At 47.7% G+C, this 123,517-nt stretch overlaps 2 protein-coding genes across 3 annotated transcripts; both read right to left on the bottom strand.

The window, feature by feature from the left end:
- Nucleotides 1–2,667: 2,667 nt before the first annotated feature.
- On the bottom strand, nucleotides 2,668–36,062 carry PHF12 (PHD finger protein 12). 2 transcript variants are annotated; one of them, XM_036768650.1, is made up of 15 exons: nucleotides 35,937–36,062; nucleotides 35,133–35,314; nucleotides 19,267–19,339; nucleotides 16,801–17,194; nucleotides 16,071–16,191; nucleotides 14,444–14,576; nucleotides 12,073–12,237; nucleotides 10,549–10,707; nucleotides 9,180–9,963; nucleotides 7,692–7,817; nucleotides 6,913–7,056; nucleotides 5,898–5,996; nucleotides 5,003–5,085; nucleotides 4,393–4,531; nucleotides 2,668–3,880 (listed from the first exon to the last, which is right to left on the bottom strand). In XM_036768650.1, the coding sequence occupies exons 1-15, from the start codon at nucleotides 36,000–36,002 to the stop codon at nucleotides 3,546–3,548; spliced, it is 3,003 nt and encodes a 1,000-aa protein (XP_036624545.1). In that variant the 5' UTR covers nucleotides 36,003–36,062; the 3' UTR covers nucleotides 2,668–3,545. The 2 variants fall into 2 exon arrangements, with proteins under 2 accessions (XP_036624545.1, XP_036624546.1); XM_036768651.1 differs by lacking the exon at nucleotides 35,133–35,314 and having other exon boundaries at nucleotides 35,937–35,975.
- A 4,990-nt stretch (nucleotides 36,063–41,052) lies between these two features.
- On the bottom strand, nucleotides 41,053–117,262 carry SEZ6 (seizure related 6 homolog). Its single transcript, XM_036765982.1, has 17 exons — nucleotides 117,091–117,262; nucleotides 79,016–79,684; nucleotides 77,794–77,927; nucleotides 64,719–64,914; nucleotides 53,743–53,928; nucleotides 49,647–49,815; nucleotides 48,434–48,600; nucleotides 47,337–47,531; nucleotides 46,885–47,023; nucleotides 46,174–46,370; nucleotides 43,933–44,127; nucleotides 42,937–43,128; nucleotides 42,447–42,644; nucleotides 42,052–42,090; nucleotides 41,557–41,674; nucleotides 41,377–41,479; nucleotides 41,053–41,193 (listed from the first exon to the last, which is right to left on the bottom strand). The coding sequence occupies exons 1-17, from the start codon at nucleotides 117,143–117,145 to the stop codon at nucleotides 41,164–41,166; spliced, it is 2,982 nt and encodes a 993-aa protein (XP_036621877.1). The 5' UTR covers nucleotides 117,146–117,262; the 3' UTR covers nucleotides 41,053–41,163.
- Nucleotides 117,263–123,517: the final 6,255 nt, after the last annotated feature.

Below are 123,517 nucleotides of genomic sequence, written 5' to 3'. Positions count from 1 at the left end.
AGGCCAGGAAATTGGCAGGCAGGGGCAGCAGTGCCACCTCCAGGCAACAGCTGGGCACTGAGCCCTGCTCACCTGCGCAAGTTGTGATTGAGGAGTCACTTTAGAGAGATGGGCCATGGGCTCCCAGCTCTAGAGCTGCACAGGGACCCCGGAGGCTGTCCCATTTTACAGAGTCGGAAACTGAGGCAGAGAGAGAGAGAGAGAGTGCGTGTGTGTGACACTGGATGAGGGGGAAGCCAGCTTTGGGATAGGCACTCTCTAAGTCCTTCATGCCTTCCCTTTCCTCTTCGGTCTTCAGACAGCCCTTGTCAATGCCCCTTCCCATCTTTTTCCCTATAAGGTACTTATACTCATCACTGTCTCTCCATTTCTCCAGCCAATCTCAAGCATCTTGTCCTTCTCCTTCCCAGCCTTAAGACTGACCTTTTCCAGTGAGCTTTCCCTGATTCCTCACCATCCTTCTCCTCTTCCCTAGTATCTACCTCATGTTTTTTATTCCCTTCTTCATATAGTTTGTATTTATATTTAGTATATGTCCTTCCATATAAATGTATGTGTACATGGACACATCTATCACCCATTTACATATTCCATTTATACTTACATTTTATAGTTTATGTATATATATGTATATATAGCCCCTCTTCCTTGTATAGAGCACCCTTGTTTATGTTCCCTTCTTTATACATGTGTATATATTAGTGTAAATATATACCTATGCATATGTATATATGAAATGTGTCTGTATACACACACACACACATTTCCCTTGTCTTTAAAGTATAGATAGCACCCTTTAACTTTTTGTAGCTTAAAACTGTACTGAGACACATTTGGGATACCTTGAACATCTCAGCACTGTTAGAATAAGTAGAAATCATTGCTTTCTCCAAATCCTTTTCACCACCTCATACCACACTCTGCACAGGGCTCCAAGTACAGCGATTGCTCAATACACAGGTCAGTGTCCACAGGTCCTCAGCTAAGCTCTGCCCCATACTGGCTGCATGACTTAGAATCTACAACCTCATTTTTCTAGGATTCAATGTCTGCAATTATAAAATGGAGAACAGACATGTCTCCTTTGAGAGCTGTTAGGTCATAGATCTTAGTTTCTTGGGGGAAAGGGGCTACGGGTAATTCCTGAGATAAGTAACAGGCCTCAGAAATGTCTGGGCCACAGACAAGGAATGAATTCCCACTAGCCTGTAAGGCAAGATGTGAGGATAATCCTGTTTTTGCTAAAGACTGGAACAGCCTACATCTCTGAAGAGAATTCTGGGTTGGTGAAAGTTCAGGAGATTCTGAGATTCAATAATAGTAACTTTCAGTTTCGAAAATGCTTTATAGACATCTCAGTGGATCTTAAGAAATCTAAGAATAAAAGCTAACGTTTATATAGCACTTTTTGGTTTGCAATGAACTTTACATACATAATCTCAGTAGATCCTCACAACAACCCTGTGAGGTAGGTGCTATCCCCTTTACAGATGAGGAAATTCCACCAGATTTTAAGTGACCTGCCCAGGATCTCACAGTTCACAATAGAGGTAGGAATCGAAATAGCTCCTTTTTATGACAAGTCTAAGGCTCTTCACGCCTCTTCCTCTCTAGCCCAACCCTGTATTAAAGGGGAGAAAAGGGAAGTGAGATACTCAAGCTCACTGGGACCCGAGCCCAGGTTTCGTCTCGGACCAATGCTTTGCCGCTATTTGTTGCTCCATAATATAGCTTCCTTCAAAGATGCTTGAAAAGTTATGTGTAAGTGGGATTTTGCAAAGTTGTGGAGGACAAAACTACAAACAGCCCGCGGAAATTGTGAATTTCACTTTCAGGGAAGGTGAACGTCCTAGCGATCACAACTAGCAAGAAGGGGAGGGGACCGATTGCCTCAGTTGGGAGGGAGGATGGGGATGGTTGTTGGGGAGAGTGGTCCTGTTCAGGGGGTGGGGTCAGCCTTCTAACTCTTGAGATTCTGCCCACAGAGATCCCTCAGTGCTCACCACATCAGGGCTGCTAGGACAGCAAGGTTTGTTTCTAGTTTTCCTTTTCGGAGAATGACATTAATGCAACAGAAATTATGTCAACCAAGTTATTTAAAAAACCCAAATCACCAAATGAATCCAAAGGGCTTTCCACACAGGTGTTCCGCTCCTGTGCAGGTCGGCTGGACACCCTTCCTCCAAAGCAGGCGTGCTAAAACTTTCCTGGGTCATGGACCCTTTTGGCAGTCTTGCCCTTGAAGCCCCTCTCAAAATAATGCTTTTAAACGACTGAAAAACACAGGATTACAAAGGAAGCCAAAGGTCAGTAAGAATAAAGACGTATTTTTCCCCTCATCCAAGTTCACAAACCCTCAGAATTCTACCCCTCCTCTAAAGGGTTAGGGCTGGGGTCTAGCTTGATTACTTTGAGCCCACTCACAAGCTCTGACATCTAACACCCCAAAGACCTTTAACAAAAGGATGCCCCCATCCCAAATGATACATAAATCAATGATTCTTCCCTTCTCATCCATTCAAAATTCACAAATCTCCTCTTGGGAGGAAGGATGTTAAAAGCTGAAGATTGTCCAAAGGGCTCATCTTCTCCATCTTTGGCCAGGGAGAATGGGAAGACCCCCTTCTCAAGGTGATGACAGGCATGACAGACAGGCAGAAAACATGATTTGAAGTATTTTTGGTTTTTTATATACAGAATACAGGAAAGTTTTTGTAAAGTCTAAAACATTACAATTACTATGTACATTGGTACTAGCCGTGAGGGGAGAGGGGTTGAGGGTAGAAGTGGCAAGAGAACAAAAAGAGACAAAAACAGGTTTACGACAAAACGTTTTTGCTACAATAGACAATTTGAAGAAAACGTCCTACCACATGTACTGTACACAGCTTTAAAAACATTGAAAAAAATGCCATCACTGGGTGTATTTACACAAAATCCAATACGCTTTTCCTTATTTGAAATACAACAGGATGGACAGCCAGAAAAGAGTTAAATCTTCCATTTGTCCACAACACACAGTAGGCTATCTGTAGTGCAACCGCAGCAGGGGGAGGAGGAGCCATGGGAGGAGAGTGGGTAGCGATCTTTATATTAAATAAAACAATGATATTGTATAGATTTTGCTGTATGAAAACTGTATTTTTTTTTCTTTTAATATAAAACTATTGTCACTGCCACAAAATAGAACAAGTTTCTGATTATTTTACAACGGTGGGCGGGTGGAGTGGGGAGGGAGGAGGGGCAGGGTCCATCTTGATTTTTGCTTCGGAGGAAGTGTCCAGGTCCTCAGCCTCCCCTCCCCAAAGCTCTTTCGAGCTCTGGTCTGCCCCGTTCCCATGAAATGTCGAGTACAAATATATGTGCAAATGCCCCCTAGAACTTGAGAAAGAAGAAAAAGGATAAAAAAAGAGTCCAAAGGTTTTCTTCATTTCATGCAAAGGTTGTAGTCGAACAGTTTCTGGTGGAGGATAGAAAAACCCCGGGCTTGGTTTTGTACATTTTTGTATTGGAGGAGTCTCAGGGCGGAGCGCCTGCACCCAGGCCTAGGGCACCGAGTTGGAGCGCAGCACGGGGCCCTGGGGAGGCTTGAGGGAGAGTTTCTCGGCCAGGCCCCCGTCGGGAAGGAGGGCAGCATCCCCTTTGGGTGGTTTGGTTGCGAATTCTGTGACACTGAAGACAAACTGTAGGCAGCCCAGCTTGATGTAGCTGCCATGGTGCAGCAGGGCCGTGCCCTCCCAGCCGGCCCCGCTGCCCCCGATCAAGCTTGAGCTGCTGGCTTTGCAGTTACACGGCCACCGAGGCTGTCCCTGGGCCTGGGAGCTCATCATAGCCGCCTCTTCTGTGGGATCCTCTTCCTGCTTCCGGCTCCTTCTGCGCTCTATGAGAGGAAAATGGGGCTCAGGAGGAGGGCACAGGAGGCCCAGGCCCATCCCAGCAGCAGCAGACTCACTGGGGATTAAGTGAGCAGAGCACGGATTCTGAGGGGTGAGAAGAGGGCTGGATGGGGAATTCTGGGCCAATGCAGAAGTCACGGTGTATGGCAGCCGTGTGGGGGAAGTCACGTGGGCAGAGGCGAGGCCCAGAAATTGGCAGGGAGATGTGTGGGGCCTGGAGGAAGGGTAAGGAGAAGGAATATGTGTTTAAGGGAGTTGGTGTGAGAACTTCTCCTCAAGAGGGAGAGCTAACATGGCAGAGAAACCAAAACCCCAGAGCTATAGACATCCTAAAGAAGGGAGAGAGTAAGGCCAGAGGAGAGAACCTGGAGAACGTGGGTGGAGATAAAGGGATAAATACGGGGAAGCCCAAGCATCTTCCTCAAGTGGACTCTAAGCTAAGGTAGGAAGACCCTAGTCCAGGGCCAGTCAGTCAGGTGGCTCGGGTCCAACTTACTGATGATGCTTTGCACTTTGGCAACAATACTGCTGGGGGGAGTGGGGGGTGTCTTCTCTGAGAAGTCACAGGAGTACAGCACATTGTCCACCGTTGTCCCGTGTTCACTGTAGTTCAACAGCTCATAATGCTTGGTGTTCTAAGGGGAGACTAGACATAAGCTCATCAAGCTGGGGACAGAGCTCTGCTACCTGCCCAGGCTGTGTCGCTCACCCTCCCAGACTAAGAGCCTCACAGGCGGGGCCCTGCCTCCAGCTGCACACACTCTGGGGGTCCAGTCGAAACTGGCCGACTCCAAAGCAGAGGCAGTAGCTCTGGGTCACTAGTCACCCGACCTTCCATGAGGCCCAATGGCAGGCTCTCCTGGGCTATCCTGCTGGCCCAATTCTAACTCTGCTCTTCTCCTTCCCAGCAGGGAGGCCCCTGCCCGGCTCTCCCAGGAAAGAGATGCTGACTGCTTCTTTCTGCTCAGAAGGGGCAGACAGGCCAGGGCAGAGGGCCTCCAGAAGGGGAGACTCGGTGAGGAGTATGATTGGGGGGCCAGCCAGACCCTGGGGTGCCCTAGGCCTGCACAGATCAGCTTTCAGCCTCCGTGCCTGCTCTCACTCACTTCATCATAGAAGATGCAGGCATGCTTCCCAGACACGTAGTTACAGTGACCGTAGTTTGTAAGGCACACGTCCATGTCGGCTCCTGCAGCGAGGTGGTGGGGATGGGAGGAAGAGATAGAACACAGGTCGCAAGAGAGAGTTCTTTGGGTTAATACCAATATAGGCTTTGAGGAGGCAGCTGAGGGTCCCCGCCTTTGTGTCCTTATGAGGGGCCCAGGTTGGGAGCTGTGTCTGTAGCTAGCTGCCTCTGCTGGGTACAGAAGCTGCGAGTTTGCTCTGGTCTCTCAGGGTCAGAGGGCGCACAGAAAGTAAACAGAAACTGTGGTCCCCTCTAATTCTCCTCTTGGAAACTGCAAGGACCACCAAATATCCTTTGGGACATTTGTCTACCATTCTCTGCTAGAGGAAGGAGATGTCTCAGCAACGGGGTATTTAATTGGGACACAGTTTGAGAAGTGAAAGGTCTATTAAATTGTATCTATTAGAAGGGCAGGGCAACTGGTCTCAGTAAGGTCCTTCTGGAGATGAACATAGCCAACCCCTTTGTAGATAAAGGCCGGGTTGGGGAGGTCTGCGCATGTGTGTGTCTCACCTATTCTTAAAAGATCTCTAGGATAGTAGAGTCCACAACCTCCTCGGGCACGTCTTGTGGTGATTAACCAGTTTCAATGTCCAGAAGTTAAGTCTAATTCCATCCCTCTTGCTGCCACTCAAGCCCATTTTCTCTTGCTCTGTCCTAAGTGGGGATGGACAAGCAGCCACTTGCCCCTCTCCTCTACTACTTGGGCTCCCTAGCTGAATGAACACCTGTCCAAGCCATGCACATATCCCCAGGGAGGGGCACCCTCCTGCCCTCCCCATGCTGGGGCTGGCTCTTCCTTCAGGACTGCTCACCTGTTCCAATGTAGAGGGTTCGATAGCACATGTTCACAGCTCCTCCCAAACCCATGAGGGGGTAGAATACGGCCCGGGCTTGCACTTCCTTTCTGTGTACTACAACATATACCACACAGACACACACACACAGTCACACACAGAGAAGGGGATGGGATCACTCAGAGGCCAGAGCCATTAAAAATCTCAGCTTCCCTTGTGGCTCAGAGGGCAAGGGTAAACAAAGTCCACACTAAACTTATATTCTGAGACAGAGGACTAATAAATCCATTGCCCCTTCTGAGGAAAACGCCTTAGGGCTTTTGGTCAAGAATTCTCCAAGCTGATCTTTGCTGCAGGGAGCCAAGTGTAGCTACATGATGGCTCAGCTTTCTGAAGCTTCCAAAGGCTCAAGGGGAGGGGTCTCATATGAAGAGGTTGGGAAGAATTCATAGGAGGCCAGGGTCCTGAGCAGACCCCCCCCCCGCCACCCGTTTTAGTTTCCTTATCTGTAAAATGGGGTTAATAGTATCTCTGATGCTTAACTCACAAAGCTGTTGAACGAATCAAATGAAATAAATGAGGTCGAACACATTGTAATCCTAAAGCACTAAGTAAATGCCAGCTACTCTCACACTGTTACTTCTTTTTCAGCTCACTGCTCCCTCCCCTAAATTCTTAAAGCCCTGGCTGTCCTCTAGAGGAGGGCTGCCCCTCCCCCTGCCCCTGCCCACTCCCAGTGTCTGTGGAAGCCGTGCACATCAGAGCAGGCACATCACAGGGGCCAGCATGGGCTGGTGACCGTCATCTGTGCCTGCTGATGGCTTCTCAGTTTAAGTCTCAGGGCGCATCCCTTTGATCTTGAAAGCAACTTCCAACGGACTAGGAAAGCCTCAAAGTCCAATCTGAAAGCTGGGGTTGCCATCATGCTCTAGCCCAGCAAGAAACCCCAATCTTGGTAAAAGCTCAAAGAGCTCAGACTGCCCAGGGAGGGAAGGACAGCTGCTTAGATGGACGGAGCAGATCATGTACCTACCTTCTGTATGATGCCCCCCAGGGGCCAGTGAATGAGTCCCAACATTGCCACCCACAGTCTGGACTCGGGAAGGGAAAAGCTGATGTATTCTCTGCAAAGCCAGGAACTTGATCAGCTTCTCATCCAGCATATTTATCTCAATCTCTGTTAAGCAAACAGATGGGTCAACAAATAACTGGGGAGGGAAGGAGGAAGTGACAAGTGGGAGGGTTCCTAGTCTATTCAGATTTTCTGAAGTTCTGCCACTTCGATATGTAGGCCTAACTTCAAAAAGAGGGCTGCTCAGACCTCAGCACTAGGTGGGGAGTGGGAAGCTATCCTGAATCCTTTGGAGTATCTAGTTGCTTTCTAGTTCTGAATTCTGGCTTTAAAATGGTGGTAGTCTCTAGGATAAGGTTGGCTTGGTGTTAGGTAACCTGAACGTGCAGAATAAAATTAGCCAATATTCCTATTCCAAATGCCCTTTCCCTGTCTACCTGCCTCAGTACCAACCACCTGGACTCCCCTCTTGGTTACTGGACCAAAGGAACTTTCTCCCATGGACCCTGGAGGTTCCAAATAAATGGGGCTATGGGGTCATGGTACTGGATTCTATTCCCTAGTCTCTGCAGGTGTCCCCCAGAAGAGGGAAGGCAAAGGAACATTCCTTCTACCCCTATGCCTTTAGTCCCTGTTGCCTCAGAAACATAAAATACCAACAGCCCTAATTACCAGTCTCAAGGAAACAACCCTGGGATTCCTTGCTAAGGTCATCTAAGCTTCAGAAGCTGCCCACTCACCTCCATTGATGTCCATCAATGCTCGAAGAGAATTGGTGAGATCTACCATTGCAGTAGAGTTGGCCGGGAAAGGGGGTACGGTTAAAGCGCTTCCTATGGATAATGTGCCAGGGCTGACCTTGCCATCTGCAGATGCAGCAGGAAGAAAAGCTAAGAGTTATTTTTAAAGTACCTTGTTCTTTGCTTGGGTCTTGATTGCCAACCCAAGGAAACCCCATTCTCCTTCCCGAAGACTTTAAGTTACTGCAGGCAAATAATTTTTAAGTCCTTCAAACTGAGATGTTTGTTCTTTGGAAGGGCAGGAGTTTTTGATGAACAATTATTCCTGGGTATGGGGTCTCTCATGCAGGGGCCACCTGGTTAAGACTTGAAAAAAACTACATGAAGCTGCATAAAATTTTTTGGTTTTCAGTCACGTTCAACTCTTTGTGATCCCATTTGGGGTTTTCTGGGCAAAGACACTGGAGTGGTTTGCCATTTCCTTCTCCAGCTTATTTTACAGATGAGGAAACTGAGGCAAACAGGGTTAACTGACTTGCCCAGTCACACAGCTAAGTGTCTGAGGCCAGATTTGAACCCAGAAAGACGAGTCTAAAATTCTACCAGGATTTGAAGTCTTACTCTGGAGGAAAGGAGAAAGTGCTGAAATTCTCTTAGATGGTGAAAGCCAGGTTCTAGGGGCAGGACTGTCTAGAAAGTTTCTTTTTTTCCTTCCCTCATTCCTGGAATTTAGAATTATCTAGGGAAGGCTTAAATCTTAGTTCTGCCCTTGATTCTGGGTGGACTCTTAGCAGACATCCATGGGTCTGCTTCTGGATGAAGCCAACAGCGTTGTGTGGCTGTTCAAAAAATTTCTGTTTCCTCCTTTACTGATATGGAAGTTTTATAAAGAGTCAACCCCGGGAAGTCTTGGGCAAATTCCCAATCAGTTTCCAAGGCATGGATACAGGCTCCTTCTTGGACCGTGAAATGCTCAGGGAGTTACCTAGAACCTTAGAGCAAGAAAGATGGCTCAAAGGATCTTACTGCCTGTCTCCAGGCACAAACACAGCTAAGTACGTAGAACCAGGCAGCCAAAGGGTCGAGAGATCTGGGCTGACGAATGTTAGAACTGTGCAGGGTTCTATTTCTGCAAAGTGAGGACAAATTAACCATGTCCCTTTTTTTCCTTTTATTCCACTTAATAGTACCATATTTTTTCCAATTCCATGTAAAGATAGTTTCCAACATTCACTTTTATAAGATTTTGAGCTCCCTCCCCTCCACCCTCCCCCAGATGGCCTGCACTCTATGACCTAGGCTCTAACCATGTCCCTTAAGTGAAGCATGTGGGAATGGCTGCTGAGATGAGGTAGAAGGGGGCAGGGAGGAAGGAGGAAACGGTGCTTTGTAGACAAGACTGTTTCCAGAATTCCTTCAAAGTCCATGAGTTTATTGTTACTTACCAAGTAGTGCACAAAACTCATCCCCCTGTCCATTGACACTCACCTGAAGATGGCGCTGGTGAGCAGAATCGCTGGTTGGCTCCCACTGCCAATATGCCGTCTCCTGCTGCTTGGGGGGGAGTGAGCACCCGAGTAGCATTTGGGGGTGAGCCGAGCGGCCTCGAATCTGTCAGTGGGGGTCCTATCTGTGTCTGAACATTCTTTCTTTGCAAAGTGCTGGTGGTCTCTAGGCTGGCACAAGGACTGGGAATGGAAGGTGGCAGGCTCGGGATAGGTGCCAAGCTCCTCTGGGTACATGAAGCAGGGCCAGTGGTGTTCTCTGTCTTCACGATGATACCGACAGTGTGGTTCTGAAGGCCCCCCGCCGCTGGCGGGGTGAGGGGCCGGGGCCACGATTGCCGGTGGGAAACTACTGGGAGAGTGGTCCCAGAACTTTGGAGCCGACGGGGGTCTGGGGGATCTGGGGGGAGACCGTAAAGGTGAGGCCCATTGGCTTTCACCTCCACGCCTGTCGGCCCATTAGAGGTCCCACAGGCCACCACTTTCTTGGATTTGTCCATACAAGAGCTGCAGTTGACATCCTCAGGGGCTGGAGATGAGCTCAGGGAGTTCTGAGTGGTAATCCCAGAGGGGCAAGACATTGGGTAAAGGGATGGTGTGGGTGCCTTGTCAGCTGCCTGCAGAGAGGTGGTGATTGAGCCATCAGCCACAATGACAGGCTTAATGTCAGCCTTCTCTGTCTGTTCAGAGTCCCAATGCCAGGGGGTCTGCTTAGCAGATAAATGTTTCAATATGCTGCACTGGAGTGCAACGACACTACAGAGCCACTGCAAACAGAAAGGAAAGGCGGGTCAGGAGGGAGGTGAGGGCCGTGCTTCCCCATGGCTGTGGTGGGGGTAGCAGCTCTGGGGGCCAGGCCCCAGGCACTGCTGGGCAAACTCAAGGGAGGTGTGCACTAGGGAGCAGACCCTTGGGGACCTTCTGTCCCAGCCACAATCTGGGCGACCTTCCAGGCCTTCGTGAGGGATCCCTTCTGACTCTGCAGAGATGAGCAGGAGGGGAGGCCTCTCGGGGGACGGGTATTCTAGAAGGATGGTGACAGATGAAGGGAGGAGCTCTGCAGGAGTCTGTCATTCAGGCCAACACTGTCTGTTTTCTCCAGCTCTAAGAGAGGCACCTGTTTCTCTCAATACGATCCAGAGTTCAAGGTACCTGCCCTTTGATCTACTAAGAGTCTACAAAGTGCTGGGCATGTGGGCTTTGGGTGGGGGCAGGAAAAATGAGCTGTATCGGGCAGTAGACCACCATATCTACAGGGCTTCCTGTTCTCTCTAGGTCCAGCTTCAGCTCCCAGGAGCCCTCTGCGCAGCATGACTGTGCCTGCACGCCTCAGCCTCCAGGCCTTCACTCACCTCCTGTTGCTCTGCCTGGCTAGCAGAGTGCTCAGGGTTCAAAAGGTGCTTCTGCGACTCCTCGGGCGCCCCGTTGCAGATTAGCTCCCCATCCCGAATGGCCGCAGGTGCGAGCAGCGGAGGCGGAAATCGGTACTGGGATTTTATAGCATCAGGAACCTAAGGGGGAGGCGAGAGTGGAGGCCATTTTCATTGCGGTCTTAAATACCCATATCCGAATGCCAAGAGGTGACTGAGGCTGTACCAGTGTGGCAGGTTTTGCACTGTGTTGATATGTTGCAAAGGCAGCACAGGGCTCTAGGTGTGTGGTCACAAAGAACCCGCAGAAGCCATTAAGCTGATGTTCTCTAATTGGCCCTCCCTGGGAAGAAGGGCTTTTAGAAGTCCACGTCAGCCTCAATCTGAGCCTCTGCAAACATGCTAGAGAGCTGACATATGGGATAAAGGAACAGGGTCACTTTCTACCAACACAGGAGCCACAGACCTGAAATGGCTCCAGGAGTAGTGATAATGACACGAGTAGGGGGAAGAGTTTCTGATGCTCCTCTGGGCTATGTACCAAGTAATGAAACAAACCAAAAACATATCTTACCAATAATGTGAAAGTAAAAATGTCAATTGTAGCTCTTGAATACTATTCTTTTAGCAAAACGTCCATCTAATTTCACTCTCAAACCTTCCTATGCATTGGGCATCCAGCCAGCCACTGCCCTGAGATTTTGGCCTGAGAATGGGAAACCATCCAACAGACTAGACAAGACTCAGGGACGTCACTCAGTCCACCTCCCTTGTATTCAGACAGGAGGATCCTAAGCCACAAGGGTTCAGCATTGAAGAGTTCTTTGAATATGCTTTTACCAAATTAATTTAATCTAGATTTTTCCAAATTATAATGATCTACTTGAAGTAATTTAGTTATGGAAAAATGTGATTACCTTCTCTTCACAAATGTCTGCATGGTCAGAAGCACATGGAACACTAATCTGCATTCTGTATTACATACACAGGGTAATAGAAAAATCACCGTCTTTTCTGCCAGAAGAGATTAGGGAGGGAGGGGCACTTTTTAAAATGCCTGCCACCAAGTGGCCGAATTTGGGTACTGCAGCTTAAATCTGCATGCAGATAGAACTGGGAGGTTATTAGAGAGAGAAAGCCCGTTCCTTTTTCCTAGCTCTCATAGGGACATAGCCCTCCTGGGATATTCCTAACCTGGAAGGTCACAATGAGTGGGGTTTCTGAGAGATAAGAGGTTAAAGAGTGTCTGTAACCACTTTCCACAACCAGATCCTTTCCTGGGCAAAGTGGAAGAAAAGGATTTCTCTTGCTCGGTTTTGCAGTTTGTAATTTCTTTGCCCCCTTTCTGTGTGATCGTGGCCAATACAAGGAACCTCAGTTTATAAAACTGAGCCACATTCTCTTCCGTCCCTTCCTATACTTCTGGATGGGGCCAAAGCAAGGAAGAGAAGCGGTAAAAGCCGGGTGAGATGACCAACCCCCTGCTCGCTAAGGACACGGCTTTACCTTCAAGCTTCTTCTCTTGATGGCCTGAAGCACCCGGCGGTTAGGGGGGTGTTTCTTGTGGATGCGATTCAGGAAGTCCACTTTGACCACGTGTTGGGAGATGGTGTCCTGGAATCGGTCAAATACCTGGCACCGGTTGCTCAAGGTCATGTTCTTCTGGTTCAGCTGGAGGGAAGACAGAGAGACCTCCATGGTGGTTCCCCAAGAGGCTCTTTCGTTTCAACACGCTTTGAGATGAGGAGACTGTGCTCCAGTAAAGAAAACCTCAGGCCACACATGTTTCTTTAGCCACCTCCTCTCCACACTGACTCTGAAATGTCCCTAACAATGCAAATGAGTTGCTTCGATGTCAAAATGACCTCTCAAAAGTGAAAAGATCATAGGCAGGTCATTTCCCCTCCCTCTCCCAGATCTGGTGGGAAGAAAAGAGGGTGTGCTCCCGACTCCATGGAGGGAGGGCAGGGTGGCAGAAGAGTGCCCTGGGTGATGCAGCAGGGTGGGGGGGCTTTTCATTTTGGTCCCCTGTAAGGCCATCACCACTCCTGAGCCAGGATGGGAAGGCCTTTCTCAGGTGCTGCTAAGGGCAGCACAGATTAAGGGTTAACCACCTATTTTCTTTTTCTTTTTTCTTTTTTTTTTTTTTGCTTTTTGGCAGGGCAATCAGGGTTAAGTGACTTGCCCAAGGTCACACAGCTAGTACATGCGTCAAGTGTCTGAGGCCGGATTTGAACTCAGGTCCTCCTGACTCCAGGGCCGGTTCTCTACTCACTGCGCCACCTAGCTGCCCCTAACCACCTATTTTCTTAAATCACACTGGGGGCCTTTCAACAGAGAGGCACTATTTTCTACTATGAAAAGAATACTATAGAATCCCTAATTTATTAGCTAAAATGGGTCAAATGATGCAAATTTCCTCAGTTTCCCTCTGTAAAATGGGAGGAAAATCCTGATTTTCATGCCAGGCTGAGAGAATGTAAGATGAAAGGAAGGATGATGGCCTACAGAGGCATGTCCAGGGCGATATACTGGACTGGGAATAAAGACTCCGGCCTTGTTCTGTCTTTGCCACTGACTAGCTGGGTGAGCATGGGAAACCCTTTGACTTCTGCATCTTTGTTTACTTATCTCTGTAAAATGAAGGTGTTTAATAAATGAGATAGTTTCTAAGAGGGCCAACATTCTCCTAGACTTGCCAATATTAAAGTACATAAAAGCACAAATGGCTTTCCTTCCCCCTCTTCTCACTTTTATCCCCTTATCCTGGCTGCTGGTGCTAAGGAAGAGTGAGTGGTGACAATTCCTTATTTCATGAGCAAAAAGTGGCAAATGCACAATTTCTACAAAGCGACCTTCTTTCAGACCCGTATTTGGAAGAGGCTGTAACAGCAGTGACTAAGTCAAAACACAATCAAGAACTTCAGAGAGATTTTTTTTCTTCAATATGAGAGTCTAGATGTGAATAGTGACCCACAAAAAAGGGGGTCAAAGGGCTCCCCACTGCCATGCTGCCTGCGCCAGCCCCTCTGTCAGCACATATGCTTTCATCTAAATCAAAAGAACAATCTTCCCTCCATTTTTCAGGCAAAACTGCTATTTTCTCTGGGTCTTTTCTAGCTCCTGAGTTCAGCTTTGTTAACTGTCCCCAGAGAGGAGGAAGCCCCCCCCTACCCTGGAGAAAGTGGTCTCCAATTCTGTTCTTGGTCAAGAAATCTGGTCTGGGAGATGTACCTCTACCTGCCAGGGGAAAGGTTCTTGGGATAGAAGAATATCTATCTTTCCAAAGTTTCCCCTGGGACGAGGGAAGGTTTAAAACTAGATTTCGGGGACGGGTTGTTTTGTTATTATTTGTTATTATTCATAAGGCTGTGTCTGGTACTAGACAATAATTCCTACTTGGGGTGCGGTGGGGCCCTTATGTCAACTCTGGGCCTCACCACCCAAATGAGTGACTTCTGAGCCATCAATCATCACTGAAACAAATGTGTAAAGCGAAAATAAGGATTGTCCTTGGGGGCAGGAAAATGGCTAACTATAGCTGAGGGGTGTCAAAATAATCTGGGATTGTCTAGAAACAGGCACCATAAATTAATTTCTAAGTAGAAAAATAGATAAACACAGTGGAACCATCCATGCTATCAGGGAAGCCGTGGTAGAATGGAAAGTGCTGAGTTTGGAGTCAAAAGACCAACTCTGTCACTCACTAGCTGGACAATCTTGGCAAGTCATTCCACTTCTGTGGACCTTAGCTGCCCCATCAGATGACCACTAAGGTGCCATCTAGATCTAAGATCCTATTATTTATTCTATTGATTTGAGTTTCCTTCCTAACACTATGCCTGAAAAAGACCCACTGGGTCCTGCCCATGCTTACCACCACATGTTCTATGTGATTTGGACACATCCATCTGCCCAGGGGCATGGCAGTGAGTGGTGGTTCGAGGCAGTCCATGTGGAACAGGAGGGGACAATAATCACACTGGATGAGAGGCGCCACACGACAACTCCTGCAAAGGCGACAGGTTGTACATTTATGTGCAAGATGAGAGCATCCCGGCCACACCCAATGACAATTTCCTCCTCCCCTCCACCCCCCTACCAGAGGAGCAGCAGCAATGGAGGAAGACGTTTAGGCCTGGAGGCTAGCACCGCCCTCTCCACTTGCCCCTCCTGAAAGGAAGCACCTTTTGGGGGGATGAGGGATGTTTCTTGGTAGTGTAGCTGAAGTGGCAGAACAGGAAGGACCAATGGTCAATACATGCTAGGGAAACCAGCCAATGTCAGCTGTGATGTTCTTCCTCAGAAGGCTGCCACTATCTCATTTGGAAAAAATACTTTCACTCTTTCCAGAGGTCATCTCATTGCACCAAGATTCCTCGCTCCCTGCCAAATGCATGAGGCGTTCTGTAAAAAATCAGCCTGCCATGCAGCCAGGGGAGTGGTGTGTGAGAAAAGGGGTCTTCCAGTCTTTTCTCATAAGCAAGTTTCAAGGAAGGGGCACAAGCAAATGCCAATAATGATTTGGTGCTCTGCTATCCCAGCGTTCTGAAGACATGTTAGCTAAAACTGTTCCTGCCTGACTCAGAAAGTCTGACATTCTGCCCTCCTCCTGCTGACAACGCTCTGCTTTGCGGGTGCTTTCCTCCAGTTGGCCCAGCCCTGACCAGAGGATGACCTGACGAGTTCACATTTAATAACTCAAGTGGCTGAGCTCCCTTCACTGAGAAGTTCTCCATCTAAGATGAGCCAGTGTTCTAGGGAAGCACAAACTTTCCAGCTAAAGAATGCATTGGCTCCTTTGTAGTTTTTAAAGCTCAGACTCCAGGGGTCATTTCATCAGACCATTTGCCTCCAGATATTATAACACCATAGCCCTCTAGCCAGATGGAGGCCTGCTATTTTAAAACCCTCTCCAGCTCTAATGTCCTGTTGTCAGTGATGCTGGGAAACCATGGATCTCTCTATAAAGAAGCATGGTCTAGACTCTAGCAGAAAATGCCTTGAACCTAAAAGCCCTGCATACAAACCTTGGCTCAGGCATTTCACACATGCCTTACTTTACTCATCTATAAAATGAAGATCATGACACTTGAGCTAATAATCTCACAGGGTTTTAGTAAGGAAGCCCTTTATAACTATAAAAGCTATGGACATGTGGATACTATTACTGTTTTTATTTTGGGATACCCATATAATGGGTGTGTGTGTATGCATAAAAAAACAAAATTTATTTATGTTTATATTGTGGTTCATTGAAAGAACACCCCCTTCATCTACACCAGGTATGAAGGATTCCAAAGCTGTCTGGTATCTCAGCCAAGCATGCTCACAGCCCCCTAAATGTGGCTATAAATGTAGAAATGTTTGAGAGGAGGGAATAGAAAATAAAATGTAACCCAAGACCCCAAGGAATTGGGAAAGGAGAAATGTTAGCTCCAGGGAGATGAAAAAAGGACTTTGGCCACTGAATTCGATCCAGCCTTTGAGAAGAATATGGGTACCTGTTACAGGTGAAACAGACTTTGACTGGTAAGGGAACCAGACCGTTGTGATCCAATTCATGCTGGGTTTTCTTGACGTTTTTCCCAGTGGTTTCCTCTTTTCTCCTCCTCTTGCTAGTACCTGGAAAACAAGCCAATAGTGCTGTCCTGCACCTGGTTTCAGGCTGGGATAAGCAGAAAGAGCCAAGTGGGAGGAACACACCACTTCGAGCAAAGGCCCTGCATTAAATGGGCAGTATCAGGTTAAAAAAAAAAAAGGTAGTAGGGAGAAGGAGAATGCAAGTAAAGAGAACTTCATGAGCAGGAAGACATCTATTTCCCCAGAAAGACCCTTCCTGAAACAAGGCAAAAATGTGAGTATCTGAACAGTTTCAACTAACCAATACCAAAATCTGTGTGACAGAGAGAAGTGTAAGGAGGTGGCTGGGGGGCTCAGCTCTACTTACAGGGTGCTGATCTGCAGGTTTCTAAAGCTAGGCAGTTCAATTTTCTTTGAGAAAAACCAAACAAAAACCTTCAAATGAAGCAGGATGTCTTAGCCAGCTCTGTGGAGAGGCTGTCCCTCTTCAAACAAGGATAGACTGAGAGGCTAGGGGAAAGGGGAGATGCTGAATGGCACTAACTCCACTGCAGCTTGTGAGAGTGACAGGTGCCGCTTGAACCAGAGCTAAGACCACCAAGATGACAGCACAGAGGCTGCACGTGTGGCTGCTGCCACTTGGGGCCTCACCTGGGAGGGCAGTGGTGCAGGTCAATTCATTGGGCAGCTGGAACTGGGTTGGGTTTCGCTCCATGGCTGCTGCAATGAGCAGTTCGAAGGGTCGCTTCAGCTGGGGCTGCCCGCAGTCCATCTCTGCTGCTGCCGGCTCGTCATCCACATCGATGATGTCCTCATCCACATCGTTCTGTTCGGAGGTGGGTGTCTCTGTGCTAGCATTAGATGTGGGCGTGCCAGGCCGACTAGCCCTCCGCTCCAGGATCCGGGCCTGGGCAATAGCTTTGAGGTCTGTTTTGCCAGATGACCTGTCCAACAGGTCTGTATCGCTGCTGGGGGATGTGGTTCGTTTGCCAGATTTGTCCACCAGCCCATTGACCTGGCCCAGTTCTTTTTTCTGTTCTCGCTTCTGTATAAATGAATAGGCAGGCCCATTACAAAGGGTTATAGCAAATACCATAAAACAGTGAAAGATGGGCATAGTAAAGAACTTTAAGGGTATCTTAACAAATTCTGTAACCACACAGGTATCTCCTACAATGTCATATGCACTGGGGATTCTTAAGTCTGTTAAGTTTGAGAATTCCAATTGTTAAGTGAGGTTCAAAGTGGGCAAACCACCAAAAGGCAACTAAAGTAACAAAAAAACTGTAACATTTTATCTAAACTGATCACCACCTCACCTACACTCAGTATGGCCATTAACCAAGTGTTACATTATATCAGAAAGAATATAAAACTGAATGGGTCATCTCAAGGTGACAACCTGACTAGGTTCATGTGTTTATAGGAAAGTTAATTTCCAACATCTCCTGTTTAACTTGTTACCTTAAAAAAATGTGATGAGGAAGGAAAAGGAGAGTGACCAAAGGAAGTCAGTTGGATCTGACCAAAAAGTCTAAGGGTTCTCCTCAATCATCTGCCAGAAAAATCAAGTGGGCCTGACACGAAGAAGAAAGACCTCTGGGCTCTAGGTCCTTCTTTGGTCACTCATCTATCTGCTGGATAGCAATGTCCCTATCTATAAATGAGAATAATAAAGCCTTCGAATGCAGTCAAGGGACAAGGGAAACAAGAGGCTGGAAGAGAAGCAGGTTGGAGGGAGCTGCACAGGAAAGATTGTAAGACAAGGAAGGGATGTGGCGATTGGGCGGCTCCAAAAGGACCAGGTGTAGCCACCGCTCTTTCCCCAATGTTTCTAACAAATGGCCACAAGGCGCTAGAAACAGAGGGAGATGCTCATCAGGAGCTTGGTTTCTCTATTGAGTTCCAATGCTTTTGACTAGCAAGTTCTGGAGAGGTTTCCTGCTTAGTGGGAGGTTATGGAGCTGGGGATGTAGGGGAAGAGATCAGCAGGGCAGGCCAGACAACAGTTAACTCAGTTTGTTGACTTTAAGAGGAACTGAAATGCAGCTGTGGTTTAGGTTGCTGACTTGGCTTGGGCTGCTTTAAACAGGAACCCTTGTGCACACATTTGAAAAATCAAGTCCGCAACACTGTTTACCTTCTTCTTAAAGGCTGAGGACTATGTTACACACAGAAACCACAATCTCTTTGAATCATCTCCTCATCCTGTTTCTGCAAACAGGGAAGTCATCCTTCACTATGACATCATGTTCCAGGGCCACCGAAAACAGAGTGATGTCACAAGAAAGAAAAGCCATTCACTCATCTACCAAAGGGTCTGGGTGGGTCTAAATCTCAAATCCATCATGGGCCACAATCCAAGCCCACGGTTTAAAGGCTGGCTCTCAAATACTCTGGGTGGAATCATAAATCCACTTCCTTTAACAAGATAGGGTTTTGCTTTTATAACTTACATAAGTTTTCAGGGTGGGAAATTCAAATCTCTTCCTACAGCAAATACCAGAATATGGAGAGAAAAGCAGTGCTAAAGGCACAGATGCAGGGTGGGAGGGGGATGGTAAGGTTAGTCAAAGTCTTTGCCCTGCTGCTATGCCTGGCCAAGTCTGGACATCCCCACCCCCTCCGATTTATTTGCCTTAGGATGGATTAGGTTCCATTCTTACTGAGGTGGGGCAACAGACATACTTTTATGGTCTGTTGTTGGTTGAATTCCATTCTAACGGAAAAGCTAGTTCCAACTGTGGATAGCTGCCACCTTCAGGACAACCTGAGATCTCACCAACAGCTCAGAGAAATAAAATTTACCAAATGGCAGGGATAGAACTACTCTGGCTGCTGGCTACTTAGTGGAGTCTCTGTAAGTTGATCTCCTTCCTTTACCTGTCCCTGTAACCCCAAGTTAGGATTAAAAAAAAATATCCTCCTGGGTCACACTGGTGTTTCAGAAGTGGGGGTATGGAGGGTGTTCTAGGGCAGGGGGAGATAGGGAAGAGGTTGGATGAATGCCTTCACGACTAGGCAGTGAAAAGGGTTGGCAGATAGCAAAGTCAAAATTTCAAGAGCAGCTGGTCAGGAAACCTGATTGTCATTAGCCCCCAGAAGGAAGCATTTTACCTTTCGTCGAACAGTGCACCGATGACACATCCACTCCCCAGGAGGCAACATCTCTTCACTCAGTGGAGGATTACTGTAAGGAGGGACAAGAGGCAGCTCAGGAATGCTTGGCTGGAGCAGAAACAAGCCCAGAACCCAGCGGCATGCTCCCGACCCCTTGTTCCGACCAGTCAGTCAGCACAGCACTCTATCTCTGTATAGTTCACTTTACATTTGAGTGACTGGGCTTCTTCCATGTCAGAAAAGAGAAGGTAGATCAAGAGCATCCAAGGCTGGACTTGCCCTGTGCTTTGGAGTCTCTCTAAATCACGCTGTCAGCTGAACCTACAGGCGGACCTCTGGCTAAGTCTCCTTCTTCATCTCGCAGTCTCTATGGGGTCATGCGGAACTCCCTGTACTTGGAGGAGTCACAAAGGCATTTGTAAAGAATTTGCATGTTCCTAGGAACATGGATCTGTTCTCAGTCTTAGTTCCTAGAAGTCACTTATTTGGCCCTCCTGGAGTTATTCATTCCAGCAAGTGTGAGAAATATCAGAAACACCACTGAATTGTGAACAAATATTCACCTTTTAGCAACTGAGCTGAAAACTGCTATGGCCAGCCTTAGAGTTTAGACCCAAACCAGTAGCAGAACTCTGAAATTATTCAACACCCACATAGGCTTCACCAGAGAATACATAACAAACTGGTAAAAGACAACCTTAGCTCTATTTTCCTTTCCAAAGCTCCTAGAAGGCCTCATTAACACCTCAGGGGGTTGATTATCAGGAGACAAAAAACCAAACCAAAAACTGGAGGCACATGGCTGTTCAGACCTGTCTTAGACACCAAAGGTGTCTAAGGTGAATGTCAACTGCACCAACTTCCACTACTGTTCTTTAGGCCAGCTGTGTCCACTCAGATTGCCTAGAAGGCCACATCCAAAAGAACATAGGGCAAGCACAAAATGTCCATATACCTAGACGCTGCTGAGCTCCGTGGCCTGTTCCATTTAAAAGCTACTCAGAGGGCCAACTCTTGATTATGGCCTGTTTCACCAACCCACTAGCATTGACCTCTTAGGCTCTTCTCAAGCCATACCTAAAAAGTAGGTGAGGTATAGGGCAATTGGCCAGGGCCTATGAATGGCCTATGGATTAATTGAAAGAAGTGTCCTGGGCGGATACACCAAAACAGGGTAATACTTCTCATGGAAATCTGTTTCCAAATAAAACTGCCCTAAGAAGGCAGGATCAAGTTCTCATGAAATCAAACTAAAAGTTAATTTACAGCATCACTTTAGGAAATTAAGGCAAGACACTTGTTCTCTTCTTTGATATAGACACAGCCATGTACTCATTTGATGGGTTTTCCCTCCTTCTTTGCTCCAAAGGAGAAGACTTTATCTCAGAGGATCGACAAGGCGAGGGCTACTAGCAATGGATTGGGTTGGTGGGGGAAAGAGGGTGGTCCCCTGGCCTCAGGGGTCCTGTCTGACAGAGGCCACAACTCCCCTGAGCATCTCTATGCCCATACTCTCTCATCTGAACCTCTGTAACCCTTCTGTTTTCTGTTAATTTGGAAAGACCCTGGAGTAGGAGTCAGAAGAGCTGGACCCTGATTCTGGACCTGCCACTCACTAGCTTAGTTTTTTCATCTGTTAAGTGGGAATATCATCATCAACCCTGAAGGTCTTACAGAGTGCTAAGAGGGGAATAGGTGAGAAAGAGCACTGTTAACTGTAAAAAAACCTCAATCCTATATAAATGTAAATATAAGTGTGTAATCAGAAGTTATCTTTTTATACTATGTCCAAGTTGTATCCAACAATGTCTTGCACATACTTCAGGCAAAAAGAAACCTGGTGATGAGCTGAAAGTCGGGTTGACAATGATGGGAATGGGTGGTTCCAAAGTCCTGTTACTAACACAATCCTTGCTGGTTATATTGGTGATACTCAGTTGGGCAACTTTTGCTTTGGGCAGAGAGCTGGCCTCAGCCTCAGAAAGACCTGCCTTCAAGTTCCCCTCAGATATAACCTTGGCCAAGGCAACTAAGACTCTAAGTTGCAAAGAAGGGGTTGATTTGCATTGATTACCAAAGAGATGCCTCACTGGGAACTCCCCCCACAGATGAAATCACAGGTTCCCTCAAAAAAAAAAATTGGGGGGCAGTATTTGGTTATGTCACACAGGAAATGATCCTCTTTTTCCCTATGTCACTTAAATAATGAGAGGACAGACTGGAAACAGAGTTTATATAGCCCTTACTATTTTAATTTTTTTAAAACAATTTTATTCTCATCTCTGCTCCTTTCTGATGAACTGTCACCAGAAGAGTTTCTCAAAGGCTTTGTTTCCAGATGGCCTCATCTGTTCTCAATTCTAGACTGGAGCCATAAGAATCCTTGTTGGGTACGCACAAAGGTGTTTGCTTGATGAGGAGAGGCAGCTTAGGGAATAAATGGGAAAAAAAAGCAAGAGATACTAAATGTAAGAAAAGGTTTGGGAAGTTAGAATGTTCCTTCCACGTGCCAAAGAGATATAAGGAGAATAAGGTATATTTCTTTTGCTCACTTAAAACAAAAGTTACCAACTTTATCAGAGACAGACTGTGAAATGAGAGAATTTAAAAAGGATATATACTCTGTGAAGGAGAATCATCTTAAAATAGGATCAACAGGGAGGGGAGGCCTAAGTCTTCTGAAAAGAATGAGCCTTGTTTGGAGACTTTTTGAGCTAGAACACAGAAGAAGAGAATTCCTTGACAAAGTCGTCCCTCTCAAGAGAGCACTCTGCATTCTTATTTCTAGTTATTTAAAAGATGACTTTTCAACTCCTATTTCTAGGGAGAAAAGATATCATGAAACCAATACAGGGAAGCCTTACTGCAGTTGGGGGATAAGCTGAGGAACCAGTTCCTAAAGAGGCTGTTGAGTACTGCTTCACATCACTATCATGTAAACAGGAATGAAAATCTTTGGAGAGGAGATTGTGCAGCCATGGGAGATGTCTCAAACTTGCTCTCTGTTGAACTCAATTATCAGCTGCCACGTCTCAAAGCCTTGCTGAATTTCTCTAGTAAAAGGGTTTGTGTATCTTTAAACTCAGTGCCATTTGTGAGAGTCTGCGAAGAGGATCATGTATGAGTTGGAGCTAAAAAAAAAATAAACCTGCCAAAGTAGCCCTGCCCCTCACAAATACCACTGAAGGACTGGACAAAAGGAAAGCACTGAGAGTGAAAGGGTCTACTGGGGGTTACTTCATTAGGATTAAGTCTGTGCACTAAGAGAACTTTCCCTCCCCTAACTGCCAGTATTAGTTGTAAAGATACTCATAATGGTTTGTCTTCTCCTGCACTGCTCTGCATTCTAGGAGATTCAGGGGAAGCACTGGAGATAGAGGGTCTAGGTCCAGCACTGATGCAAACTAGCTATATGATCAATGGAAGGCAAGTCTAGATCTGTTTCTTCACCTGTAAAATTAGGGCGTTGTATTGGATTGTTTTCATCATGGTCCCTGCAAGCTCTAAAATCCTATTATTCAGCAATCATTTTTAGAAGAAAAAAAGTCATGCTTCTAGTCATAAGGACCCTTGAGAGGCCTGAAATCTTCTGATTTCAGAGAAAGGCTTCAGGGGAGTGGGAAGGAGTGTTTTCCAGCAGGGAGACATCTTCCAGCAAAGGAGCTTTCAATCTATCTGGCAATTTTCAATAGATCTCCTGAGAGTGAATCAAGTTCTAAGGAAGGACGGGAACCCTGAAATGTCTTTGTTTTCTGAATTTGGGCTGGCCAGATTCAAACCACCTGTAGCTGGTCAGGAGTCTAAAGATCTCTACTTTATTTCTGGACTTTGCAACACTAATTCTTAATAAGATCATGGCCAGTAATGCCAAGTAACTGATAGAGAGGGGGATTTCAGAATACCTTTCTCTCTCTTCACTACTGGGGGATGAGTTTTCCTTTTAGATCCATTTGTAAAATTTTGGTCTTCAGCTCCTGGCCAGAAAGTAACTGTGATCTGTTTTGCAGCTCACTATTTGTTTTAACTGCTGTTATCTGATCTGATCTTAACGATATTTTGCTAGCTATAAAACAGTTTGTAATGACAGAGCAATGAATCTTGGAAGGCTGTACAATTGAGGGATATACTTCTCGAAGTTCACTGTTTTAGATTATCCAAACAGTGAGGCCTGAGAACCCTGGCAAGACGTTAACATGGCATCTGTATGCAAACCAATCAAAGCTGGTCAGGGACCTTTACTTTACAAACTGCCCTTCCCCCAAAGCCACCAACTTGTATGGCACTGCCCAATCCTCCAATCCTCAGATGGATCTGGAATCTCATTGGTATGTTGTATCAGTAATCAAGGTGGGACTATCTTTTATTGTTTTCTCTTTTAGCACTTATTTAATCAAGCGCCCTTGAAGAGTCTGGTCTTTGTTTCTTTGATTAAATCAGGAGTCTTTGATGACCTCCGTGCCTCAACTGAAAGCCTAGGCCATTCGGGTTTAAGTTACATGTTTGTGCCACTTTTAGGTCATGTGGGTGAGTTGCATGTTGTGATGCCCTTTGACCCTGAACAGAATATATAAACTCAAGAGCCTGGTGGCTCTCACTCACTGGAAGAGTGGCATGTGACTTGAAGAAGACTCTGGGCAGCCGTTAAGAGCACCACCCCCTTGTAAACCCGGATGTTGATGCTTTCCTGATAACTATGAATTGTGATTTGAATCAGACAAGGTCTGTCTGTTGATGTTTGTTAATTTGTTTGTATTTGCTCTGAAGTTCACGTTGCTGGCTTCCTCCTGAACTAAGTGAGTTTATATATATGTTTGACTAAAGTAAGATTTTTAACCCCTTACTTTCCTTAGTAAAGCAGATCAAAAGAACCTGTGTTAACAGCCTTCTGTGTGCTGGCTGTTGTTGGTTTTACACAGCCACAGTGGGTGATAGCAAGATTGTTACAATGTCTGCTTCCCCCCAATGATGCAGATCACAGCTTCATTCCAGTCTTTCTTTAACGAAGCCCAAATCCAAATGACCAGTCAGTTTGCTGGTGAAAGTGTCTAGATCTTAGTGTTAATAGTATTTTTGGAGGGCAACCAAGGAAACAGTCATTCAAGGGGAAAAAAAGAGAAAAGCCCCACCCAGCTAAGTGCAACTACTGCACTGTTGGACCTCCCTCTGCACGCCCAAGCTCCAAGCTCCTCACCACTACATGATCCCAACTCAGAGCCAAAGAGCTGCATCCTGTTTTCCTTTAGAATGCTGCATTCATTCACTAATGAGAGTGACACTCACCACTGTAGGTGGAAGATCTTGGTAGTTGTCATGGTTCTGGGCTCTAATTAAGAGGATCTATTTCAAGTCAGATACCAATGTGGTTGATCTGGTTCTGCCCTCCCTTACCTTCTTCATCTATTAATACACATGAACTTGCACTAAATTAACATTTTTTTTCTTTGCCAGCAGTGGGACCTGTTGCTCCACAGTATTGTGTTAATTATCCATAGAACAAAAGCAGTTTTCCAATATGGAGTTGGAAGGGAGGAAAGAAAAAAGGAGATTGAAGAAAAGAGAAAAGGAGCTGGAGAATATCTTTTATTTCAGAGACGTCTCCCATGTAAGGACTAGGCAAAGATATGGTTAAGGTCAATCTTTGTTTCCCAGAGACACATACAACTTGTAACCGACAATCCAGCAAAGTAACACAATTAAGACAAAGGAGTCCATAGACACCTAAAATCTCTACTCTGTTCAAAGGTTAGTAGCATACCCAAGCAGAGCAAAGGGAAGAGAGCTAAAAAACTTCAAGAAGGAATTTTGCTTAATCTATTATCCTACTTGGACTAAGAAAATACCTTCATATTTAACAAGTAAAAAAAAAAACCTAAGAGAACCATCAGCAGGCATTTCACATTAGTTTCATTAAAAAAAAAAAAAAACAAACGAAACAATACCAACCAACCCCCCCCCCCAACAATAGCAACAACCTGGAAGGGTCCCTTCCTTAAGAATTTTGAATTCTCCAGGTTTCTTATCTAGATATCACTTTGGGGCAGTTTCCAATGGGACCAAAAACCAGTAAAACGAATCATAGTAAATGTCCTAAATTTAGGACTTTAACATCTCCTCTCCAATTAGGGAAGGGGCAGAGATATTTCAGCCAGCAAACTATAGCACTGAGAAGTTTTGACTTTTCATGGCTCTCATAAATTTAAGGCTCACCCTGGAAAAAAATCCTGGAATTAGAATTGGCACCATTGTTTACAAGACATGCTTGGGGCTGCTGTACTACCCTCCCTCAGTCTGGCCTTGCTGCTTCGGACCAATCCAGGAAGCAGGTCAGTGGGATTCAAAGTAGGGAGGTTTAAGGTGATAAATGAAATGCCCACAGTCACTTCTTGGCTTTCTAGTGGCTTTCTTCATTTACAAGGAGATCAGTAGCAACATAAAAATGGGCCTCTCAAACCCAGTTACAGTCCTAGAAAAAGGGATGTTTGTTAATATTTTTAAAAATGAGGATAAAAGAGATTTATCGTTATAATCAAATTTAGCACTACTTATTTTGAGAGAGCAAAACCAAAATCTTAGGAAGAAATTTAAGATCTCTGGACATGTATTTCAGCTTGTCTTCTGAAAGAAGGGTCATTTTATGGAGGCAGGAAAGATGATGGCCATGTTGAAGTATGCCAGTAAGATAAAAGGCAAAAGAGACCAGAACTCCACAGGGGCTCTCCCCCAAATCTCCTTTATTCCAGCTACTGACGCAAATACAGCTGTCCTGCTAACTCCATAAAGAACAAGGATCGATGGTTTTCTCATGCACAGCCTCAGTGGCAGAGTGCTAAGAAGGAAACCAAAAGGAGTGCCAGGGTATTACAAATGCCCCATTGAGAAATCCAGCCCGTTGCGTCATTTCCAGAGGCACACAAGTCTTTCAAACAGGCTGACTGTGCCCCCAAATTACATGCTTCTTTGCAGTTAGCCTGTGGCATCCTCCCAGCAGGGGACACCTGGAGAAGATCGTTGCAAGCCAAAGCATCTTGGGAGGAAAAAAATGAGTACAAAACTAACAGCTATGGTCAGGTGTTCACCTCTGCCACCCTCTGAAAGACTTCTACTAGCTGGCTCCCCATTGTCCTCCGTTGGCCTACAACACTTTAGACTAGTCCACAGTTCAGAGACTCTGTCCTGGGAGATGGGCTGGCAGCACATATTTTAATGGTTACTCCATTCAATCACCTCAGAGCACATGCTGAAACTCACTTGCTTTTAAAAATGGATAAAATTCCAATCACAACAATAAGTTTTTAACAATCAGAGGGAATGTTCCATCAGGATATACAATCCAACAAATGGACCCATGCATTCCATAAACCTCCAAGGTGTGGGAGATGAGGGGCTGAATTTTTCTTCCAAGCTGGGGCCAAGGCCTACTGGATTATCACAGCCAGTGATCCGAGAGCTAAAAAGCAGTGGGTCTGGGAAAGTGTCAACTTCTGCATATCGCACCTTAAATTAAGCAAAGGCTCAAGAGATGAAAAGCTCTAATGATCACTTTGTTTGAAATGGATTCAAATTAGAGATGAGATTTTTACTTCCTTTCTTCTTCCCCTTCACAGGACCTTATTAAGGAGCCCTATCTGAGCTAAAGCACAGTAAGCTTTACTCCCTTCCAGTTCTACTTATAAACCTCAGACCTCCCTGCCCTACATTATTTCAGTAATCTCATGGGCAGGCTGTCAAGCTGTGCTGGGCCAGGGTTTGGGGCTGCAGATAAGTGCCCACTAGGGCTTCTGAGAAACCTCCCAGTTCTTACCCCCAGTGACCTAGTTAGAGCTGAACATGTTATCTCTGAGATGGAAAGCCAACATTTACCCTCGGGCACTGTCTTCCTCAGAGGGTCTAGGCTAGAAATTTGGAAGATTTATATGCAAAGAATGATCATCCTAAACTTTATATATACTCAAATAATGGAATTTCAGGAAAGCACTCTTAAGAAATGAAGCATACATATAGGCCCTACGATCATCTGGCCACATCTTACTGAAAAAAATTGCAGACACTTTTCAGAATATAAATTTTCAAATGCTAGCAAAGAGGTAGTAATGCATACATTATATGCGATGGGGGAGAAAACGGTCATTTTATATAGTGTTAAGTCACTAAGGTAGGATGGTTAATTTTCATCTATGGCAGATGAGATCAGAAAGGAAAAAAAGACAAGGGTGTGTGTGTGTGTGTGTGTGTGCGCGCGCGCGCGCGCGCGCGCACTCACCAAATGGCCAACACCAGTGGCAACGTTTTTTCATACTGGTATCACCTTCCCAAATAATCGCTGCCCCCAACATCTAGCTATCTCTTGTAATGACAATGAAAGAGAAAAGCGTTTCAGCAAAACCCACAGGCCAACTATGTGAGGGTACGTGCAATAGTCCACATCCAGATTCCTCTACTTTTACAAAAGAGGAATTCCTTTTCACTTCTAAGAGGCTATTTAAAAAACAAAGACAAACTAAGAAAAATTAAATATAGCCTAAGTGGTGAAATAGGAAAGCTGAGTCCATAAACATTTAGTCAGCTTATTGGAGTCCCATTTTCATAATTCACTGATTAATAAGAGAGAACACCCCATTGACAGTCCATTAAGATTCTTTAGAAAACCTTCCCTAAACCCTCTCTAAAAAGTAAGGCCAGCTCCTCAAAATGAAAAATGACCAGCACAAAGCTCAATCTCTGAAAAAAGATAATTGATCTACCTTCTGACTGAGTCAGTGAAGGTAGGAGGAACAGCCCCCCCCCCCCCCAAGTCTTTATAGGTCCCTGAGTTGGTGAAAGAAAAACAACAGGAGTCCTGAGTAGCCCACTTGTATAATAGAAGAACTTATTTAAACAACCCTCATTGAAGTTTTCTGCTGTTCATTAGCTTCCCTGCCGTCCTGAGTTCTTTCTAGTCATAAATGCAGAACCTAGATAAGAGAAAGGTAATACTTCATATCCCTCTGGGATCACAGCAGCATTGAGGCCTGGAAGTGGGCGATGCTGCCACAAACGGGGCTCCAATTGGAAATCCAACTTGCCTGAAATTCAGAGAGGATTTTCCCTCGGTCTGGCCTGGAGGTAAAGTGATGTCTTTGGGCCACTGTGAAATTCAAACCCCACAGAGAGTGATCTCCAGCTCACTAGAGCTTATTTCAAAAAGTGCCTCATGCTGAGCTGAGATCAGTGGCAAAGACTGAAGCTGGGTTCGTTCAGACTCGGATGTTTCTCCTCATCCTGCTGTTACTCTATTTATCTTTTGTCCTCTCAAGACTGGGTAGCATTTCCTGGGAGATAGTCTGTGCAATTTGTAAAAAAGCATGGGAAGGGCACAAAATTAAACACCCAAGCTACTGGCATAGAGGAAAGCAAACAATGGGGCAGACAGGAATGACTGTGATGTTTGTGCTAACAAACAGTACCATTCACTTGGAATGACCCAGACATCATTTCTGTTCCCCAAACAACGTACAGAAGAGATGGGCCAGCTCTGGGCTCTCAAGCAGTTCAGTGGGAAACCACAATAAGAATCAAAAAGGAAAATCTGAAGCAGTTCTTTGGATGAGGTAGTGAAGTTACTCATTAACTTCCACCAATAACAGGTTCCATACAAATCTTGGTTTGTCTCTGCAAGGTGTACTTATAGTACCTAGAATCTTATGGTGACTTGAACGCTACTGAATGAAACAGCCTGGATGCACTTTTTTGGGTTGATACTGTTTCTTCATCTATCAATTTCTATTGTAACCTTCATTCCTTTAACTTTTTTATTCCATACAAGTGTGCTTAAACCTTATCTTACTATTTCCAAAATCTCAATCACCATTTTTCCCCCTCCACTGAACTTTAGGACCGACCTTACGATCACAGGATAAAGATTTCAGTAATTAAAAAGGGGACAGCAGAAGAGTCATTCTCTCGTTCTTCTGAACTATTCCGAGATTATGGGCAGAAAAGTCAGCTAACAACCTGTGTGGTGCATCCTGGACATGGTGACAAGTCCCTTTTTCAAAAGTAGTCTAGGACTTACACTGAATATAATGTCCTTCTCTTTCTGGAAGTTGGCAGAGGGACAGACATACTCCCAATATGTCTCTGGGGAGACCAGGGTTATGAATAGGTACCTTCTAAGTGTCACTCCCTAGGCAGCAAGGGAGACAGCCATCACTAAGTACTCCTTAGGGCATTAAAGCCAAAGGGGAGTAGGTGTATTTCTGCTAGAGCAACTCAAAACCTCTGGCATCTTAGGGATGAAAACATTTCCAGGAGCCTAAGGTGTGTCAACATAGCATGTATCATCACATCCCAAACCAGCCCCTTCTGCCTGGACTGCCTGCTTTTACTATATATCTAAGGAACTTGTGTGTGTTGGGGGGCAGCGGGAGAATCAGAGAGATGCATTTCAACAAAGAATCAGAGTTGGAAGAAACTTCACCAGTCATCTGGTCTGACCTCAATTTAATGACCCCTACCCCCTAATGACAAGTGCTCTCTTTCAAAAGCAAACATCTGGCTTTCTCTCTTTTCTACCACTCTGTCACTCTAGGGGCAAAACTAGATCTTGCTACAGGACACCTTGACTGGTAGTAACACATCCTCTAGGGATATCAAATCAGGCTTACTATGTTATAGGGAAACCTGTAAGCAAATGTATATTCTCTAGCCTATATACCAATGGTTCTTAACCTGGTATTCACTAACTGAAGGGCTGGTAAACTTGGATGGGAAAAAAATTGTCACTTTAATATAATTGGTTTCCTTTGTAAGCCTATGTATTTTATTAATTTACAGGTGTACCCTAACATCCACAAGTTAGTCCACCATAGCTCATAACCAGCTTTTCCCTCTAGTTTACCTGGGTTTAAATGAGTCAGCTGACCAAAGTAATTTCCAAAGCAAGCTCTTAATTACTCGTTTTATAAATCAAATTGCAGCAATTAAAATCTTCCTGCTTAAACCAAGAGCCTCCAGGTACAAGGACAATTACAAGGAATACCTTCCCACTTGGCTCTTGACATGGCCGGTCAAGATTGTGGCTAATAGATGTGTGTGTGTGTTGCGGGGGGGGGGGGGGGGGGGGGGGGGGCGAGCAGGGCAGTGGTGGATTTAGGAAACATTTAAAAGGTCATGTTCATCTTCAGAATTCTCTGCCAGAAAAGTTGAAAGAACAGGAAACAAACATGTCAGTCATTTTGCATTTGTCTTTACTAAGATATAGCATCTGGATCTAAGTGGAATGACTATTCACTAGCCATTCATTCAGATGCAGAGAGAGGATTGGAGAAGGTAGAGGACAAAACAGAGGAAGGACAATGAGTAGCATGTCTATATCCCTTTGAATTTCATTTGTATTTTCATTCTGGGGTTACTATAAATCAGTATCTTTCACTCAATACACAACAGCGACTACTAGAACCAGTTTTTAGTGAAATTAGGCGATTTATTAGAAATCGCTCTGATTAGTCTTCTTATTAAACATCTTTCTTTGAAACTTTAAACCTGACTGGGGCTTAAAACGGATGTATGAGAACCACAACTCTAGAATCCACGAGTATGACTGAAAAAACTGTACACCATTACCTGTGTATGAAAACCAAAGGGTGTGCAGCCAGGTGGCACGGTGGACCGGGTGCTGGGCCCGAAGACAGGAAGATTCACCTTCCTGAGTTCAAATCTGGGCTCAGACATTCACAAGCTGTGTGACCCTGGGCAAGTCACCTGATCTTTGTGGCCTTAATCCACTGGAGAAGGAAATGGCGAGCCACTCCAGTATCTTTGCCAAGAAAACCCCATGGACAGTATAGTCCAAGAGGTCACAAAAATTTGGACATGACTGAACAACAACATACTAATAACTTTTTGAATTTTACTGAGTTGATTCAAGCATCATGATAAATGTTGTATTTCAGGAGAATATTGTCCCCCTTTTCAAGCTGAGCCTTCTTTTCTTACCTTCAACAATTCCTAAACCATTTAGATTATAAAAATTTTGGCAAAAATACAATGAAAACAAATCCTTAGTCTTAAGTTAAAATTTCTTTATATGGGCTGATCGCTCCAAGCCTCTGAAATGAAATTTCCCACAAAATTATCTTTTGTAGAGAAAACTACCCATAGGTAGTTAAACAAATTTTAGAAGTAACCATCTAAACTTAAATTAAACATTGATTTAACCTCGACTACCTTAGAATTTGAATGGAACACTTACAATATTAAAAATATACAGATGTCATTGCAATACAATAAAAGTAAAGAAAAAGGGTTGTTCACTATAGCTTTGAAACATTCTACTGCTCAAAAAAAGGAGGGTTTTTAAAAGGTCAGAAATGCCACTGGCAGGACAACTAGCGGCACACACCTCACGAGTTCCACCTCAGAATCAGTCCCTTCTAACTTCCCAATCCTGTTAAGAGGACTCCTCAGCCATGGCGTTACACTAGGAGCTGCTGAGCAGCTCATAGACCTGACAAAACCAGGAAAAAATCATCCTCCTAGCTAATCATCAGGCCGTTCTACATGCCAGTTAAAGGTGGCAGTTTTCCACTTCACGTGAGAAACTTCTCTTGCTGTGACTCGCTGAAAATAATATGCAAAACTCCAAGGCGAGCTCAGTTTTGCCCGAGCAGTACAGACTTTTTTCACTCCCATTCTTCGAAAACCTCATTTTGGATCCTGCTGCCAATACCAGCAAGAGGAAACCCAGCCAACAATTCCAAATATAACATGCGGAGGCAAATGCTGCAGAAATCCGTCTGACGGGAAGCAAGCATGCTGAGTGAGGTAAGGTAGATGCCTGCTCAATGGGACAGTCTCAGTTCCTATTTCTGTTTGGGGCTATGAGCTTGGTGCGAGAGGAAATCATAACGTTTTCCATCAAATTCATCAGTCATGCCCTACAATGTTCACTTTGCTACGAGGCGCTCATTTCAATCAGAAAGATAGCCCAGTAAACTCAGCTCAGGCTCAGTTAGTCTAACTTCAAACCCATCTTAGGAGCTAATCACTGTGTGACTGGCATTTTCAGAAAGCACAACTTAAGGCTATGCAATTAGAACGTTCCGGGAACATTTAAAAAATATCTTCTTCCACCTTACCTAACACAGGCTTGGTGTCCCTTCCCACCACTCTGAATAATTAATGTACCAGTTAAACTTGGACAAGTGATTCAACTGTCACTTAGACAAGTGCTTACACGTTATTTCCTGAACTCTTATTGTTCAGTAACATCATAAGACTAACCACCACCACTCTTTTCTTTCACAGACTCACAGAAAAAGATCCAGAAAGAAACAGGTGTTCTAGCCTTATTGAGAGAAAATCACTGTTCTTCCCACAGACTAAAACAGGCTAGAGAAAAGAATGACCAAGAAAACAGCCAACCTGCCTGATCATTTCCCTCTTGTAGCTACTGGGTAAAAAGCTCACAGTTCTGTGCAATAACATGATCCCAGAATCCAAAATGTGCCTAGATTTGTTTTGGAGATACTTCACTAGATCCTTTTCCCAGTTAATCGGACCAGGAATCCTGGAGACTTGACAACACCTGCCTCTGAGAGCTTTGAATCAAGATCTAAGGTAGCAAAGCACTTTGCCTTCAAGGATCTGCAAAACTCCAGCTACACACTGATGCATTCTGGGAGGATGGATGAAGCAGTCATTGTTAAGTTTATCAAAGTAAATATGCAATGGGAAGTTGAAGGAAAAGAGTCTGCCCAAGTCAACACTGTTTCCAAACAACTCTTATACGGATCAGTGGAACCTGAACCCCCAAAGGAGTCCCTCATAATCATGAAGATGAGTCAAATTTTTTTTTTTAAGCAAGAAATTCTCCAAGAAGGACAACTCTGGCATGAATTAGTCAATGGATTACCCTCAGTCTAGCAGCACAGTAAGTAGGGAGAGGTGGCCGAAGAATGTGGTGATAATAAGCCTGGTCTATAGGATGAGGGTTATCAAGAATTCCTATATAAAATAAAGCTTCCAGCCTTCCCACCAATACCAAAGGGTTTCATAAATTAGGCTGCTCTACCTCAACACAAACAATAGGGTATTTTATGATTTAAACATTAACTTGGGTTGTCAGTGGTACATTCAGTTCCATCATCTTTAAGGAGAGAGGGAAGAAACACATATACTACCTCACTTAGCAGAAATCTTGATTTCCCAATGACCGCTACCAATGTCATTCATAGAAGGGAAAAAATAATTTTGATTCACTGAAACAAAACCTGGACAAACCAGAATTACACTACAGCTAGAGTGAAAACAAGTGTTAACAGTTTGACAAGATTTAGTCTCAACTGATGAGTTTAGGGGTAAGGTTTTACACTTTGCAACCCAATGCACACTTGTACGGTACCCAAGGTTTCCAAGGACAGTTCCAGTTTTATTAAACAAATGACACGAAAGAGACTGCGGCCTTATCAAATAGCCAACTTCTATGGAGAAGCTATTACACTCACCTAACACCAGCTACATCCAAGAGTAAAACATTAACCTACACTGCAAACTGATGTCCACAACCCTGCCTCAATATGACATCTACCAAACAATCACAATCTGAAACAAGAATAATTGAAATTAACTGTCAACTCACATGAAATACCTCAGGTATAGAAATTCCACAGCACTAAAAGAGCAAAGAGTGTTCCTCCAGCTGTATTACACATTACAGGAAGTATATACTCTTAAAAGCATGGATCTCCTCTTTTACAGTATTAGTCATTTCACCATAAAATTTTTAAAGGCTACCAGCAAAGATTCCTGCAGGACAAAAAGACTTCTACCCTAGCACACAACCAGCTGGGGAACACTCCTGGACAAAACTATCTTGGGAACAGTAATGGGCCTCTTCCTACACAACTTCTGACCACAACCTTAATTTCCTTACTATCAGTAATCAGTCTAATAAGTAGTTCAAACCCCTACAATTAGCACAAATACAGAGCATACAGTATTTCACTCCATCCCAGGTCGGGGGGAGAATGTGAATGAAGTTGGACAAGGGAGCTTAGGCAGAACCTCTACAGACTTTCCAATAAGCAGCCCCAAGAAGGGGGAGGTAGAAAGGAGCCCCCTCCCCCAGCACGGTTTGCTTTCTCTCCCTGCCACCCAGCCTGCCTAGCTGCCCGGCCTTCCGCCCGGGTCAACTGTTGCTGCAGAAGAGGCCAAGTCCCAGATGCAATCCGGGCTCCCGAGGAGGCCGAGGCCTTTCGAGAGGGGAGGGGGGGGGGCGGAAGCTCCGGTTTGGACGCCTGCAGGCGGCGCGGCAGAGGAGGCTGGGCAGGCAGGGGCCAGAGCCTGCCCGGCCTCCGCCGCGCGGCCCTCCCCCGGCGGGCGGGCGCACGTTTCCGCCCCAGCGGCCAAGGATTTCCCAGCCCGGGGCCGACCAAGCCCGGCCTCCGCAGCCGCCGAGAGACTCGCAATGGGCGCCCGGGGGCAGCTCTAATTGCGGGCCGGGGCGCGGGCCAGGGGCGGGAACGGGGCGGAGCGCGCAGGGGGCCGGGGCCGGGGCCAGGAGCCGGCCTCCCGGGGCCGCCGCCGCGCCGGCAAATCCTCTCTGCAGCCAAAATGGCGCTGAGAATAAAAATATAATTTAGAGGCGGTCGGTCGCCATGTTGTAAACAGAGGCAGGGGCCGGCGGGCCGAGCCAGCTCCCCCGCTCCCGTCCCCGCCCCTCCTGCCCGCTCCGCTTGGGCGGCGGCAGCAGCAGGGGCTGCAGGAGCGGCAGCAGCAGCGGGGCCGGGCGGGGAGGAGGAGGAGGAGGAGGAGGAGGAGGAGGAGGCGGCGGCGGCGGCGGCTCCAGCTCCGACTCAGACTCCCGTTAGACGCGGCGGACCTACCAGCACTGGAGGTGGAAGGCGGCCGGGCAGTGGTCGCAGCAGAGCAGGTCCCCGCCCTCCTTGCAGCTATCGCAGCTGTCGTGGTTGGTGGCCCGGCCGCTCCGGCGCGGCTCCTTCTCGGGCTTGCGGCTCCTCTTCTCCCCTTCCTCGCTCTTGGGGGGGGCCAGCAGGGCTTGGATTTGCTGCGCACACGGACAAACGGGGCGTGCGTGGGGGGCCCCGCGCGGGCCCCGGACCCCCGCTCTTCCTCCCGCCCGCCCCCCGCTCCCGCTTTGTCCTCCTCCTTCCTGCCATCCCGCCTGCGCCTCGGGCTCCCGAGCCTGCCCGGGCCCGCTGCCCACCGAGGCGGACGGGCTCTGCGAGCCAGAGGACCGGGGCCGGGGGGATGGGGAGACGGCGGGCGGACAGCGCGCTCCACTTCCTTGTATGGACACGGAGCAGGCCGTCCGAGACCCCGGACCCGGACCGGAGGCGGACCGAGGGATGGGAGTGGGGAGCGGCCGGTAAGGCACAAAGGGGCCGCGGAGGCGGCGCCGGGGTCGCACCCCGAGGCCACGGGATGGGGAGGGCATCCGGGTACAGAGCTCGGATCAGAGGCCGCCGGGAGCCACGGGCTGCTGCCCAGCCTCAGGGCCCCCCATCTGGCCGAGAGGGGCCGAGGGACGAGAGGCCGGGCTCCGGCCCCTTCCCCCATTACGCCGACGCTCCCGGAACGGGGCTGCTTTGTAGGCTGGAGGAGGGGGGGATACCAGGATCCCCGGCCTGCTTGCCCAAAGGGGAGGGGTCCGGGAGGGCTGCTCTTACCTCCATCAGCCCCCCCGACGTGTCCAGGTCGTACACGATCGTCTTGGTCTCCATTTTCTCCCACATTCATCCACCTCCCGGGCTGGGCGCGCTCCGCTCGGCCCCCCCCCGACCCCGAGGGGAGGGGGGATGTGGGGGGAGGGGGCGCTCCTGACCCTCCCTCTCGCCCCAAGGGCCCGGCCTCCTCGCCCCCCCCAGCCCCAGCCCCCGGCCCCCGCGGGGCCCCCGGGGCGGCACCGTCCTCCCCTCGGGCCGTGAGGGGGGCGCGGCCCCTCAGTCCCGGGCCGGGCTGCTGGCTGCACGGTGGCTACGGGCTCCCGGGGCTCGGGCCTCGGCGGGGCCTAGGCCCACAGGCTAGAGCCGGCGCTGGCGGCCGCCGGCCCGGCCGGGGAGGCTGGCGGGCGCTGCCATCCCGGGAGGGGGGGGTCGGGGTCGGGACGGGGGGGCGAGAGGTGAGCTGAGGTGGTGCTGTGTGAGGGGACTGGGGGGAAGGGGGATGGGGGGGGGGTCCCCGGGCTCCGCCTCTCGCCGCCGCCGCCGTCTGCGTCCCCGCTGCCGCGCACTTGGCGCAAACTTACCGCGAGCGCCCGCAAAGCCGCCCGCGCAGGCGCTCCGGGCTCGCCGCTCGCCGCGCGCAACCGCACTGACAGCCGGCGGCCTCGCTCCCGCGCAGCCGCGCAGAGGGGGCGCCCCCCAGCGCGCAGCCGCGCTGGCAGACGCCGAAAGCGCCGACGCCCCTCCCACCCCTCACCGCGCCGACGCATTGGGATCCGAAGGACCTTTTTTCTGCGCAAGCGCATTGGAGGGGTCCCGAGGCCCACGGCGCAGCCGCTAGGAATAGAGGAAACCTTCAGCCGCAGGCGTCGGTGGAGTGGCCAAACACTAGCAGCCCCCTGCGCAGGCGTACTGAAAGCTCCGGCACTGACGCCCCCCCCCCCCCCCCGACTCCCCAGCCCCCACCTCCACCAAAGCCGCACCCACTCCGCGCGCAGGCGTATTGTCGCCTTACGAGAACTCGTTTCCCTTCGCCATCTTGGTAAAGGGAGCCAATACGGGGATATTCTTGGAGCTCTCCAACTTGGGTGAGCAGGACACGACAAACTGTGGTGCTGGATAGGGTTGTTTGGCCGTCGGTAGGGTCGGAGTTGGCACCGTTTGGTTAGATGCTAGTGCTGACGGCTGCGCTGGACCTGACCGCCATGTTTGTAAAGGGAGAAAAGGGACATTGCGACGGAGGAGGGGTGCTAGAGACAGGGCTAGCCACGGCCGCGGCTAGATTCCTGACCCCTCCCTGCTCGAACAGTTAATCGTAGGACGAGGATTTCGGTATTTAAGGGGAGGGGGGCGGCGGTGATAACACTTTTCACTGGAGAGCTCCGCCAGCCGCTGCCTCTGGACAAGCGTCCCTGGGATTGCTTTTCAGTATTAGGCCAGAGGCGGAGAGCTCCTCCTCCACGTCAATAGCTAGCTACCTGTCTACGGGGGACTTCGATTCCCGACATGCAACGCGCCAGGTGCCCCCGTGCGTAAGGGGGAAGTGCATTGCAATCTGGGAACTGAAGTCTACGAGCCTCGTCGTGCACTATGGGAGTTGTAGTCTGGGCGGCGGCGCGGAACGTTTAGCACAATACGAGACGGAACGAGCGCTGAAATTAAGGAGGTACTCCTCGAGTTCGAATCTTGGCTCTGAAATCTAGTAGTCGTCTGCCTACCAACGAGGCCCAGACTCGCCCAGAAACCACTCGTAAGCCGGGGATGATAATATTTTCATCATCTGCCTGCATCACAGGGTCGAGAGGAAAGCGCTTTGGGAGTCTATGGTAACTCCCATTTTCACAGCACTTTGAGGTTTGTAAAGCGCTTTCTCGACAACCGTTACACAAGGTGATAGCGTTGTGCTGTAGAAATGGGAGCTGCCGTTAGTAGACCGAACAACTACGTAAGAGCACGGTCTGTCCGCTAGGAGCTGGAGTGCTGCATGCTGGGATTTGTAGTCTCTGAGAAGTGAGCGTTCTTTCCTGGTCAGGGATAAAGGTCCCCACCAGGGGCTCCCAATGAAGTCTATAGGTCAAAAGTGAGACCTACAGATGGAGAGTGCTGCTTATTGTAAGCTGTTCCAGGCCCTTAATTTTGCATTGTTAACAAGTGGTTGGGTGTACTCCCCAAGGATGTCAAGTCTCTCTGGGAGGCAGGCAGATGGGTGTCTGAAGGAGGTTGTCATGGTGTTGTCCACTATTATTTCACTTAGAGTTTGGGAACACTTTGGATTGGGAGTATGGAGTACAGAGTAAATCAAGGTCATGCCCCAGGGTGAGGGTCCACCAGAGCTCGAACACAGAGTCTTAGAACATTAAATCTGGGAAGAACCTTAGAAATTACAAGTCATACTGCTAGTTAGTGGCAGAGTTATGACCAGCACTCAATTTTCCAGCCTGAAGAGTCAGGATGGTACATTGGAAAGACCCCTGAATTTGGAGTCAGAGGACCTGCATTCATATCCTGTTTCTGCCTTTTGCCACCTATGTGACATTGGGTCCCATTAAGTCACTTAACATCTTTTGGGCCATGTTTCCCTCATCTGTAAAATGAGGGGTTGGATTAGATGGTGTCAGAGGTCCCTTCCAGCTCTCAATCTAGGATCCAATGATTCTCCCCACTGAACCTCATTACCTCCACCTAACAAATTGCTAGTCCTTCTTTTGGGATAGTAAGACCAGCAGAAGTACGTGACCTTAGGTTCACAATCTCTCCTCCTTCAATCAGGCTACTTATGTCAAGGAAAGGAAAGAGGTGGCCTGGTGACTTCTCTAGGGAATATCCTGCCTCCAGGAATCCACCTATGGGGGATAAACAGGTTGTTCACTGCTCATCTCTGCTGCCTCTCCCTGTGCCAAATGAGGTTGGTGAGCAGCTCTCTGCAAAGTGGAGCAATGAATGTATAGCCATACAGAGAGAAAGAGGGAGTATGCCAGCTTTGATTTCCACTGAAGCCCTGCTGCCCACTTTTAAGGACTCTCTCATGGGCTCTCTGAGGTTGGGACCTCAAATGCCCTGGTGTCATTGGCTTTACTCCTGACCCCAAGGACTCAGCTGTGCCGCTGTGTCATCCCTGTGGCACCAGCTTGGCAGGGGAGCTGAGGAGAGAGTGAGAAGAGGAACCCCTGGCACCTTGCCCAGCTATCAAGGCTTTGTTTTGATCGACACCATCAGTTGCAGCCACAAGCAGGAACAGGAGGCAGGCTAATGAGGGAAATCAGGCTGTTCTGGTGACAGGTGGCAGGGAACCAAACTGCTCAGGAGACCTCCCACTTGGGTCACCGAAGAAAGGAGTAAGGGCAAAGGAGAGGGTTTTGGTGGGCTGGGTGAGAAGAAGCTCACCTTGGAAAGCCCCAGACCTGGAAGTGTGAACATGAGTGAGGTCTAGCAGAATCCTTTGCAGGTGACCTCTTGTGGTTGAATAGGGAGCTGCACCCTCTTTGAGGCCCTTTGCCTTTACTTGGGGGATGGGTGAGGGAGAGATCGAAGGATCCTAAATCTGGAGTTAGAAGGTTCCCCAGAGGACATCTTAATCCAACCCCCCCCCCCATATTACAGAGGAGGAAACAGGCCCAGGGAAGTTGAAGCCACTTGTCTAGGAAGCATCAGGAGTAGGATGGATCTGGTAGCTTGCCTTGCATGCCTTGAGAAAAAAGATACTCTGATACATCAAGGATGGTGGATCTCCGATGGAGGGGCTGAGCTGCAATCCTGGGTCTGGCCTGTTGCCTCTAGAACAGTGCCAGTGGAAGGAAAAGTGGAATGGGCTAGGTAAGCAGCTAGGCTCCCGGACCCAAAGGAGTGCCCGCCATGGGTTGGGTCATCTCCCCCTTCCCAGTGGTACCAACTTTTTCAGGCTCTGGGTGTCAAAGCCTGTGCTTTGCACATAATGGCCACTCAATAAACATTTGTTCATGTGATTTTTAAGGAGCCCAGGATCCCTTTTTGTGTCTGCCTTTGCCCTCCCCATAATACCCTTCCGACAAGCAAACACCATCCACCTGACTGCTGGCTTTGTTGAAAACACCTTTTTAATAAGGAAACAACAGAAATGAAAGATTGTTCTCTGGCTGGAGGCCAGATCCTAGATCCTATGTTACACTTTACACATACAAAGTGGCTTACAACCAAGTCCTCGGGTCCCTCAGTGGAGCAGGCTGGACTCTGCCCCCAGGGCCAGTTTTCTGGGCTTTCAGAATGCCCATCTCCTGGATTTGTTTGTGTCTATCTCCCCACCCCCCCCCAAAAAAAAGGAAAGAAAAAATATTGACGGATGGAAGAGAAAATTATATGTCTGGAGTTGGGAGAGGTTGGGTTGAGAAAGAAGGATGTTTATAATGAACCAGCACATCAGGGGAAGGATTGTCACTTCTCCTCATCCCCTTCACACACATACACACACACACACACACACTCTCTCAAACACTTCAGAGGGTGGGGCAGACCAGGGAAGGATAGGGTTGTCCCCTTTGGTATGGATTACATTTCCCAGGAGAACCAGTCCTGGGTGGGTGGGAGTCCCCAAACCCTTAGAGTCCCTGGGATTTATTCCTTTCCACCCTTCTGGCTTTTGGGAGATAGGGGTGGTTGTCCACTCCTGGGATAGGAGAGGGGGGATTGGGGAAGCTTATTGAGGTGTGGGGGGGTTATTCCAGAGAGATCCAGAGAACAGACCTCCTCTAAGAAGGCAGACCTAATTGTGGACATGAAACCTGTGTGGGCTTCTTCCTACCTCTTGGTTGGCCCCCATTCTTTGCCTGTGAAGAACACAGGGAAAGGTTTCTGACACCCACCTGGCCTGCCTGTAGCTCATTTGCCCATGGTTTGAGACAATAGGGATTGAATGAAAATGCTCTGACTTCCCAGTCCCCAAGATCCAAACCTGGTGATGGGGAAAGAGGCAGGAGAAGGCTGTTCTTGCAGGGACCAGATAGTGCTTGAGCCTGGCTTGCCCAGAGGCCAGTGCCCTCATAGGCTTAGAGATGGGCCTAGAGCAGACAGAAGTGCCCAGGCAGATGGGTGGTGTGGGGCAGTGCAGGTGGGGGAAGGTGCAGCTCTGAAAGGGCTAGGGTAGAGTCTCTTTCCAGGTGGTATGTACAGGAGGTGAGTAGGGCAGCAGATAGTGTCAGGGAAGCTGCTGACCAGATGGTAATGCCAGGCAGGGTGGGCTCCCCCAGACTGCCCCCTCTCCCTAAATGGAAACCTCATATTCTCTCGTCTCCTGCAAAGGAAAGAGACTGCTGGGAGTTGGAAACCACCCAGCAGACCCTGGCCCACCCCCAACCCCTGGGGAGAGGGATCTTTGGGACAGAGTGGTTCCCCCTCAAGAAAAGTTGCTTGTCAAGAGCCAGGGATGAGGACTGTTGGGTAGGAAGGGCAACACAGTCTCAATCAGGGAACTTACTCCAGTCTCATAGGTAGGATTTTCAAAAGCAGATTCCACGGTGATGTGGTCATAGGGACGGGGCTGAGCCAGAGGCAGCTGCAGCGGACTTTTCCCTTGGACCCTGTGGGACAGAGGGAGGGGTGAGTATCACCATCTGGCCTCTGGAAGTGCCTTGAGGGCTACAGAAGGTATACTCACCTAGAGAAGTAGAGGTAAATGCCTCCCATCAACAATGCCATAGCCACCAGAGGCAGGAAGATGGCAGCTGCCACGTGAGCGGCATCCAGAGAGTTTGTGGCAGTGGGGGCCTTGGCAACTGTAGGCACGAAGGAGAGGATCTCGGGGGTGGTGGTCCATGAAAGGCAGGCCTCTAGTTTCCCAGTGTCTACTTCCTATCTTTACCACCCCCTTTCTTTCCACTCTGCATCTCTCTGGCTTTTGCTGTTGACATTGGTGCCAGTCCTATTGCCTTCCCTGATGAGTGCCCTGGGCCTTCCTCTTCACCAAATTACTATTTCCAGATGAGGTGGGTCAGTAATGGATGGCTTCTTCTACTGTCTTCCCTCCACCTCCTCCCTTCTCGATTCCCTCCCCCTCCCCCAATAGCTAGCAAGGGCAAGCTTTAAGTACCAGGGATAGCACAGACCTTAGATGAGAGTTTGCTTTGGTAGAAACAAGGGAGTGGGGACTCACCATCCAAACTTCGACCACTATAGAATTCCTCCAGAGAGGCTGGAATGAGAATTGGGAGGGGAAGAAGGAAGAGACAACAGTTATGTAGTTAGAGCCAAGGGTCATAGCAAGGGTGGGGAAATTTGGGGGAAATGGATGGGTTTAACCCAAGTGGAGCTTGAATGGATTTTCCAGTTGAATTGAGGCCAGTTAGGCTAGGGAAGGGCTGAAGGAGAAAAGGGCCTGCCAGGGGGATCTCTGCCCGTGAGGACATTCTCTGGAAGCAAGCCACACATTATAATGGGATACCGATAATGAAGAGATCATTCATAGTCTTGATGTTCTATGGGGACAAGGAGAGGGGAAGGGAGAGTCAGCCAAGAAGTGGGAGTGGGAGGCATGCTGGGAAGACTCACCAGCCTTACAGGTGGGTGGGTGGTTACTCCACTGTGAAGGATGTCCAGGTACACACTTGATGCTGGCCTCTCCCTGCAGCACATAACCAGGGGCACAGGAGAAGTGGAGGGTGGCGCCTGGAGGGTACAGCCGCTTCTCAGGGCTGCGGACACCATTTTCGGGGGTCCCAGGGCCATGGCATGGCTTGTACTGTTCCACTGCAAAGTTGATCAGAGTCCAGTGAGGGCATTGGGACTGAACACTTGTCAGAAGTACCCTCAGCTTCTTGCCAACCTAGCTACTTCTAGGGTTTGGGGATAGCACTTCTCCTGCTGGCACCCAGGACTTGAGTTTCTTATCAAAGGGGCAGACTCCACTCTTTCTCCTTAGTTTGTCCCATACTCTGAATAGGGCATGTGTGTGGGTAGAGGGTAAAGGTGAGGGTAGGCTATCATATTCCTCCCTTAATCCCCCATTCCCCCCATCTCCCAGTACAAGCTTGGCACTTACAGAGGCATTTGGGGGCCCGGTCGCTCCACTTGGGACTACCCGCCTGGCGGTCATGGCAGCTGAGGATGGCACTGCCTGTCAGCACGTAACCCTTGTCACAGATATACTGCACGGTGGCACCCACTGGAAACTTGGGGCTGGAGATGAGCCGACGGCTGTGATCCACATCCCCGGGGTCGTGGCATGAGGTCACTGGAGATGGTGCGGGGGAGGCAGAACAAGCTGAGGCTGAGGGTATGTCTCCTGCCTGGTCCTGCCCTCCTCCAGCTCCCTCTGTCCCATTCTCCAGGTGCACATCCATACACATTCTCAGACTCCAGCTATCTTTCCTTTCTGTCTTGACTTATTATAGAGCACTTAGAGTGTAAATAAGGGCTGTTCTAGGCACCATGATAGATAAAGCACAAAGGAGTAAGGCCCTCTTAAAATCCAGAGGGAGGGGAATGAGATACACACATAACAAGATAACTAGTTAATGACTGGCATGTGAGTGGTACAGACTGTGTTTGTGGAGGGAGAGGGAGAGATCCCTGAGCTCATCAAGGAAGGCTTGTTGGGGGTGGAGGTGGGATTTGAACTGGACTTTGAAAGAGGAATAGGATTTAGGTAAATGGAAAAGAGAGGGGAGGGCATTCCAGGCAGGGGGCACAGCTTGAGCAAAGGTAGATGGGAGGAAATGAGCATGAGTCAAGCATGGAGCTTTTATGCCATCCCTTAGACTCTTGTGCCTAGGGTTAGACTGTGAGCTTCTTGAGGGCAGGGACTGTCTTTTGCCTCTTTTGGTAGCCCCGATGCTTAGCTTACTACCTGGCAGGCATGCTGCAGGTGCTTAATAAATGTTTTTTGATTGATTGGTAGCATGGCTCTTTGATTTTTTCCCTTATGTCCTTGCCTCTCTCTGCTTCTTTCTGACTATTTCTACCCCTTTGTCTCTGCTCGACTGTGTCTGATCTAGGACCAGCTCACTGTGGGCGTGGGAAGGGGAAGCCCACTCACCCCTCTGACATGTGGGCAGGTCTTCACTCCAGGTGAGATCCCATTGGCACATGAGGGTGTTGGCTCCAGTCACTTCAAAGCCAGGGTAGCACTGGAAGGTGACCACAGTGCCATGGACCAGCTCAGGTTGGGATGGACTCTTCCAGCCATTGGGAATCTCGGGCAGCTCTGGGCATGTGTCATTGCGGGGCACCTCTGCAGATGCAGGCATGTCAGAGCTCAGGCCCGTGGGGGCAGCAGTGCGATAGCGAAGGCACTTTCCGATTATCCCAGGCATCAATGCAGTCCGTAAGATGCTTGGTGCCTCCTTCCTCCCTGCCCTAAAGGCTGCCCACATGCCCCTCTTTATCTAGCCTTTGCCCTCAGCTGGCAACCTTTACTAACTTCAGAGTTCTAATAGCCTTCATGCTACTCCATCACCTTTCCTTAGATTATCTAGCTGGAGTTGAAAGAGACCTCAGAAGCCATCTTAATCCAGCCCCATCATTTTACAAATGGGGAAACTGAGACCCAGGTAGGTTAAATAACTTACCCAGTCACATACGTATTAAGTGTCAGAGGTGAGATTTGAACCCAGATCATCTGATTGCAAAGCCAGACCTCTTCTACCTCCCTCTCTCTCTCTCTCTCTCTCTTTCACATACATACTCTCTCACTCCCTCTCCTCTCTTCTCCTCTTTCTTTTTTCTCCCTCCTCTTTACTCTCTCCCCTCTCTTTCATTCTTCCTTCCTTCCTTTCTTTCTTTTCTTTCTTTCTTCCTTTCTTTCTTTCTCTTCCTTCTCTCTTTCTTTCTCCTCTCTCTCTTTCTCTTTCTTTCCCTCTCTCTTTCACATATACTCTCACTCCCTCTCTCCTCTCCTCCTTTCTCTCCCTCTCTCTCTGTCTCTCTCTCTTTCTTTCTCTCTCCCTCCCTCTCTTTCTTTCTTTCTATCTCTCCCTTCTCTCTTTCTCCTCTCTCTCTTTCTCTTTCTTTCCCTCTCTCTTTCACATACATTCTCACTCCCTCTCTCCTTTCCTTCTTTCTCTCTTTCTTCTTTCCTTCCTCTTTCTCTCTCTCTTTCCTTCCTTCCTTCCTCTTTCTTTCTTTCTTTCTTTCTTTCTTCTCTCTCTTTCTCCTCTCTCTTTCTCTTGCTCTCTCTTTCACATACACACTCTGTCACTCCTCCTCTCTTCTCACCTGCCCCTTTCTGTCTTCCCCCACTTCTTTCTCTCCCTCCCCCTCCCCAGGTCATCTAGGTCACTTCCTTGCCTCTAGAGCCTGTATCTCCCTTTAGTCCTGGGCCTGGCTGTGCCCCTGCCCCACTGGCCCACCCCCTAACCTCACCTTTGTGTGTTTTCCTCAAGGCTTGTCCCCAGAATGTTAGAGCTGCAAGGAACTTCAGAGATGAAGTAACTGGAGCCCACCAAGGGGAAGTGACTTGTCCAAGGTCACACAGATAGTTAACAATTGAGCTATGCCTAGAACCAAGTCTCTAGACTCTTACTCCAGTGCCACTTCCCCTCTATCATGCTGGTTTTGCCCTCTTCCCATCAATCAACCAACATTTACGAGAAGCCTCCAAAGAACGGTTTTTGGAGTCAGAGAACGTGGGTTCAAGCCCTGGCTCTGTCATGAATTACCTGTGAGATTTCAGGTAAATCCTGCAGCCTTATGACATGGCATCATTAGTATATGAGAACCTGTTGCTTCTGGAGTCTGAGGACCTGGGTTTGAATCCCACCCTTCTTACTCCCTGTACTACCTCAGGCAAGTCACTCAGCCTTTCTAGGCCTCAGTCGTCTCATCTGTAAAATGGGGGGGGGTTGTGTTGGACTGATGGCATCTGAGGTCCCTTCCAGCTCTGAATATATGAAACAATGTGGGAGGCTGCTTTTTCTGGTTGGGAAGTTCTTTCTGACAACTGACTTAAAGCCCTCCTATTGTAATGAAAGTACATTGTTTTTCTTGTTTTTCTTAGTGGGTCCTCAGAGGAGATGGAGAGCAGAGGGTCATTTTCTTCTCAATACTGTCTTTTCAGATACTTGGTGGCTCTCCCTGGGTGTCCCCTTAGCCTTCTTTTCCTAGGCTCGAGCATCTGATCTCCACTCTCACTGCCCCTTTTCTATGGCAGCTTGGCCCATTTCTGCCTTCCCTCTCTTTCTCCCTATCCCTTCTCAGTTGTCTCCTTCCTCCAGGAAGCCCTCCCTGATGCCATGGGCCGACTGTGGGGTGAGAGTGAGAGGGTGGGAGGTGGACTCACCAAAGAAGTGGATGACAAACCCCTGCTGGTAGCCCACAGCAGAGGCCCCGGGGTCTGACTGGAACTGGATGGTGACGTCTGCCATGGAGGTGAACAACTTGAAGTGTCTATGGGTTCCCGAGTACTGGCCCAGCACCCGGGCAGTTAGATCGTCCCCATCGTAGAAGGTCAACACATCCCCTTGGCCAATCCGAAGCCTGTTCCAGGGTTAAGGGATGGGATGGGGTAGAGGGAAGAAGTGGGTGCCATCAGGACTGAGGGCAGAGCCAGGGAAACTCACTGGGTGAGAGGGGAAGATAGGGCTTAGGAATCATAGCTGAGAGCTAGAAGAGACCTTAAACTAATCCTACTCCCTCAATGTACGGATAAGGAAACTGAGGCCCAGGGAAGTATAAGGGACCTAGACTCATGAGCTCCTACATTTAGGGAGAGACTTCAGAGGCTACATCTCATCTAAATCATTGTACTGAAGAGGAATCAGGCCCGGGAGGGGGCAGTGGTGGAGGTGGTGGTTAAGTGCCCAAGGCCACATAGGTGCTAAGTGGGAAAGGTGGGATTTGAATCTGGGTCTTTCCTCTGCATCCTCAGGAATATTTTTGTCTCTTCTGAGCAGCCCTGACCTTTCCTCTCTGTTCTCTTCTGGTCCTCTTTGGGCTCAGGGGAGCCCTCCATCCCCCCCTTTCCCTAGTCCAACCTTTGTAGTCCACTCACACACGGATGTCCAGCATGATCCGTTTATCCTCCTCCACGTGCAGGCCCCAGATGCAGTCCTGTCCCTTGCCATAGGGCTCCGGCCAATTGGGCGAGAGCACCACGCCAGCCGAATCTGTGATCTCCCCACTGCACACAGCTTGGTGGAGAGGAGCAGGGGCTGAGGCTTGGGTCTACTTTTCCTGTAGTCCCCTTGGACTTCCAAAGAGGCAACAGGAAGCCCTTTTTTGTGGTCACCTTTGATGCCCCCATCCTTTGAGTCCAGCCCTACCACAGGAATCTATTACCCTGCCCCCCATACCTAGTGTCACACCTCCCATCTGCCCCACTGAATCACCTCCTTTTCCTTGCCCGAGCATGGGGCTCTCTCCAGCACTCAGGGCTCCCACCCACAGTTGTGCCCTCTTGGCAGTCCCTGTTTGTGGTTCCCCGGCCTTCCCTTGATTGCTGACCTCGACAGGCGGGCTCAGTCTCATTCCACTGGGGGTCATGGGGGTCAATACACTCGATGATGATGGATCCCTGTTCCAGGGTATAGCCAGGGTCGCAGCTGAACTCCACGGTGGTGCCCACAGGGTAGGAGGCAGCGCTGCTGCTGAAGTTGCCGTATTTCACGAAGGGCTCATAACAGTGGCCCTGTTGAAAGGCTGCAAGCCACGGGGGCTGCCTCAGGAGACAGGGGCTGGCTCCCATTACCCTCTCTGCCCTCCTGGCACCTAGCCCTTGGGAGTGGCTGCAGGGGTATATTCAGGGGAGTCCCTCACCAGTTGTATGTCTCTGGTACTATCTCTATCTCTCATTCTGTGGCCCAAGAGGCTGGGTCCTGCTGGGGCTAGAAGTGGGCGGGATAGGGAGAGTGAAGCCCTTTGGACCTTTGAGGATCAAGGCCTAATATCCCATGTCAGAGAAGGCTTGGAGATAGCAAGGCGATATTGGAAAATCTTGGACCACTCTGAGGTCAGAGTTTAATCCCTCAAAACTCTTGGAAAACCGTCCCTTGTGACTAGAGGGTCTTGGGGATCTAGGTGACTAAAGATGGCTACCAAAATCCAAAATTGGGCCTTAGGGGGTGGGGTGGGGCTAGGTAAAATATGGACGATGGCAATGAGAGAGAGAGAGAGAGAGAGAGAGAGAGAGAGAGAGAGAGAGAGAGAGAGAGAGAGAAGGAGAGAGAGAGAGAGAGAGAGAGAGAGAGAGAGAGAGAGAGAAAGAGATGAGGGGGAGAGGGGTAAGGAGACAAAGAGAAAGAGAGATGTAAGAGCGAGAAAGATATGAGAGAAAGGAGAGAGAGGAGAGAAAGGAGAGAGACAGAGACAGAAACAGAGAGACAGAGAGAGAAGGAGAGAGAGCACAAGCGAGCACTGGGTCAGTGGTCACAGAGGCTAGGATAGACAGAAGTAGATGATCAGAGACGGAGGTATGGAGACAGAAAGGTGGTGAACGACAGAGACAGTGGGTGGCAGAGACCACCAGTCGGCAGAAAGAAGTTTGTAGCAAGGGGGAAAGCGAAGTTGTGGGGCCCCTTGGCAAGTGAGAAAGCCTGGCTCACCCTCATAGCGCAGTGCCACGCCTGCGGCCGCCCCACTGCTGTCTGTGGTGAGCTCCACGAAGAAATGGCGGCCCACACTGAGCAAGCCCTCGATGGGCAGATACTCAACCTCGTAGGAGTCGTACACAGGGGGAGCCTCTACTGTATCTCCATTTCGGATGATGAGTCTGGGAACCACCCCACCGCAGCAATCAGTTAGTCAGTCAACCAACCAACAAGCATGCATCAAGTCCCTACTATATACTGGTCAGGCACTATACTAGGTGCTGGGGAGACAAAAAGGTTGCCGTCAAGTAGCTTACACTCCTGCACATAGAACTATGCAGACACTATTTATGAACTATAGAGTAGTTTGGGGAGACCCTAACAGTTGAGGGGATTAGGATCAAATGGCATTTTCATCCCTCCCTCTTCCCACAGAGGGGGCCCAGAGGCACCGTACCTAGTTTCTTTAGCTACAGGGATATTGGGACAGAGCTAGTTTCTCTTCCCTGGCCTGTAGGGCTGCTCCTGGAAACTCAGTAAGGTCTGACAAGGCAGCTGGGCAAACCACTGGCTCTTAGGTGAGTGTTTAGAACTTCTCAGCATCTTTAAGGCCACCTCTTACATGAAGCCTTCCCTGATTGCCCCCTTCTCTGAGATTACCTTGTGTTTGCCTCACATATATTTTTATTTACTTAACTGTATAATGTTTCCCTCCATAGAAGTAAGCTCCTTTAGGGCAGGGAGGGTTTCACTTCTGTTTTGGTCTCCCCAGGGGGAGTTCCATTGAGTAATTATAATGACCAAGCTTGGTCTCAGAGAAGATCTAAGAAAAAGGCAGAGGGTAGGGGCTCATAGGATTATAGAGCTCAGGCTGGGAGAGACTTCAAAGATTGTTTAGTTTAACCCTCTCATTTATAGATGGAGAAACTGAGGCCCCAAATCCTACAGATAGTGACAAAGGCAGGATTCGAACCCAGGTCCTCTGCCTCTGGAGCCTGGGCTCTTCTCTTTACAGTGGGTCATGGTTGAAATCACTTTTGGTTTTGGTGAAATGCCCTTTTTCCTTCTCTTTCAGTCCGTCTTATGAGGGATGGCCCTCTGGACTGGGGAAGGGATAGATGTAGAAATGAAGGGAATATGAAAACAAAAGAATGATAAAAACACGATGAAAACACAAGGGGTCATGGACCTGGATTGCCGGGGGTAGACTCCGGGGCCGGCTTGTTACCTGTCATCATCCTCCGCCAAGGAGACCTTCTCAAAGTGGAGATGTAAGCGTTGCCCGGCCGGAGCCTCCAGCAGCCAGTGACAGGTGAGGTTGTTGCTGTAGTTCCCAGGGAAGCCAGGGGACACGATGCGGCCAGTCGTGGCATTCCGGATCACCCCTCCGCAAGCAGCTGCCAGGCAAGGGGGAAGCCCAGGCTCAATTAAATCATGGCAGTATATAAAATCATAGCTCTAGGGCTGAAAGGAGCTTCAGAATCCTTCCCTTTACAGAGAGGGAAACTGAGGTCCCAGGGGCTGATGTGATTTGCCCAAAGGTATTAAGTGTTAAATGCTGGATTTGGGCCCAGGCCCTGTGAGTCTAAAGTCTGTAGCTTTTACTCCACAGGTCCTCGCTAACCACTTTTGAAATGAAAGCAAGATCCAACTCTTCCACCCAACTGTTGGTTGCTATCTCCTTCTGTCTTCCATGCCAGTCCTCCTTCCCATAGCCTTCTTCTCTGTCCTCCCTGCTTCCACTCAGGTTTTAGGGCCTGCCTCTGCTGTCTTGAGTATCTGAAGCCTCCTATGAATTGCCCCAGCCACTCTGGAAAGGAACTTGGAACCATGCTCCCAAAGTTACTCAGCTGCGCCTGCCTTTTGACTCAGCAGTACCAGGGCTCGGCTCAGGCCCCTAAGAGATCACAGAAAATCTTGCCCTACAGGAAAATAGAAGGGAAGGGGATAAGAGAAGGGGTGGGGGTGATAGAAGGGAGGGCAGATTGGGAGAAAGGGTAATCAGAATGCATGGGGTGGGGGAAGAAATGGGGAGAAAATTTGGAACAACTCAAAATCTTGTGGAAGTGAATGTTGAAAACTAAAAATAAATTTAAAAAAGATCACAGAGGAAAAGGACTAATAGGTATGAAAATATTTATAATAGCTTTTTTTGTAGTGGTACAGAGCTGGGCACTAAGGGGGTACCCATTCACTGGGGAATGGCTGAATAAATTACAGCATATGGATTGAAGGAATATTATGGTGCTGTAAGAAACAAGGAAGATGATAGTGTCAAAGGAAAAAGGGGGAACTTGTACGAATTGATGCAGAGTGAAGTGAGCAGGATTAGGAGAACAGTTTCGACCATAACATCCGTATCGTAAACATGGACCCTTTTGAAACACTCAAGGCTCTGATCAATTCAGTGACTGCTTGTGCCTCCAGAGGCCTGATGAGGAAGAAGACTGCCCACCTTAGGACAGAACAGTGATGACTAATACACAGAATGAGACACGCAGTCTTGGAGGTGGCCAATGTGGGGCTGTGTTTTGTTTGTGCTTTTATGATACAAGAGATTTATATTTCTTTTTCTTTTTTGTTTTTCCCCAGTGGGGGCTAGGTGAGATGGAATGGAGAAAAATGCTCTATAATTGAAAAAAAGTTATTAAAACAAAATAAAACCCTTCTCCCCTCCTATCTGCCACACTCTGTCCCGGACGAGCTCCCGTAGGACTCCTTCCTTTCTGATGGATGCCAGCCGTTCTCCAGCATCCCATCATGCTTCCCAATGCCACCAGCACTCCTTTGAAGCCCAGGCAGAATTCTTGTCCTTGTTATGAATGTGCTTCTCTGCTCCCTGGGGTTGGTCTAGAGCATTGGGAGCCTGAGACCACTTTGGGCATCATCGTATATTGGTTTTGTGATGATGAACTGAACCTCAGTTTTGTCATCTTTGAAGTAGGGATAATCCTGGCTGCTTTGCTTCTCTAATTACTCACTTGGTGGTCTCATCAGCTCCCATGGATTTAATGACCATCTCTATGCTGATGACTATCAAATCTACCTTTCTTGCCCCAACTTCTCCGCTTTCAGACATCTTAAAATGGGTGTGCAGGAGACATTTTTAACTCAACATGTCCAAAACTGAACCCACTCTCTTTCCTTCTAAACCCACTTTCCCTATGATTGACAGGGGGCAATGCCATCCTCCCAGTCCCTCAGGCTGATAACCTAGGGGTCATCCTGGGCTCCTCACTATTTCTTACCCCCCTTATCAAAGCGTGCATATTTTAATTTTTGCAGCGTATTTAGACTACATCCCCTTCTCTCTGACACTGCTTGTCATCACCTCATGTCTGGATTATCTCAATGTCCTACTGGTGGATCTGCCTGCCTCAAGTCTCTTCCCACTCCAAACTGTTCTCACACATCCTCCAAATCTTCCCACAACCAAACCATTCAGCTACTAACAACGTTTTCATAAAAGGAAGGTCTGATCACGTCCCCCCTCCATCCTCCCTCAATAAACTCCAGTGGCTCCCTATCACCTCCAGGATCAAATACAAAATGCCCTGTTCATCATCCAAAGCCCTTCATGAACTAGCCCCCTCCTGGCTTCCCAGTCTTCTTATGCCTTACTCCCTACTGTGATCCAGTGACACTGACCTCCTAGCTGGACCATGAACAAGACCCTCCATCTATGGCTCTGGGCATTCTTCCCATGCCTGGAATGATCTCCCTCCTGTGCTCTGACTACTCATCTCCTCGGCTTCCTTTAAGTTTGAACTAAAACTCCACCTTCTGTAGGAAGCCTTCCCCAACCCCTCCTAATCTCAGTGTCTCCCTGCCATTAATTATTTTCTACTTATCCTCTATATGGCTTACTTTGATATATATTTGTATGTTGTCTCCCCCATTAGAGTGTAAGCTTCTGGAGGGCAGGGACTGTCTTTTGCCTCTTTTTGTTTCCCCAGCACTTAGCATGGTGCCTGGTGTATGGTTGCTGTCCTTCGTTCTTGAAGAGGACCAAAATGACCCCACCATACTAGAGTCAAGATTCGGTGTGTCCGACTGGCTGATCAGACCAATCCAAGCTCGAAATGTTCTACCACAGGTTGGGCACAGGTTCTTAGTGAACATTTGGGCTGGATTCTCTAACTTTGTGCATCCTGTGTTTTCTTTGAGCTGCTTCAATTCTGCTTCTCTGTTGCAGGCATGCCATGCTCAGAGGTCCTGTGCCAGTGTCTCCTATGTCACACAATCAATTCCAGAGTTCTTGAGAGAGACCTTGAGAGTGTCCTTGTATTGCTTCTGACCACTATGTGAACGCTTGCCCTGTGTGAGTTCTCCATAGAATAGTCTTTTTGGCAAACGTCCATTTTGTATTCAAACAATATGGCCTGGTATATAGTAGGTGCTTAATAAATGTTTACTGATTGCTTGGTTATCTCACAAGGAGATTGCAAATGCCTGGGGAAACTAAAAATTGGTTTCCAAATCTGAGACCTCAAAGGTGATGATAATCGGTCCTATCTTTTAATCTGTCCTAGCTTTCCTGTGAGACTAAAATTGTCAACTAATCCATTAACTAACTTGCCCATCTCAGAGAGGTCACTTAGCTCTTCTCCGTGGGCTTTGCTGCTTCCTCATCTGTAAAACGGGACCATTAGTAGTTCCTGCCCTGCTTACCTCACGGAGTTGGTGTGAGGATCACAGATGATGTTTGCAAAGCATTTGTACCATAAAGCATTCAATGAATGTGAGCTATTGTAATGACTGAGAAGCAATGGAGAGCTGGTCACAGAATCAGAAAGATCTGGGTTCATGGGGGCTGCATGACCCTGGGCAAGTCACTTAAGCTTTTAGTGCCCTAGACAAGTCTCTAAGACTATAAGTGACAGAGTAGGCACTGTTCTCCACTGGGAGAGGGACTTTCCTTCCCTCTAGGTCTAGTCCAAAGTACACACATATTTTGATTGTACAGGCAGTCATTTGTCCAATGCAGGGGTGCAGAAAGACTAAGTAAGGGAGCGCAGGCCCATTCCCACCACTAGAGAAACATCTTTAGCGGCTGTGAGTCAGGGATGGTTTAACACCTTTACAAATGGAGAATACTAGATCCTCCCTGTTGATTGGCCTCGAACCTGAACCAGCCTCCCCCCAAGAAAGGTCCCAAAGGTCCTTTGTTTTTCCTTTCTAAAGTGTGGCTACTTTCCTGACTTCCCTTCTGATGTCCCAGGTTGAGGGCTTCGGGATGACTCAGGGAAGGGCTTAGGCCCGAAAAGAGAGCAGGGATGAGGTCTCCAGCCCGAATAGGCTCCGGCCTTAGGAGCATCACTCACCAATGCAGGTGGGCTCCCGGGAGTCCCAGAAGGGCCGGGTGGCATTGAGACAAATGAGGACCCTGGCGCCTTGCAGCTGGTAGCCAGTGGTACAGTGGAAGCGGGCTCTGCCACCGGGGTGAAGGCTGGAGACGGCCACGTCCCCGTAGGCTGGGTGCTGGGGAAAGCTGCAGCTCAGTAGGTAAGCTGAAGGAGAAAAGGAAGAGGGTGAGTTTGGGGTCTAGGGATGACAATCGTCAGGGACCAGAGGGACAAATCAGACTATTCTGCATGCCGTGGCATACTGAGATGGGGAAAGGTCACCTGGAGGGTCGGAGCAAGCCTCTCTTTTCTTCTATGGTAGAGATTTACTTTTTGGAGTGTGATCTGGTGGAAAGAACTCAGGAGGGATTGAAAGTGTGGAGAGGAGATCGAAGCCTCGTGTTACTCCTAACTTGCTGTTTGACATGGGAAAAGTCATTTAACCTGGCTCTCTACTCTTCCAGCCATGAAATAAGGATAGTTTAACTTGCCCTCCCTATCTTACAGGGGTCTGTTGTGAGAATAAAATGAGATAACAGTTTGGAAGGATAAAAAACCACCAGAGAGAAATATAAAACCTCATTGTTATAATTGTTAACTGTGGAGAAAAAATAAAAAAAAAGGTTGGTTTTATAGCGTGGAAAAATTCAAGTTAAACATTCAGAATTCCCTCAGCAAACCTCCTCAGTTACGAGGTTTATAAATGGGTGAGCACTGTGCATTTCTTTTAAGAACAGGATGGAACATGGCAGATATGGGAATAGGTTTTGTATGACCTTACATGTATCAGCATATCATATTGCTTGCTTTCTCAAGGAGTGGGGGAGGGGCGGGATGGAAGGAGAGAATTTAGAACTCAAAATTTAAAAAAAATTAAAATATTTTGTACATGTTGTGAAATATTTCATGAAAGAAATAAAAATATATTAAGAACAGGGTGGACTTCCTTTTCTAGTCAGAGAGGTGGAGACCATGGATGTAGAGTGAGGCATACTGTGTCAGACTTGATCTAGGTTTGTTTGTTATGTTTAATTACTTTGTTACAAGGGAGGGGTCTACCTGAGGGGTGGGGGTAGGAGGGAGGACAATGGGAAGTAATAACATTGTTGGTTTTTTTTAACCCTATCAATGAAATGCTTTATTTTTATTTTTTTAAAAATAGAATGACCACCTTTGCATTTATGATAACCCAGACCCTGTTTATGAGGGGAGAGGTCCAGTCATTCCCTGAGGCTGGAGAAGGAACAACTGAGGAGCAAACGAGGCTTATTTATTTGTTAGGTGTATTCTGGAGAGACTGCCTGGGTCCAGTGAAAAGAGCCCTCGGAGGGCCAGGGTTCCAGCTCTGCCTCTAAATAGCTTTTTATTCATCTGTAAAATAGACTAGACCTCCAAGGATGTAACTAGGCTCAAAGTCTTTCTAGCATCCAGCCAGTCTTGGGAGTCTGGGGCTGCGATAGATTGCACTGTGATGAACTGTCATGCCAACTGTAACCAGCTGGTGGCAGCAAATCCTGCAGAACACTCAGAGTCCTCCCCAGTACTAGCTAGGACTAGGCTGACTTTGGAGCAAGGAAGAAAGAGAGGGGGTAGAGACAAAGGGCTGGGGCCATATTCAGAAAGAATGGGGTTGAGATGCAGCGTTCCCTAACTAGATTCTTGGCAGAAGCTGAAGAACTATCTGGGAGCTAGGCAGTTTTCTATAGTTCTGTTAACTTGGGGGAGTAGGGGTTCATTGAAAGCTATTTCAAGATCTCTTTACAGGAACTGAGCCATCAGGATGCAGATTGTTTGTCATTTACTTTATGGATTCCATTCTCAATGGACATCCTGGGATGGAGAGGAAGTGGGAGCCAGTCCCTAGGCCATTGAGGGGAAAGCATCCAGAAGTCTCAGGGTGCTTTATATTTACATATGTACATACATTTACAAATGTGAAAAGTGTGGGTAGGAAGTAAAGCGAACTAACGATCTTAATGAAAGGAGGTAATTTTGAGATAGTAGCTATCACTGAGTCTTGAGTGTGGCTCTGGAGGGCTTTATTTAAAAACAAATAAACCAGGAGAGGAAAAAGGGAAGGCAGTATTCTTTACAGGGTGTCCCAAAAGTGTTAATGTAGTCTTAAGCTATTAAAGCTTAAGGTGAGCTTTTACAGCTTATTAAAATTTTAAACTGCATTAAGACTTTTGGGACAACCCTGTATTAGGAAGATACACTCACATGTGGAAACCCAAGAGCAAGGGCAAGGGGAAGCATGGTAGAATACATCAATGGGGTCAGAATAAGATGTGGTATTGTCACTAGATCACTGAGGCAGAAAAGAAGAAGCAGATGAAGGCTTTGGTTTAAAAAAACTCACAAATCTGTTATGGAAGTGTGATATAGCATGGTACAGTGGAAAGGAAACTGTCTCTGGAGTCAGAGGACCTGGGTTCAAATCTTGCCTCTGGCGCTACCTACGTAATTTTGGGCAAACCACAACCCCATTTTCCTCATTTGTAAAGTGAGGGGTTGGACTAAATGACCTTTGAAGGTCCCTTCCAGGAGACCTCAGATCAGACCGTGTCCCAGATGCCAGCTATATGACCCTGGGCAAGTCATTTAACCTCTGGCTGCCTCAGTTTCTCCAATAATGATAATAATACCACCTACCTCCCAGGGTTATTGTGAGGATCAAATGAGATATTTATGAAGAGTTTTGCAAACCTTAAAGTGCTATGTAAATGCTAGCTATTCTTATCCCATGAATGAATGATAAGCATTTATTAAGTGCTCATGATGTGCCAGGCACTGTGCCAACTAATAATGATCTTCCTTTCCTTTCACTCTCTTCTGTACTTGGCATATTCTGCCTTCTGACCTCATCATCCAATGGAAACTGCAGTGTTACTGACTAATGATCTCTTAATCACCAAGTACGGTGACCTTTCTCAGTTCTCATCCTTCTAGACCTCTCCACAGCCTTTGGCTTTGATCCTCACTTCTCTTTAAGTTTTCAGGACACCCTTCACTCTCTCTCGTGGCTCTTCTTATCTGACCACTCCTCAGTCCCCTTTGCTGGATCTTCATCCAGGTTACTCCTGTTAACCATAGATGTCCCGCAAGGCTCTGTTCTTCTCCCTGTTCCACAATTTCACTTGGGGAATTCAGTCCCTATGAATTCATTTATCATTTTTATGCTGATAATTCTCAGATTTATTTGTCAACCGTAGTCTCTCTTGATCTCCAGTCTTTGGTCTCCAATTGGCTTTTAGACCTACTGAATTATACGTCCTGTAGACATCTTAAACACAACATGTTCAAAACTGAGCTTATTATCTTTGCCCTCAAACCTTCCTCTCTTCCTAATTTTCCTATTACACTTGAAGGCAACACTGCCCCTCCCAGTTGCCCAAGCTTGAAACCTACCTGACATCCTACATTGTCTCTTACCTCTCATATCCAATCAGCTGTCAAGTCCTGTCCTATCTACCTGCTCAATATCTTTCAGATGTGCCCCTTCTCTCCTCTGACACTGGGGAAACATTGGTTGTCCTGGTGGGGGTGCTCATCACTTCACTCCTGGACTGTTAATGCAGCCTGTTGGTGTCTCTGCCCTAAGTCTCTCCCCTCACCAGTACATCCTCCAGTTCATCAGCTGTCAAACTGATATTCCTAAGGTCTCACCATATTGCCTTCCCTCCCATTTAATCAACTCTAGTGGCTCCCTATCACCTCTAGGATCAAATATAAAAATCTGCTTGGCCCCTTTCTACCTTTCCACGCTTCTTACGTCTTACACTCTACCATCCAGTGACACTAGCTTCCTTGCTGTTCCTCAGTAAGATGCTCATCTCCTAACTTTGGGCATTTTCTTTGGCTGTCTCATGTACAGGGAAGACTGTCCTTCCTACTCCCTGCCTCCTGGATTCTTGGCTTCCTTCAAGTTTCAGCTAAAAGACTAGCTTCTTTAAGAAGTCTTTCCTGATACTCCTCAATGCTAGTGCCTTCCCCACCGATTACATCCAATTTCTCCTGTATCGATCTTGTTTGTACATAGTTGTTTGCCTCTTAGCTCCCCATTAGACTGTGAATTCCTTGAAAGCAGGGGGTGTCTTTTGCCTTTCTTTGTAAGCCCAGCTCTTAGCACAGTGCCTGACACATAGTAGGTGCTTGATAAATGCTAGTTTACTGATTGACTAAGCACAGGGGCTACAAATACAAAAGTAAGAATCTAGTAAGGAGAGACAACACAGTCAATTGTTAATTGTCAGTTGTTTAGACATCTACTAGAATTATCTGTCCAAGAGAGCAGTTGGTAATTTTAAGGTTTGCCTTAATGATAATTTCATCCATAGAAAGGTGAAAGAATTAATAAAAGGAACATTTTTTAACCTGATACTCATCAATCAAGAAGAACTGATGGTTGGGAATGGGAACCCTTTGGGGAAGTCACCACTTCATCTTAGAATTTGTAATAGGGAAGAAGCATCTGATACATCCCCTAGATTTTGGGAGATCAGATTTCAAAATGTTCAGATGAAAGAGAAAATCCTGTAGAGGCAGTCTATTCAGGGAAAGCTAGGTGGTGCTGTGGATAGATGTGGATTGCTAGTTCAAATCCAGCCTCAGATGCATTACTATGTGACCCTGGTCAAGTCAATTAACCTGTTGGCCTCAGTTTCCTCATCTGTCAAATGAGCTGAAGAAAGAAATGGCAAACCACTCCAGTATCTTTGCCAAGAAAACCCTAAATGGGGTCATGAAGAGTTGGACACAACTGAAAAATGTCTGAACAGTTAACCAGGAGGGATGGGAAATTCTCAAGAGGGAATTTTGAAGGCAAAAGAGAAGCAATGCCAATAAGAGGAATAGCTTAAAGAGGCCAAGGTGGATGCAAAAGACACTCACCGACTAACTTATATTTTTGCAAAATAAGTATAGATGATGGAAGAAAGGGGAGGCAATGGAGGGTAAATAAAAAAGCATGATGAAATCATGCAAAAGTAGTGTTGTTTGAATGAGATGAGATGGCCAAGGAAGGCTAAGAACCACAAAAGGGTTTTTTTTAGGGATTTTGTTTTTTAGCTATATTGGGAAAAAGAAGAGGGTCAAAGAAGGAAGAGGACCAATGCTTGGAGGTGGATTGGGTGATGATGGACAGTGGTGAGAGGGCAGGACTGCTCAAGTTTCATTTAGCCTGTTTACTCCTCCTCTTCGTCCAAGGAGAATGACCTTTGAATTGGAAAGGACAGAACAAAAGAAGACAATCCAATAAAAATAGGAAGATAATAAAGAACCACCTAGCTGTATTTGATGTGTTCAAGCCATCAGAACCAGATGAACTACACCCCCGGGAATTGAAAGTACTGGGGGATGTGATTGCTAAACCTTTATCAGTGATTTTGAAAAATTATGGAGAGTGGGAAATGTACTGAAGGCTTAGAGAAGGGAAAATGCTGTCCCAATTTTCTAAAAATAGAAGACAGTGGATGGTTCAAATTATAGTCAAGTGAGCTTGGCTTCAATTCAAGTACCTGGTTCGTAGTAGGCACTTATTGTTCAGTGGTGTCTGATTCTCTGTGACCCCATTTGGGGTTTTCATGGCAGAGATACTGGAGAAGTTCGCCATTTCCTTCTCCAGCTCATTTGACATGTGAAGAAACTGAGGCAAGCAGGGTTAAGTGACTTGCCCAGGGTCACACAGCTAGTAAGTGTCTGCGGCCAGCTTTGAACTCAGGAAGATGAGTCTTTCTGACTCCATGCCTGGCATTTTATGCACTATGGCGCCACCTAGCTGTCCAAGTAGGCACTTAATAAATGTTAATTGAGTGACAATTCCCGGTTAAATTCTAGGTCATATGATTAAAGGAATGGTTATCAAGCATCTAGAAGAGGGCCATCATGAAAAACAAGTATGACTTCCTTCATCGAGCACAGGTCCTGCCATCTTCATTTTCTTTCTTGACAGGGTTACCAGGCTAGTAGATTGAGGGAATTCTGTAGATATGTTTTAACTAAATTTTAAAAATGAATTTGATTTCTGAAAAAATTCTCTCATACTATTTTTATGGATGAGATGGAGAAGCGTGTGATAAGCAACATAATTAGGCAGAAATGCTGGTGGCAGAGTAGATAGAATGCTGGACCTGGAGTCAGGAAGATCTAAGTTCAAATAACCTCAGATACTTACTGTGTAACCTAGGGCAAGTCCCTTAATTTCTGTGTTCCTCAGTTGATTCAACTGCAAAATGGGGATGATAATACCACTTAATCTCCCAGGGTTGTTGTGAGGATCAAATGAGACCATATTGGCAAAGTGTTTACCACAGTGCCTGGCACATAGTAGGCATTTAATAAATATGTTTCCTTCCCTTTCTTCTTCAATTAGGAGAGTTTGGAACTATTTGAACAGCTAGATCCAAAGAGCATCATTTGTGCTTGATGCCAACTTGAAAGGAAGTCTCTAGTGAAGCACCCCAGGAACCTGTCGTTGGCCCTATGGCCCTTTGGTCCCATTTTTAATTAATGAACTGAATAATGGTCCAAATGACATACTCATCAAATTTGCATGATACAAAGCTGGTGGGGACAGCTTGATGTGCTGCATGACAGAATCAGAATCCCCAAAGATTTCTGCGGGTTAGAATGTTGGACTCAATCTAATAAGCTGAAATTTAATTAGGAGACAAATGTAAAACCTTGTATTTGGGTGCAAAAAGTCAATTTCATTAGTACAAGATGGGAGATTAGATAATGGAGAAAGGTCTTTGGGTTTTAGTGGATTGTAAAAGTCAAAAGGGCAGCTAGGTAGCGCCATAGTGCATACAATGCTGAGCCTGGAGTCAGGAAGACCTGAGTTCAAATCCAGCCTCAGACACTTACTAGTTGTGTGACTTTAGGCAAGTCACTTAACCCTGTTTGCCTCAGTTTCCTCATCTGTCAAATGAATGTGAGAAGGAAATGCAAAACCACTCCAGGATCTTTGTCAAGAAAACCCCAAATGGGATCACGAAGAGTGAGACACAACTGAAATGGTTTCCAAGTATAAAATGGGGAGAACAATCCCTGCCTCGCCCCATCTCCTAGCGCTGTTGGGAAGCCAGATGATGCACGATTTGGGGTATCCATCAGAAACTGGGCAATAGATAGATAAAGCATTTATTAAGTGCTTACTTAAAATGTATTTATTACTTAAAGCTTTATTAAGTGCTTAACTGCTTATGTGCCAGGCACTATGTGCTAAGTGCTGGAGAAACAGAAAGAATTGAGTAACCACTTTGTCATGTTACTTGATAGTTGCCTCTGTATATTGTTAATACTGATGGGATTAAGGATTATTACTGTTATGCTATTAATAATTTATTATAATTTATTGATAATTATTAGTGTATTCCTTTATTATTATTCCTCTGCTGAGGCCTAAAGGGATAGAGACACGCGCGAAGGCTTAGACTGGACCGGGAGCCAGGAGTCCATAATCCGTAGGAGATTTCTCTTGGGTGCCATGATAGATTTGGTCTCTATTGTATTAGCTGCAATAGAGCCTTTATCCCTGTACCATTCTAGCTGTATGCCGCCTCTCCCTAGGGCATTCTGGAGGAAGAGGCAACAGGACATATGGGTCTTTATCTCTGGCTTTTCCATATGGTCCTGCCTTGAGATCTGCCCAGCTCTAGGAGCCTGGCTGCCATCTTCTAGTCCTCCTCCAGTGGACATTCCCCTGACCAAGTAGTGGCACCCAGTTCCTGTCCCTCTAGAGCCCAGTGGGGCTCTTTCATGGCCAAGTAGGGGAGAATACAGGCAGGACAGCTTTTCCTAAGGATGCCAAGGATTCCGTTTCTCTCTCATCTTGTACCCTGAATGGTAGGGATAGTGGAAAGTCTACAGGGTCTGCATTCAGGGGACCTGGGTTCAAATCCTACCTCTGCCATTTAACACCTGGAGGACTTTTGTTTCTGGGCCTCAGTTTCCCCATCTGTACAATAGAGGGGTTGGACGGTATGACTGCAGAGGTCCTCTCCAGCTCTAGAGCTATGGATCCCCAGGAGAGCCAAGTTATCCTGGTTGGTGTCTCGTATACCTTGACTGCTGTTCTTTTGGGAGTGGTTGCAGACTATATGCAGGACATCATTTGAAGTGACAGTCAGATTTCACCAGCATTTTCCTCTGTTGCTTCCTTGCCTTTTGTAGCCTCATTGACCCAGTTGCTTGAGCGTTTTTCAGTTCTGTCCAATTCTCTGTGACCCCATTTAGGTTTTCTTGGCAAAGGCACTAGAGGGGTTTGCTACTTCCTTCTCCAGCTCATTTCAAAGATGAGGAAACTGAGGCAAATAGGGTTAAGTGACTTACGTAGGATCACACAACTAATAAGTGTGTGAGGTCAGATTTGAACTCAGGTCTTCCTGACTCCAGGCCCAGTACTCTACCCACTGTGCCACCTAGTTACCTTTATTGATGCAAGGAAATAAGAAAGTCTAGACCAGGAGTGGGGAACCTGCCACCTTGAGGCTACATGTGGCCCTCTAGGTCCTCAAGTGTGGCCCTTTGACTAAATCCAAACTTCATAGAGCAAAGGGCCACACTTGAGGACCTAGAGGGCCACATGTGGCCTCAAGGTGGCAGGTTCCCTACCCCTTAAGTCTAGATTCTAGACTTCAGCCCAGCCTTTCTCTCTTCTCTTTGATGAGGGGTGAGTGGGAAAAGGAAGAGAGGAAATTGGGGGCAGAGATGGGGGCCTGGTTGCACATCCTGATATGGGAGGAGCTGGCGCATCAAATAGTGACCTGGGGACATGTTTGAGGTCTCCCCTGCCCTTCTCAGCACTGGAGTTCTTTGGGTGGGTGGGTAGAGCTGGATGGGGATGGAGGAGCAGGAGGCCAGGCCCTGTAGCTTGGGCCAAACAAAGTCCCCTGTACCCATGGTGGGTAAAGTGCCATTCCCTTGCTGATTTGCCTCCTGTTGCCATGGCAGCAGCTCGCCAGGGAATACTTCAACACAGTCTGTTGTTATTTTCCCATTTATATCTCTGAGGCTGAGTCCTGTACCAGGTATGGGGTGAAGAGGGAGGTGGGCTCCGGAAGTGGCCTCTTCCTTCCCTCTCCTGCTGGTAGCTGAGTAGGAAGGGCTGGCACAGAGTCCTTGGAGACTATAGCAGCCCAGAAGTGGGCAGAGGCAGAGAGCTGGGTGGCCCAGGCCCCAAGAGAAGCATAGGGTCAGAACCTGGGGACCAATGTAGCATCCTGCCCATCTATTCTAGGCAGCCCTGGCAAAATCGCATTTGTGCCTAGGGCGGGGAGCTTCTAAGAACACTGGTTTTCTCTCCTGTCCACTTGGAGGATGGGGCTCAGGCTTCTTCCTGCTGGGGGTACTAGAGGGGTTTCATTTTCTCTCTGTCCCATTCGCTCTCCTTAGGTTGGCACCCAGGCTCCAGGCAGCTTGGCATCACCAGCCACACAGCAACATCAGTGCGTGGGCCCCAGGCTCCTCCTGTTCCCATCTCCAGGATCAGGGCTAATTACAGTCTGTAATTAGGGGAATTACACTCATTACAGAAAGAGCTGATCATTGACAAAAAAAAAATGCTACACACAACACAACTTGGGCTATTGGAGGGATGGGCTTTGAAGAGGAGAGAGAAAGAAGACAAGTGTCCCCCCATCCTCCCCATGACACACACACGTACAGTCCAGAGTGGCGCTTCCCCTTCTTCCCCCAAAGGGCTTGCAGCTCTGGGTTCCATTCAGCTGCCTTTGTCTGGGCAAACAGAGGGAAAGTTCCATGTTTTGTGCAAAGGAATTTGCAGGGACAATGAAGGTCAGAACTGCGTGAAATTATACCCGCTGCTGGTGGAGAATTGATGTGCCATTAAGGAGGCAGGAGCCGGGCAGCCTCGACACACTGATAGCTCCTCAGAGTCCCCTGCTCCCTCCCTCTTGGGGATCCCATGTCCTAGGCACCCACACCTTCTTCTTCACAGGTAGCACTGGCCTCCCATGTGTTCCCTGCCTTGTGGGCCCTCTTGAAGGGCTCTCATCGCCCCATGTGAGATGGCATAGTTTTGTCTATCTTGGAAAAGGAGAGGGGTGAAACTTCCTTCAATTCCCCCCACCTGGGAGCTCCAAGGGCCAGGCTCAACCTTTGTGCACCCTGGTCTCAGCCTGGGGGAGCAGTGACCCTGGCAGCGAGTGCCTAGTGATGCTCCCCTCTGCTGTGGCACCTCTCGGGTTGTGGAGGTGGCCGTTAATGATGTTAAATGATCCGGTAATTGCTCACACCAATTATCTCCCCATTAGTGTGCCTCAGAGCTCCCCTGATCATTTAACCCTGATGCAGCTGACTCAGAGGGGTGAAGGAGGGGCCTAGTGCTCACTGAATGGGTGCCAGGTGATTACAGGCAGGATGGCCTAGTTGGGATGGGGGGGCCCTCAAGTCAAGGGACCCCTCTTGGAGGCATTTCCACCTGTCTCTCAATCTTTCAGAGGCAATAGGCTGGACCCTTGTTAGCCCACCAGTGGTGGGTGTTGGTTAACCATTGTCAGATAGGATCATTAGGGAAGTCAGGCAGACTTAGGGGGGTGGTGGTATAGAGACAGGACAAGGGCAATGGGGGCTCACAGAATGAATTACAACTGAAGGCATGGAAGGAATCACTTCTGTCCGTGGTGGTCCTAAGCAGAGTCCGGCAGCCAAGAAGTGCCAACTGGACATACTCAGAGGGCCACCTAACCCCAGAAAGGGCCTGTCCTCCAGACAAGTGCTCAGTAGAGCAGACAGAGAGAAGATGCTGGGGGTGCCAGACAGGCACTGATGCCATCTCCCTCCAGCCAGATGGCAGCTCAGCCGGCAAGCCCATCTCTGTTTGCAAATAACTGTCTGTAATATTTCTCCCCAGGGGGTGATGGGAGTGGAGAAATCTGCTTGTAGGCACATGACCACATGCCACTGGGCCAGGTACCCCCCTCCAAGGGTCCTACCTTGGTATCGGAAGTGGAAGGTCCCAGGTCCTGAGGGTGGCAGGAGGCTCTGGAACCTCATGGCCACCTGGTTGGTGGGGCTCCGAATGACCTGGCCTGGGAGCAGGAATGATTGGTTGGCCAGGGGCAATGGCTCAGGGCCTCCCATACCTTCAACCGTCACTGTCTCACCCTCCAGCAGGCTTATGTTCTGGACCTGTGGGCACAGAGTAAGCCGTCAAGCCTCCTTTGCCCAGCCATTCCTGAGACAGGCATCTACGGGCCAAGTGGCAGGACTTAAAGTTTCCTGAGACCCCATCCTGTCTTCTTCTAATGCTCTGGGTTGTGTTCCTTGCCCCTCTCCTCCTTTTTCCTCCCCTCCCTTCTCTTCCTTCTTCTCCTCTCTTCTCTCCTCCTATGCAGTGCTTAATAAATCCTTGTTCAATTAAATAATTTCATCCAACTCTCTCATTTTACCACTGTCTCCTCCCCTAATTTCCCTCTTCCTCCCTTCCTCTCTCTCTCTTCCTCTTCTCTTTCTTTGCCTTTCCTTCCTTTCCCTTCCTCTCTCCTTCCTTCCCCTTAAGGTCTGACCACTCTGGAGAACAGGGACTGTTTCTATTTTACTTGGTCTGTTTAGGTCAGAGTGTAATGGCAAGGCTAAATAGATGCTTAGTGAATATGGCGGGGAGCATTGGAAAGAGCCTTGGATTGTGAGCCTGGAGATTGGGTCTCTGCCACTAACTAGCTTTGGGGTTTTGGACAAGTTAAACAATGAGATTGGATCCCATCTCCAAGGTCCCTTCTAGAGCTGATAGTCTACAGTAGTAAACATGACTTGTTGAATGTAAGCATGAAAGCATGAGCATGGTGGATAGTGGATAGACAGTAACCTAGAAACCAAGACCAAGGTTCCAGTCCTACCTCTGACTTTTACTGCCTGTGATCCTGGGAAAGTGACCACTTAACCCCTCAGTGGGCCAGGCACCTAAGTTCCTGAGAAGGTGCTGACCTGCATTAATAGAGTTTCCCATACCACCTTTCCAGGCTTATTTCATATCCCTTCTCTTCAAGCACTCTGTTCCAATGGAACTGACCGACTTCGTTGTACATGACATTCATTACTTGCCTTTATAGCTTTGTATAGTCAGTTTTCCTCGTCCCGGCATGGACCCTCTCTCCACTTCTCCCTCTTTGTAAATTCCCAGTACAGTGTAAACTCATTGAGGTCAGGGACTATTTCATTTCTGTCTTCGTACCTTAGTGCCTAGCACAGTGTAAGTACTTAATAAATAATTTAAGACAATTCCCTTGTTTTACAGATGTGGAAAATGAGACCCAGAGAGGGGATCTGATTTGTTGAAAGCCACTGGGTAAGTAGAAGAGCCAGGATTCAAGACCAGGTCCCTTGATTACAAATCCAGTGCTCTTTTCACTACACTGACCTTTAGAGTTTGATCTCGAGTACCAAAGACAGATCCTAAATCAGCAAGGGTTTGGGTGGGGAAAGCTAAGGGAAAGGGTGCTTTAGAAAGGGAAAGCTGATTTTGTTCTGGGGCCATATGCTTTCAGTCTAGACAGAATCATGGACTAACCTCTTTGGGTCTCCGTTTCCTCATCTCATTAAAAATTTTTTTGGATTTTATTTAAATATAATGGGTTTCCGTTGTATTTATTTCACACATTTAAAAACATTCCTCTGAGAAGGGGTCCATAGTCTTCATCAGATTGCCAAAGGGTCTGTGACACGCACACACAAATATTAAGGACCCCTCCCCCACCCCACTCCCATTCTACAGCTGAGGAAGTTCTGCCCTCAGAGTAGGTGGAGATAGTTGTGAAAGGTGAAGAAAGTCCTGGGACTCAAGGCAAATGGCTCCTGGAGCATTCCAAGGAAGGATGGCTATTATCTTTGGGAAACTGGATTAGATAGAAGAGGCCTTAGACCCAGGAGCAGAGCCTGCTTATAGCCTGGCTGCTAAGAGTTAACATAATCATAGGCTGACTTCATAGAAGTGATAGGTCACACAGGTGATGATTTCTCTCACCTCCTTGTCTTTGCACTGGCTGTCCCTCACGCCTGAAATGCCTTCCCTCTGTCTTTACCTTCATCTCATAGAATTCCTTGTTTGCTTCAAGGCTCAGCTCAATTTCCACTTTCTGCATGAAGTTTTTCCTGATTCTCTCTCTTCCAGCTGCTGGAGCCTCCCTCACAAATTACCCTGAATCTATTTTTATACCTATTTTGCATAAACCTACATATGGGCATGTCGTGTCCTCAAGGGCAAGGACTGTTTCATTCTTTGTATCCCTCGCTCCTAGCACACAATGCATGACACATAGTAGGTGCTCAATAAATGCTCATTGGTTCATTGATTGGGAAAAAAGAGGAGGGGATAGTAAGCCTATCGGAACCCTGGATAGGTTCCATCTGCATCCATTTCTTGCCAGCATTTGAACCTGGTTCTTCTGATTCCAGTAGTCTGTCTATTACATGATAGAACTGGAGATGCCCCCTCCCCTTTTTCCTTTATCTTGTAGGTACCATTTATTTATACTTTATCTCTGCTATTAGACTATGAGCTCCTTGAGGGCAGGGACTGTTTCTTGCCTTTCTTTGTATCCCCAGTGCTTAGCATAGTGCCTGGCACATAGTAGGTGCTTAATAAATGCTTGTTGATTACCTGGTTGAAGATGAGTGGGGGAGGGACAGCTTCCCTCTACTTTAGGGCTGCCCCAAGACTCCAGCCCATCTTGGGTCTCAGGGGGTCTCCCCTCACCCAGAAGCTCCTCATTGGCTGCCTCCCAGTTAACTTCAGCTCCCTGGGAGCCGGAGCAGTGTCCTGGATGCCCTTCCTCTCTGATTCTGTCACCTCCTGTGCCCCACCCCCCTTTCCCCATTGTCCCCGATTCAGCAGCAAGGAATACCTAATCAGCTTCCAGCTGCCCTGGCCCCCTGGGAGCCTGTCCTGCTTGCTCGGCTCTTCTCCCCATGTTCCTTGGCAGCTGGTTTTTCACCTAGTGTCCTTGTCTTTTCCCCAGAGGTGTAACCCATCAAGGGTGAACCAGACTTTGCCTCAGGATACTGACATGCAGTGGGGCAGACTGCCTTTCTTTGGTGACCACCATCCCTGAATGTGCCCATGTGGAATAAGAGCTTGCTGTGGTGACCTTCTTAATCAGTCAATCAACCAATTAACAAGCATTTTTTAAGCAGCTACCATGAGCCAGCCTCTGTGGTGGATGCCGGGGATACAAAAAAAGCCAAAGCATTCCATACCTTCCAGGAGCTTAGCCTGATGGTCTCACTTTCTTCCGCTACATCCTCACACGGGGTGAGGGTTAGACCCTCCTCCTCCTTGTGCCCCCAGAGACCTGGCCTCTTGATATCTGCTGGCCACACCTAGCTCAAGCTGTTTTTGACCCAGTTATAAAGATTCCAGTTTCTTAGCATCCTAGGTGGGGTCATACAACCACAGACTTAGGGCAGGAGGGAACATCAGGACTCCTCTTGTCCAGTCACCTTATTTTACCGAGAGAACCAAGGCCCAGAGAACTTGTCACTTCCCCAGGGTCACACAGCAAGCAAGCAGTAGGATCTGAATAACTGGACCCTGGGGCTGCTGACTCTGATTTCAGCATCTCTTTCCCCTGAACTGCAGCTTGCTTCTTCTCGGTCCTCATTCCTCTTTTCTGATGAAGTCCTCCATGGACTCTATCCTGCAGGGCTCCTAGAAGCCAGAGCTCCTGAGGGGAACCTAGAGGCCTCTTTCTCAGGAGATAGTGATTGGCTTCCCTCAGGAGATGAAGTGAGGCTTAGGAGCTGCCAAGTTGGCACCTCTATTATCAGGAGATAACATGATGCATTAAAATAGAATTCTGAATCTGGAGTCAGAGGGGTCGAATCTTTCCTTCATGTGTGACCTTGGACAAATCATTGCTATTTTCTAGGCCTTAGTAGTTTCCTTTGTAAAATGAGAGGGTTGGACTATATAGCCTCAGAATACTCTTCCATCTCTGGTTCTGATCTTGTGCCAATCCATCATTGTTAGGTCTTGGTATTGGGTGGGGAGCATGCTGCAGGTAGGTAATCATAGCAGAGTCTCCCAGAAGACAAGATGACACCAGACCAGACCCTGGGGACCTTTTCTTTCATGTCTACCGGGCTGTAGGTGGGTCCCTTCTCTTACGGGACAGGGTTAAGTCCTGCCTTGGTCAGCCCCGTCTCTTCTTACCTCTCTGACTATGCCTGTCACTTTGGTGGCCTGAGATCTATCACTTGGTCGGAGAGCTGAGCCTGATGGGGTTGGGGGGTGGGGAGGAGGGAATGTGGAGGATGGGGCCGTGATGAAGTCCTGAGGCAATTTACAGCAGTCTGAAATGCTCCAGAGACAGATTGAAATGTCATCTCTGCTCAAAGCTCGGCCGTCTCGGAGCCGCTGATGAGATGGCTGCTTGTCCTGGGAGCGGAAGGAGGGGAGAGGGGCTGAGGAGACTGGGGAGGGAAGGAGGAAGCAAGGACATCCTCTGTCTCCACCTCAGAACTGTGCTGGGTTAATGAGTAAGTCAGCCTCAAAGAGTTGTTATGGCAACAGGCTAGGGCATGGACCACCCTCCCTAGGTCTTTACTGTCTGTGTTTTGGTTCCCCAGCCTTTCTTGGAATTCTGGGGTTCTCTTGGGAGGGAGAGAGGAACCTTGAATTCCTTCCCTATTTCCTTAAGATCTGCTTAGGCCCGAGAGATTGTTTTTTGGTGCCTATGACCCACAGCCCATTGTCCTTGGTTGGTAGGCTGAGGCAGATACTGAGATGGATTGTCATCCATCTCACAAGCTCAGAAAGTTGAAAGGTCGACTTCCTCATTTTATGGAGGAGGAAACTGAGGCCAAGATAGGGGAAACAATTTACTCAAGGTCATAAAAGTAGTAAGTGGCAAAGTCAAGATCTGAACCCAGGACTTCTGACTCTGGATCTGTTGCTGGGTAGAATCTAAAGTCCTTGAGGGCCTAGATGTTTGAAATTTTGGTTCTGTTTCTTCAGTGCCTTCTTGGAAAAGAGGTACTGTGTACTGTGGGAAAGTGCAAAGGAGTCAAAGGATCTGGGTTTGAATTTCCTCTCTGTCGCTTTATTTCCTGTGTGGTCAGGTGGATTGGTTAACCTCTCTGGGCTTTGTTTTCCTTATATATAAAATGGGAGAGCTGGACTGAATGGCCTCCAGGTTCTTTCTAGCTCTAGCTCTGTGAGCCTGGGATCCCACAGTAGGTGCTTAATGAACGCTTGATAAATTGAATTGAATTTCTATTGATGCCTTTCTTGGGAGACTTTTACTTCCTGTGAGCATGACCATGCCAGGAAACAGAGGCAAGGCAGGGCAAGGTCACATCTCCTTATTTGTGCCAATAGTCAATCCATCTATCCATCCATCCATCCATCCATCCATCCATCCATTATCCACCCACCCACCTATCCATCCATCCATCCATCCATCCATCCATTCATCCATCCATCCATCCATTCATCCATCCATTATCCACCCACCCACCTATCCATCCATCCATCCATCCATCCATTCATCCATCCATCCATCCATCCATCCATCCATCCATCCATTCATCATCCATCCATCCATCCATCCATCCATCCATCCACCCACCCACCCATCCATCCATCCATCCATCCATCCATCCACCCACCCATCCATCCATCCATCCACCCACCCATCCATCCATCCACCCACCCACCCATCCATCCATCCACCCATCCATCCATCCACCCACCCATCCATCCATCCACCCACCCACCCATCCATCCATCATCCACCCATCCATCCATCCATCCATCCATCTATTCATCATCCATCCATCCACCCACCCATCCATCCATCCACCCATCCATCCATCCATCCATCCATCATCCACCCATCCATCCATCCATCTATTCGTCATCCATCCATCCACCCATCCATCCATCCATCCATCCATCCATCCATCCATCCATCAATAACTATGTGCCAGGCATTGTGCTAAGCACTTTACAAATATTATCTCATCTGATCCTCACTACAACTCTGGGAAGTAGGTGTTATTATTATCCCCATTTTGCAGATGAGGAAACTGAGGCATACAGGGGTTGCCCAGGGTCACACAGCTGGTAAATGTCTGAGGCCAGATTTGTACTCAGGTCTTCCTGACTCCAGACCTGGCACTCTGTGCACTATGGCGCCACCTAGCGGTCTAATCAGTTAGTACTTATTAAGCACCTGCTACTGTGTTACATGCTGAGGATACAAAGAAATACCAAGGACAGTTCCTGTCCTCAAAGAGCTCCATGTTCCTGAGAACAGCACCCTGGCCCAGGTTTGGGATCTCGGCTAATAATAATATTAATGCCTAGCATATAAGTAGTGCTTTCCATACATTATCTCATTCACGAAGAATTCAATTTGATCTAACCAGCATTTATTAAGCACCTGCTGTGTGCTTGGAAAGGTACTGTTCCTAGGAGCTGGAGATAAGGCAAAGCCCACACAGCCCCTGCCCTCAAGAAATGTATAATACAATGTTCTGTTTGGCAACACAGTGAAAGAAATGGCTTCTAGGAGGTCCAGTGGGGAGGGGACTGGCCGAGGAGTCAGGGAGATCGAAGTCCATTTCCTGCCCTTATACAAGGACAGGAGCTGTGAGATCCTCAGCAAGTCATTTGTTCTTTCTCAGCCTCTAGATCTTACCTTTTCTTAGCTCCAGTTTCCTCATTTGTGAAATGGGGATTATAGTAATCCCTACCTCTCAGGGTTGTTGTGGGGATCAGATGAGATAATACACATGTAGCACTTTGCAAACCTTCAAGTACTATATCAGTATTAATATTATTATTACAGGTATCATTATGGGGAAGCTGAGACTCAGAGAGGGTTAAAGGACTTTTTTTTCTGGTCACACAATTAGTGTTAAAGGTGGGATTTGAACCTGAAACTTTCCTGACTCCATGTCTAGCATGTTTCCTACTGTACCTTGTTCCTTTTCAATGCCTGTCAACCTTGGATTAGCAGTATAGTCACCTTAAAGTTATGGAAGCCACTGGTGGCCAGGAGACAGGGTGGGCATGGGGCCTGGGAGGAGACCAATCTCACCCATATTGGGGACACTGCTATCTTTAAGGGGAAGGGGCTATTGGAAAGATTTCTGTGGCTTAGCAGATGAGAAGAGAGCCAGGATCCTCTTTCACTGGGGAAGGTGGATGAGGGTGGTGTGGAATCAGAGGTAGATGGGAGGTGTGGGAGGTAGGAGGGTAGGTATTCTACCAGAATGGCCAGATTTGCTTCAGTCTCACTTTTAGCTACCTGGGGACCCGTGTCTTCAAGGCAGCATTGCCAGGACATGCCAGACTAATTCTATTTCCGTTTTGGTCAGTCTCCCAGAATAGAAGAATCAGGATTTCAGCAAGTTCTTCCTAGAGTTTCTCATACAACCCAAGAGACATGAGCTGAATGGTTGGGAGGATTTGGAACTGATTGGATGGTTGACCCAAAGAGTCACCGATAATGGGCTTGAAGATAGTGTAAGGAGGGGGAAAGAGGACCAGCTCTGTAATCAGTGGTTTGAATCTCACTTCTGACACTTCTTGTGTGACCTTGGACAAATTACTTCATTTCTCTGGGCCTTGGTTTCTTCATCTGTAAAATGAGGGGGTTGTACCAGAGACCCTTCCAAGTCTTCTCCATTTCTCGATCTATGGACCTATGATGGCGCTTCATCTTCCTGGACTTTAGTCTCCTTATCTGTGAAATGAGAGGGCTGCACTAGATCACCTCTGGGGTCCATTCCAGCTCTAGACCCATGATCTTGTGAACTGTGGATTGGAGGGAGAGGCCTTTTTCCACAGGGTGGGCTAAGATAGACCCTAGCATCCAGCTGGCATCTAGCCTAGTGTATGAACACAGCATGCCAATGGTGCCACCTGCAGTATGTGGGGGCAAACATAGCCAAGAGGGAAAAGGGTGGGAGGGTAGAGAGATCTGGGCAGCTGCATCCAGGCTGCCAGATGGCCTCAGAACCCAGCCAAGTAGAGGAAGGGAGCCGGCTCTGAGCACGTTTTTGGAATGCCAAGCATGAGGAGGGGGTGGGCACCTGGCCCTGGCATGCAGATGGAACTGTAGCCTCTAAAGGGGAAATCTTGATCATGGGGTAAGGGGTGTCAACTGGCTGCCCTCTGCTAAGGGAAATGGGGTGGGGCCTGGCACTGTATGATGTTGAGGGCTGGTGCTCACCCAACCACCCACAGTACCCACCAGAAACTTATGGGTCTGGGCTCTTGTTTCTTGCCTCAGGAAAGAAGCTTTGCTAATATGCCAGGATGATACCCTGATGCCTGCCTGTCTGGAGAGAATCTGATTTCCTCACTAATTATGACCAAAGAGTTTCCGGCAGCCCTATCCCTGCATGGAGGCCCCATGGCTTCCTTCTCTTACCATCTTGGTGCCAGTTCTTCAAAAGACAGTGAGGACCCGGGGATGCTGGGCACATCAAGGATGCCCAGGATCCTTGGGGGGAAGGTGCCCCTAAAGATCTGCCTAGGTCTAGGGATGGAAAGATTTGAGGTAACAGCTGGGGTGGGAGATGTTTAGATGTGTAGAAGTGCAAATAGTAGGGGGCAGGAAACAAGGAATTTTGGGTTCAGATAGCAGCTCATTTATTTATTTCCTATTTTAGGTCATTTCCCTTCTCTTGGCCTCAGTTTCCCATTCTGTAAAATGAAGGGGTAGGATTAAATGATCTTTAATATCTCCTCTCTCTCTCTCCGTCTCTGGTTCTCTCTCTGTGTCTCTGTCTCTGTCTGTTTTTTTTTCACACTAGACCTAGGATTTTTATTAACACAGGGAACTTCCAATGAGGAAACTCCCTCTACCAATGTAGCTGGCCACCTCCTCTGTAACTTATCATCTTAGAGGTTTGCCTAGGCCACTGGGAGGTTGTGACTTGCTCAGGGGCACAAAGTTAGTATGTGTCAGAAGTAGATTCGAACCCAGGTCTTCCAGATTCTGGGGCCAGTTCTATCCATTATACTCATTCTATACATACATACATACATACATACATACATACATACATACCACCTGCCACTCAGAAAATGAGGCAGGACAGGGAGTAGGAGGGGGCACTGTTGACTATAACTCTCAGGAGGCTGGGTTCCCAGAGGCTGTACCCCAACAATGAAAGTAGTGGGGATACTAGCTAGGGCTGCAATCCTGCTATAAAATGAGAGGTGCTTAAAGAGAATTTTTTTTTCAATTGGGGCAAGCACTTTGGAAGTACTTCCTGGGTCAGACAGAGAGGAGAGCTTTAAGTGACTGATTGAGGTCCCTGGAGCTCTGCGTCCCACCCCATCGCTTGTCTCATGATATCCCATGGAAGAGGGGGTAGCCTGTCTGCTCTTCGCCCCTGTCCTCTGTCAATGAACTTTCAGATTCTTAAAATATTTTCTTTTTTTTCCAATTACATGTAAATCGTTTTTAGCATCTTTTTTTTTTAAGTTATGAGTTCCAAATTCTCTCCCCCATCATTGAGAAGACCTGTCGTTTGATATAGATTACACATGTATCAACACACTTTTAACAGCCTCTCCAGAGCCACATGCTCCCCTCAATCCTTCTAGGGGCATGACTGGTGGATGATGCATGAAGCACAGATACCACTAAGGAGAAAAAGTTTCCCTCTCAGCCTGGAGCCTGCTTCTCTTTTGGGCCAAAGGCCTGGCCACCCCATTTCTGTTACACTTCTGAAATTCGTTCCTCCTGGTGCTGACTGGCATGACAACTTAAGCAGCTTTTGTGTAAGACTTAATGATCTTATAGAAATATGATTTATTATTGTCTGGACCTATGATTTCATTAGTGTAGGAATCTCCCAGAAAATTTTGCCAGTGCAAATCACTGTAAAATTGTTTTGTAATTTATTGTCTTAGTTGCCTCTGAGAAATTGTGACTTGCCCAAGGTCACGTAGCTAGTTCGTGGGATTTAATCCCATCCTTCAGACTCCCAGTCACGTATTCTTTATGAGAGGTTAGATCATTTTGTGTTCTATTAGCAGGAGAGATAATACAGCTAGACATCCCTGGCAGCCTTGATGCGGTGAAGAAAAAAGAAGGGGGGAGGGGATTTCATAAAAAGCCCTCCTTCTCCCAACCCTGTACTCTGAGGGGTGTGTGAAAGGCATGAGGAGCCAAGTCCAGTTTTCCTGAATACAAATGAAATGAGTCATTATTTTTTTGTGCACTTCATAGGCTGGTGCCTATGTCTCATCCACCACTGGGCTTCCCAACTCAACTTCCTGCTGCATGTGGTAATGAGCTCCCCTCCCTGACTGTGGGATTTACAGGTAGAGACTCCATCTAAAATGGGATCTTCACCTTTTGTGTCCTGGAAACTCCCCCACCCCCACCCCAGTCTGGGGAAATCCTATGGCTCCCTTCTCAGAATCGTGGTTTTAAATGCATAACATAAAATACATTGGGTAGCAAAGAAAACTGATTCTTTTGAAATTGTTATCAAAATATTTTTTAAAAAGTTCACAGACTCCACGTTAAGAACTCTTAAATCAACCTCCTAATTTTACAGATTAGGAAACTGAGTTTCAGAGCGACTTGCTCAACCAAGGGCACACAAGTGGTCACCTCCACATATCATGCCACTCAGTGGCCCTGGGTCAATTCCCACCTTGTTTCTCAGTTCCCCATCCTCAGCGTACTAACCTACTGCCTTCTGGAAGGGCCCCTTGTGCACTCGCAGCTGTACAGCCTCACAACTGTCTTTCTGTTGACTCCTCAACAGGGGAAGGGGAGGAAGGAAAGAGATGGAGGGCTGGGGGAGTGGGCTTCTGCTTGGCATTTTAGAAATACCAGTCTGGGGGATGTGCAGTTCTTAATTTTGTTGTTGCCTGGTAACAGCTTTTGAATTCTGACAAAAAAATGTATAGCACACACACAAGTACAGACATCTATACCACTTAAAGGGGGACTCACTATACCCACGGCACAGGAGATAGGAAGGGTAGATTAGTGGATAGAGCCCAATGTCTCTGCCTGCTTTTGGAATAGACTCTGATGCTTCTCTTTTTGTCCAGGACCCAGTGGGGCAGGAATGTGCCTCAAACTGTGCCCATTTGTGGGTGAGCTATTAGGGAGGAAGGAGAAGGGGTCCCGGTCCAGGGACCTACCAGCTGTCCCCTCCCCCACACCTACAGCTGGCTTGTTCCACCTAGAGAAACACAGCCGGTGCCACCTCTCATTAGGTGATGATTTTACATTAATTACGTTAATTAACCGGCACTGAGTGCTAATAGCTTGTGGTGGGAGGGGATGTCTGGGTAACCCTTGCTACTAATTACCCTCTCAGGCAACAGCAACAGGACTGAGGGACCTGGCCTCAGAAGAGGAGCAACCTGTGTTCAGCGGGAGAAGGGCATGGCTGAGGCCTGGGGTTAGGCCTGACTGGCCCCCCTTCCCAGTTCCTACCAAGACCCTAACTTGGCCTCTTTTTTCCCAAGCTATATTTTAGCCATCTTGGTTGTGCCTCTTGGGTATCAGGTACCCATAATCTCAGTACCCTATATCTTGGGGCATTGGAATTTGGCCCCTTGGAGATGGATGAATGGAAATCTGCTTTGTTCCCAAAGGAGAGGATCATGGGATTGTAAATTCTAGAGATGGAAGAGTCATCTATTTCAACCTCTTCATTTTACAGTTGAGGAAATTGAGTTTTGGAGGTTAAGCAGCTTGGCATTGGTCAGCAAATGGGCAAAGATGTGGTGGTACCAGGGTTGAGGCAGCATGAGCCAGTGGAAAGGGCGTAGGAATTGGAGGGCCTGGGTTCAAATCCTAGTGTCACCATTGACTGCCAAGGTGATCTTGGTCAAATTACTTCACCCCAATCTCATTTTCCTCCTTCATCAAATGAGAAGGCTGGACCTTAGGAGCGCCAAGATTCCTCCCAGTTCTAGACCTATGATTCTGTGGTTCTTTGACCAAGGAGTGGGGAAGAAGGACATAGAATAGAAAGCAAAATCATAGAATGACAGGGCTGGGAGGGACCTGAGGGCTTAGCGAGGACAACTGAGGTTGGCAACACAACCAATCGGTTGTGAAGGGGAGTCTCCATCCCAAGTCCCAAGTCCCCAGTGCTCTTGGTGCCACATCTAGCTGCCTTCACCTACGTATAGGACTGTCCTCATTTTGAAGTTCTTTCTTTTCGTCTGCTGTCATCAGCCAAACAACCATTGTGAAGTAGACAGTTTTGTGTTTGTTACTGGTGTTTTACAGACCAGAGAACTGAGGCTCATGGAGGCCATAGGATCATAGTTCCAAAGCTGGAAGCGACCTCGGGGGTTATTGACTCTCACCCCAACATTTTACAGATGAAGAAACTGAGGCAGAGAGAATCAAAGTGATTTGCCCAGTGTCACACAGCTAGGAAGTATCAAAGTAGGGATTTGAATCCAGGTAGAATGAGAGCTGTTAGGATCCAGGTCTCTTGGCTCCATGGTCAATACTCTTTTGTTCTTTACACTAGACACATCAAACTCACACCCACAGCACTCCTTGGCAGGACCTGATTAAAATGTAACTGGGAAATATTTAACTAAATAAATAAAAATACAATAAACCATCGATGACATCACATTTTAAAACCAAGCCGATATTGTAGCACAGGATCCTTATGTATGGAGTAGTGGCTCCTGTTTCTACATATTTGAGTTTGACACTATCTGTCTTCTCAGTTTCCAGTCTTTTGTCTCATTTCTCGACCCCGATTTTCTTCAGGGGAGCAGCCAGGTGCTGCAGTGGCTAGAAAGCTTGCTTTGGACTCAGGAAGACTCAGTTAAAATCTAACATCACCGACATCAGACACTGAACCTTTGACTCAGTTTGCTCAACTGTAAAATGGAGATCATAAAAGCATCCACCTTTTAGGGTTGTTGTGAGGATCAAACAAGATAATATTTGTCAAATGCTTAGAACAAACAGTGCCTGGCATGTAGTAGGTCCTATTAATACTTGTGTCCCCCTCCCTGTTCTTTTTAATGCCTTGGGGACCCTCACTCACCTTGATCTCTACACCGTAGCCAGGATAGACGGTGATGTAGTAGAAACAATCCAGGCTGTTGTCATCTGATGAACTGGGGCCTTCTGGAGAGTTCAGAGAGCCCTGAGGCCTTGTGAAATTCCAGCTACAGGGAGCTAAGTACCAGATGGAAACAAAAGGAAACCCACAGTTACCTGGAGCTTCTTGTGAGCTTTTATAAGTGATAAAGTAGTAAGTGGACTTGGTTTCTCCCTCTCTCCTCTTTCAACTTCCAGAAAAACCAGTCTGCTCCTTTCTCGGGGGCTTTCCTACTTTCAGGTCAGGTCACCGTCATTGGGAGGGGCCATCTTGCTGCCGATGGCCTTTACTAGTCTGAGGGCACCCCAACTTTGGCCAGCAGCTTATGGGGATCCCCTAGAGGGAGAAGGGGAGCAGTGGGTTCAGATCCCAGAAATTTGCCCTTGCTATGCCCCAGCCCTGTCACCAAGTAGAGATCGAATCACCACGGCCGCCATCATCACCTCCATTATGACCACTACCACCACCACTTCTATCTTAGGTCTAAAGCCAGAAGGTGCCCCTGGGGTCATCTAGCCCAAACCTTCATTGTACAGGGGAGGAAACTGAGGCCCAGTGAGTACAACTTACCCAAGGTCACATAGGTAGTAATTGTTCAAGGCAGGATTTGAACCCAGGTCTCTTTATACCAGAGTCTCTTGTGCTTCCTCTTACCAATTATTCATGAGTTGTCTATTATGAACAAGTCCCTGTGGTTGGTTCACCTGTCATTTCGAAGGACTGTCATGATTACCTAGTGCGTTTGGCTACCAAGATGCTTTGCTTCTAATAGTGGCAGCTAGAGGGTGCAGTGCATAGAGTGATGTACCTGGAGTCAGGAAGACCTGAGTTCAAATCTGACCTCTGACACTGGCTGTGACCCTGGGTAAGTCACTTAACTTTTGATTGCCTCAGTATCCTTAACTGTAAAATTGGGATCATAATAACACCTACCTCCCAAGGTTGTCGTGAGGCTCAAATTAGATAATGTTTGTAAAGTGTTTAGTGCAGTGCCTAGCACATATTAGGTGCTACATAAATGCTTATTCCCCTTCCCTCACCCCCCAGTGCCAATTACGGGAATCTGCTTAGCTTCTGGATGGAAGCTGAGGGCTTTGTCTATGGGATGGCTTCTGGGGAGCCCTTTTCCAAGGATGCCCAGCCTGTTCTCAGGGTGGAGCCTGACCTGGTGGCTGCACAGTGGTGATGGTGGTTGTTGTGATGATGGTGGTGGTGGTGGTCTCCTCGTCATCCCCCGAAGCAGTAGTGGCAGCAGGCATCCCCACCCCTGGTTCTCTGGCCTGAGGGGGAACGACCTCTGGGAGCCATGGCTGGGTCAAATCCATGGGCACGTCATGGGTCACCATCCATGCACTTCTGGGAGGTGCCGTCACGGGCACTTCAGCCTGGGCCAAAGATGGTACAGCTACTCCCGGCCCTGGTGGGGGTGCCATTGTAATGGGGAGAGTGGGCCATGCGGGCTCTGGACTCTGAACCCCATCCCTCCCCAGGGTGTACGTGGGTCCTGGAGCCATAGCTGGGGTGGGGTTGGTAAAGATGGGGCGGTCATCTTGATGTGCCAGATGGGCCAGAGGGCTGGGGATGAAGAGTGTTGGTGCATCAGGCTGGAAGGGGACTGCCCCTCGAGTTAGGAAGGGCACAGGCTTTAGCTCCTCCTCCTTTGCCTGGGTATCCTGTAGAAACTCCTCTAGCAGTGGGTGATGGTTGAGCAGTTTCAGGGTTGGGGCTGTGCTGACAAAGTGGACCCCTCCTTCAGGCTGTTCAGGTGTAGGGGCCGCCGTGAGCTCATTGTCTGTCTCTTCGCTGCTTGGGTTCTGGATCTCAGAGGAGACTCCTGTGAAGAGAGTAATAAAAGCTCACATTTCTGTGGGTTTTGAGGCTTATGATACGTCAATCAATCAGTCACCTATCATTTATTAAGCACCTACTATGTGCCAGGCACTATGGGATAGGGAGCGGCCCTAGACCTGGGGTTTTATTGATAAAGAAATTGCTAGCGAGCAAACTCCCTCTGCCTTTGTGGATGGTAGTGGATGGAAGTCCAGTCTTAGGGTCAGGAAGACCTGTGTTGGAATACCACCTCTGAAACTTACTGGCTGGGGGACATGGGGTGATTCACTCACTTCTCTGGGCCTCAGTTTACTCATTGTTAAAATGATGGCAGCGATAACTATCTCCATAGGGGTATTGTGAGGATCACATAAAATAATGGACACGAAACAGTTTCCAAACCTTAGCAAGACATATATAAATGTAAGCTCTCATTATCAGAGCTGAAGAGACTTTAGGGATCGTTTATTAGAACACCCTTCTGTCTTTCCAGATTAGAAAAAAAAAACAGGCCCAAAGGCATCAGATGAGTTGTCCAAGGGCCATCCAGGTAGGGAGTAGAACCATGATTTGAACCCAAGATCCTTGGTAGAATGTTAGTTACTTGAGGGCAAGGACTGTCTTACTTTCACTTAATAAATGCTAATCGATCGCCTGATTGGTCCTTTGCCTCTGAATCTGGGGCTCTTTCCATTGTGTTACAACCTTGGAGGCCATCTTGTCCAGACAACCTCATTTTACAGATGAGCAAATTGAGGCCTATATTGGTCAGGTGACTTACCCAGGGTCACACAGCTAGGATCTGAGGCAAGTTTTAGTCTCAGGTCTTCTGGAAGGGATCTTTATTGTTTTTTTCTCAGTTGTCTTGCAGTCATTTTCGACTCTTCATGACCTCATTGGAGGTTTTCTTGGCAAAGATACTAGAGTGGTTTGCCATTTTCTTCTCTGGCTCATTTTACAGATGAGAAAACTGAGGCAAACAAGCTTAAGTGACTTGCCCAGAGTCACACAGCAGTCTGAGGCAGGATTTGAACTCAGGAAAATGAGTCTTCCTGACTTCAGACCCAGCCCTCTATCCATTGTGCCACCTTGCTGCCCATGTATTATTATTAAGGTGAGTTTTGCTGTTGAGTCATTTTTCACTCGTGCTGAAATCTTTCGTGACCCCATTTGGGGTTTTCTTGGCAAAGACACTGAAGTGGTTTGCCATTTCCTTCTCCACCTCATTTTACAGATGAGGAAACTGAGGCAAACAGGGTGAAGTGACTTGGCCAGGGTCACACAGCTAGTAAGTGTCTGAGCTTCCTTAACTTCAGGCATCCTGACTGCAGGCCTGGTGCTCTGTGCACTATGGCACCACCTAGCCACCCCTGGTTGAGACTAGAGCCTGGGTCTCCTGATCCCACCCTATTTCTCTTTCCTACTCTACCTGTTAGAATTTCAATCTTAGGCAATATTTTAATTCATTTTTTGCCCCTTTAGAGGCCGATGGATTACGGTTCAGAGCAAACTCGTCCTTCATCTTCTGCACACTCTTTCTGGGATCCTCCATCAGCACAGATGCCCCCTTTTAGGTCCGCATTAAGACAAGTTTATTTCACTTTCCCCTCAAAGGGTCCTTTTTTTCAAATATTTCATTGCTTCCATTCAGTGTTGCACCAGAGCAGCCTTGTACTGCTTGTGAGAGCAGATGGTTAAATTTCCAGGGTGAACATTTACACCTCAGAAATCAGCAAACTACAAGTCAGGACTTGATTTATTGTTTTCTTCATTGGCTAGACTTGAGAAGGTGACAGAGAAAACATTAATAATATGAAGTCAATTTAAAAGTGTGTCATGAATACATTCTCCCACCCCATAGCAAAGCCGGTTGTTAAATATTTGCCAACAAATCTCCACTTCTGTGTCTCTCACTTGTTCTCTCCCTGTATTCTTCTTCCCCTTCTTGAGTTGTAGTATCGCTATGAAATGAGATTCAAGGGTCAAATGACTTGTCCAGGGTCCTGTCAGTCAGTCGGTTGGTAAACATTTATTAAACTGGAGATACAAACATGAGTTAGTCAGATAATTTTGTTGTCATTCAGTAGTTTCAGTCATGTTTGACCCTTTGTGACCCCATTTGGGGTTTTCTTGGCAAAGTACTGGAGTGGTTTGCCATTTCTTTCTCTAGCTCATTTGACAGATAAGGAAACTGAGGCAAACAGGGTGAAGTGACTTGCCTGTGGTCACACATCTAGGTAGTGTCTGAGGCTGGATTTGAACTCAGGAAGATGAATCTTTCTGGTTCCAAGACCATCGCTCTACCCACTATGCCACCTACCTGACCCTAGTCAGCCAATAGGCATTTATAGATTGTTTATGTGTACCAGGCACTGGGAAAATGCAAGGACAGGTGAAAAACAGTCCCTTCTCTTAAGGAGCTCAAAGACTAATGGAGGAGACAGCATGCAAACAGCTATGAACAAACAAGCTATAGAAGAAATACAGAAATATGTAGAAGAAATTACAGAAAAATAGAGATTATGGAATAAAATTATAGAAAAATATAGGACTATATAAAAGAGATTGGAGATAATTAACAGAGGGAAGGCCCTAGGATTGGGAAAGGTTTCCTGTAGGTCATACTTGGAGTGCCTAGGACTCTAGTTAGGATCCAGTGAGGATTCCACCTTCTAGAAATACGATTAAAAACTTCCACCACCTCTATCATCACTTTTCCTGGATGATTTAATTGCCATGCTATATTGATCGATAGCTGTCCAACTCATGGTCTACTAGGACCCTCAAGATACTTTTTTTTGCAGACTAGCCACAGGAGCCCGGGCTGAGGTCAGTGAAAATGAACTTCTTGGGGTTGGAGACCTTCAGCCTTAAGGGTCCCTTTGTTTCAGATGCAGATGCTACCAGTTACCCAGACCTTCCTACATATGAGGAAGCAAAGAGATTTTTGATCTATGACTATTTCAAAATGGTTCCATGAATAGCTAATGAAATGACAGGCAGGAAAATAGAAGTGAGGCAAGAGACTGGAGGGGATTTGGAAGGAGATGATCAGGTCCTCTGCTTGTCTGGAAGTGGGGCCGCCAGCCCCTGGGCAGGCTCGCACCCACCCCGTGAATTGGCAGGTGGGGAGAGAGGGGAGATGGGTTGGACAGATGGTGAGCATTCTGTTCTCGAGAGGACGACAGTGCTGACGTTCCCGGAGACTGGGAGCTCTGGGGAGTGAGAACCGAGAAGAATTTGGCAGACTGGCTTGGGGTGGGGGAAGGAAGGATGAAGGGAGAAAGTGACGTGGGTACCTGATTTTCTGGACAAAGAGGTGCCAAGGAACCCCCCAACTCTGAGGCTGCATTGGCCTCTTGCGATCACGCGTGAAACAAGTGGATTCGTGTCCTCTGGCAGAAGCATAGCCTGACAAGATGCCATGGCTCAGCCTTTGTGTGTCACCTCCAAGAGCAGATGGTACTCCTGTGTCCCTTCTCTCTCATCAGTATCCAAGAGGTAAGACAACAGATGGTGCTTCTGGGTTTCAGGCCTTCACCTACATCTCTGCAGGTGAAGATTGTTGGCTGGCTGGCATACTGGGTTTGGGGTGCTATGCCCAGTGACTCATTTGTAGTGCACACAACCTATCTGTCTCAACGGTCATGCATATCTCCTGCAAGCTAAATATTGTGGTGGCTTTTTAAAAAAATTAATTAAATTTAATTTTTTCAGTGAACAGAAATCTAGTTTCTCCCCTTCCATCTCTCCCCACTGTTAAAAAGAGAAAAACAAAACCCTTTAAAAAACAAATATACAAAAACCAAATACAAACCAAAATACATAAAACAGATATACAAATATACTCAAATATATACAATATACAATACTCTATATATACATAATATAAGCAGTCAAAACAGATTCTTGTTTTGGCCATGACCAAATAACATATGTATCATTTTACATCTGGAGTCCGTGGCCTCTCTGTTGGGTAGCATGCTTTCCATCAGCCTTCTGAAATCATGGTTGATTATTGCATTGGTCAGTCTTTCAAAGCTATTTGCCTTTATAGTATTGTTACTATATAACTTGTTCTCTTGGTTCTGCTCACTACACTTGGTATCTGTTCATACAAGTCTTCCCAGGTTTCTCTGAACACATCCCTTTCTCCACTTCTTACAGCTCAAAAGTATTCCCTTACGTTCATATATGCGGTGATCCTTGTCACATAGCTAGGTGGATAGAGGTTCCTGAAATGGGATGACCCTAGAGGGAGAAGGCATGCTATAGTAGATACGGCATTGGACTTGGGGTCAGGCTTTGAATTCCCCCAGGATCCTTACTAGCTATGTGACTCTGGGAAAATGACTTAATTTCTCTATGCCTCAATTTCCCTATGCCTCAATTTCCCTCATATGCAAAATGAGGAGCTCAGCAGCTTCTGAGGTTCACTCCGGCTCTATGATCCAGCCTATGTTCCCATAATCCAATGCAGAAAGATGCCCTTTTTTCTCACCAAGAAGCACAGACTAACTGCCTGTTGGCCAATCTGGCGTCATACAGCTTGACCAGCAGTCTCTGCCTCTCTGAGGGTTGCTCGTCACCTGGGTCCTTGCCCTGATGTTGTCGGTCCCCCTCTTTCCCCCCACCCAGTCACCAGCTAGGTCAAGGACCGTGTGGCAGTGCAGAAGCAAAGAGACACCTCTGTTCACGTCAATTGCACTGATTGCTTTGGGGGGAGGGTGGGGGAAGGAAGGAACGAGTCCTCGGTTAAATGGGATCGAGATAGCGTATCAAACAAGTAAATTGATTTGGCAATCAGCTGCTTCCGAGTCTCAGTTCTGTTACCACCTACTGCTTTGAGACATTAAGGTAATCTCGGCTAGACACAGTATTTCTCTAGGAATTGGGGGGAGGGGTCCAGGGGAATGGGGATAGGAAGGACACAATTAAAGATGCCCTTACTTGGTGTGAAGAAGGCCCATTAGCCCTGTTCTTCTTCCCCATGCCCCACTGTCCCTGTGTTTGTGGCCAAAATGCTTGATGCCTATTGAGGAAGTAGGAGGAGACAGACTGAGAGATTCCTTCCAGCTCCTTTTCACTCTGGCCATTTGCCAAGCTGTCCTTAGAGCTCCAGGGACCAGGAACTGCAGAAGCTTAGTAACTCATGGCCTAGGGCCAGGCTGTCCTGGTTGGTGAGACCTTCAGCAGCATCATCGACATACATTTTCTTTCTTTCTTTTAACTTTTATTCCCTCCCCCAATTACATGTAAAAATAATTTTTAACATTCTTTTAAATATTTTTAAGTTCCAAATTCTCTGCCCCACCTCTCGATAAGGCAAGCAATTTGATGTAGTTAACACACATTTATTAAGAGACTTACTTATGTGCAGGCACTGTGGGGTCCAAAGAAAAAGTAAAAACCCAGAACCCGCCCTCAAGGAGCTTATATTCTAATAGAAGAGACAACATGCAACCAACTACACAAGATAATATGCAGTGTAAGAGGAAAGTGATCTCAGAGGGAAGAGACCAGCAGGGAAGATCAGGAAAAACCTTTTGAAGAAGGTGAGATTAGAGTAAGTCCTGAAGGAAGCTAGGAAGGCACAAGGCTGAGGTGACCAGGACAAAGACATGGAGTAAGGAGATGGGATATCATGTGTGGGGAGCCGGGAGAAGGCCAGTGTTGGATGTTAGTACACACAGAAGGAAGTCAAGATAAGAAGATTGGGAAGGTATGTAGGGGCCAGGTTGGGAAGGGCTTTAAAAACCCAACAGGGGCTTTTAGATTCAATCCTGGAGGGAACGGGGAGTCGATTGAGCGGGTGAGGGGCAGTGCCATGGTTAGGCTGGTGCTTTAGGAAAATCACTTTGGCAGTGGAGTGAAGGATGGACTGGAGTGGGGGAGAAGCTTGAGGCAGGGAGACCAGCCAAGAGGCTTTTGAAGTAGTCCAGGTATGAGGCGATGAGGACCTGCCCCAGAATGGAAGCCGTGCCACAGAAAAGAAGGGCATTTATATGAGAGATATACTGTGAAGGTGCAAATGATGAGACTTGGCAACAGACTGGCTCCATGGAATGAGTGAGAGTGAGAAGTACCAAGATTGTGAGCCTGGGTGATCAGGATGATGGCAGTGCCCTCAACAGTAATGAAATGTCCAGAAGAGGAGAGGGTTTGGTGGGGGGAGGCTAATGAATTCCTTTTTGGACATGTTATGCTTAAGATGTTGATGGATTACCCGGCTGTCCAATGGGAAGTTGGTGACTCCAGACTGGAGGACAGCAGAGAGCCTGGATCAATAGACCTGAGAATCAGCTGCATAAAGATGATGATTAGACACATGGGAGTTGATGAGATGACAGAAGAGATTGTACAGATCAGAGGTGTCACTGCATGTAGCCTACAACTTCTGGAAAGAGGCTGAGCCAGATTAAAATGGAATTAGGAAATATTTAACAAAATATGTAAAAATGCAATAGAACATAGACAATGTTAATGTGTGGTTTCCAAAGGCAATCTGCACCCTCAGGGATCTATATGTAAGGTTTAGTGGTCTCATTTCTTTTTGAGTTTGACACCACTGGTATAGAGGGAGAAAAAAAGAGGGCTCAGGGCAGATCTTTGGTGGACACCCATGGCTAGTGGGCATAAATTAGAGAAGGATCCAACAACTAAGCTGAGTAGCCAGTTGGGTAGGAGGAGAATCGAGAAGCAACATCATGAAAAGATAAAGAGAAGAAAGTATTCAGGATTGTAGACACCTTTCTCTAGGAGTTTAGCCATCAAAAGAAGGAAAGATGCTGGCCATCAGGGAAGGTGGGGTCAAGATCTCAATATGTCAAGCCTTCTTTGGTCCTGACCACGTTCATTTACCCTTGCGGTCTTCCCAGTTGCTTCCTTTACTTCATGCTCTTGGGCATTGTAATCAAATCGATTCTATTATTGCTTCTGGAAAAGGCATATCAGCCAACTGTCTGTGAGAGCCATTCTCCATCCCTGTGGCTCCTTTGACCCAACTTCCTTCCCTGGCTGCCACTGCCCTAGATGGGTTGCCTCTCCCTAAATAGGATGTAAGCTCCTCAAGGGCAGGGGCTGTCTCACTTTTTGTCTTGCATCTCCATCTCTTAGCATAGTGAGTAGGATGTACTTTCTTATTCATTCTTAGATTCTGGGGTAAGGTTTCTCCTCCATGAACTGTAGGTTGACTAGCACCAACTTGTGGGGGTAGGATTTGCAGGTTTAGGGGACCAGTTGGCAAGATAGGGAAAGGGGAAGGTTGAACAATGTTAGAGAGAAGTAGAGGAGAGTTGAAGGTCCAGACTCTCAGCCTCCCCAGAAGGCATTAGACTGCCCAGGAAAAAGGGAATTAGAGTCCACTGAGTGGGTATGGCCCTAGACAAGTGTGAACTCAGAGTGTTGGTCAATCTTGGGCATCAGTCTGGGGGTGGAGGAAGAAGGAAGGGGAAGAAGGAGAAGGCAAAGCCCATTCTGAACTGTTAGCTTATTACTTGAAGGATAATGTCCAAATTCCTTGGTATTTGTGGCCCCTCCATGGCCTCAAAAATTGAATCTTGGATGACTTCCCAGTCTAAACCTTGACCTGCCAGCTGGAGGCTGACCTTCAGATCCCTACCTCTCTGGGAGATACCACAGATTCCCGCTCCACTCTGACCCCAAAATCCACTCTTCCCTTGGTAGGGAGACATTTACTCAGCTATTGCTCCCAAGGTCCTCTGGGCTTTGCCATATGTGAGGTTGCTTTCCCTGCCCAAATACTCTCTGGGCTTTCTGCCTGCCCTGACTTGAACCTGAATTTTATGTTTCTTTTATATGTTCCTCCTTTCTTGTAAAATGTGAGCTCCTTGAGGACATGGGCTGTCTCAATTTTCTATTTGTGCCCCTAGAATTTAGCATAGTGCTTGACACATTAATAAATGATTTTGTGAGGCAGCTAGGTGGTGTTGTGGTTGGAGTACTGGATTGGAATCAGGGAGACCTGAGTTCTAATCCTGCCTCAGACACTAACTGTGTCACCCTAGGCAAGTCAATTAACCTGTCAGCCTTAGTTTCCACATCTAGATAGTGGCGACAATAATGGTATTTACCTAATAGTTTGTTGTGAGGACCAAATGAGATTATATATATACACACCTTAAAGCACCACATAAATGTTATTATCAATTGAGATGACGTAATGATGATTACCTTATCCAATGATGATGGAGTAAGACTCTGTCCCATGCCTGAAATGCTTTCCTTCTTTATCTCTTCTTCTTGAAAACCCTGGTTCCTTTCAAGGCTCAGCTCAAATGCCACCTTCTATAAGAGGCATTCCCCCAGTTATCTGGTCTGGGACCTCAGAGGGCACCCCACAGTGAGCTTAAGGGCAGCCCTGGCCTCTGCAGCTAGGGCTGTGGCAGTGAGTGGGCTTAAAGTGGAAAATTCTAACCAGAACACTCTGCCACCTTAGAGAGCTTGGGCCAAGAGCTAGAGGGATCAAGGGAGCCAGCAGGTGGGTTTAAAGGCCTAGGCCCATTTCCTTGACCTAACTTCTACAAGTCCCCTTCTAGCAATGAGATGGATTCAGGAGGAAGTCAGAGAAGATATAATTTGCGCAAATTGGCAGAGGCAGGCTTTGGTTGCCTGAGGCCTCCCCACAACCCAGGATTCTGGGTCATGGAAGAGTGCCGGCCATTTTGGGTCACATGTCTTTTTTCCTACTCCCTTCCCCCAGGTACCATTGCCTCTGCTGTGGGCAGGGGGCAGGTTGGACATCCACTTTGTTTTGCTGACATCAGTCTCCAATGTTTCAGATGCCCTCCCCTAGCTTTCTCTTTGGGAGAACAAGAGGGAACTCAATATGTGGGCAGAGCAGAAGGGCATTCCAATCCAGAGAAAAGGCATGGCAGGATAGACACTCTTTACTGTTCTTTGGAAACTGTCAAGGGGCTTTCTTTCATTCTTTAACATCCTCTACCCCTCTTCTATGGGCACTTGAAATCTTTGTCCCTGATCCTTGTCTCTGTCTCTCCTCCTTCTGTGAGCTGGCGAGGGTCTGCACCACAGTGGGGGGGTAGTGCTAAAGGAAAGAAGGAGGTATATGTGTATATATATATATATATATATATATATATATATATATATATATACATATATGGGAGGATGTGGCAAGGCTAACAAGGATAAGACTGGGCAGCAGACTGGCTGTGTGGGGTGAGTGGGAGCGAGGAGGTTGTGGGTCTTGGTGACTGGGAGGATGGTACCCACTATTCTCTGTGGCCATGACCCAACTTTCCCCCCTAAAAGGGTCATTCTTTTTTTAAGCCAGGTCCAAGGATTTAGACCCAACAGGAACCTCAGAGATAATACAGTCCAATTCTCTATATCTTCCCCTATTTTGCAGATAAGGAAATTGAGATCCAGAGGTGGTTCAGGGTGCCACAGGTATTATCAGGGCTGGGATTTGAACCCATGCACTCTGACTCTGAAAGGCATGCCTCTGTTCTAGCTTCTCTAGCCCCCAGCCCTAGGCACTTCTTACCTCAATGTAATTTTAGATGTGATTGCTGTGTCCCCAAGCAGCCTGACTTCTCAGTCCTTGCCTTAGCCAGGGGGTGGGGAGGGATACCACTGACAAGCATCAGGAACTTTCCAGGCATCAGCTCTGGGCCTCAGAGATGGCACCAGCCTGTTCTATCCTTCCCCAGGGTAAGGCTTCCCTGGCCTCCTTCAAGGCTCACCTCAAATCTCACCATCTTCACTAGGCCCTTCTAGGTTTCTATGATTATTAGTCCCTTCCCTTAGAGAGTACCTTCCACTTGAGCTGTCTATATCTTGTATGTACCTAGTTAATTATGTGCTATCTCTCCCATTAGAGTATAAGCCCCCTTGAGGACAAGGTCTGTGTTTTTACCTTTCTTTGCATCCCCAGCACTTGGAACCGGGCCTGCCACACAGCATGTAAGCTGTGAATGCTTGCTGGCTGACCACCAGACTTGTGTTTGGAATTCCAGAGCTCAGCACAGAGCCTGGCGCATGGTAAGCCCTCCCCCAATCCTGCCTAGGTGCTCTGGAAATCCTGGCCAGCCCATTCGCCTGAGATAACCCCCCCCCCCAGACGATGACAGTCACTGCAGTCTGGCTACAGACGAGGCTGTCGACTTGAAAACAAAAACAAAAACAGACCTGCCAATTTGGGTGTTCATTTGCATAGTCTCTGCTTGCTGTCAGAATGGGGGGGGGGGTGTTGTTTTCCTGCCCCGAGCCCTTCCCTCCCCACTCTCCTCCCGACTGATCTTGGGCTCCAGCCGGGGATGCGTCTCCCTACTCCCTCCGGAGTCCTGGGAGGTTTGTGGGGGGTGTCAGACCCCAAAGAGCTCCCAGCTTCCTTTTGGTGTCAGCGCCCTCTCCTCCCAGCCCGGCCCTCCTTCTGCATTAGCGCTTAAGCTATGCAAATAACTAACGGGAGGGAGCCCGTTTAAAGTATTTAGACTAAATGAAAAAAGGCTTTCATCAGTGCTAATGAGCCATTCAGGATGCCTCCCTGGTGAATTCGCTCTCTCTCCTTGCCTCCCTGCTCTGGTTCTCTGCCCCCCAATATACCTCTTCTCTCTTCCCGCCACCCCCCCCCCCAACCCAGCAGCAAGCACTCCTGGGGAGTGGCGAACCACAGGGGCAGGGGGCTGGTCCCATCCAACTCCCGCAAAGAGGAGCCCCTCCACACCTGAGCTGCCCCGTCTTCTCTCGCCACCCCTGCCCCTCCCCATGTTCTCCTCTAGGGCCTGTGTAAACACACCCTCACTGTTATGTATGTCACTTGTCAGAGTTGGGCTGAGAGAAAGAGAAAGAGAGAGTCAGGGAGAGATAATGGAAGCTTCCCCCACTGGGCCAGGGCAGGAGGGCTGTTTGACCTCGGATAAGTCCTTTATCCTCAACTGTAATATAACGGGATTGGGTTAGAATGATCTCTAAGCTGTAAGTCCTAGGGTTCTTTGAGAGTGCAGAGTGATGAGGGCAGCTAGGTGGTGCAGTGAATAGAGCATGGGCCCCGGAGTCAGGAAGACCTGAGTTCAAATGCCAGCCTCAGACACTTGACACTTACTAGCTATGTGACCTTGGGCAAGTCACTTAACCCCAATTGCCTTGCCTTCCCATCCCCCCCTGCCAAAACAAACAAACAAAGACTGTGGGGTGATGGAATGGATTGTGAATTTGAGATGAGGATAGGTTGTAGGAATTTAGAATCAGAGGACCTGGGTTCGAATCTCAGCTCTGCTTCCATACTACTTGTATGATTGTGGGCCTCAATTTTCCTCTTCACCGCACCCAGACCTGTTGCCCCATTATCAACCTCTCCCTGGGGGTTGGGAATGGGAAGGGAGGAACAGTTCTGGAGCTTTAGAACTTTGGGAAGCCGAACCGGACTTGGAATGGGGAGTGGGATGTCAAAATCCTGTGTTCAAATCCTCTCTCAGACATTTCCTAGCTATGTGTCCATGGCAGAGTCATTTAATCGCTCTAAGCAACCACTCTGGTTGTTCAGTTGTTTCAGTCATGCCTGACTCTCCGTGACCTCATTTGGGGATTTCTTGGCAAAGATGCTGGAGTGATTTGCCATTTCCTTCTCTAGATCATTTTACAGATAAGGAAACTGAGGCAAGAACGATGAAGTGACTTGCCCAGGGTCACAGTGAGCGTCCGAGGATGGATTTGAACTCAGATCCTCCTGACTCCATGCCCCATGCTTTATCCACTGTGTCTCGGATCTGCCCCCATGACTCTCTCCACTTTTGTAGAGAAAAAAAAACAGATTTTAGATGACTTGGAAAAGGCCATGTGGCTAGTAAGTGGTGGAGGTGGGATGATAGTCCTCTGTCCACTGCTGGTCCAGTGAATAGGCTCCTTGGTACCAGAAGAGGAGAGCCCTGGGCTGGGCTGGGCAAGCCAGGAGTTGAGGTGGTCTCTGAGCCCAAGAACTTGCTCCAGAAAGCTGGGGACAGGAAGGCAAGGCTAGAAACTTGCTGAGAGAGGACCTGAGCATGGGGAGACTGAGAGTGGGGAACACTGTCCCTGCTCCCCACCCCTCCCTACCCCCACTCTCCTCCACCTTTCCGGGCTGCCTAGATCTGAGAGGTTAAGCTGGCCAAGCACAGTAAGAATGAGATTTTAATGGGATCCATTTATTATCCCATAAAAGTTAATGAGTTTATCCAGGAGGTGCCCCGGCCCCTTTCAAGTTTTAATAGGGGATTAGTGCTGTGCGTGGCCCCAAAGACCTACATTAACCCCCCCAGACCCACCTTCTTCAAGAGCCAGTGGGGAATTAAGAAGGGTTATTCCCAAGGGCCCAAGGCTTCTCTTGCTGGCTGTCCTTCCCCTTGGGCTATCTGCTTGTCCTATGTCACCCTCTCATCTCCCTGGGAACATCCCAACCTTGACCCTGGGAGTGAGACTGCCTGGAGTCAAGTCTGAAATATTCTGAACAGAACCTCAAACCGTCTCCCCGACAGTCCCACCCCAACCAGAAGTAAAACAGCGCTAGGTGGTCCATAGAGAACATCCCCTAACTCTTCGCCCTCATGCCTGCGTATCTGTAATTGCTGGAGGCTCTAACCTGGCATAATGAAAATAATGAATCCCTATAAAGTTTTATACTTTTCAAAGTCCTTTTGTTTCCATCCTCTCATTTGATCCTAACAATAACCTAATGAGGTGAGTAGCTGGGGGATGTGCAGTGAGGTGGCCAGCTAGTGGGTTGCTCTGGAAAGACAGTGCTAAACTTGGAACCACTGCACCTAGGTTCAAATTTCCCCCTCTGTTCCAAATTACCTGTAGAACTTTGAGCAAATTACTTGGGGCTTGGACTAGATCACTTTTAAAATTCCTCTCAGGTCTAGATCTAAATTTGGCAAATGAGGGAAACTGAGGCTTAGAGAGGTCCCCTCAAAGTCACCTGTTTTATTTTGCAGAATTGCACTAACAGTTAAGTCTCATCGACTTATAGCTGGAAGAAACTTCAGAAGTCATCCACTTTAACCCCCTCATTTTACATGGGAACAACCTAGTATCAAGTAGTGAAGGGGGGATTTGAACCCCGTTCTCTGACTTGAAATCCAACGCTCTCTCTTCTGTACTGTGCTGCCTTTAAGACTCTTAACCACTACTCCTACCACATCATCCTGCCTGGCTCAGTTCAGCTTGGTTCCAGGCAGCTGGTAAGGCTGGCACCAAAGATGCATCTCTCTTTCCTTTCTCCCTGATAGTCAGGCTCCCTGGCTGGCAGTCTATAAAAAATGAATTCCCATTCTCAATGGGCATTTGTTCTTGGGCCAAATAGGGAAATAGGTTAGCGCCAACTGTGCCCCCTCAGGTGCCATCCTATCCTGGCCTGGGTACCTCCATGGCTCCTGCGAGTAGCATTGAGCCAGATGTGGCTAGGATAGAGGAATGTGGACATAAATCAGGGCATTACACACACAGCTCTTGGTTGAATAACATTATGGGGCATGTTGGGGCAGGCATGGGAATGAAGAGACCTTCAACCACGTTGATTTGCTCACTGTGCCAGTAACACCTTGCATGTACCAACCCATCTCTGTGCCCTTATTCATGAATTTGCTTTCCTTTCTTGGAACAATCTGCCTACCCACTGGCCTTTTTAAGGCATTTCGACCTCAACTAAAGTGTTGTCCACTCAATTGTCAGAGGAAGAAAATGTAGCCCAGAGAGGGAAAGGACTTACCCAAGGTAACAGAGTGAGTTATGGGCACAGGAGGGACTAAAGCAGCAATTCCTAACCTCAGGTCTGTAAACTTAAAAAAAATTATAATTATATTTTGATATAATTGGTTTTCTATGAAATTCTATGCATTTAAAAACATCATTCTGAGAAGAGGTCCATACATAGGCTTCTTCAGCCTGCCAGAGGGGTCTATGATGCAGAAAAGGTTAACAACCCTTGGAGAGTCTCCTGGGTTACCTGGATTCCGAGTCCAGGGACTTGGATTCGAGTTCCAGCTCTGAAACATAATAGCTATATGACTGCGGGCAAGCTGCTTCTTTAAACCTCCATTTCCTCGTCTGCTTAGTGGGAATAATAGTATGTGGTTAGGACTGTAAATGGATCCAGAGCTGGAAGGGGTACAGATGAGGAAACTAAAGCACTGACTTGCCTAGAGTTATACAGTAAGTGTCTGAGGTGATATCTGAACTCAGGTCTTTCTGACTCTAGGTCCAGTGCCCTAACTCCTATGCTTCCTTTCCAGATGAGCCTTAATTGACTACATAAAGGTGTTAGTGTTATTATCATCCTTTGAAGGTCTGTCCAGAATCCTCCTTCCCCCATGGGGCCGCTCCAGATCCTCCCCATCTAGCAACATCCCCCTCCTCTGACCTCCTACATTTCATATTGTCTATACTATTCACTCAGAACTGAGCATACGGATGACAAGTTATCTTTTCTTTCATGAGTGTGACACAGATTCCCCCAATCAGATGGTAAACCTGAGGAGGCAAGATCTCTGATATCCCCACAACACCTGATCCGGTGCCTGGAATGCATGAGGAATAAGAACCATTTTTTTTATTCCTTACTCCGTCCTTGCCCTTCTTCCCCTGTTGAATTCCTACCCGTCTTTCAAAATGCCTGTGTTCCTCCAGGAAGGCTTCCCTGATTATCCAGTTGGTAATGACCTACCCTTTTGGCCCCAATAGCCCTTTTCTCTGTATCTCTAGTGTTTTCAGATCTGTGCACTACAAATATCTATGTTTCTAATATCCTTTCAGTCAGGATTTGTGTCTCTTTAGCTCCTGGTGCTGTATATAGTAGGTACTTAATAAATGTATGCTGTATTGCGTGCAAGAGGCAGCTAGGTGGCACCTTGGATGGAGCACTGGGCTTGAAATTAGGAAGATTCGTCTTTCTGAGTTCAAGTCTGGTCTCAGAAACTTACTAGCTGTGTGACCCTGGGCAAGTCAATGAGCCCTTTTGCCTCAGTTTCCTCATTTGTAAAATGAATTAGAGAAGGAAATGGCAAATCACTCCAGTATCTTTGCCAAGAAAACCCCAAATGGGGTCACAAAGAGTTGGACATGACTGAAAAATGACTCAACAACAACAAAAATATTGCATTGTATTGTTATTAACAGGGTTAGACATAGTGTTAGAGTGGGCATAAGGTCAGAACCAGAGAAAATCGCAGGTTCTAGGCATTCTAGGCATTGGGGGTATAACCATAGCTAGGATACAGACCTTACTTTCAAAGATGTTACAATCTAAATGTCGGGAGAGAGGGGGAAGAGACAAGGAAGTAGGAAGTAGGCTTTGTACAGTGGAAACACCATTGGCTCTGAAGTCAGAAGACTTGGGGTAGAATCTGGTCTCTGATGAATGACTGGACAAGTATGACTTTGGACCCCTTTCAGCCTTAGTTTCTTCCTGTGTACAATAACTAGATGATTTCTGAGGTTCTTTCCAGCTCTAGATCTATGGTCTCAAAACTAGAAAACAAGGTGGGAAATGAGATAAATGTAGGACAAAATAGTACGAGAAATATAAGGAGCGAGAGATCCCTTTCAAATGTCTGAGTCAGGGGGAAGCTTCATGGAGGGAGTAGCACCAGAAAGGAAGGGACTTGGATAGACAGAGATGGAGGCAGTGATTGGGTGTGCCCTATTTGGGATCAGGGAATGACTGAACAAAGGCATCAAGGGAAAAAGACAAGATGAGAATGAATGAGCCATGGAAAAGAATCCAGCTTGGACATCACCCAGAGTAGTCAGATGGCATTTATGTCCTTTCCCCCTTCCCAACTCCCCCCCAGAGTCCAGGGCAGAGAAGGGGAGGACCCTACTGTAGCACCTTTGTGGAGGCTCCAGGAAGGGACCTGGCCCCTTGGGACACCTTTCAGGCAAGTATGTTGGGAGTGGGGAGATGTCCCCAGGGCACCCAAACAAGGCTTCTTGGCTGTGTTCTAGATGGTTCTGGGGTGGGTGGAGTAGTATCTGCTTTGGGCTCAGCCTGGGGAATCCAACCCTTCCAGCTTGGGTGACAGGAGAATATTCTCAGATAAGAATAGCTAATACTCATATATTAATGCTTTACAAGTACTATATCCCTAGCCAGGTGCTCTTATCTCCATTTTACAGATGAGAAACCTGAGGCAGACAATTAAGTGACTTGCCCAGGGTCACACAGCTAGTAAGTAGCTGAGCTCAGTTCTTTTACCTACAGTTACCTAATGGTCTAACTTTCTCCCTTAGAGAAAGCACTAAATCATTAGACGGGAGACACACTCCCGACAAAGGGTGTTTATTGGGTGCGTAGGCACGTTTTAGAATCATAGCTTTAGCACCTAAGGTGATCTCAGAGACTATCGGGTTTAACATCCTTATTTTACAGATGAAGAAACCGGAGCCCAGAAAAGGAGAATAGATTGAAAGTCGCATGGGTCCTCGGCGATTGTCTAGAACTGTAGGCCAACCTTTTCATTTCACAGGGAAACTGAGGCCCACAAAGATAGACTCATAGGACTGTTGATTTTGAGCTGGAAGGTCCTCAGGGGCCATTGAGTGCAAAGCTCTCATTTTATAGGCAACCCAGAGAGGTTAATGATCTGCTCATTTAATGACTTACACAAATAGTGTAGTGCCAAGATTGGAGACTAAATCCTGGCTCCAAATCCTGCCAACACTTACCACTGTACCACACTGCCTATCCCAATTCCTTGTTTTCTCTCTCCTTCTTATTTTCCATCACAATGTTTCTTACCTATCTGTCCGCACCAAAGGGTTAATGACATTTGGGGTGCATGGGGGAGTTGGGAGAGGAGTAGGAAAAGAACCTGCGGTAGGTCCCCCTGCAGAGATTCATCTGGGTCAAGGTGATCCTCTTTTAAAATGTAAATATCTTGGAGGGTTAAAGCCTATAGGCCATTTACACCTCAGTGTGAATAATTTGAATCTGAGAATTAGCCTGATTTCCTTCCAGCAGTTTGGCACCGAGTGAACGAGAGCTTTGATTGGGTAGCTGAGGAGGGAGGAGTCACTTTGGAAGGCAGGGGGCACTTCTATGGAAAGCCTAGCCACAGTGGGGGAGGCGGGAGGTCTTTTGAATCTGGAAGGCAGCGGGAGGCTCTTTGCCTTCTTCAGAATATTTCCCTAGAGTCCTTGTGTATTTCAGGGCTACTCAATACATTATCCAGGCTGCCCGTGACTCTCAGGCCCTGTCCACTTCAGAAGCTCTGCTTGTGGCATGATGGCCATGGGGACGCTGTGAGCAGTCACCTGGCCCCCCTAACCCACACCCCTGCAATATATGGGGAGATATCTGGAGTCAGAGGCCTTGAGTTCTAATCTTGGCCTGTATGACCTTCTCTGGGCTTCAGTTTGCTAAACCACAGGGTTGGACTAGACGGCCTTGATGCCTCTTTCATCTCTCAAAATCTGTGATTCTCTGATCTCCAAGGACCCTGCCGGCTCTAGTTCCGGTAACCTCCTCAGGCTCAGTGCCAGAAATTCTGGCCTCCTTTATCTTCTCTTCGTCTCCATAGCTCCAGGGGTTCTTAACCCCTTGAGTCCAGGAACTTAAAAAAACCATTTTGATAACTGTATTTCAATATAATTTGGTCTCTTTTGTAATTCTATGTATTTTATCTTAGGTACTTAAAAGCAGCATCCTGAGGAGGGGTCCACAGACTTCACCAGGCTGCTGCTAAAGGGGTCCAGGACACAAAAATAGTGGGGAGCTCCCTCCAAGAACTCCCCAGGCCTCTGCCAAACTGAGAGGGTTGTAGAAATGTGAGCTGTTGTTGACACATGGCTTTCTGGCACTTCTCCCCAAGCAGCTATATATGTTCTGCAGGAGGAGAGAGAAAAGATGTATATAATTAAATCCATGGATGCATGGAGGCTCACACCTGGATACCCACGTGAATGCACACAAAGGCAGTGTCCTACAGTGGGAAGTAAGATGGTTCTGGAGTCAGAAGACCTAAGTTTGAATCCTGCCTCTGATATTTGCTGCCTGTGTAAATTAGCCTGATTTGTTTCCTTCCTAGCCTGATTTTGGGCAAGTCACCACCCTCCACCCTCCATCCTCCATATCCTCATCTGTAGAAGGGGAGGGGTTGGTCCCACTGAGCTGTTAACCTATCCTTCAATATGAATATCCATATGTATATATATATATATACACATACCTACATGTACACTTACATAGCCAGCCTGAAGGTTAGGAAGACCTGGGTTCCAGTCCTACCTTTGGATCCTGGGCAAATCACTTACCCTTTCAGCATCTCTAGGCAACCCTCTAAGACTGTTTGTAATCTGGGTTTCAAGCTGGAACACACCCTACATATAAAGAGGAGAGGTGCTGGCCTGCATTCATAGAGAGAGTTTCCTGTCTTGGGAGTTCCTTATACTAATTAAATAAGTTCAGGTCCTGTTCCAAGACACACACATACATACATGCATACATATATACATACATGTACATGGAGGGAAACACATGAAAGGAGATGAAGGTATTTACTCTCTATAGAGGGTTCCAACAATCCAGAGAAACTCATCACATTCCTTCTTGCTTTTCTTTCTCTCAATCTCCTCACCTTTCTCTCCCTATTTTCTGCAGAAACCAATGGCCTGGCTCCTCCCAGAGAGGGAAATCCATCCCCTGGCAACACCACCTGACTGGCATCAGGCCCAGCTCAGTCCAGAGGATAGCCCTGGAGGAAGCCCACAAAGTAGTGGGATTCCTGTCCTCTCCCCCCAGCTGTAAGGTCTGGGATGGAGGCCCCAGTTCCCTCTCTCATCCCTTTAGCTGTCAGCCCTGCCCACGGGGCCTTGACAGAAAGGGCCAGGACAGACGGGTGAGCTGGTGGCACCCGCCACATTCTCTGTTTTCCAATTTAAAATCTAATATGTTCTCGCCACCGCAGAGCCAGGGGCTGGAGAGGGTGATTAATGGGGCCGTCTGCTGCAGCTTCACCTCTCCTTCTGTTCCCACACCTTCCCGGCCGGCCAGACGCTGCCTCCTACCAGTCTCGGTTTGGACTCAGCTCAGGGTCCTGGGCTGCCCACAGGGAGGCAGAGTATGGATTCGTGAAGAGAGGGCATGGTGGACTTTGGTGGGTGCCCACCCTCGTTCTGTTTCTGGGCGGTCTCAGGCAGGTGGCGGGGGGATAGGAGCGCTCTGGCGCTCTGGATCGGACCCTTTAGAATGCTTATTTGGTTCTCGTCTTTTTAATTCTGAACATCTATAAAGCTAATAACCATTGGTCCTGGATCAGAGTAGCGGAAGGGCAGGGGTTGAGCCAAGGGAGCTGGGTAAGGGTCCTACAGTCCTGGGTTTTAATGTCCCCTTTCCTCTTTTTGGTCCTTGAGAAGCTCTTGGCAGGGCCAGGACAGGGTGGTGCGGGAATGAGAGCTGATGGACATTTTATGCAGTGATACACGGGGGCTGAGTGAGGGACGTGGCACAGAGCTCCGTGCCCTGTGCCTGCCTATCCGCCCTTCCCCCGCTCTAGCTGCTGCTGCTACAGCCTCCGCCGCCGCCGCCGCCACCACCACCACCGTAATTCTCCGAATGGAACAGCGCCTGGTAAATGTCAGCCTGGGACCTGCCAGGATTAGAGCTCTCCCTAGGAAAGAGCACCGGAGGTGAGCCTTCTCACCGCCGACGGGCAGGAAACCTTACAAGAGCAGATCCCGGGGAGTGTATGCGGTGCCCCCGAGCCAGCAGCCCTTCCCGTCTATGCTTGTGGTCTACATCCTGCCCCTCGATGCTTTTCTCTGAGCGTGTGGCTGTCCTGGAGCCCACTCCCAGCAGGTTGGACCTTCCTCGTTACCGGGGGCCACCTTCTGGAGGTAATGACCATCACCACAAAGCAGTTACCCCTGGGCGCTCAGGGCCCCTCCCTCTTATTTCCGCCTTCAGATTGGCCCTTCCCCAATCCCTCAATTAATCGGTAAGCACGTATGATGTGCTGGACGTTATACCAGGTGCAGGGGGCACAAAGACAGAAATGAAACAGTCCCTGCCCCCAAGGAGCTTGCATTCTAAGGGGGCGGGGAGACTACACGTACACACAAAAGTAAATATAAAATACAGTATAGCTTAAAACCGCACCAAGACTTTTGGGACACCCATATATACATAATAAGCACAGAGTAGTGTGAGTGTGCGTGTGAGACATGAAGAACAGCAAGACTGCTGATAAGCCAGGTATAGATGTTTTGTTCACCACCTCACTTGCTACAGTCTCTCCATTGTGCTTTCGGGGCCATCTGAAGAAAAGGACCCCTGGGTTCACCATTGCTCTTTAACCTTAATTTGCATCTGCCTCCTCCCTGCCCTCTGATATACAAGAGGCAAAAGGGAATGGGGAATGGGGAGGGGGTCAGGTTCAGGTTGGTTGATGAAGGTAGCCTCCTATAGGGAAGGGCAAGAAACAAGTATTTATTTATCATTTAGTATGTGCCAGGCACTGTGCAAAGCGCTGTATGATGGTTATCTCATTCGATTCTCACAACAACCCTGGGAGGTAGGTGCTGTTATTATCTCCGTTTTACAGATAAGGAAACTGAGATAAACAGCCCAGGGCAAGTAATTAGTGAGTTGGACCACATGACTTTCATGGTCCTTTTCAGCTCAAAATCTATGACTCCCTGGGAGATTCTAGGGCCTAGACTGTAGACCATATCCCTTCTTGGGCAAGGGGATGTTCTGACCCAGCAGGGGTACTGAGCTCTTGTACAAACGACTCCTTCCTTCTGTGCTGAGTCTTTCCTTAATGGAAAGGTCCTTCAGTACATGCTCCTAGGGCAGGGACAATCAAGGTGATTATTGAGCAGGGGACAAGGTTCTGGCCCCCTGGGCTGAGGGTACATTTGCTATTGCTAAGCTTGAAATTTTTTTTTTTTGCTTTTTGGCAGGGCAATTGGGGTTAAGTGACTTCCCCAAGGTCACACAGCTAGTACATGTGTCAAGTGTCTGAGGCCGGATTTGAACTCAGGTCCTCCTGACTCCAGGGCCAGTGCTCTGCTCGCTGCGCCACCTAGCTGCCCCCAAGCTTTAAATTTTGATCATGCTTCTGACTCATAACAAAGAGGCTGAGTACCAAAGTGGAAAAAACCCTAGACTAGGAGACAAGAAGACCTGGGTATGAGTCCTTTCTTTGCCCCTGTGCGATGCACCTGAGACTATTCTCAGTAGCCTCATCTGTAAAGTAGGGATGGTAGTAATCCATGCACCCGCCTTCCTCACCAGGTGGTATTGTGGGAACATCAATGGAATTGGAGTTTGAAGATCTGGGTCCAAATCACAATTCTTGGCACTTAATAGCTATGTGACTTTGGGTAAGTCACTCTGCTTTTCTGAATCTCAGTTTTCTTCTCTGTAAGATGGGGATACCAACACTTGTACTATTCAGCTCATAGTTTTGAGGAAAGGTTTTTCAGGTCTTAAAGCCTTATCAATATCAAATGAAATAATATATAGAAACATGGTGGAAAAGTATAAGGTTCTGTACACATACATATAAGGTGTTATTGCTCTCAGCAATGGGATCTCTGGTCTGGAGGCAGGAGGAAAATCGGTGAATTAATTAATAAGCAACCCAGGACTTATTAAGCACCTACTATGTGCTGGCACTGTGTTAGGAACTGGTAATACAAAATCACAAATGAATCAGCCCCTTCCCTGAGCACCTTATGTTCTATAGAGGGAGTAAAAAAAAAAAAAACCAATATAAAGAAGAGGTGATATGGCATGGTGAATACAGAGCTGGTCCCAGAGTTAGGAAGACCTGGGTTCAGTTTCTGCTTTTGATGCATCTCAGCTGTGTGACCCTGGGCAAGTCACTTACTTTCTCTTTCAGTGCCCCGGGTAAACCTCCAGTTACAGGGTCTGATCTGCATGGGCAGAGGGAGGAAGTTCCTTACCAGGAGCTCCATACACAGATAAAACCACAGGTCTGGTCCAAGTGCGGATGAAGCAATTCATTTGGGAGAGTGGGGTATGGCGTCAGCACGCAAAAGTATTAGCACTCAGGTTTAGCCTCAGTCTACCTCAACCCATTAATAAGAATGTTTTTATAAGATATACAGGCTGTGGGGCCTAGAAATCTATCTTGCCCTACAAGAAAGTAAGGGGGGGAGTGGGGTGACAGAAGGGAGGGCTGACTGGGGAATGGGGCAACCAGAATATAGGCCATCTTGGAGTGGGGGGGAGGGTAGAAATGGGGGGAAAATTTGTAACTCAAAATCTTGTGGAAATCAATGTTGAAAACAAAAAATATTAAATAATAAAAAACAAAAAAGAATGTTTTCAGACTTTGATATGTAATGAATGTGCCAGAATAAGTTCTATGGTTAGGCTACCAGGCTCAGTCCCTGCCCTCATGAGTTTAGACTCTAATTGGGAAAAGAAGGTATAAGTATAAAGAAATGACTAATGATACCAGGCAGTCTGAGCTAAGGGCCAATCGAGGGGTTCAATCAATCAAGCATTTATTAAGGACTGCCACAGACTGTGCTAAGTGCTAGAGATACAAAGATAAAAACAGTCCCTGCCCTCAAGGAGCTTACCTTCTAATTGGGGAAACAACATGTATATAATTAGTTAGCTCATAGGAGAGGAAGTCAGGGCAAACTTCATGGAAGCAGGAAATCCTGGGCTTCTGTCCTCTGGTGGGCCAGTGGTGGGTGGGGGTGTCTGTTCAAAGCTAACATCAAATTGTTCCTCCCGTAGTCATTCTCAGTGAACCCAGGTCCTCTCCCTCTCCCCTACTGTACATTTCCTAATTAAGCTTGGATGTTAGTGCTGAAAGAGGGAGGTAGCAGCTCTGGGAGCTGGGCCAGCTCCATATTTCACATCCCATTTTGCAGATGGGGCAAGTGGGTGCCAAAGGGGGGCGGAGAGAGAGAGAGACAGAGAGAGAGAGAGAGAGAGTGAGAGAGAGAGAGAGAGAGAGAGAGAGAGAGAGAGGATAGGAACCATGAAATTGTAGACCCAGAAAATATTAGAGCTGGAATGGACTCAAGAGACCATCTAGTACTAGCTCCTTGTTTGAGTAAGGGGGCCCTAAGTCTATTCCAAGGGAACCTAAGGGTCAAAGCTGGCCCTGGGTCTGGGGGCAGGGAACTGTGGTCTGTTAATAGCCAGCTACCCTGCTGCCCAAAAGTGCCCAAATTTATTTCAGAAATAGACTCACCTTGACTACCAGAGACAAAACTGTCTGTTTACCTTACTTCTGACCTGAGTCCCCCCCTCACATTCCACTCTTGATTTAATAATGCCTTATTGGACCTGTAGTGTGCAAGCTTCTATTGACTACCACCCTGGTCCTGGTAGTTTATCTGTGGTCATTTTCAAGCATTTATTATGCACCAACTGTATACAGAAATGCTGTGCTCCTCCAGACCATTTTGTTTGGTTCCTAGTGAGATAACAGGGGTTTAGAATCCTAGATCCAAAGTTGGAAAGCCACCTGCTGCTCTTCTCTAGCCCTCCTATTTCAGAGATGAGGAAACTGATCCTAGAAAGGGTACTTAAGTGACTTGCTCAAGGTCACACAGATTATTAGTGGTCCAGCTGGAATTTGAATATACATCCTCTGACTCTAGAACCAGCCCTCTTTCCACTGTGCCAATCTGCCTCATCTTTAAATAGGACAAGGTTCCTGCCCTCATGGAGCTTACAGTTGAGTAGACTGATCCTACATCAATGAGTGTTCTGCTGGATTTGGCCTGTGTTTGAATCCCAGCTCTGCCACCTGTGGTCACCTGTGTGACCTTGGGCAAGTCACTTCTCCATTTTTCATTTGAGGGGATAGGATTAAGCAATCTATGAGGTGTCCTCCAGCTTTAAACCTACGATCCTTGGCTCTGGGACCTGGCATCTGGAATTTGGCCTAGGCTGAGGCCAGTGAGTCATTTGGAGAGAAAGGTGGGAGATGGCTGAGGTTGAGTCTTCCGACCATCTCTTTAGCCAAGGGGTGGCCACATGCTTGGACCGCACATCGAGCAAGTCATCAACTGACTTTCCCCAATATCACACTCTACTCCAAGATCGAACTGCCAGGGGACCCTGAGACTGCCCTCTGAGGAGCATTAGCTAGAGTGGAGCTGGGTGGGGGCTGTCCTGTTTCTCTGGCTCTGGAGTTTCTCCCTCCCCAGGCTTCCAATCTTTCACTGACACAGAAGATTCTGGTCCAGGCTCACATTCTTTGGCTGCTTTGGGCTATCCTCCCTTTCTCATTTTCATCCCAAGTATCTCATATGGCCATTTCCTGCCTTTCTCCTCTTGTAGCTGTCACAAAAACACAGCCACATCTAGAAAATACACTGAGCTCCCTGCTCAAATGGTTGGCCAGTGAGAATGTCTTTTCTTCTGCAGTATCTTCTTGTTTTCCCTAGGTCTCCTGCTGTCTCTCTGCTCCTTAGTGCCCAGGCTGGGGAAGGGAGGCTGACAAGCAGAATACCTGCTGCTGTTTCACTGTGCTCCAGCCTCTGTCTCCAAAGGCAGTGCCCCACCTGCACATCCTTGGGTGGAGCTACATTCCTGGGGAGATACTGCCTTAAGGCCTCCCCAGCCCAGCTCTATCTCTCTGCTGGGGGGAGGGGGCAAAGTGGGCAAAGTGGTTATAAATAGCAGAGGCTCCAGCTCCAGTTCTCCTTGAGGGGTCATCTGAGCCCAAGACTGAGACAAAAGGAAGTGATGGGAGCTATAGAGTGGCAGGCATGTGCCCATGTAGAGATGTAGGGACCTGTCTAGATATAAGCACCTAGGTACATCTAGACACCCAATCATGCCGAGACGGACTATCAGCGACAACTCTCCAGGGCTACACAAAGACAAAGAGACCCACACACCCGCAGAAAAACACCCAGGGACACTAAATAATGGAAACTGAGCCATGCACCCAGAGACATCCAGATAGAAAAACCCAGGGATACATAGACATGGCTACCCAGAGACACACCCAGAAACAAACATTCAGAGGAAAACTCTTAGGAACATGCAGGCACAGACACCCAGGTGAAAACATCCAGGGACAGCCAGAGGACATCTCAGAGACACCTTGAGACACACCCAAACATATACCCCTGCACACACACATAAATATGAAAGTCACAGAGACTTTTCAAGTCTCTGGGTCCCCAGGAGAACAGTCCTTCACCCAGTCCTACTCATAAGGGAAAGAAAGCTCTGGGCATTCCTCACCTCTGAAACACAGGGCAACTCTGATTGGCTAAATTATAGAATGAACCTTGAAGGCATTCCCCCATCCCCTTCTCATCTTGCCCCGCACAGGGGCGCTCAATTATAGCACCCCCTTTCCTTATGTTTCAGCTGCACCAGGGGGTATCCCACATTGGGTTGGGATGCATATTCTAAGTATTCTGATGGGCACAGGCAGTGGATACCAGCAGGGTCTCTGGATCCCTGGCACATGCAAGAAATCAAGCCAGCTGTCTGCCACCTTGAAGGGCATTCACTGACATCAGGGCAATTTGAGGGTGAGGGAATATGGGGTCTGTGCCAAATCAACTGGGGCATTCCAGTTCCTGACATAAGGGTCAAGGTCAGACTGTCCCTGAGTGTAAGGCAGAGGATACACAGAGCTATAACTGATTATGTGTCTGTCCAGAAAGGGGATCTTCTGTTCTCTTGGCCTCTGGCCTTGGCATCTTATAGCTCTTAGATTGAGACTCTTAGGCCAAAAAGGTCATCCTGAGAAGTCATAACATTGCCTAATTTCTGGGATCAGTGTGAAAACAGCCCCACAAAAGGGGTTGTTCTGTTCTTAAAGGGAGGGAATCCACTTCTGTGCTGCCTCTTATCATCTTGGTTCCAGGATCTCCTACATTCTCTCCTTTCTCCTTCTCCCTCCCCCTCCTGCTCACTGCTGATTCCATAGCTGAGAAACAGAGTCTCTCCGTCTCAGTCTCTGTGTCTCTGTCTCTGTGTCTCTGTCTCTCTTTCTCTCTCTCTGTCTCTGTGTCTCTCTTTCTCTGTAAAGACGGGGACAGGGATGTCTGGGTTCCTGCTTTTCTGCTGCTTCCTTCCTCATTGCCTGGGTCATGGCTGCAGGCTCTCCATTGATTAATATTTCAAACCACTAGCACATCTCGTTAACTGGATGTAAATTATATATGCGATAATGCCCACTGGAATTGGGAGCTTCAGATATAGCAATCTGCCTCAAACCTAATCAACAGACTCCTCCAAGTCCCTCCAGCTAGACCACCAGGGCTGGCTTCATGCTGCCCATCTCAGTCCTACATGCCAGACTTTGCTACAGATAGCTTGTCTGCCTAAGGATTTCTAGGGTCAAGCTCAGAGGACTCCTCTGTCTTAGAGGTCAGGGCTGGGCAGGGTGGAACCAGGTAGGTTCTGAGACACCCTGGGCATACAAATGGCTGATGTCATGCCAATGAATCCAGCACATGAACAGAAAGTCTAGGGCTGGGCAACCAATAAGCTGTTTGTGGTTTGGAGGTACTGAGGAAGCTTTTGTTTGGCCAAGCTCAGCTTCTAGTTCACCTAAAAGCTTAGATGGGGGCAGGAGGAAGGGATATGAGGATGGGCTGATAGTCGGGAGGTAAGGAATTGGAGCTGGGGGGGGGCGGGGCTGGGCCACCAGGAGGATTGAAGGAAGAATAGAACCCTGGCTGAGGAGTAGAAGAAGGTATAGAGTAGAGAAGAGGGAGTAAGGGGTTTGTACTGATTTCTACACATTTTGACATTCAAAGGAAAATGCAAATGAGATGCAAAACAGCATGCAAATGATCATCTGCTTGGAGCTCAGGCACTTTTTGTGATAAGGCTATGACCCTGACCTCCTCTCCAAGAAGGGATATTTCCAAAGGTGAGTGGCAAAGCAGATGGGGAGAGAAATGGGGGTGTATATATGTGTGTATGTATGTATGTGTGTGTGGTTGTTGAAGGGATGAGAGATGGGCAGGGTAGAGGCTGCTGTGGCCGTGGTTGACTGGAGGTAGAGTTGGGTGTTGTCCAGACTGCAGGCAGAGGGAAGCCTCTGGGCTCCAAAGACCAACTCTTTTGGCATCCAGCCTCAGGCTGGGGGCCCAGGCGTACCTACTCTGTTTGCTCCCTGCAGATGCAAAAGCCTTTGGGGGAAGGAGGGAAGCCAGGGGAACAAATCAGCTTGCCCTAGCTTTGCCCTAAAGCTGGGTAAATGAAGAGAGATTGAGGCCCAGGAAGAGAGAAATATGTTTGAGGTCATTCAACGAGAGGCTTGCTTCATTTACATATGGTTTGAATTTCATTTGCATACCATTAATTCACCATCAAAATGCACTAACACCCATCCCATCAATCAATCATCCAACAACATTCAACCGGTGGCTACTATATGTTTAGCATTGTTCTAGGAGTTTGGGAGATGTAAAGAGAGCTGAGGCTCATTCCCTGCCCTCAAGAAGCCTACAGTCTAGGGGGAGATCCCAGATACACATGCAAAGAGAACCAATAATATCAGGAAGTAGTGAAGGATTTGAAGGGTTTTCATGGGGAAGAGGGATTCCATTTATTCTCTTTAGTCTTAGAGGGCAGGGCTAGGAACCACAGGTGGCTGTAAATTCCACACTGCCCTGGGCAGGCAGATTTCTGCTCCATATAAAGAGTGATTTCACAAGTAGAACTGTTGAACAATGAAATAGGTTTCTTTGTAAAGTAGTGAGTTCCCTGTCGCTGGAGTTCACCTGGTTACTTTTCAGGAATGTAGTAAAGGGAACTCATGCTTCAGACAGGGATTGGATTAGACCTCTAAGATCTTTCCAGCAGTGAGATTATGAGATTCTGCTGGATATTGGGAAAATTCACAGTGGGGAGAAGTATAATAGGAGAGGAAAAAGCTCTGCCCTGGCACAGAGGGCTTGGAAAGCTCAGGAAATGCTTCACAGATGAGGCAATAATTGGGCCAGGCCTTAAAGGCTGGGTAGGATTTGAAAGGATCATAGACTGAATTGGAAAGGATCCCTAGTTTCAAACCTTCATTTTGCAGATGAAGAAATGAAGGCCCATCAAGAGGGAAATGACCTACCTGAGATCTCACAGGCAGCAAGCTATAGAGCTGGGATTTGAACCGAGGCCCCCTGATTCCCCCTTCTATTTTTTGTATCATCCCTAAATAACCACAGGCTTCATGCCATTCACGATCAGGCAGGGGGTAGGGAAAAGGGCATGTTTAAAGGGACCCCACCTGGGTCCCTTTACCCTTTCCCTCCAATTCTCCTTTGAGGGTCACCTCCCTCCACAGCCACTCCCTCCCTCTCTCTGTGTTCCCCCTGTGCCTTGTAGTCTCTAGCTTTGCCCCTGCCTGCCTGTGCCCAGTGGCACCTTACTCCTCCTAGGGGGAGAGGAGCCAGGAGCCAGGTCTCCCTCCCCACTTCCATCTCTCCTCCTCTCCCTCCCTTCAGCCCCATTGTCGCAGAGACTCGGGAATTGTTGCTGGTGAGACAGCAGGTTTGTTTGCTCTAGAGCCCTCGGAGAAATCACAACAATCAATGGGCAGCAACAAACTGCCAGCAGCCGATGCATCGATCCTCCAATCTCAGGTACAGAGCAATTTGTACGGTGCTAGAGGAGGCTGACTGCCCTGGGTAGACAGCTCCCTCCCTCCCTCAGCCCAAGCTGCCCTGGGCCTGCTGCAGGTGGTGGGGGCCAAGAAAGGTGGGGGAGGTACAGTGTGAAATAGGTAGGTGGTTGGGGGCGCTGTTATCTGGGGAAGAGAGGCTGAGATAGAAACCACCACCTTCATTAGCTAGGAAGAAACCGAACCCCAAAGAAGGGCAATGGATTTGCTCTGGTTCACCCAGAGAATTTGGAGGCAGAACTGGGAATCAATCCCAGATTTCCTAACTCCCAGGATGATGTTTTTTCCCAACTTTCTAAGGTTTTGAAGAGGGAGAAGCTAAGGTAGTTTCTGTAGCAAGAAGATCCTTGTGTCTATCTTTGTCACTCTGGTCTAAGAGGAAACAAACCAACTCCAGCAGGAGAGACTCAGGTTAGACTTCAATTAGTACTAACAGGTGGTTCGCTGTTATGGGTGATAGAATTATTGGAGCTTGTTTCTTCTGGGGTCTTTATAAACAGATTTGGTTCTCTCTGTGGGATTCAGTCAGGAGAATAGGAAACTTGCTTGAGGTCTTTGGAGTTTATAGCCAAAAAGCTATGGCATCTCCTTGTGTTGGAAGAATGACAGGGTTGGTCTCAAGCTCTGTAGGCTAAGCCTGAAATTAGGATAGCATGCTATTAGCCAGAACCCAGGCACCTTGACTTCTCACCCTATCCAGGAGGGAAAGCATCCCTCTTCCCATGCCAACGCTCTTGAAATGGGTTAGTGGTGGGGCTTGCCTTCTACGTTCTTGCTGTGTGACCTTGGGCAGACCATTTAACCTATCCAGACTCCAGGTTCTTGATGTGTAAAACTAAGGGGCTGGGCTAGATGGTGCTCAATTTACAGTACCATGTGAAGTGAGGGGAGGACCAGGGATAAAGTGGGCACTGTGGAAGGCCAGTGGGAATATGGCCATTGTACTACTCCCAATGGTCCCCATTCCTTCCACCCAGGAGTGGAATGGAGATCCTCATTTCCAGGGACAGGCTGTCAAATGAGATAATATATATGAAAGCATTGGGGTAAAGCATAAAGCAATATATACACTCAAGTGATTACTACCACATATTGTCTCTAAAGGTAGCCATCATTAGATTCTGCTGGGTATTAGTCATTTGTCTCTATCTGACTGTAGCCTCCTTGAGGGCAGACACTGAATCCTGCTCCTCAGTGGCTAAGCACAACACCTTGGATATATAGTAAGTGCTCTACCATGTTGAACTGAATCACTGTTATCACTATCCTTCAGTCCACACTGGGCTCTCTATAATCCTTCCTCTAAACTCTGGCCTCTCCACATGTCTTAAAGTAAGGTACAGTGGAAAAAACACAGGTGTTAGAAGACCTGGGTTCAAATCCCAACTCTGTCATTTACTACCTGTGCACCCTTGGGCAGGTCACTTGTCCCCTCTGGTCCTCAGTGTCCTCATCTATAAAATGGGGGAGTTGAACTAAATCACCTCTAATATTCCTTTTTAGCTTTAAATCTATGATCCCTAGATAGAGTCTATAGTGGTGCAGTAGTCAGAGTGCTGGCTTTGGTGTACAAAGACCTAAGTTCAAATCTTGCCTGAGATACTTACTAGCTGTGTGACCCTAGGCAAGTCACTTGACCTCATTTTGCCTCAGTTTCCTCATCTGCAAAATGTGGATAATAATTCTACTTACCTCACAAGGTTGTTGTGAGGATCATGAGATAACATATGTAAAGCATTCTGCAAACCTTGAAGTGCTGTATAAATGTTAGCTATAAATATTCTCCCTAGATCCTTTCCAGATTTCTTCCTTCCTCCTAGAATTGGACACTTTCCCTGCTCCTCCCCCCTGCCTTTACTATGCCTGTTTCAATCTCTGTCTTGCTCCAGCTGCCTTTGGAGAATCATGGGATCTAGTACTGGAAGGGACCTGAGCAGTCATCTTGCCCGGGGTTACACAGGTAGTAGTGGAAACTCTGGGTTTCCAGCTCAGATTCTGACTCCAGATCCACTATAACATGCTGCCTTGATTCCTGTCCACCTTTGAGACTTCAACCTTTCTTATCAAAGTCAGCAACACTGGCTGCTGCCCTCCCACCCCCCACAGGCTCTAGAGAATCAGTCCAAGTCTTTGAGATGAATGGAGGATCTCAAAAGTGGAGAACTAGAGTTTGAGTTGGGTGGGAGTCAGGACATCACCAGACTCCTATTCCAAATCTGCCTGCTTTACTGACAAATTTACAATAAGTCTCTGAATCTCACAGGGCTTGAAGAGACCTTAAAGGTTATCTAGTTTGTTCCCTTCATTTTGCACATGAGTTAACTGAGGTCCAAAGAGGCATCATCATTATAGATAGTTTATGTCAATTTATGAATTAAAAACACTTATTAAGCAAAGCTAAGTGCTTGGGATACACAGAAAAGTAAAAAAAAAATGGTCCCTGCCCTCAAGGAGCTGACCTTCTAGAAGGGGAGACTAGAAATCAAGTTTTTTCAGTTCCAACCAGTTCACTGATAATTCCACTACTTCATAAGAACAACCTCAGGCTTCTCAGCTCTTACCCTCACTTTGGGGCGACTGAGGTTTGGAGGGGACATCAAACTCAGGGGAAAGAGGGCAGCCATTAAATAGTCACTGCGCCATAGGAAGTCTGCCCAGACCTCCCTCTTGTCCTCCTCACCCAAGATGACTACTCCTCCCCCTAGCTGAGCTCAATCACAAAGCTCTGGGGGGAGGCCCCAAGCTGCTGAGAGATAGAGATCTGATGGTAGAGAGAAGATGGAGAGACAGTGTCTTCGCTGGGTGGGAGGGAGAGAAGAGAGGAAGAGTCAGAATTTGGGCTGCTTGCTTTCCCTAGACACCATGGAAGGAGGGGGGACTGACTCGGAGAAAACAGTGGGAGCCTGGCTTCTAATTAAGTAGATTACCAACACAACTCCTTTCTCTCCATTAAGCACAGATGACGGAGCTGCTGATGCTGAGCGTGAGCAGGTGCCGGAGTCCCCTCCGGGAGCTTTCTGCCCACCGATGCCTAAACCCAACCACCAGAATGGGCCCCAGGAGGCCAGGCAGCCCACACACTCCAATGCCCAGCCCTGACGGGACCCAGGGCCCAAAAGGGGTGGGAGAAGCATACCAAGGAGCAAGCAGGCTGCTGGTGCCGCTGCATCACTCATTCACATCTACTTTTGGCAGAGTTCTTTTTTTAATGGTTAGACTGTCTCACCAGCATTGATTCCCTTTAGCTACTGTAGTTCTCCCCTTAGCTGCTTTTCTCCTCTCACACCAGTACCCCATTCAGATTCTGCTCCTTTCTTTTTAATGTCCCAGAATCCCTGTCTATCTCTGTGTAGGGTAGCCCTCCCCACATCCCCAACCTCTCTCCTTCTTCTACCAGGTGCTTAGGCTCCTTTAGTCAGCCCTGCATTCCTTGGGAGTGCAATCCAGATCCCACTCCCCAAGCTTTCTTCTGAAATCCTCATCAGGGATGCCCCACCCCCCCAGCTTTTCCATCCCAAACACACTGATTCATATGTCTGGCATTTTCATCTACATCTCTCTCATTTTCCAAATGTTAGGCTAAAATACCCTCATCTAAGGTGACAATGGCATGATCCATGGAGGTGGGGGGGGTAGCAAGAGTCCTTAGACCTTCAGGTCCCAGAGCCCTGGGATCGTTCTGGAACCTCCTAGTGCAGTTAACACATTGGCAAAAAACCTGCAATTACTGTTGGGCTTTGTGACAGCCCAGTCAAGAGCATTTAACTCTCTCCGTATTGTGCCCAAAGAGAAGGGGTGAGGTGGCCAAGAGGCTCTTGGCTTGCAACCTAAAGAAAGCACCCCTTGTTTCAGGCCTTAACCTCCAACATCTGGGAGGTAAGCCACTAAGCCTGGCCTCACCAGTGCTCATCTCTGAGACTCCAGGTTTTCCAAGCTTGGACTAACTTGCTGGTCTGTTGAAACGGAAAGAGCGGTGGCTTCAGAATCAGAGCAGAGGGGCTTCAATCTTGATTCTTCTATTTGCTGTGTGCCCTTGGGCAAACATTTAACCTCTCTGGGCTAGTTCCTCAGTTCTGAAAAATGAGGAGGGTTGGATTAGATTACCGCCAAATTCTTTTCTGCTGTAAATTTTACGATCTGGGAGTAGGGTGCAACGTTTCTTCTCTCTACCCTTCCCCACAACACACAGAAACATCCACAGAGAAAGTGGCGCTCAAAGTGGGGGAAGTTCCTTCTTCAAGGTCACCCTGATAGGAATTGGCGGGTAGCAGGCCTTAGTTGCCTGGCCCCCTAACCCCCACAGCGAATTCCCTGTCAGCTTCGAGCCGCTACCTCCCTTGTTCACAAAAGAAACACATACGCACACACAGAGTTTAATTAACTTTATTGATATTCAGAAATTAGGAGAATGACTAAAGGTAATTGCTCATTAAAAATCATTACACCAACGCAGCAGGCAGTCGGGCGCCAGCACCTCCCCACCTGCAGAGCTCTCTCCCTCTCACCGCCCCCCCCCCCTTCCGCCGCCCCAAAGCCGAGGGCCAGGCGCCCGTGAGGTGGACGGGAGAACTGCGTTCTAGGCTCTCGGCGAGCTCGCCGCGTGGCTTAGCAGGAGCCTGCCCCCGTGGGGTTTTCACTTTGCTGTCTAAGGCCTATGCTTATTGTACCCCCTCTGTTCATCCCATAGGGCGTAGGAGGAGATCCCAGACAAGGCACTGGATATCAGACCTTGACGGAAGCCTCTTGGTGCATAGCCTGAAGGGCTTCGAATCCCTCTTTTAAATATAATTCAATTAAAAAGCATTTATGAAACGCCTATTACATACAAGGTACTGGGGATACAGAATCAAAAAAGGAACGGTCCTTGTCCTCAACGGGTAGCTAGGTGGCACAGTGGAAGGAACGCTGGGCCTGGAGTCAGGAATTCCTGAGTGCAAATTCCGCCTCAGACACTTACTAGCTTCAGGAACTAGCTGTGTGACCCTGGGCAAGCCCCTTAATCCTGTTTGCCTCGGTTTCCTCATCTGTCAAATGAGCTGGAGAAGGAAGTTGCAAACCATTCCAGTATCTCGGTCAAGAAAACCCCAAATAGGGTCAAGAAGAATTGGACACGACTGAACAATTGATGCTTCCAGTTTTTCTTGCCCTCAGGGTGCTTCCTGACGAATTCATAGGCCTCTTTGGCAGCCTGGTGAAGCTTATGGGCCCCTTCTCAGAATCGTGTTTTTAAATGTATAAAATAAAATACTTAGGTTCACAAAGAAAACCAATTATGTTGCAACACAGCTATCAAAATATATATTTTTTTAAAAACCAAGTTCATGGACCTCAGGTTAAGAACCCTGTTCCAAAAATCTCTAAGTGACTTGTACTCCCTGGCAGAATGAGCATGGGAGAATAACTTTTCCTCTTTGGGCATCAAATTTTCCTTCTGTAAAAGAAGGGCATCTAATGTCCTATCCGGCTCTAAATTCTATGGTATTATAGTACTAAGATCCTCTATAAGGAAAGGGGCTGAGGATACAGTCACACCGTCGGGGAGCAAATGGGAAGCTCCAAGGGGGTTTAATTTCTTATCTAGCCCTGTCTTACCTACTGCGGGAATAGCCCACGCAAAGGCCAGAGGAAAAAGAGGGGTGGTTTGGAAAGTCTAGGCTCGGCTGGGATCCGAGCAGTCCGAGCTCCGCCCACGGGTAGGACAGACCGCTCAGCAAAAGTCATATTAACCCAAAATCAAAAGTCAGCACGACAGAATCCCCCGCACGACTATTTAAAGGCCTAATGAGAAGGGGTGGAGAGGTTGGAGCGCTGACTTTGCGCTTTTCTGGCTGCCTCCAAGCTGGCCAAACCCCGGAAAATAAACACTCTCAGTTAATAAGAACTCCAATTCCCCTAACCTAGGAAGAAAGCCTCGTGGAACATTTTGGAGCTAACGAGGGCTCTCTGAGCCCCCTTTTAGTACCACGAGCTAGTAGAAATGTAGACCTGAAGACACCTAACTCCTTTCCGTCTCCCTGGATGCCAGCTTCACCTCGCTTTTCCCCACTCCCCTCTCTCCGAACACCTCCAAGGACCCACTGTATCCAGCTGGCACCGGAGGTGCCAGGGAACAGAAAGTCCATCTAGGCTGGAGGAAATTGAGGTTGGATTACTCTTGCCCATTTTTGAAAAACAAGAAAGGGGCAGGAAGGGACCAGGAATCGACTCCAGGAAGAGTCTGGAAAGGAATACGGGACGCAAAGGCTCAGGAGGACAAACGGATCCGCACACACAACCCACTCAGATAGCGGAGGTTCTCAAATACATCAGGAGCGAGACCAGCTCGCGCTCGGAGGGACACACAGACACACACACGCACAGATTACACAGAGGCACACTGGCACACGAACCGCTGGCGTTCAGCGGCTGCCAGGGCAAAGGGGTAGCAGTGCGAGGAAGAGAAGCTCGGGAGAACGTGGCGCTCGAGAGGGCTGGAGGCCGGCAACGAGACAGGAGGATCTTGATGCCAGAGCCCCCTAAAGTGGGCGTGTGTGGGATGCCATATAGTGGTAGTCGGGTGGAGGGACAAAGCGGCCGCTCCTCCTCCCCCGCCCAGTCCTGTCCAGGACCCGAGTCTTCTCAGCAGATCGGCCATCAAAGCCCGGGTTAGCGGGAAAAAGCCAGGGTTGTCAGGGGATACTGAGGTTACAGGCTTGTAATAACGGGGACTCAGCCTGGATATTGCCCCTCATAGGGGCTGGGCCCGTGTACGGGACGATTTACCCACCCAGGACAAGGTATATGCGTGCAGTCTAGAGCCTGAGGTCCTGCGAAGACACGCCTTCTCCAAGGCTACACAGCAGAGAAGCCCACCGCTTTCGCTCTCCATTCTGGGCCGCTGCCCACTTTTGCCACGGTTTCCCCTATCCTACCAAAACCCCACACCAAACGCTTTATCACTCTCCTGCGTCCCCCAAAGAACCAAACCTGCCCGATAGTGGTCCCAGACTAATGGGGTTGGTCTTTCCCGGGTACGCCCTGATTTCTCCCTATCAGAAAGCTCCAGATTCTTTGTGCCCCGAAGGGCCCAGTCAGACGATCCCTCTCCTCGTACCCAACCAACTGGGTGACTGCTGGTGCTCAGGTCTCTAAAGAGCTGGTCCGTGTTGACAAACACCCTCTTCCCTTTCTTCGCCTAAACCCTATCACTCCATCTACACTGCTCCTTGGGTTCCCCGGCCCTCGCGCCCTCTCCCGGAGTTGCAGGGGAGAAGACTCAGGTGTCTATGGACTCTGATGGGAAAGCGGTCTGGGAAGGATTAGTAGGTGGATTAAGAGATTAATCAGAAATGAAGCCGACTCTTCCCTTCCCTTCGTCTCCAGAAAACCTCTTAATTCTTTTTTCAGCTGGGCAGGGTAGTTGTTCCCTTCCGCCCCACGCCAGCACCCTCACACTGAAAGCTAACTTTAGAGAGGCCTGGGTTCCAGTGTGTGTGTGTGTGTGTGTGTGTCTGTGTGTCTGTGTGTCTGTGTGTCTGTGTCTGTGTTATGGGGAGAGGGATGCTGCTCTCCTGGACCCTGTCTTCTCGGACATCTGAGGGGGAGAAGTGGCTGGGCGGGAAAAGAGAAGAAAGGGTGCTAGGAGCCAGAGGGAGACTTCTCCCATTTGTATGCAGCACTGGTTGCTCCCATACCCGGGAGAGCGGAACCGGGAGGGGCGGAGGGAGGGGGCATGAGGTGTAGACGTGATGGGAAAAAGGGTGCACTGAGAGGTGAGTGAGTGAGTGTGTATATGTGTGTATACGAAGGGACTTTAAAGAGGCAAGATTTCCTCCAGTCGCTCGGGACTCGTCCCGGATCCTTCTTGGCGTCTTCAGTGCCAGGATCTTCTATTGGGAGCCCTGGTGTGGAGGTGGAGATGGTGATGGAAAGGAGGTAGGGGTCGGGAGCGGGCTAGGAAGCTCGGCACACTCTCCTCCATCTCTTCCTCTCAATCTTTTTCCTGGTCTTTCTGCCCAAGAGCTTTCTTCCAGAACACATTCCCGCCCCCCCCCCTTTTCTGGGGAGAGCTTCTGGGCAGATGGGAGGAAGATGGGGAACGGGGTGGTGGTGGTGGTGGCTTGGAAGACTGATGTGTTTCTGTTCTGGATTGCAGCGAGCTGGGGTGGAGGGAGGACGTGCTACCAGGACCCCCTTTAGAGCTTCTCTCCCCCCCGCCCCCATACACCCCCCCCACTCACACACACACACACACACACACACACACACACACACACCTCCGCAGTATGGACTGGAGAGGTTTCGGGATGTGAAAGTCGGAGCTGAAGTTTGGCGCCAGAGGTTTAGGGGGAGAACGCAAGGAAGCTTGGTTCTAGAACGGCGACCCCAGCTCTCCAGTGGGCTCTCTTCCTGGAATCCCTCTGAGTCCAGCATGGCTCAATACCCCGCTTCTAAAGCCAGAAAGGGGGAAAGGTAGGGAGTAGGGTGGCTGGCGGGGTGGAGAGTTGGGGGGGTGGCGTGACGAATTGCAGCAGACCCATCTCCTCTGATTCATGAAAATGATTAAATGCAAGGTCTTGGCCCGGGAGGAGGCGGCAGGAGAAGGGCAGTAGACAGCCTTCCCGCCTCAGTTCGCAATCCCCAGCTCCAAGGCTGGCGGCTTAATGAGAGAAGCAGCTCGGAGGGCGCTTTCCTGAGCTTCGGGGCGCGCAAGGAGAAACAACGCTTAAAAAGTCCCCTATTGGTCCCTCGCCTGCCCTAGCCTAGGATCTCCGCTCCCCGCTCCCCAACCCCAAGAGCCTTCGGGACGCTTGGGTTTGCTTACCGTGAGCCAGAAGCGCCAAGAACGAGGGGAAGAGGATGATGCCAGGGGAGCGCATGATGCTGGCCTCTGCTGCCCGCTGCCCCTTGCCCACGACGGGGAGGGGAGTGGGCTCCGGAGAAAACGGGTTGAGGGAAAGGAGACTCCCAAGTCCGGCTTTCTGGGAGAGAGGAGCCGGGGCTGCCGCTGCCGCTGCTGCTGCCTCCAGCGCCTGACGGAATCAGCACCAGGGCCAGCGCCTATCGTCGGCGCTGGGGATCGCTGGAGAGGTGGTGATGGTGGTGGGGAGGGGGGGGGGAAGCCGACAGCTTACCGTAATGACACGAGGAAAGGCGCCCGAGAGAAAGCTAGCGAAGGTGGGGGATGTGTGTGTGTGTATATGTAGAGACTGGGAGTTCGGGCCACCAGCCTCAACCATCTTCACGACGTTGAGTGGAGGAGAATACTCAGCTAATGTGAGGACAACAGTTCATTCACTTCCTCATCCACGTCCTTCTATCGCCTCATCCAGGACATACTGGTTGCCCTATGGCATAGGAGTTGGGGGGCAGGGGTGGGCGTGGTGGGGGGAGACACTTGGGATTTCTAATCCAGAGCAGAATGATAAATACGGTTCTATTACTAAATAGCCGTGTAACTGTAAGGAACGCCATCTAATTGTCTGGGCCTCAGTTTCCTCTTCTGTAAAATGAAGAGCTTGGATTAGATTTCTTAGGTCCCTTCCAGGTCTAAATCTCGTGCTCCAATAATGTGGGAGAAGGAACTGGGCAACCACGATCCCCTCCCAGGGACTTTGGGTCAAGAAGGGTGCTCCGTCAGACTCCTCCATTTGCAGAGGCAGTTGGCAGGGGCACTAGTGCCCTTGTGGCAGCTCCCATCTCGGCCGATAATGAAGATGGCTTTTGAGCTTACAAAGGGACAATAAATTATTACTTTGCGCTCAATAAATGCCAAGGCTCCAGGCAGCTGCATCAGCAGCAAACTGTGCTCACAGAAAAGCTTAATTATCCTTATATTATAGTTAAAAGCCAGTGGCATCCGTGTTGAGGAGACACATTCTTTACTTGGCAGGCAGCAACCTGGTTAAGGCCCTGGGCAGCTAGAGACAAGATCCTGCATCTCCAACCCGAGTCCCTACCCTGGAACAGTTACATGGGCAATGGGAATCACTGCCTCCATTCTACTGTACCTCCTCAAGCCTCAGTTTCCTCATCTGTAAAATAAAAATAATAATACTTTTAGTAGTCATCCCACAGGGTTGTTATGAAGAAAGTGCTGGCTAAACCTTAGAGTATTATAGAAATATGAATGCATAGTTATAGGGATATAGCCTGAATCTGCAATTTCATTGACATAGGAAACTCCCTGGTGAGGTCTTGCAGGCCAGCATCTTCTCTGCAACTTACAGTCTTAGAAAATTACCTAGATCACTGGGATATTATGTGACTTGATCAGAGTCACACATCCAAGTATGGATCAGAGCCCAGGTCTTCCTGGCTCTGAGGTCAGCTCTCTATCCAATACAACAGGTTGCCTTTCAATAGATTTAGAGCGGAAAGAGACCTTGAAACCTTAGGTCCACCCCCTCATTTTAAAGATGAAGTTTAAGTAATTTGCCTAAGGTCACACTGGTAATGAGTGGTGGAATCGAAATTTAAATCTATGTCTTTAGCCTTCAAATCTCATACTCTTTTCATATATTCCTACCTAATTGTTACTACTATTACTGGGGTTGTTCACTTGTTTTTTCAGTTGTGTCTGACTCTTGGCAGAGACAGTGTAATGGTTTGCCATGTTCTTTTTCAGCTCATTTGATAGATGAGGAAACTGAGGCAGGCAGGGTTAAATGACTTGCCCAGGGTCACACAGTGAGTGTCTAAGGCCAGATTTGAACTCAGAAAGATGAGTCTTCCTGACTCCAGGGCCACCATGCCATCTATTTCACCACCTAGCTGCCTACTCCTTTTAGTACTATCAAGCTAGCACTTAGCACTGTGCCTGGCACATAGCAGACACTTAGTAAATGCTAGTAAACTTGGTGTCTGGCCCCATGACAAATCCTAGTGCAAGTCCTGATAGTGGAAAGTTGGAAGGGGATCATAAGATATTTTCTCAAGCTCAGGTGCCATTAGACTCCGGTGGAACCACACTAGCTTTTATGAAGGGTTGAAGGATGACCTGGAAGGGAGTCAGGGAATAATATCCTTCAAGGGCCTAGTGATGAAGTAAGGTCAAGAAGTCACTGAGTCTGGGGAGCAATAGCCTGACATGACTGTGGTGACTGAGCTGAGGCAGGAGAGTTATAGTAGTTACCATCATAACTGACATTTTTTCATGGTGTTCCAAAAGTCTTAATGTAAGTTTTAAGCTATTAAAGCTTTAATAAACTTTAAGTAAGACTTTTGGGACACTGTACGTTGCTTTAGAATTTACAAAGCACTTTACATGCTTTATTTCACTTGAGCTTCCCAACCATTCTAGGTGGGAGGTACTTCAGTCATCATTATCCCTGTTTCACAGATGAGAGCATGGTATTGGAACAAAAGTCTCCAAGCCCAGTGCAAGGCTATATCTACTAGGCCATTGACACCTTTAAGTGGATCGCAGGTTCAAGTGAAGAGTTTGAAAGGGGTTTTTTTTGCTACAGGTGTCAGGCAAGTCATTTTTTTTCACATGAGAGTATCCTGCATGTGTTTGTAGGAAGAAGGGAAGATGCCAGTAGGCAGATAGATAGATAGAGACATTAATTAAGTGCTTGCTATGTGCTAAGCACTAGGGGTTCAAATTCAAGCCAGATAGTACCTGCGCTCAAGGAGCTCATATTCTAACACATAAAAGGGACCTGGAAGAGGGGGTACTCCTGAGTGGAGGCATAGATTGGAACTAGAGATGAAATCAACAGGACTTGATGAATGATTTTGGATAACTGGGCTGAAGGAGAGGAAATGAGGTAGAAGCTTGGTTTCAGGCAAGATGAAGTGAAGCTCCCTTCTCAGAGACCAGGGGAGTTCCAGGGAGCAGAGTCTAAGGTTTAGTGGTAGTGGTGGTGAGGTGAGAATGATTGCTGGAATGAAGGCAGTAAGGTTTGGAGTGATGGCTGGGAGATACTGACAATGAGAGAGAGACAGAGGTCCTATGGTCCTTATACTGGTTATAAAGTTGTAGTATAGGAGATTCATAGGCCTTTAAATTGAGACATGAATTGGGTGGAGAAGCCTATGGGTAATGTTCCAGATTCAATAGTCCAAGTTTGTGGCAGATATAAGACTAAACCAGGGATGTTGGTAAATGTTTAGTAACAGATTCTCAAAAACTTTTATATACACATGGTACGATACACTTGTAAATTTAATCTGCATTATTTCCATCACTTTAAGTCTAGAAAAGCAGCAGAACAATAAATCAATCACTGATTTGTAGCATTTGCCAATTTCTGATGTGTTAATTCTCACACTGAAAAGTTACCAGTTGACTTTCTTGAGCTGGTTTGAGCTGGCTCCAGCACACCCCTAGATTAAACACATATCCATGAATGAAAGAATATGTAAGTCTCCCATTGTATCATGCCCTTCAGGTACAGGGGAAAGAAAGTTGAACTAGGAGTCAAAGTTCAAATTCTCAGCTCTGATAGTTACTTTCTGTGTGATATTACTTCTGTTATTTCATCTCTCTGGGCTTCATTTTCCTAAAATAAGAGTATATTCTAGCAATGGGGGATGGCATGAGCAGAAGCCCTCAAGAGGAAGTGAGTAGTCTATAGGTTGGCTACATGAAAATGAGGCAGATTTATGCTTTATCTGATAGGCAAAGGGGAGCCATTTAAGGTTTTTTTAGTAGAAGAGTGATCAGTGTTGCGCTTTAGGATGACAGATTTAGAGTTGACAGGAACCTCAGAAGCCATCAGTAAAGTCTCTTCACTTTATAGATTAGGATAATGAGTCCCAGGAAGGTTAGGTGTTTTTCCAAATTCCACACAAGTAGTAAGCATGAGCAGTGGGATTTGAATTCAGATCTTCTGACTCAGAGTTATTGCTGTATACTATTCTCTCCTCCCTCAAGATGACATGAGTAGTAGCATGAAGGATGAGACTGGAGACCAAAAGGAAGGCTATTGCAATGACTCCAGGTAAGAAGAGATGGGACCCTAGACTACAATGGTAGCAATAGGAGTGGAAAGGAGATGTTTCCGAGATGAAATCAACAGGACTTGATGAATGATTTTGGATAACTGGACTGAAGGAGAGGGTCCAAGATGATTCTGAGGTTTCCAGCCTGACTGGGAGGATTGTGACAGAAGTAGAGAAATTGGGGAAGGTAATAGATTTGTGAGAAGGGGACGAGCTGATGAATTCAGTTTTGGGCATGTTAAGTTTGGGTTCATGGTTTAAAATGTAGATGGAGATGTATAATTGGAATTTGAAACTGCGAAACTCAGTTCTGGGGAGAGATCAGGGGTGGAGAGACAGATTTGGGAATCATCTGTTTAGAGGTAATAATGGAAGCCTTAGGAGTGGATGAGCTCACCGAAAGAGTAAAGGGAAAAGGAGGGCTAAGGACAGGACTTTGGGGTCCTTGGGGAGCTTGGATTTAGTGGGGCCAGCAGAAGGGATAGAAAAGAAGCAGTCAGAGAGGTAGGGAAACCATATGAATTGAATGAACTCAGTTCCTTTGCCATGCCATCTCTAGACCATCTCAGACCTCAGTACTTGCCTTTTCCACAGGCTGGATTCAGGTGGATTTGTTTTATAGCTGAGAGGAAAGGAATATAGTGCTCCTTACCCCTCCCTGTCCCCCCCTCATTGGCCCTGACTTAGAAGCACTTATCAGAGATTGCTGCCACATTTCTAGAAACCCCTTTATTCTGAATGTCCTTCAGCAGTTTCTGACCCCCACAGCATCCATCCCATTCCGTCAATTTCTCCAGATCATCTTCCTCTCCCCCTTTGTGGCTCAGGGGAGCTGCTTTAACAGCGATAAAGAATTCCATGCAGCAGGCAGGTGGCGTGTAGAATTAGCCAAGGGAGACGTTGGGAGATGATTTCTGGACAGTCACTTAAAGGAGGAAAGAAAAAGGAGACAGAAAGCATGAGGGTGGGAGGTGGGGGTGGTGGTGGGTAGCAGGAAGGGGGAGAGAAAAGCAGACTCCAGATAGAGAGGGCAAGAGAAAGCAAGACAGGGATGGAGAGGACAGAGCCTCATCTGTCAAGCAAGGGGCTTAGACTAGATGTTCCCTAATGTCCCTCCCAGCTATATTTTATGCATCATAGGATTTAGACCTGGAAGAGACATTAGAGAGTATCTAATCTGATTCCCTTGTTTTACAGGTGAGGAAACTGAGGTCCAGAGAGATTAAATCACCTGCCCAAGGTCAGACAGAAACAGAGCTGGGGATTAAAACCCCGTCCTATGATTCCACTTCAGCTTACCTTTCATATTATAAAAATGGAAAATAAAAGAGATGGGGGAAGAGGAATGGAGGGTTAAACAGCTGGGTTACAGTTGAGATTAAGATGAGAGAATATCTTGAAGATGCTTTCTCCCATGAAGATTCATCAGGGCAGATCTCTTCTGATGCTCTAGAGTCTCTTGAGTTTAGGAAAAACTCAAGCCTGTTCGACTGGGCAGAGGAAGGTGAGTCACAGGGAGGTAGGTGATGGTGGTGGTGGTGGTGGTGGTGGTGGTGGTGGTGGTGAATACTTGGGTAGTGATGAGTAATGGAGGGCTGGAGGGTGGGAGTGATGATGCAGCCAGGATCCCTGCTAGGATCTCTGCTGCTGGGGGTAAGGAAGATGAGAGGAGACTTTGGAAAACCTGCTCTCTCTACTGGCAGTCCTAGGCTAGGACTCTCTGGGTGGGGGTGGGTGGGTGGCAATGTCAGTAAAGACTACAAGATCCAGAATGCAATGCTCTTCCCTGAGGCAGGCAAGCAGGGTTTGCATTGTATGGTGGGAATTGTAGTCCCCCTGGGGGTGCCCTTCTCTCCTGAATAAGATAACTCTGACTGACTCCATCTTCTACCTCCACTAACCTCCATGTTAGGGAGGAGGTGCTTGAGTGTCCCAGGGTGTCTTGGGATCTGGCAGGTGAGGAATTGGTAGCAGGGTCCTGTATGCAAAGTTTTTAGGATACCCTCTCACCACCCATTATTTACCTCTCTTCATCAGGCATCTAATCTGCTATCATCAGTATCTGTTTATGGAGTACCTACTATGTTTGAGAGGTAATCAGACAACCAACCAACCAACCAATCAATCCAAAAACATTTATTAAATGCCTACTATGTGCTGGCAATACAAAGACAAAAATGAAAGTCCTTAACTTCAAGAACATTACATTCTAATAGGGGAGACAACAAGTACACATATAAATATATACAGAATGAATGAATACGAGGCATTTTGGGGTGTAGGCTTCATGTAGAAGACCACAC

The sequence above is a fragment of the Trichosurus vulpecula genome, chromosome 7 (genome assembly GCF_011100635.1).
Source record: "Trichosurus vulpecula isolate mTriVul1 chromosome 7, mTriVul1.pri, whole genome shotgun sequence".
In the NCBI taxonomy this organism is placed as follows: Eukaryota; Metazoa; Chordata; class Mammalia; order Diprotodontia; family Phalangeridae; genus Trichosurus; species Trichosurus vulpecula.
This window is presented reverse-complemented; position numbering and strand designations above follow the sequence as displayed.

Excerpts from the sequence above, each read along its gene's own strand:
- SEZ6 (XM_036765982.1), bottom strand. The coding sequence starts at position 117,145 with ATGCGCTCCCCTGGCATCATCCTCTTCCCCTCGTTCTTGGCGCTTCTG. Across the intron at positions 46,371-46,884 it reads ATCATGCTGGACATCCGTGT|GCTTCGGATTGGCCAAGGGG; the intron begins GTGAGTGGACTA and ends ACCCTGGAACAG. Across the intron at positions 42,091-42,446 it reads CCCACCCACCTGTAAGGCTG|CCTCTCTGGAGGAATTCTAT; the intron begins GTGAGTCTTCCC and ends TTCTCATTCCAG.
- PHF12 (XM_036768650.1), bottom strand. The coding sequence starts at position 36,002 with ATGTGGGAGAAAATGGAGACCAAGACGATCGTGTACGACCTGGACACG. Across the intron at positions 17,195-19,266 it reads GGTGCACTGTTCGACGAAAG|AAGCGAGAACAGAAAAAAGA; the intron begins GTAAAATGCTTC and ends TCATTTATACAG. Across the intron at positions 3,881-4,392 it reads CAAAGTGCAAAGCATCATCA|AGCGCAGAAGGAGCCGGAAG; the intron begins GTAAGTTGGACC and ends TTCCTCTCATAG.